The sequence below is a fragment of the Pararge aegeria genome, chromosome 4, assembly GCF_905163445.1.
Source record: "Pararge aegeria chromosome 4, ilParAegt1.1, whole genome shotgun sequence".
Classification (NCBI taxonomy): Eukaryota; Metazoa; Arthropoda; class Insecta; order Lepidoptera; family Nymphalidae; genus Pararge; species Pararge aegeria.
In genome coordinates this window covers 13788036-13893962 of record NC_053183.1, presented here as the reverse complement: position 1 = coordinate 13893962, position 105927 = coordinate 13788036, and the positions used below count along the sequence as shown (strand labels likewise).

Sequence of the window (105927 nt, the reverse complement as noted above, 5' to 3'; positions counted from 1 at the left end):
ACTCCTAAGATAGTCTTTGACCATTTTCATGTACAGAAAAGTAAACTTAAAACTATACTATGCGGAGAAACGAATTTCCCAACTATTATTAAAAATTATGTTTAAAATATTTTGTTCCAGTTTTCCTACGGTCCATAATTTATTGTTGCTATGGGTTGTATCCACAGGTCGCACTTATTGGACACCCAAAAAGAGTTCAAAGATTTGCAGCAAACACTTTCATAAAAATATGGTCATTAAAAAGAACAAGCTAACGGTTCTGTATGCTAACGCTGTTCCAACACTGGTCAGTGAATAATTTAGCTTTTGAGTTTTCATTGTATGGAGATATGCTGGATGATATAATTATGACACTTATTGTTTATTAGCCTACTATAAAATCATCTTTAGTTTGTATATATATGGATTTATAATGTTAATGACAAAGTTGCCTGGAAGCTAGCCGCTCCGCTTTCATCTTCCAACTAATCACGAGCCAGAAGCCTTTCTCATAAAAAAAACTGCAAAATTGCTTCACAGACCAACGTACTAATGTTATTCCATAAATGTTCCCTTTTTACAATTAAGTTAATTACGGAACATTAAAAATTATTATGCAGTTCCTTTAGGATATGTTTCTAAGTTCAGCTGCTTCTAATGAAACAAACGCCTACATTTTGCTACACTGATAAAGTTTAGTATGTAGGTAGGCATAAGTATCTACGCTAGTGCATTAGGAAAATTCCTGTAAAACTAGTCGTAAGTTGGAAATAAATAAATAAATTTTGTATGGAACAAATAGTAATAAACAAATACCAACAAACTATAAGTGTGGTAGAAGACCTGAAATCTGGGACCTTAGAATCGGGGTAAAAAAAAATGTATGGCAACACTTCTCAAATATGCTCTGTCTCACAAGCGGCACGCCAACCATTCGTCTATTTACTTCTCTGTCTACGATATGTGCTATCTGTGAGTTCTATGACGTCACGAGTGCGGCCATGACACCCAGCGAGCGTTTACGAGGGAAATATTTTTTTGAATTATAATTTGCAATTTATACCAAATTTAATTTCTGCCAACATAATTTTTTTTTGTAATTATTTCACAATTACTTATCATGCCTCTTGTTATTGCCGGTGTGTTGAGGCATTTGTTCATCCACCAACTCCCCAACTTCACTCTTACTGCTTAACAAAATATTTGTTACTGTACGTGATATAACTTGAGATTTGGAGGCTACTGTGAGCAGGAGCCATAACAAAGTAACGTAAATCTCATCTACGTACTAGTAGGAGTTTGGCGAACGCAAATATGCAAAAGCTTAGTATAATTTTTTTTTCATATTTTTAAACAATTGGACTAATTTTCAGTTTGTGTTTTAAATTAATAATAGTGCTTAAATATAATCAGAAACAGATTTTTAATTTTGTTACAGCGTTTAATGTACCCTAAAAGAGGTTTTAAAAATATATTTTTAAAATTACCGCGTAAACGGTCTGTTCAAAGCGCGTGACGTCAGTGTAAGCAACCAAGTGAAAAGATTGCGTTTTAAAATCTGAAAAAGAGAAATGGATCAAAAATCATATCGGTGTTATTTAGTACCGTATTATAATTATACTTCTCTTATTACTCCGAAGAAAATATTTATTATTGTTCCACGAAATATGAAAAAAATGGTTGAACTTGGCAAGACGAAATAGCAACTATAACAAATAATGATACTCTTTTCCAGTTTTATTAATATAAACAGAGAGTAGGTAATCGTGGAAAGAATGCTGCCGGCACATAATTAAGAACACACAGAATCCTCATTCATCCATACAGTGCATTTCGCCCAAAAACAGAGAAGACGTCGCGAACAGGTCTCACTTCACACCGCGGAATGTTGCTAGCTTATAAACTTTTCCGTTTTCCTCATTTTATGGTAAACGCTTTAAACATTAGGGGTAAAATAATTACTGGCAACTGCTAAATGAATGAAGTGACTAACCTGTTCCAGAAACAGCTACTACTAAAGTGGAGTGGTTTTTGATACTTCAATATTAGTCTATTCTGTATGTTCTTAATTCTTAGAACAAAATTAAGTTAAATTAAAACTAAGATAAATTGAGAACAAAGTTAAGTTACTGGCTTACGGACAGATGACGTCACGCACAGGCAACGGTGTTTCGTTGGGAGTGAACCACAGATTAAAATTACGACTATTTTTAAGTTTTATTGGCTGATTTAAAATTATAAATAAATGTTATTTTGCTAAAATATTATTTGGATCGTCCAAATAATATTTTAGCAAAATGTTTCATGTTGCAAACATTCTTTATATACATTTTTTTTTGTAATTTGTGTCCGGTTGCATATTGAATGATAGATTTTGACATTTTAGGGTTTACTGCTCAGGTATATTAGGTCTATTAATTAAAAATCAAGTTAGTCGAATTTTACTGTAAAAAACACTGACCTCTATTACTAAAGTGTAAGAGAAGTCAGTGTTATAAATAATGGTCTTGCTCAGTGGGAGAAGAGTTAACTCAAATTAAATTACCGTAGAAAGAGGATACAAACACGTGTTATGGGTGATTAAAAACCATATATTATTTATTGTATTATATATATTTTTAGATTGATTAAATATTACGAAAGGAGTTGCGCATTTTACTTATAGGTAGACTACTCCAGATATTGGTTAAAATCTTTATAGTTATGTACAGAAATATTTGAAAGATACGGACATTGTACTATGCAGACAAGACTTACAACAATCAATAGCTTATAACATAGGATATCGGTACTCCAACTGTATTCCGCTTACACAGCATTAAATGTGAAGTAAAATGCATATAAAAGACGTATGAATAAACATCATACCATCGCAATGAATTTTTGGTCTGCCAAAAAGAGGAATTATTTCATGGTACGCCCAAGTAAATTATTTCAATTAATTGATTGCAACACTATTTAAAATAAAGTAAAAATACTTGATGGTCTTTGATAACTGACAACAATAACATAACAAAGTATGAAGTAGTATCACCCATTTAGAATTATAGTATATGAGGATATGAGGATATTATGAGGATATTTACAATAATGATTGATAACTATTTACACGCTGACTTCGATGTTATGTACATTAGCGAAAATATACCTGGTCCATCAGAACCAACCCTGGAGGCTGAGGAACTAGCGAAAAACTTCAATTCTCAAATAACGCATTGCTGTAAATGCAATTCCAAATGCTTGCCAGATAGTTGTGAGTGTCTTGAAATATCTGGCGGTGCAAATTACAGGTTGTTGGACCAACAGCATTCAAATTCAAGGGTTTATGTAATGAATGTAAAAGGCAATGTACATTCTAACTCATACCCAGTTGTTGAATGCAATGATTTGTGTAAATGTAAAGACAGTTGTGGTAATAGACTTGTTCAGTATGGACCGATAAAAACACTTTATGTTAAATCAACACAGAATAAACTAAAGGGGCTGGGCTTGTTCACAAATACTCTAATATCACAAGGGTCGTTTGTATGTGAATATGCTGGGGAAGTTTTAACTAAAAAACAAGCTCTGTTTCGTTATAACAACAATGAAATGCACGGGAGAATGAATTATATTTTCTGTTTAAATGAACATGTTATTGGCAGAATTGTTCAAACTTATATTGATCCCAGTAGTTTTGGTAATATAGGTAGGTATATAAACCATAGCTGTTATCCAAATTGTGAAATAGTACCTGTAAGAGTTAATACACCTTTACCTAAACTCGCCGTGTTTAGTATAATGGATATACAACCTGATGCGGAAATAACTTTTGACTATGGTTCTGATGATGTTAACAATTGTGTGTCAAATGTTACTACAAGAAAGCCTTGTCTATGCAACAGTAGTCATTGCAAAGGTTTTATGCCCTACCTTCCTTGTTAAGTCTATTATATGGCAGGCAATAACTTAACTATCTGATTTAAATGTGAAACAGAATAGCTGTAAATGAGTGTATATATTATACATAAATGGATTACTGACAATCTGTGAAAAAGGCGAGCATTTCTGAAATTTAAGATGTGTTGGATCCCTGGCAGGTGCAATTTAGAGTTTATAATTTTGGAATATGGTGTGGTCTGTTGGGAGGTTTCAGCTCTGGCTAGTTACCACCCTACCAGTAAAGACTTGCCATCAAGCGATTTAGGAATCAGTTACAGTGCAGCATAGAAACTGATTTGGCGTATGGGTTTACTATTACTCCCATACCCCTGGTTTTGTTTTTTTACTGCATTATCACTTACCATCTGGTGAGATTGCAGATAAAGGCTAAGTTTAAAAAAAAATAGCTTTAACAATGTCACTGTCTGCACATCAATGTTGGCAACAGTCTTATTCCCTTCAAATTGCTTGGCTCAGGTTGCCTTTCCACCAGCACTGTGTTCCACCACAATTTAGTTAAACAGTGAGAGAGTTCAAGTCTAGGCTATGAAACTATGTCTGTTTCCCTAATTATAACTTGAATATCTTCTTACAACATCCCTAGCTCCCATCCTTAGGTCTCAATTCTCTATAAAAAACATAAGTTTTGTTAAAGACATTTCCATGAGTTTTATCTGAGCTCAGCTATGTAAATTAGGGTCCTTATTGGTTGATATCATAAACATCCTTAGCAATACACCTTATCACATCTCTGGTAGAATAGCAGCCTTAGGGTGTTACCGAAAAAAACTGCACTGGATCCCAACTATTATAGCTATAAAAATTTTAAGTTCCACGCACCCATTTAAGGAACTTGAGTAAAAGTTGTCTTAAAATGTAAACCTATGAAATTAAAAATAATGTGTTTATTATTTACAAAACAAAATAAATTTTTTCTGACATAAGTAGTGTTTTATTAGTATTTTCTATGGAGCTACCGTCCATAGTATTTTCTAATGTTGACCCATGTTGTGATTATTACGAAAAAAAATTACAATAAAAACCGAATTTTTACTTACAGAGTACCTACGCTACGCGTCATGTTAGGTAAGCAAGAAAATGTAAAGCAAGAAATTAATATTTTCTACACCATTTTTAAGCTGTACTAAAATTTAAAATTACTAAGTATAGATATACTATGTATGGTTATCAGTAATTTATAGTACTTAATAAGGACATCTAAAATACCATTATGCCCTGCCTTTTTGCGTCTTCTTTAGTTAAGCCCAGAGCCACTCCAATCACCTCTGAAAAAATGCAGTTATATCAAGTGTGGATAAATCATTGACGTATACAGATAAACAAAAAAGTTTGTTCCATTGCTTTTAGAGGCAAATAAAAATTAAAAATCTCAAGAAAAATTAATATGAAAATAGAATACGAATATGGTTTTTTAAAACCCACGGCAACCGTTAGTAGGGCTAACATTGCATTTCACTAGAAAATTATATATACCCACTAGCCGTCCCCGCCCGCTTCGCTGGGCGAATTTTCAAAGGAAATAAATTAAATTTTATTCATCATTTTTATTTTTTATTTTTTTGCTTTTTTGTTAATTTTTATTTTTTTTTATTTATATTTTTTTTTTGATTTTTTTTTAATTTTTATTTTTTTTATTTAGATTTTTTTTTTTGCTTTTTTTGTTAATTTTTATTTTTTTTTTCTGAAATTTAAAATATTTTTCGCATACATATCGACTAAAAATTGACTAAATACTGATCTAAAATAATGCAAATGATTGTGGTTATGCCGAACCATAATTCTAAAAGCGTAAAATGACATAGCTGATACAGTTTTATTTTGAATTGGCTGTCTAGAAACAGGATTGACTTGTGGAATATCTATTGAATATCCGTCATCTCCGTAACAAAAAATTAAAGGATATTGTAAACAATCATAAGAACGGTGTATTTCATTTATACGTTGAAGAGTATTGTTACGAAGATTAAGGACGATGTCTCTTTTATTAAATTCTTGCCCAACCTAATGGTTGGGCAAGAATTTAATAAAAGATACGGCAACTTCATTTGAAGTGGGTGCATTATATCTTCGCGTATGTTGATCAACAGGTTTTTTATCTGATCGTATAATAATTCTTAAATCAACACAATCACGTGGGACACATTCAATAGCCGATTTAAAATTTTGTACATAGATATTATTCTGATGAAGCATCAATTGAAGTTTTGTTATTAAATCGTTGTCAATATTATCGATATTGTTACATCTAGTTTGAGCTTGACGATTCAAGTCTTCTATGAAATAAACTTGTAAAAACTTTTCTTCATTTACTTCAACAGGATAAATACTACCAATAGTATGATAAACTTGTCCTTGAACTTTAAACGTAGGCATGTATGTATCATTAAAAATTTTAGAAGCTCTAAATGACGTCATTTGAAAAGCAGCATTATATCTCCGTATGTTTTCAAGAAAATGTTTGGACTTGGTGTGTAATCCTTTTATTAAATAGTAAAGTGGTTGAGGAGGTTGTAAAATTGGAGGTAGAGATACTTTTCCACCCAAACAACAAATTGAAGAACATTCATCTTTCCACCGTAACGCAGAACAATATGAGCAAATTAGTGACATCTTTCCAATATGGAAAGTAGAATCACTCTCATAACTAATTCTTATGTCATAATTAAATGCACTATTTTTTTTTTGCCTTCCCCATGAAGATTGATTTTATGGTCTAGAATCATTACTATTGTTGTTATTGTTGTTTCTGAAATTACTTGCATCATTATTATTATTATTATTGTTGTCATTGATATTATTTTCTCTAATTTCTTCATTATTTATATAGCTGTTGTTGACAATATTTTCGTCAATTGCTTCATCGACAAATTGTTGTGAACGTACTATTTTTTGTCTCTTCGTTTTACGTGTCGATCGGCCAATTTGAGCTTTTCTTTTTTTCGCCATAATTTCACTATTTTTACGCAATTTATAAATATTTAATATTCGATTTATAAATAAACTTATTATCACAAATGATAAATTAATATATATCTTATTAAAAGATATCTCCTTATCCACTTTTTCACCTACTCTTCCTTCTATGACTTCTTCGTCTTCTATCTCAGTTGATTCCGTCGCGATGTTATTTTCATCTGATGGGGTTGTATTAAAATTAAATTTATTTGTTATGTTTTATATAAGTATCTCAATCAACAAATAGAAAATTACTTTTTAATTTCCACTCCTGCTGTTGCCCGTTTAACCAAACGCATCATTCGTTCTTGTTCTTTTCTCTCAAAGTAAGTTCGTATTTCTTGAAAGTATAATAAAGCGTTGTAAATTCCGTCAATTAACGATTTCTAGATAAATTTAAATAATTGTTATTACATTCATAATTAACTCTTAAACTTTATCATCACTTTATTTTATTTTTTATGCACATTCACCTCTCTAATCTCTGCAAAGGAAAATTCACTTATATTATCGTATTCTTCAAAGCAACCAATCCCTTCATGGAATCTTCTGTCACTTAAAGTGATTCGGACTGTTGTGAAACATCCAATATAAGACTTTCTTGATTCTTTTTATAGTTAATGTCAAATTGTTAATAAAAATTTGTAATTTACAATTTAATTATATATCAATATATTTTACAAATCATTACTTACCTAAAGTTTGAGCTTTTATCTCATGAGATCAGTTTTTAGAACCAAACACATAGTCAGCACACAAACATAAACTTTCAATACTTTCTCTGTCTGACATTTTTATTTCACTTCTCAACCGCTTATGAACTGACGTTTTATCATAAAATTAATAAGGTTAAATAAAAACAAATGAAATTAATTAAATTAAAAAAAAAAAAAACAATTGACTTTAACCTTTTCTATTTAAACAATTAAAAAATAATCATTTGGAGTCTGTAGAAGTTACAGTTTGGTAACATAAATTTAATATTCTCACACCCACCCCCCCAATCCCTATTGGAAATAGAATTTCGTAAAATCCTATTTGAGATGATTTCTGCATGACCAATAAAAGATTACTACCAAATTTAAAGTCTATAGAGGTTACAGTTTGGAAATAGAAATTTCACATTTTAACACCCACCACCGCAATCTTTTTTGGCGGTGGGTTGTTGTAAAATCCGCTCTTAAATCATTTCTGCATCACATATAGACGACTCTAGCTAAATTTGGAGCCTGTAGGAGCTACGGCTTAAAAAATAAAAATTTTCATTGTTAAATCACCCCCGCAACCCCCTGTGGGGTGAGCTACCGTAAAATTCGTTCATAGACTATTTCTACATCTCTTACAGAAGATTCCTACCAAATTTGGAATTTATAGGAGCTATAGTTTAAAAACGGGAATTGTTCATTGTTAACGCCCCCGCAATCCCTTTGGGGAATGAATTTCTTAAAATCCGTTTTTAGTTGACCTCTACATAACGAAAGTAATATTCCTACCAAGTTTCACATTTCTAAGTCCTATAGTTCCCAAGATTTCGTGATGAGTAACTATAGAAATTGGAATACTTCGATTATCATCGAAATTTTTAACGTTTTAGCAGACTTTTTTAAAATTTTCTTACATATAAACACTCTCATGACAATTCTGAAGACAACAAAAAAAAAATTAACCCAATCGGTCCAGCTTTCTCAAGTGATACTCGATCATAGATACGGCATTTTATTTTTATCAAAAAATGAAAGTGGGTGTGCAGGGGTGCGTGGGAGTTAGTGGGTGGATGCGTGGAAGTTTGTAAGTAGATTTTTAGCTGAATGTAAAAGAACATTATCCGTTCAGTAAACTCCGTTGAAATCCATGAAAACAAAAGAATCAAGAGAAAACGTTTTTATTAGCGGGATAAATGTTCATAAAAGTAAAACAGCAATAAAAAAATGAAGGAACGTTAGAATTCGAAAAATAAATAGCCATAAACCATCTAGGAAAAATTTCGCATCGAATGGTGGTAGTTTCATGTCGATACGATCAGTGGTTTAAGCGTGATTGAGCCTCAAAGGAACACCATTTTCATTATATATAATTATATAGATTATCTCGTCTTAAAAATACGAGGTAACTGGTAGTTAATTATCTCGTGCAATGCGAGCAATGTGTAGGTGCAAGTTATCTCTATCTATGCAAATTTTCGCCAAGATCTGTTCATGATCGTTGCTGTGGTTGAGGCGAATATATATACCTTCGCAGTTCTATCTAATACTAGTGAAGATAAAATATATAATTATAGGTGGGTATATTATCACTATGAACTCTACTGGCTTACTACAGGGCACGAGACTTAGAGTACGGCTTAAGACGTGGTCCGCCTCGCTGGTCTAGTGTGGACTGATAGACTTCACACACCTTTTGAGAACTTTATGAAGAAAGCTAAGGAATGCAGGTTTTCTTACGATGTTTACCTACACCGTTCTTTATCTACGTCGCGTTCCTCATTGCTGAGGGTCGTGACCCCTTCCACTTACAACCTTTCGGACGATTTTGTGCCATTTGACTCTGCTTTTAGCAATGTTTAAAGCAATATGCACTTTGGTGTCGAGAGCAGTGCGGATTTGATCCGACCAATGAATCGGGCTACGTCCTCGAGGTCTCTTTCCTTCCACTTGCCAGTGACCACTATCTTTTCAAGATCGTCTCCATCTCTTCTTGCAATGTGAACGAAGTACTCGAGAATCCTCTGAAGACAGGGGTTTGATAGCCTTCTTGTAATTTTGAGCTGTCTGAGTATCGATGCGTTGGTCCTGTGTGCCGTCCACGGGATTCGCAGCATTCTCCTCCAGCACCAACACCGTTAAGGCAAGTGATACTCAATTGCTTTTTTATAAACATAGCTCCTAAAAGTTACATGCCAGGGATTGAACTCAGTCCCATCGAAAGAGTGGTCGAAGTCTTACTAGTGTACCTATCCGGTATCACCGCTATCATATAACATTTAACTATAGTATCGATATAACACCTTATAAATTGTGCAGAAGGTCAAATAGATATTCAAGATCAGCAGGTACCTATCTATTCAATTTGCCCTCCCAATAATTGCATTCGCATCGCAGTGCAGTGCCAATAGGTACGAGTGGTTAACGTACACTAAATGCAATTTGTATAGGATGTCAGTATTTTCATAAGGAGCTTAAGCGAATTTTTTGCCAAATTAGCTGTGATAAATTTCTAAACGAAGATCCCTATTGCTTATCTCTTTCCATCGATGATTATAAATTCCTGTTTAAACTATTTTATATTTTTAAGTAGTTATTTATCGCTTAAACCGGTCTGGAAGCTGCCGCCGGGAAAGGTCTATGGCCTAAGATATACGAGTACCTGCCCACCTATTTACTTCCACTGATATTTACATTCAGGGGTCGTGGTCCGATTATTCTTTCCAACCAGTTGGACTTAAGGTCTTCGTTGTAAAATGTGTAAATTAAAACCGAAATATTACTTTAAAGGAGTTACATTTATTTACTCTTTCTGAGTTGAGAGCTCAGAAAGAGTAAAGAAATATATGTAACTCCTACTAAAAGAAATCAGATTCAACCGTAACATAACGTGCAAAAGTAAAGTCTAAGATTATTATCATTTTATAAGGTAGGAACGTGACGCGTAGCGTAGGTACTATGCACGTGTCAGTCTTTTATCTTAAATAGGGTTGTCAGAAGTAAACACTTCGAATGTTTTGAATTCTTTTGTATAGAAAAATAAATATGCTTCTATTGATCTAATACTTCCTAGTATTAGATCAAATAGTATTAGATCAGGGTGATTACTTAAGTAATATACTTATGCACCCTTCAACAGTACCTATTTCGTAATTCGGTTACAATTTGTATGTACCTAACGTGACGCGTAGCGTAGGTACTCTGACGTGTCGGTCATTTATTTTCAATAGGGTGGTGATAAGTAATATGCATCTTTTAATATACTTATGCACCTTTCAACATATTTCGTAATTCGGTTACACGTTCTATACTGTATAGCAGTAGCTCCTATCGAGCTTAAACGAAAAATTTCTCTAACGTTGGTTATCCATCTATTTATTGAGTTTAGTCAAAGTTGCTTACCCAGCCCAATCGGCTTGTATTTGGTTTTGCTAGAAGGCCACAAATCTTTTGATTATCTGTAGTAGGTAATTTTTGTTAAGGAATTAAAGTAGGTAATGTGAAATTGGCCCTAGATCCCGCGGGTAGTTTGCGATTGGCAATGTTTACGTGATTAAAAGGTTTGAATTTTAAAATACTGGGTGATTAAAACTCCAGGAATAAGAATACGTAGGTTTATTATTTGCGTACTCAGTCGGTAGCTGAAATATGTTGAAAAAAGTTTACCTTATCGCTATATGGACTATCTATCGTACATAATATAATAGATTTGAACAGTTTGTTGGCTTATTTTATTTTTTATTATATTTAGTAGGTTTACTTACAGACGCACTAATACAGCCGTTTTTTTTTTAATTTTGACTACTCTATTTAACTGTAAAGTTTTCTTAAAAGTAAATACAACATATGAAAATAAATAATAAGTTACAGTTATATTAAAAACAAGAAGTAAAAATGTAGATGAGAACAATATATAATATCTAACACCAATAAGGGAAAGAAAAGGTACTGTGAACGAGACTGAGACTTATTTGGAACTACCAGTACTATTAAGAAAACTATGCGTTAGGGAGCACATTTATCGAGGATAATTATAAGTATAGATTATTGAGGAAGATTGCAAACTCTAGGTATACAATGCTCCGACCCGCAGTTTACGCAGGTAAAACCACGGGGTATAGCTAGCAGGGTTATGGCAGGGGTACCGCAGGGTTGCGTGATGTCTCCTTTGCTCTTTTCATGTATAATAATATAAAGGTGTTTTAGCATGAAGAAACGTATTGCAGGAATGACATTCTATGATATGTATAATATGTAATGAAATGTAGGTTCATTCTTCCTAAAGCTAACTTTAATTTCTCGAAGCGCAACGGTTCGTTTTGAAGAAGAAGTTGAATTGAAGGAAATACATCAGTAGTTAGTCAGTAGATATCAGTAGCGCAACGGTTCGTACCTAAGCTTAGCTTGGGTACGAACAAAGAATATAAACTTTTGATTATTACGGAAGTTACTGAATCGTGAACTGAATTGGACAGTAAAAATAATTGGACGTATCATATCTTGAAGGTGTCTATTATTCTAGTTTAAATTTTTTATTAACATTTGTTTAAGGTAATTTTTATTAGTTGTTTTTAAATAATACTATCTAATTGTTAGTTACCTACCTACGAAAAGTTACTTATGTCAGTTTTCGATAACGACGAACAAGGTAATGCCTAAATAAGTAACGCCTAATGTAATCCTACTTCCTAGGCATACATCAACCTTTAACCAATAGTTATCGCCTAAGAGTTGGTGAAACGTTTTTTTTCTGTAGATATCGCCTAAATCCTAAATTGGGCTTTCGATTTAGGCGATATCTACAGATTATTCCTACTTTTAGTGAAAACTGTCATTAAATATATTAACAGAATTAATATGAAATGAAATGAAATTTAATATGTTAACTTTTTTCCTAGAACGTACGTAAAAAGAAGCTTAAGCCTGTGTATATATATAATTCTTTCGCATTTCTTTATAAATGTAACCTAAAACGTCTTCGAAACCACCGCAGCGAGGCATATAATATGTTTATTGAAAAAGGTCGGCTGACAAAAATCGCTAATAAGCGATATAATGAGGGCCCTCTTTGCATTCTTCTTCTATTTTTTGAGTTTCTGTTCTTCCTTTATTTTTTTAAAATCTAAGTTGACAGTAGGAACGTGCCCATAACGACTGATATTGATCATTAGATACTTGGATGTTCGTAAAAACCCTCTATTATTTATATTAATCATCTGTTATTTATTTACTACATCTATGGAGGGTAGAGGTAAGGAGAGTCATCTTATATGGGAGAAAAGTTGAAAAAGTGTCCAGTGTATGCGCTAAATAACAGTTCAAAAATCCTCCACAATGGCGCTGGTGGATGCACAGGGTATGGTATGAATGTAGCAATCGTAGATGAATTGAAGTATGCCGAGTTAAAAAATTTAATGTCATTATCGACTAAAGTAGTTAATTATTGAGAATTTCAACAACTTACGTTGTACAAAATATTGTGGTAAATATAAACTTACTTCCTTGTATCTCCATACTTCCTTGTTTATTTTTCAAGCCTACTCTAACAATATTTATATTTGGCGCTTCTTTTAAGAGTTACCCTGATGCAAATGTGGCGCCATCCTAATTTAATACATTTTGACGACACTTTTTCATATACACAGATGACTCTCCTTACCTCTACCCTCCATAACTACATCAATGTATTAACACTTATTGCAATAAACAGAAGAATATTATAATAATCATTCATAATTGTTTTTGTTGCTCGACAGTGATCACATTTCAGGCAACACCAAATTATATGTTCCTACTAAGTTTCTTAGAACGAACTGAGGACAGGCCGCGCGGTTTTTACCATGTTTTATACATATAGGTAACGCTAGTGACGTTTGGTTGTTTGTGGACTCTCCGTATGACATGCGTTTTTTTATAGACAATAGGCTATTGTTGTATACCTATAGGCAACTGTTTTAATGGAAAAGATCGTCGAAGAAAAAGTCAATTAAATTTAAATTTTTATATTATTAGTTATACTACACCATTGATTAATTTCTTAACAAGGGTGCTTGGAACAAGGGTGCTTGAAAGCAGGCAGCTCCGATCTCATCTCTAAAAATTCTAAAGATTTTTAAACTGTAAAATTATGTTGAGAACGAGCAATCTGCTGTGGTTCTTCCTTTCTTCTTATCGGTAGAATCTGCTACCGAACCGGTGGTGGAGTCACTACAAACGGATTGAGTTGACTTTACGAATAATAATACAAAGAAGCGGTGATAGCCTAAGAGGTAAGACATCGGCATTCCTTTTGAGGGGACCTTGTACAGTACTTTTTAGAGTTACGTGCGTGTTCTGCAATTTAATATCACTTAACGGTGAAGAAAAACATGGACAGGAAACCTGCACGCCTGAGTTCTCCATAATGTTCACAAAGTCGTTTGAAGTTTACCAATTCGCACTGGGCCAGCGTGGTGGACTATGGTCTAAACTCTTTTCATTCTGAGGGGAGACCTGTGCCCTGTATTGGACCGGTAATGGGTTATGAGAATGAGGGAGGCAACGAGTATTTAAATAAAATATAACTTCACTGATGCTTGCAGGTTTCTTCTGTATAGAATATGCCTTTAAGCCAATTCTAGAGCAAAAACACCATACGTCGACGTTGATACAATGTGTGTAAAGATGCCGTATATGATAATTTTAAAAACAGATGATTTTATTATCCTATAATATTTGCTTTCAAGTAAAGATGCGTGGTTCGTATAGTGTTATTTGGTATAGCTTGTGCGTTGTGGAAAGTCCGACCGTAAATAACAAACAACCGTATACAGTTTATATAATGTATGGGTAGATATAACCACAGTCGTTCGACTCCCGACAAGTACCGCGCCGTCCGACGGAGGGGATACACGTCTGCCGGTCGTCCATTAGCCTCTGTTATTTAGTTACTTACCTTCCACCAGGGACTGGATGCAGAACGTGCCAGAGCTTAAGTGGAAATTGCTGCAATCATCTCGTTGAGCGTAAACAAACCAGTGAGTACCATTGGTCATTCATTACCTTTTATGTAACACCAAGCCGGCCGGTGATCTTGTTATTGCATTAATGTTTACAATAAATACCTACATAACTGGTTACGAAGCTACCAATTATATTTATCTTAAAAAGAACTTAGTGAGTAGGTAACTATCTTAGTCTTATAATAACAATGTAACTGGGCGGAATTAATTAAATTTTAATTGGATGAAGCTTTATCTATTCATTATAAAGAAACTGGATGTTTTGAAACAATCGCAACTTCATTTTTGTTTTCTGAATATAAAAGTACGCTTAGCATTGAATGGAAACGCTGTTAGGCAACTACTATTATGAATGTGTCTGTTGGTTTGTTCCCTTTACACGCGGAAACGGATCAATTGATTGACGTGATTTTTTGCATAGTGATAGTTTATGGACCGTAGTGATATAGATTAGGCCAATTTTTATTCCAGATGCTTAGTTTCAATAGGTTAGACCTTAAGTACAACTCAGTTATTATTTACTAGTATCAACGAGTAAAAAGTGACACGCCCAAAGTTTAATTCTCATACCAGCAAAGGACACCAGCTGGGCTTCTTATTTGAGTTAGCAATAAGTTAGCGACGAAATTTACTTAACTTACTTTTACTGCAGAACACGTATTCTTTAAGACAAAGGTCTGGGTCAAAACTACCTGTTTTTTTGTACAATGCGAAAGTGTGTTTGTTTTTTTGATTTATTGGTTAGACTTGTTCTGAGACTATATGGGCCTTAGAACTAGGCCTCAATTTTGTTTGTGGTCTGGACTGGTTACCAGCGTGGTAGCAAAGATGCGTCCTCCGCTGAAATAACGAAATTAATATAAGACTGTATGATACCTAGATTTACAGAAGAATATCCCTAAACACCAGTCAGAAACTTATTTAACATATCTACAATATTATAGTAAATATAAATAGTAATATAATAATATAGTAATGCCGCTGTTGGAATTCTTCTTCTATGTAAATGCTCAAATATCTTATGGTATTCGTGAATGCAATTATTGCGTATTTTAATTACAAACACAAGAAAATATGCAGACCACCGAATACATAAAATTATGGCATAATGATTTATTTATATCTCCTAAAAATATAGGCGATATAATTTTTTTATTGCACGAGAAGATTTCTCCCTAAACGGCTTCTACGCGACATCGCTTGGTGGCACGTCTTTGTCGATTGGGTGGTGACCAGCCACGGCAAAAGCCTACCAGATCAGACCAGAGAAAATTCTGAAATTATAAATTCCCAAATATCGGCTAGTTGGGTACCGAACCTAGCTCCCACTTAACACAGCCGCCGCTGCGCCGGGAGGTCGTTCTGTGGTTCAAGGCAGACTAGGTTACTTCCTCTACTACCTTTGCAACGAACACGATTGCCAACAAATTCGCGGGTTCAGCTAAAATAACAAAGTTTTATCGTCTTTCAAAAGGTCAAGTTTAGTGGAAGGTTGTTAAGATGTTTATGGTTCCAAGCATTTTTAGAAGATAAATAGTGCTAAGTTTATTTTGAAAGACAACGGGAAAGAATTGTGTTTTATTGATTTTCAATGCAGTTCTTATGAAATGTATTTAAATGAAAATAAATAAATAAATAAATATACTACGACAATACACATATCGCCATCTAGCCCCAAAGTAAGCGTAGCTTGTGCTATGGGCACTAAGATGACTGATGAATATTTTTATGAATAACATACATAAATACTTAGATTATACATATAAACACCCAGACACTGAAAAACATTCATGCTCATCACACAAACATTTTCCAGTAGTAGGAATCGAACCCATGGCCTTGGGCTCAGAAAGCAGGGTGGCTGCGAACTACGCCAATCAGCCGTCAATATCGGTATTACGGAGCTGTTTCTGGCCTGCTATATACGAAATACAAATATCAACCAAGGCTGAGGTTGATGTTCATCATCGACATTATGACGTCACTATCATTGTATCACGGTGTTTGTCATGGAGAAGGATATAACCAAGATTTAACGTAGTTTTCCTGTCGATAGTCTACTTTAGGTATTTTCGAGTGCTAGCCCGCTACCATTTTAGACTGCATCTTCCCTGACCACCAGGTTAACTTAACTTCAGATTTTGGAGCACCGTCGCAAGGTTGCCTGCTTTTCGGTATTCTATAAGATATATTCCGGACAGTGTGCTCAAGAACTGTTTGATCTAGTTCTCCCCTCACCTTTTTACCATCGTATCGCGGGGAACCGTAAGTATCTTTATACCTACGTGGTTGATATACCACAGACGCGTACGAAGCGCTGTGCATCTTCGTTTCTGATTCGTACCGCAAGGATCTGGAATGCTCTTCCAGCTTTCATTTTCCGCAGTAGGTACCTAAAATATGAGTACCTTCAAATCTAGAGCGAATAGGCATCTTCTAGGCCAGCGCGCTCCAACTTACGCTGCATCATAGCATACAGCAGTCAAAAGCTCGTCTATAAAAATAAAAAGGGTGGGATTGGAGTCAAGAGCTAACTTGAAACTAGAGCGATTTTGTAAACAAAGTGTGTGTAAAATGTTAGGCCAGGTGCAGAAATATAGTTTATTCTAGAAGTACTTATCTATAATTAATGTCTCATTGCTGGGCATGGGCCCTTCATCTTTTGAAGAGATAGGAAGATATAGTTATGTCTTACTACACCGCTCCAAAGGAGGCTGTCGGGCTTTAACGATTATAATCACATGTAAGACATTATTACTGAGACGTGTACTTTGGGGCGCGGGGATTTTCTTAATTTAAGGCTGGTATTGAGACTTTATTAACAGAAAACCCAATGGGTATTTATCGACAGTTTTGTTCATTGTAGCACGGTGAGGGTTACGTCAGCACACCTCTCATCTTCAATTGATCCCATCCCGCAGGGGTCTTGTAATTTTTTTTTTTTAGTAATAACTTATTTATTTATTTTCCGAATACCACTAGGCAGTGACGTGCATACAGGGTATGTACAGGGTATGCAGATGATATAAAATGTAGAATTTCTGCAGATTAGGGGTAGGCTAATTATATCTCTAACAATACTTACCTTAAGTTTTTAATATATCGTGCTGCAGATTTTCTGCACTTTATATCATCTGCATATCTTGTGCATACCCTTTATGCACGCCACTGCCCCTAGAGTAGGATAAAGGAGGTTGCGTTTGTTGATATGCGTCTTTATTATGATAAAACTTATGCACGTTTTCACTAACGACTGACAAGGCAATGCCTAATTAAGTAACGTCTCATCAAAGAAGATTCCTAGGTATACATGATATGGTATCCTGTGTTTGTATTATAATAACTCTCAATTTTCGTGTGGATTTATGGTTATTGAAATAAATTAAAGTCAAGTCAATTGCCAGTTTACGAGTCCCCTAAACTTTATAATGCGCCGAAACGGGGTCGTACTTTTAGTCGGCGCCTAACTTAGTTAGACACAACATTTTTTCTCCAGGAATCAAACAAGCACTCCGAATCTCTCTCTTTTTTTTTTCTCTAGGTATTACCAAGGCACCCGATTAAGATGATTCCTAGGTTTACTGAAAACGGGCATTAATCTCACAGGGGATTTTTATTACAGATTTTACGCGGTAAAACGAAGGCCGCGAAGCCTTATTTATTGATAAAAATCAATGTTTCTCAATAAATAAGTCTTATGTTTGCACTATCACAAACTTATACAACGATGTTATCTCAAACTGACCTATATTCTTTGAAACAAAGTATTGAATAATAAGGTATCCGATAAACTAGTAAGTATCTACCAACCACTTACTTACGGTTTCATTTAGAGTAATATATACATTTAATACAAACGTCTTACCTACCTGGATTTTTACCCGATTGTGATAATGTTTCTAACAGTTTATATTGTAGAGTGCTACTTCCGTTAATTGATAATCATTATCATCATCATATCAACCCAGGCTCCTAGGGTCCTAACCTAGGGTCTCCTCCCACAATGAGAAGGGGTTAAGGGTGTAGTCCACCACACTGACCCAGTGCGGATTGGTGGACTCCGCACACCTCTGAGAACATTATGGAGAACTCTTTGGCTCAGGTTTCATTACGATGTTTGCCTTCACCATTGAAGCAATTGACATTTAAATTGAATAAAACGCACATAACTTATGAGTAGAAAAGTTAGAGTTGCGTGCTGGGATTCGGACTCGCCCCCCCGAAAGTTAAGTCGAAATCCTACCCATTGGGCTATAACCGAAGCCGTGATAGCGTTTGACGCTTTCAGTTCCAGTCAGTTCTTAGTCCCGAATAAATAAAGAATTAAAAAAAAATTACAATAGACTAGCTGTTCACCGCGGTTTCATCCTTATGGGTCATGCAGTTATAATGGTCATTCGGAATTAGATTTTTTTTATTATCTCGTAATTTATCCGACCTAGCAACGTGTAAGGTAAGGTTTATTTACCTAAGATTATCTTGATAATAAAAATGGTATTTTTTGTAAGGATTCATATTCTATGGCTAACGATGACGATTGAAATTAAAATGCGATAATTCATTTAAAATAAGAAATCTATATAAAATGTTTATTGTAGCTTATTTAAAAGTGATAGATATATAGTAGCGCGGATTTTTTTTAGGTTGTTTATAGACAATTATTTTTGGAGTACTTCTCCTTCTAGTTCAGCGGAAAAAGCAATACGTTTTCTTATGTCTTGGTGCACAAATAATATTATTTGAGACGGAAATCTTATTACTTACATAAAATATTAGCCTATGTTATTTAGGATAAAATAGCTTTCTAATTTGTTTAAGAATTATTTAAATCGCTTCATTACTTTAGAGTTTCCATACAATTTTACCGATTACAAATAAACAAACAGACAAACTTTTCTTTCCTCTATATAATATTAGTATAGATAACATTATGTATATAAATAATCAACTTTAATACACCTATTAAGTAATAATAAACTTGTCTAAGCATACATGCTTATGCAATACAAATAAAAACAGGCAAGTACGATTGAAAAATGGGGTTTCGTAATTTAGTAGGAACTTCATATAAAATACTAGCTTTCACCCGAGTTCTATGTCAGCGTTTATTAAGGTTTTAACAAATCCCGTGGGAACCGTTTATATTTCTGGGACAAAAAGTAACCTTTGTTACTCTCCGTCCTTTTAACAAACTTTGTACAAAAAAAAACCCGTCAATTGCCTGATTTGTTTGGACGTAAAGTAAGGACAAACAAACAAACTTTATTCCTTTGCTTTCATAATATGGTGTCAAACGTAAATCAGTTACTATTTTGTTCTTTCTTTCTGGGCCATCATTCATCCGGGAATTTGGCTAGCCTAGTATTTTTGTACTCATCAACCTATGAAGTCCTAGTATTTTTACGTAATAATAAGTAATTTAACTTAATAAAAATTTGATCGTAAATAAGCTTAGGGTTTTTTGTAAAATATTGAATGCCAATAGCAATCCAAGTAATCCGCAACAGGAAAATAGTTTTATTTGTGTTATAAACGATTTGCCGATGATTTTTTGCAAGAACCACATTCTAAAGGTCATGGTGGATGATGTACCAGACGCGATTTCTCGCAATATCCTTATTTACTAAGTTTTAATATAAATGTAAAAACCTGTTAGTTGTCTTGTCTTCTTTCATGCAGCATCCTAGCAGCAGGCTATCATGATTTTGTGGATAATTTATTGAATTAACTTGCCTCGTTGGTCTACGGTTTTACCTATCAATTAATGGTTACGGTAAATTGGTTATAAAGTAGGCCTACTTGAAATAAATTAATTTTGAATTTCAATTTGAATTTGACTGCAAATCACGAGGTCTTGGGTCCGATCCTCGGGTCAGTAAATAATATTCTGTTTTTTGACTGACCAGCGTTGTTGATTACGGCCTTTTTCATTGTGGGAGGAGACCCGTGCCCTGTAGTGGGCCGGTAATGAGTTGATATGAGAATGATTAAATCCTTAGTACGAACCGGGAGTTTTGAAATTGGCGGTGGTTCACTACCGTGGCTCGGAGAGCACGCTAACCTGTCGGTCATACGCCTGATTGCTTTCCGGTCGTGTTGGAGCTGCCATCCCATCGGACTATGAGAGTGAGGGAATCTAGAGTGCACTTGTCAATGTCTCCTGCTTAGTATCTCGGTCGGAAATTTCCCTGTCAAGCCGAGCGTGCCAGAGTTACACAAGTTTTTCATCTTTACTATCAACCCATTACCGACCCACTACAGAACACAGGTCTCCTCCCAGAAGGGTCCACCAAGCTAGAACAAGCTGCGTATAAACGCTTCCTAACGATGTTTTTCCTGATGCTTAAAACGCACTCCGATAATTTAGAGATGCGTTCCGGGGATCAAACTCCGTCCCCCGAAAGAAAAGCCGAAGTCTTACCCTCTAAGCTATCACCTACTATGTTTTGTTTATTAAATATTGAAAAAAACGTATTCATTCCATTCAATTTATATAGGTAATAATAACATTTTTTTTTTTCAGATAGGTATTCATCATGAAACCACGGTGGCCAATGATAGTGCTGTGTATAAGTGTATTAGCAGCAAGCACCTACTCATATCCAACTAAAGATGAATATGTAGTATTTGCTGACAATAATCAGAAAGTAAGTACCATACGTTTAGTTCATAGAAATTTTAACAATTGCCTTGTTATTATGATTTCTGTGGTTTTGTTTATGCGGGAATCCTGTCTTGCTTGAAACAAAAACACCTGGAATCTGATTGTGGATCAAAGCTATCCAGGGACCAACTCGAACACATAGGGTATGCGAGGGACACATCCTTCTATGTGTTAATGCCATGTGCCAGTTATTACATTAGCAACCAAGCCCTTAAGACTAGAGCACAGTAATGCTGTTTTGCGACAAAAATAAGAAAAAGAAGACTAAAAAGTCTTTATTGCACATACAAGTTGAAAGCCAGGCTAACAAAAAAAAAACAATAATACACATATGCACAAAGGAGGCCTTATCGCTTGAAGCGATCTCCTTTAGACAAACTTTTCCAAATACAACAAATAAGCATGTACTTCCCCAGAGCTCTGTCACGAAAAGCTCTACTGCTTCTAAATGTCATGAAAATATGGCATGACTGAGAAGGATTAAGACAGTAGTCTACTACGCTGGCCTAGTGGTAGGCTTAACACACCTTTTAAAAACATTATGGAGAGCACTCAGGCATGCAGATTTCCTCAGAATCTTTTGCTTCAACGTTAAAGCAAGTGATATTAATTTGCTTAAAACGTTCATAAATTCGAAAAGTTAGTGGTCCTTGCTGGGGAACAATCTCGGTTGAAAGCCTCGTTTAAAGTAAGGCCGATATATACCCAGCACCGCACCGCGTTATCTCTGTTTGTAGCCTTACCACAAGATTTGCTCGCGCGCAATCGAGGAGTATTTATCGAGCATAAAACTCTGTCCCGTCAAAGTGAAATGTACCTAATAATATTTGATTTAGAGTCGCAAAACCTGTACTTCTGATTTTTGTTTTACAAACGTTCTGTCAAAAGCCTGAGCAAAAGAATTGTAGGCAAATTCGACAACGACTCCTCGATTGTGAGCAAGTAAATCTTGTACTAAGGCTACTGATTGTTAATGATTTTGTTCTTCATTTTCGCAGAGTACAGTACCTATAGTCGATACAACAGAGAGGCCGCTCGCGCCTGTCAAGATGACGGATATGCGCGTGCGCTCCGAAGTGGCGCTGCGTTATGCGCGCACACTTGTGGTCACTCGAGTGCATAACCCTGACAAACGGGCGCAGGAGGTCACATACCGCATGCTGTTACCTGAGACCGCCTTCATCAGTGGTTTCACAATGTACTTATTTATTTATAATCGTGCCAAAGGCTTAAAAAAAATCTTTACCATCTTGGTGCCTAGAGCTACCCCGCTACTGTTTCAGGCGCCCTGTTACACTACCGACACTAACGGCAGTCCCCGTAAGAGAAATCAATTCATCACAAATGGTCACACAAACAGTAACATACCTTTGTCGAACTCTCTAGCGCATTGTAAGCGAAATAGTCTTATAAATGGAAGGTCCCGGTTTATTTATAATACTGATTGACGGACCAAGCTGGCTCATATGAGAGTAAGTGTGAAACTTCGCAGCGCATGCAAGAAACAGAGTCCGTAATGCGTCGCCCTGTGTCCATCAACCTGAGGCATAGGTCTTAAGTGTGCCTGTGAACAGCACCCACTTCCTTCAGACCAGAATACAGCATTGCAACAATGCTGCTTAGCGGCAGAAATAAGCATGGTGGTACTGGAAGTACCATGCTTATTCCTGCCGCTATTACACACTTACACGCTTATTACACACTGCAGTTAGACCAGGGCGCGTTTGGAACCCTACGAGGGTTCCAAACGGCTTTAGTTTAAAGTTTACGAATGTAGTTACCGACTACTATGGACACATTTTGTGTATAATGAACGCATCAAAAGTGCCTACCTGAATAAAGAACTATTTTATTTTGACTTTGCTTGACTTTGGACAGGTTAGCCTGCTACCATTAAGGTAGGGTTACAGTCAAGTCAGTCAGTCAGTTAATTTGTATAGGAAAAAAAAAACCCACTCTATAGGATCCATTTCATTTTATTGAAATGGTTTAACAAGCGGGCTAAAAAAAGCAATTTATTTGATGTCTGTAAAACGATAGAAAAATAAACAATTGGGCCATTTCTTTTATTTTATTGTAAACATTTTAGGATTCTCAGTGGAAAGTCCTACAAAGCGTACGTTAAAGAAAAAGAAGAAGCTAAGCAAATTTACACTCAAGCAGTATCACAAGGAATTGGTGCAGCGCACATTGCTACGAAGTAAGTGAATTGTTAATTGTATATATATTTTTAGACATCATGCATCATTATCATCACATTACTGGCCCATTAAAGGGCACGAGTCTCGCACACATGAGAAGGGCTTAGGCCGTAGTCCACCAAGCTGGCCAAGTGCGGATTGGAAGACTTCACACTCTCTTGAGAACATAGTGAAGAATTCTTAAGCATGCAGGTTTCCTCATGATGCTATCTTTCAAAATCCATCGGTCTATAGAGCTATGTGCCCAGAAAGCAAGCAAGATCGGTATCTTAGTTTCGCATTTCGCTAATCTTAGTCGGTATCTCCAGCCGGAAACCTATTATTTCTGATTTGAATGCGTAGGGATACTTCGTTTATAGCTCTTTCCATACCTCGCTAATCTAATTTGAGTCCTCTTATGAGGATCCTCATTTTAGCGACCATTTTTCGTCAACCACCACGTCTGGCAACCTTTATTCGTAAATAAATCAATTATTAAAAACAGAGCTCGCGACTCCAACCACTTCACGGTATCAGTCAACGTAGAGGGCAACACAACAGCTGAATTCGAGATGAGATACGAAGAATTCCTGGTCCGACGCAACGGGTTGTACAATCATGCCATCAATTTGCATCCTGGTGCTTTTGTGCCAAAAATGGAAGTCGTTGTGCATATCAAAGAATCACAAAAGATCACTACACTGAGGGTTCCTGAATTAAGGACCGGCAACGAAGTTGATGCAACGGAGAAAGATCCGCGTAAGTACACCGTACGCGACTATCAAAGCTTCAGTTGGTCTCTGAGTGAGATCACGAAGGTCACTATGTACTTTATAGAATATACTTAGTGGTTAGTAAGCTTGTCTGTCCCGTTAGGGTAACCTATCAGAGAGATTTAAGTACATATGTTATTAAATAAACAAATAATTTGCTAAACAATATGTAATAATCAGTAAAATCTGTATTGGTTTGGTATAGTTATAACTTGAGACACGCACTATGTGGGGTTTAGACCAGGCTGCGTTTGGAACCCTTAAAGCTTAATTTTTAAGTATACGTGCATCATCGCCTAATGAAATACTATAAATGGGAAAATCTGTTAGTCGGTTTGTGTCTCTTTCACGCATAATCTGTGTAGAAGATTGACATGATTATGTGCATAGAGATAATTTGTTAGCCAGAGATTGACATAATAGTTAATATACTTCAAGTTACTTTTGATCCCGAATAAATTCAGTTCCTGAGAAATAGATCTAAAAGGTAATTATTTTATTAACTCTTCATGTTAAAATTGCTGGCCGAATTGTGATCCAACTTGGTGTTAAGGTATCTCAATACTTTTATCCTGTAATATATAAATATACTTAAATGAGTTTCCGTTCATGCGGCTTGCAAAAACTTGAAAATAGATGGACCGATTTGCATATTATTTTATGTTACATATCTATATTATTTATATGGATAGATAGATAGATAGTTATCACCGTATGTATCCCTGATGTGTAAACCTGTAAATTGTTTTCCGAGACACAGTCTTTACTAGTCCCAAAAACAGGTTCAATTGTATATCTGTGCAAAAAAAACTGGACGAATTTATGTTTTATGTTGAAGTATTACTTGTTTTATAATTACACACATATAATTTTCCATATTATGATTACAGAAAACAAAATAGCTGCTATTCAAAGAGGTACTAACGAGCGGGAGGCAACCATCACTTTCACTCCCGATATAAAAGAGCAGAGGAGGCTCGCTGCTATATATGTGGTATGCCATTGATTTTACATGTTACTATCCTGGTATGCAATCTTATAAATATTACCTAATGCTGTGCCAAACTTATCTGAAGGGCTAGCATGCGCGCCACGAGAGCGCTTTGTCTACCCATTATCCTCCCTACCTCTATAGAAACGAACGAGTAACTGGTAGAGATAATTATATTTATTTAACGTATGCTAGGTCTATTGGATCCTGCCATTTGTTTCAGTGCTTACATCGCTAATTATATTAAACGCTGTGTTATGTTGTTTTTGTTATTAAATACAGGGTTAAATAAAGAAATACCAGAAAAATTTGTAGTTCCTAGTTCCTTGATCTGCAGCTTTTCAATATTAAGTATTAATTTATTTCATACAAAGTAAATTATAAATCATGTTATGTTGGTAAAACAAATACATGCGATTCGACAACTATGCGTAGTCGGGTCTGTGATCGCACAATAGTGTCGTGGTTCGCGCGCTGTTGTCGATGTTACATTACAGAGTAATATCAAGAAGAGTATCTTTTTAAAATACTGAATCCCTACTAATATTATAAATGTCAATGTAAGTTTGTTTGTTACGCTTTCACGCAAAAACTACTAAACCGATCCTCATGAAACTTCGTACACATATTCTTGGAAGTGTTAGAAGTAATATAGGATACTTTTTATCCCGACATTTAATGTCTACTGTCTGTGTCTGAATACTTTAATTTTTTTTAAGAACTACAACTAAATTTAATGCCACATCAAAAAACAAAATCAAACGCAGACGAAGTCGCGGGCAACAGCTAGTATTTAATATTTCACAAACTACAGAGTAAAAAAAAAATCGTAAAACTCAAGTTGTGGTATTTCTTATCAAGCCCTATATATAATATAATAACAAACTGTACTTTTGTTTGGTGTATAATAAAAGTGTTTACATTAAATATAATTTTTCAGGACAAAACTAAAGAAAAGAGTTCATCGGAAAAGTACATTGGCTACAGTAGCGACGAGGAGGAGGATGACGATGATAACACAGTGCTTGGACAGTTTGTGGTGCAATATGATGTAGATCGAACAGACAATAATGAAATTTTGGTATGTATACGTAAACATTCATCATCATTACCTACAGCTGTATACAAAAAGATACATTGGGTATCAGTTAAATTAACTAAACATTTGCAATCACTCTATTTATATATATAAATAAAAGGAAGTTGTGTTAGTTACTATTATAACTCAAGAACGGCTGGACCAATGTTTATGATATTTAATTTTATGGATTTCTCTTATTCCGGAATAGGATAATAAGTATTAAAATATAACATTCATCAAAAGAAATGCTCCTATACTGGGATTTAAACTGTATTATCATTATATACCATTACCGGCCCACTACAGACCAAGAGTCGTCCTAGAAAGAGAAAGGTGTGAAGAATGGTAAAATAAAGCCTACTCTTAGACATTTTTTTTTTAAATATTATTAGCGGGCAAACGAGCACGTGGGTCCGCCCCTTGAATAACCCTAGATTGTATTTTGGAGGAAATACATCAGATGGGAAGTTTATTTATGCCTTTACGAAAGAACTCTGGGAATCTAGATTCGACAGTGTCTTAAAGCATTTACTGGATTCGGATCTGGGACTCGGATTTTAGAAGTTACCATCTTTCATGCTAAGTAAAAAAAACAATTGAAAGCCTCGAATGTTGCACATTTGTTAAAAGAAGAACCACATCAGCATGTATCTTGTGAAAAATGTTCAAGTGAAAATCTCAAACCATGATATATATATCTCTATAAATATATACTATAAGTATTTGCAATAAGGTCTCATTTGTTGTAAATTGTTGAACAGGTAAATGATGGTTATTTTGTACATTTACTGGCGCCGACGTCACTTACGCCATTGAGTAAGTATGTAGTGTTCGTGCTCGATACATCTGGATCTATGATGGGTCGGAAAATAGTACAACTGCGCAACGCTATGGAAGCCATTCTGTCTGACCTCAAGCCAAACGACTATTTCAGCATTGTTGAGTTCAACTCAGATGTTAAGGTAAGTTTTCCATATATTATCTACGTATTTCCATATTTTATCTAAGTTCCAAATTTCAGGCTGCTTTCTTGGCCTAAAACATAAATTGGTCAAATGCGTAACAGTAAAAAAAATAAACATCGTTCCCATATAAAAGAAATATAAGACTTTTAGGATGAGAACAATAATCAAGAAGCACATTAAAACCTTCTTATGTAGCCTACAGGAACTTGTATTACATACATGCTTAAATAATTTTTAATCCGTTACCTACAGAAGAGTAATTTATAAATTTGATATTTCCCCCAAGAAGTAGGTAAAAAAACTTTACCAACAATTATAAAACTGTGAATAAAAACGTTGTGTAAAATATTTTGTTTCGAAACTGCAAGGTTTCCAACTAGATGGCGCTACAGTCGCTATAAGACTGATAAAAAGGTACATAATGTATTAATTTTAGCGTCGTCAGCGTGTGAACTGCAGCTTAGAGGTAAAGCGCTCAGGCCGCGTATCCTCATCATTATATCAACTGGCCACGGGTTCGGGTCACGGGGCTCCTCCTACAATGAGAAGGGGTTAAAGCTATAGTCCACCAAACTAGGCCATTGCGAATTCGTAGGCTACAATTGCGAGGACTGAACCCCGTTCCAAAATGTTTTATGCATTTTAAAATACATTAATTTTCTTTAAAAGAAGTTATCATATTCGTTGACTGTCAACAGGTTCATGAGTTGAAGGAAGCTGATGAAGAGCCATCACCGACAAACTCGCACTACTACTCATACTTCGAATCGCGCCCCTCTACACCGGTCACACTGGTGCCCTCTTCGCCCGCTACTGCCCAAAACATTGCTAAGGCCAAAGTGATTGTGTCCAGACTAAATGCTTCTGGAGGTAACTATCTGTTATCTGTGCTATGGATTTACACACACTGGCGCATTTTCGCGGCGCACTGCGTAGAGCGGACGTTTTCTTTTTTTTTATACCTCTACATGTTAACGTTTTACTGACCGACCGACCGACTGGCGCAGTGGGCAGCGACCCTGCTATCTGAGTCCATGGCCGTAGGTTCGATTCCCACAACAGGACCATGTTCGTGTGATGAACATTTTATATTTTTCAGTGTCTGGGTGTTTATCTTTATATTATAAGTATTAATGTATATCATTCATAAAAATATTCCTCAGTCATCTTAGTACCCATAACACAAGCTACGCTTACCTTGGGGCTAGATGGCGATGTGTGTAGTGTCGTAGTATTATTTATTTATTTAACTCTTGACTGCAATCTAACCTGATGACCACTTGATGAGTGAGTTCTGGTACGACATACGTACGAGTGTCGTACCTAAATGTGAATCGCTTGACGGCTGACGGGTTGGTGATCGCAGTACATGATAGTACACAACTACTAGTAGTATAGTAGAAGTAGTAGTAGTAGTATTAGACAACAGAAGACGTTGCTGCCCGTTTTCCGCTATATTCCCTTAGTTGCCACGTGGTGACACCCGTGAGAAGAGGAGGGGTGGAAATCGTCGTACGTACGGCATCGTACGACATCGTGGTGACGGTATTACGATGTCCAAGTATCCCATTACAAAATGACCCTGCATGATAGAATAGTAAAAACGCATAGAAAAACTATTGCAAAAAAAAATAAACACCTATCTGATATCTTTTATTAAGTACCTATTATTTTCCAACTTTTTGGATTGATTAATTTAAAAACTTTTCTGTATTTATTAGGTACTAACATCTTTAGTGCGCTAGATGTGGCGTTAAATCTTGTTCAAAAAGGTGCTCAGAAGAAAAATGAAACAGAACCGCTACCTAAAGCTGCCGCAGTAGCTGTTACTAGTACTGAGGCAACACAGAAGAAAGGAAGTAAGTGTACTTATTATTATAATATTATCCCTAAATAAATTATCTATGCGAAAATTTATATATATGGATGAATATCTTTGAACTACTGAATTTCGACATAATGTTTTAGGTGATATACTCGCACTTAGTAGCTTATACATCCAAATGACACATGCGCTGTAATTGCTATTTTTCTAATATTGCAAATGCGAAAGTTAAAATGGGTGAATGTCTAGATGATAGTTAATTTTTCACGCTAAACATATTTTGAGAAAACTTTAGTAAAATAGCTTTTATTTGATAAAAAAGAGCTAACTTAGCATGTGTGTGTGTGTATACCTTACTCGAAATAGACATAAGTTAGTGACATCTGCATATCGTTTGCGAAAGGTACAGAAGTCATTTGTGGGATTTCCCAATGTAATTTTGGACCTGCTCGTGCATAAGTTTAAAGAATGTGTTAAAACCCATTTAATAAATCGCGATTACTATACAGTTGATGAATTTCTTAACGACAAGGCTGCTTGGAAGCAGGCTCTGCTCCCATCTCTCATAAGATAGAAAATTAATCATATATATATTTTTTCATTACAAACTGTAAAATGATGTTGAAAAAGAGCAATCTGCTGAGTTTCTTGCCGGTTCTTCTCGGTGGAATCTGCTTTCCGAACCGGTGGTAGAATCACTAAAAACAGACTGACTTGACGCTTCAAAAGTGCTTATAAGCTAGGCCTACTAAAAATTAATGAATTTTGAATTTTTTATATAAATAGTTATATTTGCAGGAAGATAGTGTGTAGTGGAGTGGTTTCTCTTAAGCATTTATCACCGGTAGACCCGTTAACCTTTTTTGAAAATTCTTTAAAAAGAGCTCGAGTCCCCGGTCCCTAGGGTCCCAAAGTCTCTACTCCAAAAGGCACCAGAATGAAACTGCTATCAAGGTTGTCATATTGGTGTCTCATGGCCTGCTTGGCACTGGCTAGTTTCTAACTTTTATTGTTATTCCAATGCAAAGAAGTCGCCAACTTATATCTATATAAGCTTTATGATATGGGGGTTAAGCAATCCCTTTTCCAGAATAGCCAGGACGGCAGGATGTTATTTGATTTTATGCTAAGCTTTTTTGTTTGCTAAGATTTTTGTTTGTGAGGACACGAAGGGGCTGTAATTCCTATTTTAAGATTTTAGGTATATAAGTACGTACTTACTTCATTAAAATCTTTCAGAGGAGTTGGAGCCCATCATCATCTTTTTGACGGACGGCGATCCGACCGTTGGTGAAACTAACACGGCACGAATCATTACTTCCATTACCGAGAAAAACTCTGGCGAAAAACGGGCAGCTTTGTACTCACTCGCTTTTGGTAAGTGTTATCATGGTTCTTACAGATCGACGGACTGACCTGTACAGTTGACATCTTATCTTACTTGATCCGGCCAAAGTTGGTTCTTTGAGGAGTTTTTCAAGTGCCATGTACAAATGACACCCAATAATACCTACCCTGATCACATTCTTCTAATATTATAAATGCGAAAGTTCGTAAAGATGGATGGATGTTTGGTTAATCTTTCACGCAAAAACTACTTAACAAATATGACTGAATTTTGGAATGGAGAAAGATTATACCCTGGATTAATATATAGGCCGGTTCCCGCTAGATTCAAAAACGAAAAAACCGCGTACGAAGCCGCAGGCAACATCTGGTTTACATTAATACCTTGATTACATACCAAAATTGGTAAGAAACTACTTAGCTTATCAATAGCCTGTAATAGTCCAATTCTGCATTTAAGGCCAATAGAAGGGTTTGCGCATAACCCTGATGCATAATGCTGGGCAGAAGGGTTGGTAATTGCAGTAGATGGTAGTGGTAGCACGGAGGACGCTGCTTCAGTTTCTTCGTTTTAGTACCTTAGTTGCCTCGTACGAGGCATAATATGATAATCAGTGGTGACAGCTGTATTCTGATCTGCTGTCACCACACGCCATAGAGTTTCTCGATTGTAACAGGGGAAGACGCGGACCGTACCTTTCTGCGCAAAGTGTCACTCCGCAATGAAGGCTTCATGCGGCACATCTACGAGGCAGCTGACGCGGCACTGCAGTTACATGACTTCTACCGCCAGGTGTCATCCCCGCTACTTTCACATGTGCAGTTCTTATACCCATCAAAACAGGTACGCCACACCTATATAAATTAAAAATTTAAAAATCTCACTCCTTTTGCATGACTCGTGTACATTATTCTACTAGTAAGCTATAACAGTTTGGGGAGTTGTGATAGAAATGTAATTCGCCATTTTGTGGTCTTGGCCATCTTGGATTTGAAATTTGTACTAGTCAACCCTTTCATTTGATTCTCATATTGAAGGAGTTGTGTCAATATCGGTTTAACCTTTCACACGCACATACAGACACGTCGAACTTATAACATCCTATAGTTTTTGCTTGGGGGTTAAAAATAAAAATTAGTGGTGATTTATAAATTACTGCGTACTGAACCATAAAATAACCCAAATACAATTTCTTTATAAATGACTTATTATAAAATTTACCTAGTTAATAAATAATAATTTATTTTTTCTAGATAAAGGAAGGTTCCGTTAGTAAAACCCAGTTCCGCACTATTAACGCCGGCTCGGAGGTGGCGATCGTGGGTCAGATTGCGGATGACGTCACTGAGTTAACGCCAGAAGTTAGCGGCTTCTGTGGCAATGATGATGGCGTGGGCAGGGTAATACAAAACTCATAATGTTTCGACATCTACAAACAGATTATCCGGTATATACGCAAGCTTTACTGCTCAACCTTGTTCAGCCTTTAATGTTCCATCATCGAATCAACCTATTACCGGCTGCAGGGCACGGTTCTCCTCCCAAAATGAGGAGGGGGGGTTAGGGCCGTGGTCCACCACGCTGGCCCAGTGCGGTTTGGTGGACTCCACACACCTTTGAAATCATTATGGAGGACTTTCAGGCATACAGGTTTCCTCACGATGTTAAAGCAAGTGATATTTAATTACTTAAATGCACATAACTTAGACAAGTTAGAGGTGCGTGCGTTCGAACTCGGTAAGTCGTGCTCCTACCCACTGGGCTATAAGAAAATATGCGGTAACGTCCTATAGCTGGGCACAATTAGAGTTAGAGTTTACGCCCACTAAGCTTCTCCAATATGCGATGAAACAATTATCATCACATGTGGCTTTACGAGGCATCGGGGTAGGAAACGTGCACTTCGTGTATAAAGGCGTAGCATCGGGCTAGTACTGAGAATTTCAACAATTCCAAGCCCGGCATTCTTGGATCTCGTCATGCATATTCGCAAATACCCATTAGTGCAATGAAGTAGTTCAAATAACAGCTTTTTTGCTATTCAGTTATATATTACGGGAGTTCACAAACTCTCTTGCTAATGAGCGCGAAGTGTTTGGAATGGTTCCCAAAATGATAAGATCTATAGTATAGTATCCTTTAACTATTGATATTTATGCTTTCATCGAGCCATCAGGATTTAGTCGTGATCATGCTTTAACCCGATGGATTGACGCTGGTATGCTGGATTGTTCCATGGTAAAAGGTACGCGGGCTTTTGTGGAAAACAACGCATGTTGACACATACGCCTTATCTTACTCGTATATCAGGGAGATTAAGACCGGGAGCCGATGCTGACATGGTTGTTTCCAGCCTCCTAAATATGCCTCTTTCTTACAGAAAAACAAATATTTCTATTTCCGAAATATTGCGACTGTTGATGTGACCTTACATCCCATAAAGTTAAAAAGGTTGTCTAGGCTAGGAAAAGTGAGCTATCAACTTTAAATTCTTAGATGATTCACTGCAGTTTCGGTAACATGACATCTCGCTATTCGCGTAAATGTATCAGTGCTGGAATCTATACTAATATTATAAATGCGAAAATGTGTTTGTTTTTTTGTTTGTTTGTCCTTGCTTTAGGCCCTAAATAAGCAACCAATCGATTTGATTTTTGGCACTTAGTTATTTGAAAGGACAGAGAATAACAAAGCCTAGAAGGTTCCTTCGGTATATGAAAAATATTGTTATAAACGCGGAAGAAGAACGCGGGCAACAGATAGTGTCTGGTAAAATAACAAGCCATACATGTTGATATAACTAATTTCTATACTTTCACAGAAACGCTACCAAATATCTCCCAAAGTGACTGTGTCTCGCAACAAGGACGAAAGCTTGCCGCTGGAGCGGCTGTGGGCTTACCTCACCATCAAGCAGTTGCTGGACAAACGCGACGCTGATGATGACCAAAGCATCGACGAGAACAGCCCCGAGAAGAAGGCCCTGGCTATAGCGCTTAAGGTATTTTATTATTACAGCCAACCCACTACAGAGCGCGGGTCTCCTCTCAGAATAAGGGTTTAGGCCTCAGTCCACCACGCTGGCCTAGTTCGGATTAGCAGACTTCACACGACCTTGAGAAGGTTATGGAAAACTATCAAGCATGCAAGTTTCTTCAGGATGTTTTCCTTCAAAGTTAATGCAAGTGATATTTAATTGGTTATTTTAAAAACGCATATAACTCGCACATAGCGGTGCTAAAGCTCACGAAACCTAGATGAACCTTAAATCACGACACGACCCATGAGGAATAAGCCGTAGTATCGTATCGTTCTGTGCAAAATAGTCCAGGAGGCAAAACTTTATTTTTAACTTTTATGATTACGATTTAAAATACATAAAAAAAAATTGAAACCGGCAAGATTTGAGCTCGCATCTTTCAGTCAGTCGTGGCTTGCCAACTGAGCCGCGCTTCGTTATCGCCGATGCCGAAATCATTATACTCCTTTTCGGCAGACATATAGCGTACAATATATTTAGGGTGTTACTTACAAACGTTGTATAGCTATTTGCTATATCTATACGTTACAAACGTTGTATATGTATAGCTATAGCTAGTAGCAATCAATCAATAATTTTTTTTATTTTGCTTTAATATGGTACATGCAACATGTTTACATAGGTGTTAATTAAATTTTATAAGTATCACATATCCTGCAAAGATTGGCGTGCAAAAATTATTCGTTAATGATTATATCAATTTTCTACATTAAATAATAAGTCACATTTAAATAATTAATTAAAAGTAAAAACACAAAAAGAAAGGAAATGATAATATCAGATTAAATAAAAAATTATTACTTAATAAATAAAATGAATTCATGAATGTCTATAATTATAATAATTTTCCATTTAGGTAGTCATTGATATGATAAAAAGTCTATCCAAAAGTTTATGAAATAAAACTCATTTGAAACGTGCAACAGGTAAAAGTTTCAGCGCAATTGGTCGTAAATAAATACAGCCATACAGTGTGCCATTTTACTGGTCACGGTGAGCTTTTGCATCGTTACTTAAGTAACTTATGTTTATTCCTGTTATTCGGATTTCTTATGTTACTAAAGCTTTTAAATAGATTTCGGGTTTTTTTTTTACAAAAAATCACATTTCATATATATATATAGCGTTATATATTATAGGTGATTTGTTATACAAAGTGTTTTCTTTATCTGTCACTAGTAATTTAACATTCGAAAGAAAAAGACAAAACATTGACACAACAGTTACCACCTTTATGGTAAGGGGGTTGATAATACCTCCTAGATTAGATAAACATATTGTTTATTCCCTGTGGTCCCTGCGACAATAAAAAATGTATGCCGCCGAATTAAAAGTGTATCAAGACGTAAGCTTGTAATGTATAGTCTTATTTATTTTTTCACCCGAATTGCTTCTTGACCTTTTTGCAGAAAATATGTATGAGGACTTTTTATTAAAATTTTACTCAAAATTTCGATGTTTATTTTGTAGTACGAGTTTGTGACTCCTCTGACGTCACTCGTGGTGGTCAAGCCAGAACAAACCAACGCTGTCGATGTTGAATCCGTTGACAAGACATGTAAGTAGAAATACTTTTTTTTACAGTAAACATTAAGCTTAACTTGCCATAATCCGCCATAAAAGCTAGACGGTACTGGATGTACAGTGTTTCACAAATCTAAAATAGTTTGTTTTTCTAAAAGTACTACACACTCATAATACTACGGTACCTATGGTATATTGATTAAAATACGTGACGAGAGATTCCAGGGTAACCGAGCTTAGCTGAGTTGAGTTTATTTTAAGATGCATATGTACTTTTTTTACATTACAGCAAGAAAACGTGTAGCTATGGATAAACTATCTATTAATATTTACCTGTCAGTTGGGCGTATAAATAATGTTGTTATATCAAACCCAAAGAATTTTCCGAGGTGCTGGAATGGTGACAAGGCGATGGAATTTCGGATTCTTTACAAATACCTATGCCCAGCAGTAGACGTGTACCGGTTGAGATGTTTGTTGCCAGGAAATCATTTCATTTCATTTCGAAAAAACGTTCCCATTTTTTAGCAGACGACTCTTCAATTGCTTACCAGCCAATTGTAGGGCCGCGTCCACCTTCAGCGCCGCGCCCTAACAATGCGTACCTGACTTCAAACTTTGCTTCCTTTGCAAGTAGTGCTCTATTGCCAGGTAAAAAAATATCTTCTTATTTTTCCTCAGCCTCTTTGATCTTTAGGTTATATATAAAGTGGGCCAACGGTAATCTGACAAACGTTTTGAAAGGCTGTGTCGAATTATCGAATTTGTTACATTAAAGAGTATTGCCTGTCTGGAAGAGTAGTTCAATCTGAAAATACCCTGAAGTACTAATTTTACTTCAATTAATATGTCAAAAGCAAATTAAACAACACCATAACATAGCACGGCCGATTGGCGCAGTGGGCAGCGACCCTGCTTTCTGAGTCCAAATTTGCGGGCTCGATTCCCGCAACTGATGTTTGTGTTCATAACACAAACATTTTCCAGTTGCGGGAATCGGGCGTTTTTTAGTGTATTATAAGTATTTATGTATATTATTCATACAAATATTCGTCAGTTATCTTAATATCCATAACACAAGCGATGCTTACTTTGGGTCTAGAAGGCGATGTGTGTATTGTCGTAGTAAATTTATTTATTATAGCAACCGCTAACATATGTAGCCAAATTCATACTAAGCAATCAATTCAATAAAGCATTATCTACATTTACGAAAATTTAAAAAAAAAAATCATGATAGACATGTTGGATTATAAGGGGTACTGGATTAGTCAGGGGCTGGACTACCGGGGGTCCGCTATATATTGATCTTATTCTGATTGTCCTCATCCCATGTGGTACGGGGTCGGCACAAAATGTCTTCTTCAAACATGAAGACTATTTTTTTTTGGGTTTAGGTAGATTTTATAAGACCAAACGTCTGACTGTTCCTCCTTGAATAACCGTAGAATAGCCGCCTTACGGTTCAAAGCTTGCAATAAATTTTAATTCCACAACATCGGTTCGTTTTCCCGGGCATCTGCATGATTTCGCACGTACAAAGGTTGGCTTGTAACACGAAATACCAAATTAAAAAAAAAAGAACTATAAAGTAAAGAACAGAAGAACAATGGGAGATATAAATAATGTAAGTAAGTATATGAATAACAATCTTCATGAAAATTATGCCCTCTGGCCAAAATTTTAAGTTAACAACTCAAACCCTTAACGCTGCTTCATTGGCTAAGCCTAATGCTAGTGGCTTACTTACAAACTCTAATGCTAGGGCTTTACTTTCAAACTCCATAAGACTGGGAAGCACTACTTTCCAAAACACGGGCTACTGAGAACTTTTGACAGAAAATCCCTATACCCCTATACGTTTAATTTGTGGTAAAGCACCGCAATAAAGGATATATCTATCGATCTATGTTTTGACCATGCTAAGTGTCTATTCTCTATATTTAATCCATCTGCAATCCTTAGATTTATTACTTAACACCGTTTTTATTGTCAAAAAACATCCATACAATTTGACTTTGCTAAGCAACTTATCAACAGATAACAGATTGATTGAATATAGAAAACGGACATAGACCATTAAGGCAGCACAAACAATAGGTTTAGCATCTATTTCTTTGCATTTCAATAATTCATCTTCATCATTAACTGCACTCAACTATTCAAATATCTCTAAGGGATCCAAACATAGTATTGTAATTTCCATAATTAAACGGGTTGCATTTTCATCATTTACCTTTATTGCATGTTCTATTAAGACATTTTCAATACTATGATAATTAGCACGCGGGTAAGCGTCAGATCGGCATTTTCTTTTGCCGTGAATCGGAATGTTGGCAGTAGGTAAAGTTTGTGATCGGTTATCAAGTTCCAGATGACGTTTTACGATACTTCCTCTGATAGTGGCATCCGTAAGGATTGAATTCGAATTCGGTACTCAATCTGGTAACTTCTTTACGCGACAGTTTTTGTGACATCAATGCAAAATTTAAAGCGTTCGTTCCAGCATCTGGGAAAGTCCCTTTTGTGGTTTATTGGTCTTTGATTCTTTCCAATGTCTAGAAGTCTTTGGCATTGTAGAGAATCAAGGTCAAATTAACTACGGAACAATAGAAATCGACATTTAAATAAAAATAGTGAAAAGGTAACTAACTAGTTTTAGAAATATATGCTAAAATTCGGGGTGAGATATGGATTTTGGAAAACAGATTAAAGGTTTTGAAAGTAAATAATTATGACAATTTTGCAATTTTATTTATTTCTAAAATGTTAATGATATTAGTAATAATGGAACAAAGAATACTGAACTACAGGCTAGGATTTAGTTGTTGCATCATGTAAGATTGACTCTCAACGAAGCGTCTACGAGTTGGGCCCATGTCCTACCGCAAGATTCAAAGGGTCGGGTTTTAGATATTGCGCGAGTGTACAAACTCTCATATATAAAAATAAGACGAATACTACTAAGCGGACTTGTGTCGCGATTAAAAACCTTACTTTATAGACCCAGCAATAGCCATGATGATATGAAGAAAGAATCGTTAAAATATTGTATTTATCTAATGATATATTATTCATGTATTATGAAAAACGGTAGCGATGTTATGTGCGTTTCAAGCAATCAAAATATCACTTGTTTTAACTGTAAAGGAAATCATCGTGAGGAATGGGTTGATATAATGATGATCATGAAAAACGTATTTTTATTTATATTCTCAATGAGATTGCTATATATTTTAAATATATAAAACAGCAAAATCTAGCGATCCACCATGAGTGGGGGAACGCCGAATGCGGTCACGTCTAAATAAACATAATTTTGTGGCGCTTGAACTTCAAAAATATCTATCTGCTCTTGTTATTTGCGTATATCAAGTATTTTGTGATTTCAAACTTTTGATTGCTTTTGTGTTATTAATAACAACATCAATAATCTTAGGCTATAGAACAAGGCCTTACTGAGGCAGATAGCTCTTATTTGACTATGACATCACGGCCATGATACTCGGCGAGCGTTTTCGCGACAAAGAATTTTTTAAAATATAATTTGGAGATTATATCAATAAAACCGTTAATTTCTGCAAAAATAAGATATGGTTTGGATATAGTAGATACTTCCGAACATCCAAGGGCGGTTTTTAAAATATGTCATCACGCCTATTCGTTAGACCAACAAACATTACAGGTATATAATAAATTGAAGTTTTGCACGCTTGCATGAATTAACCCAGAAAAAGGGGCTTAAAATCACTCATTACCCATTTATAGGGGGGCCAGCGCCAAGTTTTGCACAAGGAGGTCTACCCCTCGCTCTTGATGCGGCGCAATTTCCGGAGGCTTTAGTAGAGGATGAAGTGGATAGCGGTGAGAACAAAATACCGCGTTATCATACATTAGATAATATGCTTAATTCTAAGTTACTAACATTAATGACGACAGTACTTAGGTAGGCTTAAAACCTTCGCTCACCATATCGATTTTATGCTGTATCTACAGAAACTCCACTGAAATTGGAGCATTGAAAAGTGCGGTATAAAGTAAATTGTTATAAAAAATGAAGACGACGAGAAGACCTTACCACTCGATGGCGACGCTTTGTCAACTCGTCGACAACGCATGTCCGCACGCTGTAGCCTTAGTACAAGATTTGCTCGCTCGCAATCGAGGAGTTGTTTTCGAGTATGTAAATACTCGAACATCGGTGTAAAATGATCTTATTTGCATTGTTTTAAAGCTCAAATAGCCCTACAATTCTTTAGCTCGGACTTTTGACAGAACGTTAGTAAAACTAGAGAAGTAGCGGATTTTCGACTCTAAAACGAGTGACGTTAGGTCCATTTTGCTTTGACGATACAGAGTTTAATACTCGAAAATGACTCCTCGATTGCGAGCGAGCAAATCTTGTACAAAGGCTACAAGTTAACGAAGCGTGGTCCACTCGTCGACGCAGGGACTAGTGAACGATGAGTTGTCGACTCGTTTGACGGTGATCGAAACTTTGTCTTGAGCTGGCGTTGAAGTGCTGTTGAGACGGTGTTGAGTCGATAAGTGAGCGGTGGCCTTTAATTTAAATCATATTTTTGTTCATCATGTTACGGAAACTATTTTGGCATTAGTAGTTATGGAAGTGTGTGTAACTATGACAGTGGTTTACTGGTGGTGACTTTGTTATATTGATTAAATTTTACCTACAACGCGGAGGGTTGATTACTATTGTTACTATTGGCTGAATTTATAACACTAAGCTCTACTTGCGTACAACTACCGTTGTGGTGTTGTTTTATTTCAAATATTCATAGGTATATTGAGAGTAGACTGTGGTTTATGTTCAGCCAATTAGAAAAAAAAAGTAATCCGCGTTGCTGTCATTCTAGGACAGTCGACTGCCACTGCGCAGGTTGGTAACCTACCAGTAAAGTACCAGATTGCACTCAAGGAAAGCTCAGAATGTCGCATAAGTATAATTTTAACGTAATAACTACATGGAAAATGAATGATTATGAAGAATAACAAATGATATTAATGACTAATAATAATGGAAGCTTTTTACAGGTATATTTAAAATGCTGTATCATGCATGCTCCGTGGAATCGTGAGTGGGCAAAGCTTGTGCCGACCCTTTGAGTTTACTGGGTACTTAAGAGTAATTCATAGGCTTAGGTAACATGCTGTGGGGTGTCATCCAAACGCGCAAACGCGCCGTTATACCACGCCATATAACAAGTAACAGCATACTAAATAGCAAGTCATAGCATGCTATATATCATGCAATTAGCATGCTATATATCATGCAATTAGCATGCTATATAGCATACTAATGCAGGCAGTTACGGCCGCTCACAATTTAGTTTGTAGAATAAGTCTCTACGATTAAAGAAATAAATGTTTTAATTTGGCAGCTTTTCCACAACGTAATATGAGACCTGTGGCGTTTATAAGTAGTTCATCAAGTAAGTTTAATTAAATCTAATACTTTAATATGAGCATCTTGTTTTTCTTAGGGTTCCGTACCAAAATGTGGCAAATTCGTCTGTTCTTTCGTCATATCTTCCTGTAATAATTACTCTAGAGTAATTTATAGACTGGAAGTTGCGAGTTAACTTTATAGCTTAGTGCGTTAGTAGTGTTCCTTTATATAGTTTTGTGTCCCTTTCCATGTAATGTCAATATATTAAGATTTTTTATTTAATTTGAATTTGCTGGTAGGTAAAAAATAAATATAAATAAGTTGCCTTCCGAGGTCCGGAACAATCGGGGCGTGCGACTGACTCGCTCTTGAAGATTATTTAAAATATTATAGCTTCGTATTTAGATAGGTGTAGGAAAAGTTGTAGGAATTTATGTAGATGTACCTTTTCACAGGCAGACAACAACAATTCGACTTTATGGATGCCCAGAGAAGTAAGTAGTAACTTATTTACTCAACTCTAGGTATATTCGGTTTATCATAGACAAGTATTAAATAAACGGGATTTAAAGAAATACCCTGATGCTAAATGTGCTCAACCGTTTCGGTTGTTTGGAATTCTCTTAAGATGCTAACCACCATACTGGTTTTAACAGCGTCTAGCCAGGATTTAAACCCATGGGCTCGATGACATCAGAGGAACAATCTAGAGGCACCTCGTCAGGCTCTGATCTTGACTGAGGACGACGTTGGGTTAGCGTAGTTAGGGATGGCGTAGTTAATTTATGTGTGTTGGACTTGAGATCAATCCATACGCCTCCGTAACCGTGTATTTGATGTTTGGGTTATTACGAAAAAAAAATTCAAAAAAGGCTGAATTTTGAGTTTGGACATGTGGTCAATTTCCATGACTGTGCGAAATAACAGGTTTAAAAAAGGAACCGGTTTGCTTGTTTTTTTAGCATTAAATACATTTCAGACCTTTGTGAATCTCATATATAATACAGGTTGAGATTGCCGAAAGCGTAGCTTATATCTACTGCTGACTGGTACACCACTCGGTAGGGTCAAAAACCTCAGCCAGTCACCAATTTCCATAATTTCGTTTTTAACCCCCGGTGCGGCAGTGTTATAAGTTAGCGTGTGTGTGAAAGGTCAATTAGTCTGGATTGTTCTTTGCTATGATTGATGCACGCTACGAAAGGTCGGATTACATATACTTGATTACTCCCTCAATATCAGATGCTTTCATCTGTTACCCGTATTGAGGGAGTTCACAGAGCTTTTCGTTTTTTGTTAATATTTACATAATATCCGTTTACGTGTAGGTAATGATCTGATTAACAATGCATCGTAAGACTTGTAGTATATTCGAGCAAATTCTAACACTATGCAATTATCCTTTGTTGTGTTCCTATTAGAATAATTTACACTATATTGAAAGTGGGGTAATTTTAATTTATATATTCGATGTAGGTTTTCAGATGAGATACTCATTTTTTAACAAATTGTCCTAGTTGTTTTGTGGCTGTCTTTTTGTACCGAGCGTTATCATTAGGTGCTTATTTTTTGTTTTTTTTTCATCTCAACCGGCCGTTTTTATAATTATGGGGTCATTTTCTCTCAATTATTTTAGTTCTGTCAGCTTACCTATAATATAAACCATTTTTTGTCCTCCGCCAGGATGCCGCTATATCTCATTCGAATTTCACCAAGATCAGTGCATCGGAAAACATGTAGCAAACGAATAAACATTCATAATATTATCGGATCGTATTTAGTTTGAATGAATGAATGAATGAATACACTTTTATTGTACACCAAAGAAAAAAACCTCACTACCGTGTGGTTCTTATGTACGCATCAAAAGTGCCACCTGTGGGCCTACTTGAATAAAGATATTTTTGACTTTGACTTTGACTTTGACTTTGACTTAAATACATATCAAGAGAGTACAATTTGGTGGCCTTATCGCTACATAGCGATTTCTTCCAGGCAACCAATGGCGTAAAAGGTAGTTTGTGTATGATTTTCGCGTAAAAGTAATCATATTCTGCTGTGCTTTAAATATTATTATACACTAGCTTCTGCCCGTGACTTCGTCTGCGTGGACTTCATAATTGGGTCTAAAGCTTCGCTCGTTAACAACTTTTAATTTTACCATGGGAACTATTTAAGAGATCGGTATTGTTAACCTACACGTGACATGCATACAAAATTTCAAAGCTGTCTGCCCGCGGCTTAGCATTTTTCAATTTTCCCTCAGAACTACTTAAGGAATCGGGATAAAAGGTTGTTTTTTTCCATGTCGAAGGCTAGAGGCAGGCAAATTTCATTCAATTCCGTTCAGCCGTTTTTGCTTTCACATATATAATATTAGTAGCATAATATTTAAAACAGGTTGTTTCGTTTATCCGGAGATCATTCCGTCGCGACGCGCATCTTAGTCTGCCTTAATGAAAAATAATGGAAAGAAGAATATATCCTCAACAAAAAATAGTCGTAGCTGGTGGCCACGTATTCCACTGAAGGCAAACGACGTTGGTGGTTTTACGCAGTCACAATTGGCATGATCAACACCACAAAGGTGGCCACTGTACAATTTTTAGCTAAAAATAATATGTATGTTATTGAAATAATGTTTAAAACTTTTTATAAGTAACCACTTGTTTTTTCATCTTAAATGCATACGTTTTAGATTTCTGTAATAATTATAGTCAATTTTGTTCCGGGTAAGGTAGACATATCAAGCTTCTTCAATGAATGTTTTTTTTTTGTTTCTTTTAGATCAGAATCGGTATAGCTTTAGCGGTGGCAGCGGAGGCGGCGGTGGTGGTGGTAAAATCCTTATACTAATATTATTAATTAGAAATTGTGTTTGTTTGTCCGTTCTTTACGCCCGTAACGCACACTTTCATCACGCAACTAAAAAAAAAATGGCTTGATCGGAGGCTTCGGCTGTGGCTAGTTACCACGTGGCTAGTTACATACACAAGACGTGGCGCTAAGCGATTTTGCGTTCCAATACGATGTCGCGTAGAGACCGATTAGGGGTATTGGTTTTTAGCCCGTTAACATCTTGGACTGCATCGTCACTAACCTGATGGGATTGCAGTCAACGGCTAACATTTAGGTAGTGGAATAAAAAACATACATAGAGTTTTTTTTATATTAGTTATTTATAATATACCTAGATTACCTAGAATTTATAATATACCTCAAATATCTATAGTTAACTATTTTAATATCACAGATCTTTTAATAAAGTTAATTTAGACTATTCCTTTCAAATCATGATTACTAATAAAAATCCGTTGCAGCAGACCTGATAAAGATTACTTTCTGAGTTTTCCCTTTGAATTCTTAATGGACTGTTTTGATATTTCAGGGTTTGTCGGTCCGCAGCGACCGTCGTACGGAGGTAAGTTTCATATTAGGATATGTAAAACTATGTCACTGATGTTTAAAAGCAGACTTTTGCACGCCTCATAAGCGAAGCGTTGAGGTGGGTATTACTGTCAGTTTACGCACACCGAGTGATTCTCCAACTTAAAATGTCACTTTTTTTATTCAAAATCAAAAAAATTCAAAATTCAAAATTTCTTTATTCATGTAGGCCTATCACAGGCACTTATGAAGCGTTCATACATATTTGTTTACATAATTGTAACGGGATGGTGATAACTTCGTTCGCCAACTTAAATCTAAAACTACGAGGGTTCCAAACGCGCCCTGGTCTAAGAAGAGCCCACAACAAACTTAGCCGGGTAAATTTATTTTTTTGTTATCACCATCTTCCAGTAAATTTAAATTAAGCTATGAAGCTAGAGCAATTTACACCCAAGCTTTTTTATCGTTTAAATAATCCTTAATGTTATAATAGGATTTTTCTGTAAGCTTACGTTTTATATAAACTTTGAACTTATTGAGAGACAACTCAAAGATTTCATTTGGTAATTCTTTATTGTTTTTATAAGTGAATATAAATAGACAAATGTTGAGAATAAATTGTTAAAAAAAGTTCCGTCTTGGACGTCCGTGTGTCTGTATGTGCGGATCCCGTATCTTGTGGTCACGATAACGAGCGAAATACTTCACTTATCGAGTTGGTTTTTTCTTATAGGCTTCAGGACTTTGAGGAATATAAGCCTATTACTTTTCACGGTATTAGATGTAGTTTAATTATTATTTACAAATAATCTCAATTTTATTGGAATAAATGAGATTATGAGGCGTGCACTTTTGGATTTTCCAGTTATTGTAGGTGTGCACCTTTCAAACATTTGTCACAACCGCTTTCATATACCTAGTAGAGGTAGTCCTAAATTTTAACTTTTAATATCCTCATGCTCGTTTTCACTAACTACAAACCAATGCATAAATAAGTAACGCCTAACCTTAGAACTGACGGCCGACTCGCTCAGTGGGCAGCGACCCTGCTTTCTGAGTCCAAGGCCGTGGGTTCGGCCACTACTGGAAAACGTTTGTGTGATGAGCATGAATGTTTTTCAGTGTCTGGGTGTTAATATTCTCAGTATTTATGTATATTATTCATCAGTCAACTTAGTACCCATAACACAAGCTACGCTTACTTTAGGGCTAGACGGCGATGTGTGTATTGTCGTAGTATATTTATTTATTTATTATTTAAGAAGGTTCATAGAAACACATTAACCGTTCACCAATAGTTGTCATCTAAGAGTTGGTGTAACTAAGCATTCGATTTAGGCGATGCCTAGGTTTAGTGAAAACGGGCATAAGTGTTAGTTCCTGAAACGCGCTGAGAAACGTTATTCTTATAGTATATTAACGTACTATACTCGTAAGAATTACGTTTCTCAGCAAGTAGGTTAGCTGTTACTAGCTGCTACCCGTATCATATTTTTGATTATGTATTTTTATTATTGGATTTCAGCTTCAATGGATTATGGCGGCTATAGTGCAGGTAAGCATAATAACTAATTTAATATCACAGATTAAAAAAAAATCCTTCCGTCCAAATATAGGCGTGCATATATCAACATCTGTCACAACCGGAGTCTGTATCCTCAATATTAACCTTTCAATATAATAGATGGTACACAGTACTCATGGTTAATATATTCTTATAATTCAGCTTATAGTGAGTCAGTTTATTTTATAACTTACTAAGAATTTTTATTATAGGGTTTCCAGGATTACCCGGTCCATCAGGCTATGGTGGCTACGGTGCCGGTAAGCTAAATTCAGATATCTTAAATTCTTTCGACTTCACGGAGTTAATAATAAGTTTCTCAGTCAGAAAGTTAACGGCATCCTATTTATGATTTTGTAATTTTATTATCGGATTTTCAGGCATGCCAGGACGACCGGCAGTGAGCTCGCATGTCGGCTATAGTAGCGGTAAGCTTGATAGAACGTTTTCCTCCCAAAGGGCAGACTAGGTTTCAGTCGAAATATCGTGCTTGGTTAAGTGGTTCGCCACGTTTCACATTCGTTAAAATGCTAATTAATTTAAGAAAATATATGTTTTATATGTGACAGTATTACTTGTTCATCTGTTTAATATCACCTTTTACTGTCAGTTTACGCACACCGAGTGATTCTCCAACTTAAAATGTCACTTTTTTATTCTTTGTTGCTTTTATGAGTGAATATAAATAGACAAATGTTGAGAAAAAACACTATATTTTTTTTATAGGCTTCAGTATTTTGAGGAATAGAAGCCTATTACTTTTCACGGTATAATTAGATGTAGTTTAATTATTATTTACAAATAATCTCAATTTTATTGTAATGAATGAGATTATGAGGCGTGCACTTTTGGAATTTTTATCAAATACCTCTCTTCGCGAGGAGTCATAGGTCATAGAGAAGAAGTGGTGCAAGAAACTCCAGAGCGTCTTTTAAATCACAACAATAATTCCCAAAGCGTATTCCGTAATCAAATAAACCGATTATTCATATACCTATATGTCATCCCAACCGTTTACTCACTGTATTTCCCAGTCAAGAAAAAATGTACGTATAATTTTAATCGGACCTCAGTTACAGGTACTCCATCATTACCTATGGCCCCCGGTAAGCTACCTGAGAGATTAATTAACATTTTCCCTTATACCACTCTTCACGGCTAGCATGGGTGGTACTTTTTCCTCCCCGGTGAAAGGCTAACATTTTATCTTCCCTCACAGCTTTATCAACTCTCCGAGCATTGGCGCACAAGTGGTAATAATATCCAAATTTTAAACGTGTAGATACTAATTTTTGACGGCCGACTGGCGCAGTGGGCAGCGACCCTGCTTTCTGAGTCCAAGGCCGTGGGTTCGATTCCCACAACTGGAAAATGTTTGTGTGATGAGCATTAAGTGTTTTTCAGTGTCTGGGTGTTTATATGTATTTACTAAGTATTTATGTATATATAATTCATTAAAATATTCATCAGTCATCTTAGTACCCATAACACAAGCTACGCTTACTTTGGGGCTAGGTGGCGATGTGTGTATTGTCGTAGTATATTTATTATTATTATTATTATTATTATTATTAATTATCCCTGTTACCGTGCTTTTTCGGTAACGTTAATTTCATCCACTGTCAGGGGATATAAGTGGGGGATGTAATTTTTGTCTCTTACCTATGCTAGTCGTGCTGACTCAGAAAAATAGGTAGGTATGATTGAAATGATATTTAAAAGAGAATAGAGATCTACCTTTAACAATAAAATTGTGTTTCTCTCTTTTATGTGGTTTGCAATATATATTATGGCTGTCGGCCAGTGTTGGCGCCTTTGGTATAAATATTTTTTTTTATATCGTAACTTTGGTACTGTCGTCATTATGAATAAGAGTTGTTGTGATATTCTAAATTCAATTTGTTTATCCACTGTTTTTACAAAATTGGAATTTAGAATATCAGTATGAATTACTAACATTTATGACATTTATATTTTTTTTATTTTAATTATTTTTAATCTTTGCAGCCGTATAAAAATTTCACTATTTTAATAGATGGTAACCTAAGAGGTTTTGTAAATTGCGATTTGTATGATATTAAAAACGAAGGTCTGTGTTCCTGTGTAATTAAACACGAACTTTTATTTAATCCAGATTTCTACATATCTTCTCCTCGACCAATAACTGCCAAGCAGCCAGCATACGCTACAACTACAGCTCAATCTTCGGATAATATAGAACTCTACGAGTGGACGGAATCTTTACTGAACCCCACGAATAACTCACTCGTGTTTAATGACGATGGGACCGAAGTCATCCTTGAGCTTTCAAGTGATGTGGATGTAAGTAACTTTTACCTTAAAAACCGATTTCATCTGACGATTGGCGGAGTGGGCCGCGACCCTGTTTTTTGAGTCCAAGGCCGTGTTGGATTCTAACTACTGGAACATGCCTGTGTGATGAACTTGAATAATTTTCAGTGTCTGGGTGTTAACTGTATATTACAAGTATTCGGACGGCCGATTGGCGCAGTTTGCAGCGACCCTGCTTTCTGAGCCCAAGGCCGAGGGTTTGATTCCCACTACTGGAAAATGTTTCTGTGATGAGCATGAATGTTTTTTAGTGTCTGGGTATTTATTTGTATATTTTAAGTATTTATTTATATTATTCATAAAAATATTCATCAGTCATCTCAGTACCCATAACACAATTTACGCTTACTTTGGGGCTAGATGGCGATGTGTGTATTGTCGTTGCCGGTACTTGCTCTTGGTGTATTCCCGGGCCGCTTGCTCGACACCCTTTAAATTCTTATCTCCTTTCTTGCTTAACTCTAGGGATATGAAACGCTTTGCAACCATTCAGTTATTATTCATTCAATGATTTACCTACCAGAATAGAATAGAAAAAACTTTATTGCAACACAACACAATACGGAAAACATTGGGAAAACAGTAATAGTATTTAGTGATAGGGTGCAAAGGCGGCCTTATCACTAAAAGTGATCTTTTAAAGGCAACCTGAGTGTGCGAAACAGATAAAAACGTTCCAGTTTGAATTATGTTAGGTCTGGTTTATGCAAATGTTTTAATTGTTTGAACAGCCACCTAAAGCGGATGGTGGAGACGGAGAGTGTTCGAACAGCACGTCTACGTCCTCAGTGGGGGCGAATGAGAACGCTGGCAATGTCTGCGTGTACCTCACTCGGTGCTACACCGCTCGCAGCATCACTGCTGATGACTATCAGAAGAGCTACTGCATTGTCAACAACAACAACAACAGGTAATAACAAAAGCGGATGGTGCAGACGGAGAGTGCTCGAAACGGTGAGCGCTGTGGTTTACAGCACGAGGTCTTGGGTTCGATCCCGGCCGATCAATTTAGGAATATATAATTTCTTAATTTTCTCTGGTCTGGTCTAGTACCGAAAAAGATGGACACTAAGCAATTTATCGTTCCGGTACGATGTCGTGTAGAAACCGATTAGGGGTATGGGTTTAATTTAACTGCCATACCTCTTAAAAGGTTAGCCTGTCACCCAGTGGCGTGCATAGAGGGTATGCACAGGGTATGCAGATGATATAAAATGAAGAAAATCTCTATAACGAGATATAAATACATAAGGGTAGGTTTTTTATACCTCTTACAATGCATGTCCTTAAGTTTTTTTAACTCGCCTACTGGAGATTTTCTTCGTTTTATATCGCCTGCATACCCTGTGCATACCCTCTATGCACGCCACTGCTGTCGCCATCTTAGACTGCATTATTACTTACCATCAGGTGAGATTGCAGTTAAGGGCTAACTTGTAGAATAATAAAAAAAAATTAGAATGCAGGCAGTGTCTGCATTTACCTCACAGGTGCTACATCGCCTAAGCTGTGCCTGTATGTTTGTTTCCTCCAACCTTCTGCTCATCTTCTGCACCAATTCAAAAAAAAACTTGGCTCATAAGTATAAAACTAGTATCCTCGAGATGGTCATCGGGAAAACCGATCTAGGCATAATGTTACTCAGAGATAGCTTGCATCCTGGAAATAGACGTAGTATATTTTTAATTCCGGGAAAAAGAACGGTTTCCGCTGGATTTAAAAAAAAAACCGAGACAAACGCGGCCGAATTCGTTTTCGATTGTCACGCTCGCAACAAAGTCACATTTCTTTAGTTATTATTAAAGCTATATTTTAACGACATAGTTGTATACAATTAATTTAATTTATGTTTTTTTTTTCTTCCACAGATATGCTGGTATTTGTTGCGCAAGATCCGAAGTTGACAAAAACCCTTAGTAATAATGTAAATGTTAATTAAGGCCATTTATAAATAAATGTTTTAATATGACTTAATTTATTGTTATTTATTTAACTCCATGATATGAGGCGCATCAATCTATGAGGTTTTATTAAGTTACCCCGACTTAGTAGCTGTGTATTAATTGCACGTTTTGTTCTTACTACGCTGCTCTTCGCTTTGATATTAGGAACACCATAGCGCATACAAAAATTTATTTGGTTCCCACAACGCCGCGCCTCGCTCCCAAGGTAGTATTACTACCGTTGCCGTCTCTTACAGAGAGTATTACTACTATGTGTAAAAGTTCAAGACCTAGACGGTAGAAATACAACCGCCATCATTATTTCTTCCGCCAAGCATCATTCCGGTCTAAAGGGTGTAATACTAGAGGCTTTACAACTTGCGAAGGGTTGCTCTGTTTATAGGCGATGGATTTCTGGTAACTATCCGGTTTTTGGCTAAAAAAAACCGACTTTGTTAAACAAAACAGCTTTGTTAACAACTAAAAAGTAAGAAATAAGTATTTTCTATAACATTTTTAGATCGGTGCCAAATGAAATGTAAAATTACTAGGTATATATAATTTGTATGCGGTTTCCTTTTTTATAGTACCTAACAAGGAATGCACCCAGTCATTTCCTATATTTTACTTGGTATTGACTTCGGCTTGTAATTTGCGGATTGATCGAGTAACAATTATCCAAAAAAAAACATACAGTCGAATTGAGAAATTCGTTCTCCTATTTTTTAAGTCGCTCGAAAATAACTTAGGAATGTTTTGTGACTTTATGAAGGAGATTAGAAAATATCGTGATAATGTCTTCTAAAATCCCTATTGCGTGAATACCAAACAGTTTTTGTAGTCAGTGATAATTCGTGGTTTCGAAATGGGACTGCTAACGTAGTTAAATCGGGATAAGGAAATTCGTAGAAACCACCCTTTTTAAAATAACTCATTAAATGGGGAGGGGCCGGGAACATAGCTCAGCAGGGCATGCAGGAAACCAAATTAGATCCCCTGACTATATCCCCTCACAAGGTAAAATTAACGTTTTCACCTGCTAAAGCAGGGCAATTGGGAATCGGAGAAGTTTACTTCCGTTTATTATATTCCGTTTAGTATATTTATTATTTGGATATTATTTCCACTTGTGCGGTAATGCTCAGAGAGTTGAAAAGCTGTGAGAGCAGATACAATTTTGTACTTTTCCGGAGAGAGAGGACATCGGGGCAGGCTCCTTTACATTGATCCAAACCAAATAGGAATCTATTTACCGAATGTTTATATAATCTACCTGCTCATTTCTGGTGAATGTGTATTTATCTCATTTTTATCAAGTGTGACAGGTCAGTTTGTATTCTGAAAGATCATATATACGTCATTCAGGTCAGGGTTTACTATGTAATTTATATATTATGCTAATAATATAATAACACAAACATGTAATAACCGTCCAAAAATGGGCGATTCTATAAGGTTGTTTACTTTTATTTCCTTTTTCTAAACTATGGTTTCAACACGGCATTGTACCGGAACTCAAAATTGTAAGAGATAGAGAGAATAATTAGCCAGGGCAAAACCAGACTAGCTCAAAATCCAGAAATTATAGAATTTCTAAATTGACAAGCTAGGAGTTGAACCCGGAACCTCCCACATACTCAGCGCTGTCACGCCAGGGAGGTCTTCAAAAAACTTTAATAAATATTTCTTTCGGCTTCTTGACTTTCCTGTGCTAGTAAACAAGAAGATATATGTAAATGGAGCTTTACCAGGTTCCGGTTATGTTTGTGATTCTCTTATCAGTAGTCTTAGTAAAAGATTTTCCCGCTCGCAATCGAGAAGTCGTTTCGGCATATCAAACTCTATGCCGTCAATGTAAAATGGGCCTTATCTGTAGACCTGCTTGTGGGCCGTCTCGTTTCAGAGTCAAAAATCACGTACTTCCGATGTTTTTTTACAAATTTGCATTAGTCTGAGAACTAATTTGCTCGCTCGCGGAATCGTGGTGTCGTTTTCGAGTATTACACTCTGTATCGTCAATATAAGATGGACCTAATGATGGACTCGTTTTAAAGTTACAATTTCAGCACTTCTAGTTCTTGTTTTACAAACGTTCTGTTAAAAGCCGGAGCTATAAATAGGATCCATTTTACGATCCATTTTTCCTGTAATAAGGCTTCTGCCAAAGGTCCTAGCTGAAGTATTGCAGGCAAATTATGCTTTAAATCAAAAACTTACTGTGATGTTCAAGTATTTCATTACCCGAAAACGATTCCTCGATTGCGAGCGGGCAAATCTCATACTAAGGGTACTGTTCTGTAACGTCAATAATAATAACACAAGCAAATAATCTTGTTAATTCCAATCAGTTTCGTGATGAGCACCAGAGACTGAGCGCGGACGATTCTTAGGTGAAATTATTGTTGCTACCTATATATATTTGTCTTCTTATCGTGAAAACACAGTAGGTAAGTTAAAGTTTTTTTTTGCTTTTTCCTTTTAAATTATCATTATCAACTCTTGAACGCCCAAAAGTGGAACTTCGCTTTTATATAAGTTAAGACTAAAAGGTGCTTTTATGCTCTCCTGAAGCAGTATTTATGGGTAAACCTGGCTTACTTATGCATACTTAGAAGAAAACTACTTTTTCAATATCTTATCTATAGGGCTAGATGGCGATGTGTGTATTGCTTTAGTTTTTTTTTTTAATTAAAAGTAAAAAAAAAGAGAACTATAGCATTTTTGTAATTTCAGTTTACCACCATGAAACCCCGCACGCCGATGATAGCGCTGTGCATCTGTGTGATAGCGGCAAGCGCGTACTCCGCAGCACTCCAAGCTCAGAAAGAACACATAATGATTGCGAGTGGTCGTCCGAGAGAACGCAGGGTTAGTTAAACTCTTTTTCTCGCTCGCTTTTTCTCAAACGTAATTGGAAATTTGAGCAGTATTCTGACAATCTTCTTCGAGATAAATCGAAATTACTGTACTGGCCAAATATATGTGAGCAGCGGCTGGAAAAAGTTGTATGAAAATTCATATCTGTTGTGGTTTAGCGGCCAAATAAATTGCAAAGTAAAATGGAAAGATATTTTATTCTGAATCATGGTAACCAAGGAGGTAACATGGTAAATAAGGTTATCATCGATTTTATTTGAATTTCGAACTGGCTTTAAAATAGAAATTTGTTTATTACAAAAAACACAAGTTGTTTATTAACTTAATATAAATGTGTTGCGAATCATCTTACCTATACAGACCACTCAAGTAAATAGACGATGTCTCACAAGTTCTTGTTTATTACTAAGTAATGTCTGCTCTTACAATGAGAAGGGGTTCTAAGTAAGGATATAATCGACTTGTTTGAAAAAACGTCATCTATTAATACCACCTATATTTTGACGTGACAACGTCTTATAATTCGATGGAGCCGGCAGCACGCACGAAAAAACATGACGTATGCGGCGTTACCTCGCTCTGAGGCGTTTCATTCAAGGCTTGAAGTGCAAGCGAGAGCGCGGACGAGAACGAAGAGGCACAGTCGGCCTCCGCGTTCCACATCTGTCTCTCTCCTACTTGAGTGAGCGATGCGTCCGCGTGTACAGCTTCTATACAATAATAATACATTTACATGTTTTCGGCAAGGATGAAGTGCAGTGAAAAGTGAATGTGGTGTCAATTGTTTATAGCAACAATAATATCTATCAAACAAATAAAATTAAAATTTTCTTTTGAAAAATGCAACCATTCCATTAATATTTTCTTACGACGTTGTCACGTTCAACTATCGTCAGTAAGCCGATTTTACAGACAACCAATTTTTTTTTTTTACATAAAATTACCTGGAGCAAAATCAAATTGTTCTCCATTAGAAACTTACATCTAATGCAATGCGCGTTTTTATAAATCTTAATACTTGGTGAAGTAAATTTTTTTTGAAAAATTGGATACTTATGAAATTTTCTTCTTGGGATTTTAAAATATGTTTTACATCTTTTTAAACCGCATAAATAATGACTTATCTTAAAACCCTGCTGTTATCTGCTAAGATAAAGTAAAAATTTAAAATAATATGGAGTTAAAATATTGGTGCGCTTTGAATGGGGTCGCCGTGATGTCCCAACTCCCATGTTAGAAAGCGCCTGTGGAGTAGTCAGCAGGGTGTGTTATAGGTGGTAAGAAGTTCACTGGGTCATCTTGTCTCATACATCAATAGTCTATAACAGTCCACTGCTGGACTAAAGGCCTCTCCTAACGGGAGGGTTTGCCTATAATAATCCACACGCCGCGCTGGGCGTACGCTGCTGACCATTCTCGATTATATTCCTTCAGTCGCGTACCCGTGTCGAGTACCCGTGGGAAGAGGAGGGTTCGTGACATCTGTATTCTGATCTGCCGTCACTGTATAAAACATAACTAAGGTAACTGTTTTAATTTACAGAAAGTCGGTTCTACACCTCGCCCGTTGGAGCCTATCGAACTAACGGAGATGCGCGTGCGCTCCGAAGTGGCGCTGCGCTACGCGCGCACATCTGTGATCACTCACGTGCACAACCCCGACACGCGGCCGCAGGAGGCCTCGTTCCACATGCTGCTGCCGGACACCGCCTTCATCAGTGGATTTACAATGTATGTTCTTATTTTTTATAACTACCATTCATCCTCAAGATTAATTCCAGCGCACTCACACTCTTCACTGGAAACCACGTATAAATAAAGCAATATGAAACACTCAATAATATTGGCACTCTTACCTTCATTGCATGGTTTGCTCAGCGGTATATTGTTTTTACTATTTATTGTAGAGAGAATAGTCGTTCACACCCTGTAGAAGTATAAGTTCTCTAACTATTACGGTTAATGACACACAGATCACTGATACACAGACGAACGGACAGCGAAGGTTTAAAAATAGGGTCCCTTTGGCATCGTATTTGTTCAAATGATTCATTAATTAATCATTGAGTACCTCATTTATTTAGTGTCTCATACATAAAGAACAATAATGAAAGAACAAAAAATAGTTACTATAGTCATCTGCTTGCACCGAATTGTGATGCGCCAGTATAACTTGCGGGTGTACGTGCCGTATCTTTGAAGTAGGCAACGCCTACATGTCGGTGGCTGCTTTCATAGCGCGCATATTATTTAAGCGAGAGCGAGTAGTAGTAAAGCTTTTTGTGACAGAGCTTGTCCGAAGAAGTACTACCACCGTTCGCGAATGAGCCGACTTAAATAAATATTCGTATGTTGTCGTATGTGTACTTACTACATACTTCCGTCGTTTGGCGTAACGTTTACCGTTCACGCATCGCTCGCATCAGAATCTCTCAAAAAGTATATTTTTTGTAGTTTTTTCCCGACATTCCAATATAAATGAATACTAGCTAGATTGATTTATCGCCCCCGAAACCCCCTGCATACTAAATTTCATGAAAATCATTGAAGCCGATTCCGAGATTCCCTTTATATAAATACAAGAATTGCTCGTGTAAAGATATAAGATAAAAAAAGCAAACAAACATATAGGTACTACTGGGTACTAGTTATTGAAATAATAACAGTTTTGTATCTTTTAAGGCTATTGGCTGGACAATCCTACAATGCGTATGTAAAAGAAAAAGAAGAAGCCAAATTACTATACACTCAGGCAGTATCCCAAGGCATTGGTGCAGCGCACGTTGCTACAAAGTAAGTAATATGTTTGAATAATCGAAATCCTTGCAGGTATTTTAATTTCGTCACATTCAAGTAACGATTTCAATCATTATAGAACGGATTATTTGCTACATAAAAAGTTTCTTATACCATGAAAAATGCTTGAAATACTTATACACGAAATTTGGCAGAATATTCGAAATTAAATGTTTAATTTTGGAAACCAAATCAAAGAAAAAGAAGAGAACGAAAGTTTTATTTTTTGTAATTTTTAAAATAAGCATCCAATTAGAAAAGTATCCACGGTTTCGAAATGCGACAAAAGTGATAATATCGCGAATCCGACATAGTTATTCCTACTCAGGAACCTTTAGTTGGATTCACGATTTTATCACGTTTAGCGCATTTCGCAAAGCAAAGTAAGTGACTGTTAATTTTAGTTGGATTCACGATTTTATCACGTTTAGCGCATATCGCAAAGCAAAGTCAGTGCATTGCACTCGGAAAAAGATTGTAAATGTACCGATAATATGCATCATAACTAGACCTTAGGTATAAACAGCCAGTATTGCTGAGGATGGCCTAAATATGTAAATGCATATAATATCTCTCAAGCTATATAAGTCTCCTTTATTCATCATCAGACCGTAGTCCACTACGCTGGCTAATTGCAGATTGGTAGACTTGACACGCTCTTGAGAATATTCTCAAGAGCGTGTCAAGTCTACCAATTCTAGGTCTAAAGGTCAAATTATTCTAAGTCTACAAATTGAAAACTTTCAGGCATGTCAATTTGCTCACCATCGTTTCCTTCGCCGTGAAAGCATGAGATATCTCATTGCCTTGCCTAGTTTTTAATTTAAAACGCACATAATACGTAACATTTATTTTTTATTTATTAATTTTATTATATACTTTGATCTTTTTGTGTACACTAGTTTATGTATTAGTATGTAGTTATTCGCATGTATGTATTTTAAAATTTGTACCACCAACATTCTGTTCTCCTCTTCTTTTTTTCCTAATTCAAAGGTTGCCTGGCAGAGATCGCTATTAAGCGATAAGGCCGCCTTTTGTATTTTACTTTCGATATGTTTCTGTTTTTATTATATTTTATATATGTTAATGTTGTGGTATACAAATAAAGAGTTTAATAAACATTATGGAAGCCTTAGGAAATGCGCATGGTTTCCGTTAAAGCGAGGATATTCAATTGCTTACACAAAAAAAATAAAAAAAAAGGTTTAATGGAATAAAAATCAAATAATTTATAAATGCCACAGAGCTCGTGACTCCAACCACTTCATAGTAACAGTCAACGTGGAGGGCAACACTACAGCTGTCTTTGAATTGCGATACGAAGACTTCCTAGTCAGCCGCAACGGGCTGTACAGTCATGTCATCAACCTGCACCCTGGCGCTCTTGTGCCAACAATGGAGGTTGTTGTGCACATCAAAGAATCACAAAAGATCACTAAACTGCGCGTTCCCGAAGTCAGGACTGGGAATGAAATGGATGCGACGCAAACTGATTCGCGTGAGTTAAAATCATACATTTTGATAATAGTGAGTGAGTGCCATTTATAAGATGTGCTACCTACGTTTACTTATTCGTCCGCGTAAACCATAAAAACGGTTTTAATGGTATCGATTCTCAGTATTACAACTAGATGGCGCTTTAAATTTCACGCAATCGAATATGTAAAGGTAGGTAGAAAATCTCCCACTTGGCATTCTGTATGCTGAATTCTTTTAAATAAAAAAACTTATCGATTATTATCTTAATGAGTTTTTTATTTGGCCACACAGAATTAAGAGCTGAGCTATTTCTACGCAATATTTGACTACTTTTTTCATCATCTCAAATTAACCTTGATTATGATATGTTTATTTCGTTTTTTAAATAAAATTAACAAATAAAATCAACAATCAAAATCATTTTTTTTAAATAAAATCAACAAATATTTCTTTTGGGTCACATTACTGCAATGACAAATGTAAAAACAGATAGTAAGTAAAACATTTATACAAAAAAAAAAGTAAACTATAGTGCCGCTCCTTTAAATCAGGGCTTATTTGGGCTTAGTTGAATAGAAAATAACAGTAAAATACCTTATGAAATTTGGGACCAAGCTTTTGATATTTCACTTATGCCTAAGTACAAGTTTTGCTCGCTCAAATCGAGGATGTCTCGAAAACGAATACTCGATTGCAAGCGAGTAAATCTTGTACTAGGGATACTAATCTACTTGCAACAAAAACAAGTTTTTGTGCTACCTCTATGAGCTGAGCTACTGGCAAATAAGTTTGAGACAAACCAGTACAAGTAGAGCTTTTTGTGACAGGTGTAATACCACATGAGTCTTAAAACCTACGCATTAGGTTGATAGACACAGGGCGGCACGTTGTATGCCCTGCGAAGTGTTGCTCTATTTTGTCCTGTCTGTTTGTGGTGCTAAATTTTGCTAAATAAAAATACCTTTTGGTAGTTCTATATGTTTTTTTTCACTTTCACAGAAAATTCGAAGGTAGTCATCCAGAACGGTAGCAACAAGCGAGAAGTGACCATCACTTTTACTCCTGATATGTCAGAACAGAGAAGACTTGCTCAAATATACATGGTATGAAATATTATTATAATTAATTTAGATAGAAGCAGGCGTTACTTTGCGGAAATCCATAATATATTATGAAAATTAAGCTTAATTTGCTATACTTCGCGAACAGCAGGAGAATCTGTATGGTGTAATTTATAATTACTTCAATCCGTATACCCCACACCACACAGATCCTCGGCAATGTACTCACGTACTCTACTCACGTTTCGCTCCGAATCCGGAGCATCCTCAGGAGATGTTGACTTTACAATGAATAATTGTTAGCATTTAACGATACGTGCGTAGAGGGTACATTGCCGCGGATCTGTGTGGTGTGGAGTATACGGATTGAAGAAATTATAAATTACACCATACAGATTCTCCTGCTGTTCGCGGAGTAAAGCAAATTAAGCTTAATTTTCATAATAAATAATTAATTTGTTGAATCTCCGCAAATGCCTGCCTCCGCAGGCATTTGCAGAATTCCATGATGTACAGTGAAAGTTGAGAAATTAACTGACATTCCAAAATGTACTATCGAAGCACTATTCGTTCTGACACCAGAACAACCTCAGGAGAGAACTATACAATTAAGAATTGCTAAAATTCGTATTATTTTGTATCTAGTTATTATTTGGTTCGATGGATATTTTATTTAAATAAAAAGTTTAGATGAAAACGTTTTAAGTTGCTGATCATCGGATGGTTAAGAAGTTGCTAGTCGACCGATAATTTACACATATCATATATTTATATTTATTTATTTTGATGATTATGAACAAATCCACCAAAAAATTAATTTGTACTTGTTTTCAAGCAAATATATCGATGACCTACACTATACACTATAGGTACACTGAATGATAAGATTATTCAATTTTTCAATTTGCAAACTAAGGTTTTTGTTAATTTATATAATTATCGCCTGTAGTGGATACGGCAGGAATGATGTTAATTTTAATTTCATACCATTATCTTTAGCCGATTTCTCTACTATTAACAAATTAGATGGTGAATGGGTAAGTAAAATGTAGAAATTAGTTTGGTTTTTTATACAAAGCGTGATATTTTAGTTTTTTTGAACAAGGTAATTTATTTATGATCACCAACAAGATCATAAAAAAACTTCAACCTAACTTAGCAGTAAGTGCGACCTTATCTGATAAAATAAAGTTAATCAGTCAAACGCATCCTATAATAGATCTACAAAAAATTATAAATAAAAGTTATATTTTTGTTGACCTCCATAGCGCAGTGGCAAGTGCTGTGCAAATCTTAAAACAAGAGTTTGAGATTGAAGGCAAGGCCTAACTTGTAGAGACATAAAAGAAAAAATAACATTTTTTTTAGGACAAGAGCAAAGATGCTTCAAGTTTAGCTCTTGGACAATTTGTGGTGGAGTATGACGTAGAGCGATCCAACAATGGTGAAATCTTGGTAAGTTCTATTTTCCTTTACGCTATTTCTGAACTATACTAGGCTTCCGAAGTGACCTACCCATAGTGCGGTATAACCTACCTTCTCTTTTTATCTCACAAAGTAGAACCAAAATTAAGTTAAGTGTATTGCCTGCTAATTATTTCTGTTTACCAGCGTGAAATGACCATATTCGATTCCAAAACGGAAAGGAGACCTGAAATATTTCCATTTCCTGTAATTGACCTTTTCCAATTTCCATTTTTATAACATTGCGAATAACGACAATGTTATTTTTTTGAAATACATACAGGGTACCATGCATCGAGCTGAAATGTGGCTGTCTGTTGAGTAACCCTTTGCGCAGAAGGGATTGAAAAAAAAAACAAAGAAGTTATTATGAAATTCAGTACAACATTTTAATCATCCGATTGGATGATATTATGGTTAAATGCAATATGTTCTATTGTTTTAAGAATCTTTATACTCAGAGGATTTAAAGCATGGGAGTAGATAATAGTGAAAATATCGCGAATCCGACTAAAGTCACAATTAGTACTCAATAGTCCTTATATTTTATTACTATTAAATTAATTGGTTTCTTACACAGTGAATAAAATATATACTATACTCGGCCATATTTCTGACTACACGGTCTTATCCGCTTTGCACGATTCAGTGAAAATTTATTTCCAGAAAAAAATTACAAAGCCACCCGTAACGAAATTTGAAGGAATAAGCCTTATTAGTTACATTATATTCGTATTTTTTATATTTACTAATTTATACTGATTTCACTTCTAAGTTTAGGTAATAGAAATTTATTAAAATGTTTCTACTGAATCTCTCCTAGATTTTATCATATAAAAAAATTTTTTTGGCCATGGCCAAAGGCCATGTTTTTTTTTTAAAAAGTAATTATTGACGGACCAAGCAAATGACCTACCTCGTGGGTAGTGGATATTCGTTGCCTACACCTATTTAAAAAACAGAACAATCCCAGGGTATGCCCTGGCATTACGCCGGAACATAGCAATGCTGGTTTGCGGCAGGAATAAGCAAGTATCGGCAGTAGCACTTCCCCGGACAGGCAAGAAAACTAAACCCGATAGGTATATCTATAGTTTCAGTAAAATATTTCAGGTAAACGATGGCTACTTTGTACACTTTTTGGCCCCGACGTCGCTGCCTCCACTGAGTAAGCACGTAGTGTTTGTGCTTGATACCTCAGGATCCATGTTGGGCCGCAAAATCGAGCAGTTGCGTAAAGCCATGGACACCATACTTTCGGACCTCAAGCCAACTGATTATTTCAACGTCGTTGAATTCAGCCATTTCGTTAAGGTAAACTTTTTTTTTTTTAATAGATATAATAGACGGACCTAGCAGATGGCTTTGGTAATGAAACCATCCAAAAGACCATAGAAAACCATCGCCTATATTAGACGGCCGACTGGTATAGTGGGCAGCGACCCTGCTTTCTGAGTCCAAGGTGTTCGATCCCCACAACTGAAAAATGATTCTGTGATGAACATCGATGTTTTCAGTGTCTGAGTGTTTATCTGTACATTATAAGTATTTATGTATATATCTTCTCAATATATAAAAGAAAGTTGTGTTAGTTACACCATTTATAACTCAAGAACAGCTGGACCAATTTTTATGATATTTGATTTTTTGGATTCCTCTTAGACGGGAATAGGATAATAAGTATTAAAATATAACATTAATAAAAAAAAAAACAATCCGCGGTACTAAGTTTGCCGGGACAGCTAGTTATTCATAAAGTTTCCATCAGATATCTTAGTTACCAGTTCCCATAACACAGGCTACGCTTACTTTGGGGCTAGATGTCGATGTGTGTATTGTCATAGTACCTATATTTATAAATAGAGCAACACAACACTTCGCCAGGGTATGCATGAACCCTATCCTACAAGTTGCCACCTTGTGTTCTAAAACCCGAGGTGTTGTATTTGCCGTTCGTTATGCCCTTTACACCAGCACCAGTGCTGCTTAGCGGCAGTTATAAGCATGGCGGTAGTACTTCTCCGGACGAGCTCTGAAAAGAAAGCTCTACAAATACTTTTCCCGTGTACGTGTAAGACTTTTATTGTAACTGTATTTGCTTTTTTTATTTCTTTTATTAGGACTACTAGCAGAATTATAGATAGATAGATAAGTGGTGATAGCCTTGTGGTTAGAGCTTCGGTCTCACTTTCGGGGTAAACGAGTTCGACCCTCGGCAAGCACCTCTAACCTATGAGTTATGTGCGTTATTAATTGAAGAAATTTAAAATATCACTTGCGTTAACGGTGATAGAAAACATCGTGAGGAAACTTGCATACGTGTGAGTTCTCCTTAACGTTCTCAAAGGTGTGTGAATTCTACAAATCTGCATTTTGCTACTGTACTGTTTGTGTGCTGTGAGAGGAGACCCGTACCCTGTAGAGGGCCTGCAAAGTTGTAGTAGGAATTACAAGGCTGAGAGCTCTGGTATTTTTTATTTAAACCTGTATATTTAACCTGTACCTAAATACGATTTTCTTTCCCTACTCGGTATCTATGAATGCCGAAAGTTGTGGCCATTGCTGATACTAATAGTTTTTAACAGGTTCACGAATTGAAGGAAGCTGATGAACCGGCACCAACTCACAGACCAGATTGGTACTACAATACCATAAGCACGGATAACTCCTATACTCTTGTGCGTCCAGCACTCGCATCGCCGGATAATATTGCTAAGGCGAAAATTATAGTGTCTAGGCTCGATTATACCGGAGGTAATTATCGTTTCAAAATTCAAAATGAATAATTCATTTATTTCAAGTAGGCCTTAATATAAGCACTTTTGAAACGTCAAGTCTGTCTGTTTGTAGTGACTCTACCACCGGTGCGGAAGGCAGATTCTACCGAGACGAAGCCGGCAAGAGACTCAGCAGTTGCTCTTTTCCAACATCAAAAATTAACATTTTACATTTTAACATTCATTTTTCTATCTTGTGAGAGATGAAAGCAGAGCAGTACGCTTTTATTAGTATTAGAGCTTTTTGTGACAGAGCTCGTCCAGGGAAGTACCAACAACACACAGTAAAACCGCCAAGCAGCGTTGTTGAAATGCTGTGATCCGGCGCTAAAAGTGTGTTTGCCGGTGTAATTGCGGGCACATAAGGCTTAATGCCTCAGGTTGATGGACACAGGGAGGTACGCTGCAGGAAGCATTCTTTGTATGCCCTGCAGATGATGCTCTGTTTATAGGCGATGGTTTTGTACTTACCATCTACTTGCTCCGTCAATTATTATTAACAAAAATAATTGGTAAAAAGTTTGGTACATTTTAAAAATAGTTTTAACAATAACAATGAATGATAAAAAAACTTGGGTGTAAATTATTGCTCTAACCAGGTTGCTCTTCTAATAATTTAAAATGACATTGTGAGATGGTGATAACAAAAAAAAAAAAAGCACCCTGCTAAGTTTGTTGTGGGCTTCTTCTTAGACCAGGACGCGTTTGGAACCCTCGTAGCTTTAGTTTTAAGTTTACGAATGTGGTTATCGCCATCATCTCACTACCGTGTAATTCTTATGTACGCATCAAAAGTGCCACCTATGGGCCTACTTGAATAAAGATATTTTTGACTTTGACTTTGACTTTAACAGCTAAAGAGAAACGGGATCCCGAAAAGTTAACGCTTCACGGAAGTGAAGTCTGTACGGTGACGTTTTGACGGTAGATACTAACTGAGAACATTAGATCTTTTTCGTATTTTTGGACATAGCAACTTAGTTATCTCATAATACACCTACAGCGACAACTAATTTAGTACCCTTATTTCATACGTTGTATATTTTTATTAAAGTGTATTTAATATATATTCATTTTAATTGTTTGTGTCGTATAGAAAATATGGCATGAGCAATTAAAATGAACTTCTTTTGAAATAATTATAATCAATAATAACCTATGCATTAAAATAAAATCTAAAACGTTTTCAAAACCTGACGCTGACAGCATTGCCAACAAATATTGCCTTTGAATAACCGTTCCCCGCGGCCCGAAAGCCTCTTATCCAATAGACACAAAAATGAAACTGCTCTTTTTAGTATGGTTTGTATGTTGCGGCATTAGGTATGTGGTCGATAATGTTTATTATTATTATTTCTACCAAAATAATTTGTTTCGAACCTGGAACGTGTGAAGGTGAAGATGCGGACCGCGTTTTCCTGCGTAAGCTCTCGCTGCGAAATGAGGGTTTACCTCTACACATAAATATGTAGGTATATTAAAACACTTTATTTTTTTTCGGAACAGGCAGGATTTGATTCTCGAGCCCTCCGGTAATTGCAGCCCGAGTGCTTTGCAACCAGGCCACGGTTATCATACAACCGATGTCAAATTATCGTATTTTTATCAGTTCTATAGTGACAATAGCTTTCTGAATTATTTATATATGAGTTATAAGATGGTAAATTTAGCACCATTATATTCTTATATCTTAGTTAGTTTATTTATATTTTGGCACAGGTACCAACATTTACAGTGCACTGGATGCAGCAATTGGAATTATCAAGAAGGGTGTTGATAAGGAGAATACCACTAATAGTAATGTTGCATTGAAAACTGAGAAAAAAAAGAAAGCAGAGTTGGAACCCATTATAATTTTTTTGACGGATGGCGTTCCCTTGGATGGTGAAACTAACACGGATCGGATAACCTCACTGATTACGGAAAAAAACGCTGGTGATATGAGGGCGGCTCTGTACACAATCGCTTTTGGTAATCGCTTCTGGTTATTCTGGAAACACAATCATAAAATAAGCACACAATGCATTTTGTATTCACGTTCATTTTAATTGTTTGTGTCGTATAGAAAATATGGCATGAGCAATTAAAATGAACTTCTTTTGAAATAATTATAATTAATAATAACCTATGCATTAAAATAAAATCTAAAACGTTTTCAAAACCTGAAGCTGGCAGCATGGCCAACAAATATTGCCTTTGAATAGCCGAACGAATTCTTTGCCTTTGGCTGCCACTTTAGTAAGTTAGTCTCTTAAACTCTTTTTGACAGTTATTTAAAAGGAACCCGAGCACCCGTTCCCCGCGGCCCGAAAGCCTCTTATCCAATAGACACAAAAATGAAACTGCTCTTTTTTTTACTGTTTGTATGTTGCGGCATTAGGTATGTGGTCGATAATGTTTATTATTATTATTTCTACCAAAATAATTTGTTTCGAACCTGGAACGTGTGAAGGTGAAGACGCGGACCGCGTTTTCCTGCGTAAGCTCTCGCTGCGAAATGAGGGTTTCATGCGTCATATCTACGAAGCAGCTGACGCATCCCTGCAACTACACGACTTCTACCTTCAGGTGGCGTCACCGCTTCTTTCTCACGTGCAGTTCTTATACCCTGCAAAACAGGTGAGAATAATATACAGTTGACCATATATCCATAGGCTTAGCCCAATATTTTCTTGTCGTCGAGGAGTCTTCGCATATCACTCGTTTTAGAGTCTCAAATATGCCTAAAATCAAGTTGATCGGTTGCTTAGTTGGAGCGTGGAGGAAGAACAAAAAAACAAACATACTTTACGCATTTATAATATTAGAATTAATATTAGACGACCTCCCTGGCGAAGTGGTGAGGTCTGTGGTCTTATAAGCGGAGGTCCTGGGAATTTATAATTTCTGAATTTTCTCTTGTCTGGCGGGGAGGTTCGAACGTGGCTAGTTACCTATCGACATAGAAGTGTCGCAAAGCGAGCGTTTCGGTACGATGTCACGTAGAAACCAATCAAGGGTATGGATTTAATATAACTGCCGTAACTCTGAACAGGCTAAACTGCACATCATCATTTACCACCAGGTGAGATTTCAGCCAAGGGCTATACTTAACTTTAAGGCACCGGGCACGTCGATTTTAGTGTAAACGTGTGAACGTGTGTGCGTGTAAATAAAATCACCTAAAATCAATAATACTGAACCATAAAGTGTCATCATTATCATCACCCCTTCAACTGATAGACGTCCACTGCTGGGCATAGGTCTTTTGTAGGGAGTTCCAAAATCCACGTTCGCGGTCCGCTTGTTTCCAGCGGCTCCCAGTGACTCGCTTGATGTCGTCAGTCCACCTTGTTGGGGGCTGCACAACGCTGCGTTTACTGAAGTAAGCTGGGTCGCCACTCCAGCACCTTGGGACCCCAACGGTTCTCAGAGTTATGTGCCCTGACCATTGCTACTTCAGCCTCGCAACTCGCTGAGCTATGTCAGTTACTCTAGTTCTTCTACGGATTACTACTTATTTGATCACGTAGAGATACACTTAGCATAGCTCTCCTCATCGCCCGCAGATTCTCAGCCTTCTTATGAGGCCCATAGTAAGCGACTACGGTTCAGATCCGATCACTGGCAACACGCACTGTTCGAAATATAGTGTAGTATAGTTCAAATAAATAAATCATCATATTGTTTACAGATAAAAGAAGGATCGGTGAGCCGTAATAAGTTCCGCAGTGTTAACTCGGGTTCAGAGGTTGCAGTCGTAGGTCAGATCGCGGAAGATGCCATTGAGATTACGCCACAGATATTCGGTTTCTATGGAAGTGAAGATGGTCTGAGCTTGGTATGTCAAGAATGTTGAATGTTTAATGCTTTATTAGCAAAAGCATATAACGGAAGGATTGGACCATAATCATCACGCTGGGCAGATAAGTTGGTGAACGCAGTAGATGGTTGCAGTAACACACAGGGCGCTGCTATCCGTTTTTAGATGTTTTAATCCAGGGCTCGGAAACCGGAAAATTTATCAAACCGGTTTCGGTCACTAACCTGGATATTGGAGTCATTTCGTTTAAAGTTTCGGTTTCTTTTTGTTAATCGGCTAAAGAAAGAAGTCGGTTCGAATTTAATTTAATTCAATCTTTTGAAATTAACCGGTTTTACAAACTTTAATATCAGTCCATTTTGTTATTTGCTGTTTGCGCTGTACTCATAAGTACGAGTAATCTCAAGCGACTCAGGACGTTTAGACGATTATTAGTTATTCTTTGCACAACATTTTTCTTAAATGGCTTGCCTTTTCTTTGAAATTAGCCTAAGGTGTTTTCATATTATACCTATGTAATCTTTATTCCTAAAATTAAGATTTTTCTATTTAAACATCTTGATTTATACGAAACGACACAGGTCTATTTAAAAAGTGTATAATTTATACCATTTTTGGTGTTTGCACCGAAGTAGTAAGTATTGGTCAAAATGGCTAGCGCGTCTTGAGTTCTGACTGAGCGAACGATTTCAAAAAGTTTAATAATACTGAATGAACCGGTGTTCAATTAGAACGGTAACCTGGGGCATTTCGGTTCATTCAATCATTTAACCGGTAAAACGCAGAACATTAAAATAAATCGGTTATGAAACAAATTTTTCCGGTAAATTGAAACCTTATCCGAGCTCTGGTTAAATCAAATCTTAAAAGTCGCCGCCACAAAATGGCGGATAACATATTTTATCACAGCTCCCTCGATATGTGTATCGAATGAAAGGGCTTAACTAGTGGAATGCTATGCACTTTAACAAATTTCAAATCCAAGATGGCCACCATAAAATGGTTTTTTTTTCTCACAACTCCCTCATTACAGAAACGATATGAAGTAACTTCCAAAGTGACTTTCACTCATACCAAGGACGAGCACTTGCCACTTGAGCGGCTGTGGGCGTACATAACCATCAAGCAGATGTTAGACCAGCGCGACGCTGCTGACGACAGATCTGAGAAACAGAACAGTCCTGAGAAAAAGGCTCTTGCTATAGCACTCAAGGTAAATTCATCAAGAGCCTTACAGTCCACTACCGGACCAAAGGCCTCTCCCAGCGGGAGGGTATACCCTTAATCACCGCGCTGGGCAGACGGGTTGGTGAGTAGATGGCAGTAGTAGACCAAAGCGGAGAAGGAAGGGAAACCAGGATCTGCAGACCTATATATATCTATGATCCCTTGAATTATGATCGAATTTTGTTTATTTGCAATGTTATCAATATTTTGAGCTCACTGTCTGTTTTCTAGTACGCATTTGTAACACCCCTGACTTCACTCGTGGTAGTGAAGCCGAATGAAACCAACGCTGTTGATGTCGATTCTACTGACGCTATGTCAAGTAAGTGTATACAGTGATTTTTTGTAAAAGTTAGAATAATGCAGATGTGGCCCTTCATGGCTTGACAATGATAAATGATAATGACTATATAATCTTTTCTATGTAGATCTTAAAGATCAATGTAACGATATTATGATAGGATTTGTTATGTTGAATTGCTTTGTTTATTATTTAGTTATTACCACGACCCCGGAGCCTACCAGCAATGCTGCTCAGCCAAGTTATGACTGGGAAGAAACCGACCTTGAAGAATCAGAGAATCATAGCGGGTTAACTAGGACCATCGGTGGTTTCGGGGGACAAGCAAATTTGATGTATAACATGGAAACCAGAAGTAAGTTTTAGATTCCATAACTCGGTTGACTGGTTACCACCTATAGAATGCCACCTTTTGACATAACTCCAAAAGGTTGTAGCGCAATGTGACCAATAATATAACCTTCCTCGAGAATTGGCCTAGGAGGAGCGAAGTAGATTACTTATGAGGAGCTGATGAGGATCTTCGAAGATTGAGGATGGCACTCATCTCTACGGATAGCAACAAACTGTATTGAAGTAGCCGTTGTCAGAAACTTCGTCCGCGTTTAAAACTCCAATGTATAGCAGATTACTAAGGCAACATAAGAAGAAAGAGAACCCAACAAGAACCCATAAATCTGATCATAACAATATCGCTTGCTTAAACGGTGAAGAAAAACATCCTAAGGAAACCTGCATACCTGAGAGTTCTCCATAATGTTTTCAAAGGTGTGCGGTATCCACCATACGGCACTGTGCCAGCGTAACGGCCTTAACCCCATCTCATCGTGGGAGGAGAACCGATCCCTGTAGTGAGCCGGTAATGGGTTGATATGATAAAGATGATGATACTTTGTGTAGAAAAAAAAAATTGTGTGCAGCTAATAAATTCAGAACAACTATTTTGACTAAAAATTTTGAGTGAATTTTTGGTAGATAATAAAATCTTTTAATGCATTTTGATAAATGTTTTAATATTTATTTCTACTGTAGGTAGTGGATTGCAAGACGCAAGATTGATAGTTAACATGGGTAAGTTATGAAAAATGTTTATACGGCATTATGTATTTTTTTAAAACAACAATGTCCTTATAACGATAATATCATCCAAACGGATGATATGATGCTATGCTGAGTTTCATTAGGGTGGAGGATTTACTCTACAGATAGCCACATTACTACTGGTCGACGTATGAATTTAAAAAAAGAACATCGTCATTTACGCGCGTTTTATTACAAGAACGCGCGCCGCGCACCGTAAACAAATGTTTGTAATAAAATGAGCGATCCAAGTTTTGACTGAATACCGCAATATATTAGATCCGTACATATGAAATTGGCGTTTTGTAAGGGAAAACAAAAAGTAGATTTTTCAAAATTTAATATTAGAGGGTGAAGAACATAAAATCGATTTTTTTAAGTATAATATATTTATTTAATTACAGTAAGTACCATTGCTATCCATGCACCTTTGCCATCTCGTAGGCAACAGCAATGCTCAATGGGAACTATTGCATGACGGGTGGATAGCATTAGCAGAATATTGAATGACCTTTCTTCGACATTAAAATATTAATATCATGCCTTTTATAATTTTTAATGTCATCTTTCATTCATTTGACATATGGTTTATCCAAACATTTATATTATTATACATTAACATATAGTCAACATTTATATATTAACAGTTCCATCTAGTTAGTGTAAGTGGCCGTGCCGTACTAACAAGATGTAAAATAAATAAATAGGTAGTTGAACAATCTTTGAAGGCGCTTCGGACTGCCCCATCGGAGCGGATTTTTTTCCCTTGCAGGAAGTTTCATTTGACTTATAGTTTATCCAAACATTTATATGGTTACATCCATGAATTATGTAGACTGCCTTTTTGGACTTTGGACTGCCCCATCGGAGTGGATTTTTTTCCCTTGCATGAAGTTATCGAAATTTGGAAAAAAATGGTAATCTGTTTTAGCAAGGTCCGGGGAGTACGATGGATGTCTCAGACTTTTCAATTGAAGCTCCTCTTATTTGACAGCCTTCTATGTGTGGTCTAGCGTCGTACTGAAGCAGCAGTGGCCTAAAGCGGGCCAGCTTCGGTTGCCTAGCAGCCATCTTTTCCATCATGGTTTCATCATGATCAGACATCCACCGTAATCGTCTGGCTTCATTGAAGAAAGCTGTATTGAATGAAACCGGCATTACTCCACCAAAAGCTTAGAAGTATTTTTTTGAGTCAATTTTCGCTTGGGGCTGGATTTGGATGTTTCCCAGAGTTCAGCCATTGCGACGAGCATTTCCGATTATCGTACATGATCCACTTGTCATTCCAATCGGACATTTAATTTAGAAGAAACGCGATTTTAGAAATAATTAGGACCTCACGTAAACAAAACGGTTTTTGAAGTATGTACAATTAATTGGAAAAGTTATTTTTATTAAATACACCAGATTTTTTTAGAATAATATTCAAATTTAAAAATATCTGACAAGTCAAAAGTCCTAGGGGCTGGGTCCTTTGTACCTACTTAGTTTTCCTGCCAGATAAATTTATTCTCAGTACCAGTCTGGAGTGAGAAAATCTGTTTCACTCCTCGGAAACTACACTACTATATGCAAGGCGTGTTTTATTTATTAACTTTCTCTTCGATTCAATTTCATTCCAAATATAATAATGTATTTATGGACTTTCAACCTACAAATAATTATATTTTTCTTTCTCTCCCTTTAAGATTCTACCGAATATGATTTTTTTACACTTCCTACCTCTATTTTTTTTTCCGCCATTAGTAGTTTTTTTTTTACTAAATTTTAGCCGTTTGTATGCAAACATTGATTGACGGCCGATTGGCGCAGTGGGCAGCGACCCTGCTTTCTAAGTCCAAGGCCGTGGGTTCGATTCCCATGACTGGAAAATGTTTGTGTGATGAACATGAATGTTTTTCAGTGTCTGGGTGTTTATATATACGAGTATGTTATGAGTTTTTTCGTAGGTATATTATTTATAAAAATATTCATCAGTCATCTTAGTACTCATAACACAAGCTACGCTTACTTTGGGGCTAGATGGCGATGTATGTATTGTCGTATTATTTCTCTCCGGTTTCATTCTCTTCTATTCTCTTCTCGAGCGGGTGACGATTATTATCTACACCCATGTACACCCAATAATAGAATATCATCATTGTAAATAAAAGCTGTATTTGACAGTTTGACAGTTCAAAATAGGAGTGCTCCGATCGTCACCAAACTTTACAGGATTACTCGCCAGGTCAATCCGGAGATTCCCTTAATGTTTCATTGAAATCGGTTCAGCCGTTTCGGAGCCTATACGGAACATACCCACACACTTTCTCTTTTATATATATAGATACCTAAAGGTCAATGTACATTTTAATGTTGACCAATTTTAGAAAAGGTTTCAGGATCACTCCTGAACAGATATGTTATTTTGTGTAGGTAGATATTACTAGGTATGCTACGAGTATCACTGAAGATACCGCCTCTAAATCATCTGTTATTTTAGTATCAAAGTTTTTATTTTAGATAGCGGTCGCAGCTCCCATCACAATATGTATACACGTAAGTAAAATCTTTCTTACCCTAAACGCGCCATCCATCAACTTCCAAACTACGCTTTGTACACGATCGATCGCAATTTATGCAATGGGACGTGTTATCACAAAAAAAAGGTGCTAGTAGAAATCTCGTCTGCACTAAATGTGTAGTTTAAGTTACAAAGTATAGCAGGTACGAAAATAGTCCATTAGATTACATAATGATAGTTACAGGTCATCAGGTAATTTTATATTTCCACCTCTTTATCATCGTCATCATCATATTCGACTCGTTGCCGGCCCACTACAGAGCACGGGACTAAGAATAACAACGTCCTAGGGGCTGGGTCTTATGTACCTACTTAGTTTTCCTGTCAGATAAATTTATTTTAGTACCAGTCCGGAGTGACAAAATCTGTTTCACTCCTCGGAAACTACACTACTATATGCACGGCGCGTTTTATTTATTAACTTTATCTTCGATTCAGTTTCATTCCAAATATTTTTATGTATTTATGGACTTTCAACCTACCTACAACTTATGCTATCTTTCTTCCCTTTAAGATTCTACCGAATATGATTATGGTAAGATTACAATTCCAACCTCTATTTTTTTTCAGCCATTAGTATTTTTTTTTTAACTTAAATTTTGCCGTTTGGATGCAAACATTGATTGACGGCCGATTGGCGTAGTGGGCAGCGACCCTGTTTTCTGATTCCTAGGCCGTGGGTTCGATTCCCACGACTGGAAAATGTTTATGTGATGAACATGAATTTTTTTCAGTTGTGTCCGTGTTTATATGTATGTTATGAGTATTTTCGTAGGTATATTATTTATAAAAATATTCATCAGTCATCTTAGTACTCATAACACAAGCTACGCTTACTTTGGGGCTAGATGGCGATGTGTGTATTGTCGTAGTATATTTATTATTATTGATACGTATAGGCCAATGTACATTTTAATTTTGACGAATTTTAGAAAAGGTTTCAGGATCACTCCTGAACAGATATGTTATTTTGTGTAGGTAGATATTACTAGGTATGCTACGAGTATCACTGAAGATACCGCCTCTAAATCATCTGTTATTTTAGTATCAAAGTTTTTATTTTAGATAGCGGTCGCAGCTCCCATCACAATATGTATACACGTAAGTAAAATCTTTCTTACCCTAAACGCGCCATCCATCAACTTCCAAACTACGCTTTGTACACGATCGATCGCAATTTATGCAATGGGACGTGGTATCACAAAAAATACGTGCAAGTAGAAATCTCGTCTACACTAAATGTGTAGTTTAAGTTACTAAGTATAGCAGGTACGAAAATAGTCTATTAGATTACATAATGATAGTTACAGGTCATCAGGTAATTTAATATTTCCACTTCTTTATCATCGTCATCATCATATTCGACTCGTTGCCGGCCCATTACAGTACAGAGCACGGGTCTCTTCTCAGAATTCACATTTATGAAATTTTTTAAATTTTCAGTTTCGCAGTTGTACAACCGGCATTCCGTATCTCATGGCATCTATTACAGTAAGCTTTTGATAATCTTTGATAGTATTCGTAAAATAAGAAAAAAAAATTACTTAATTCTACACTAAGAAGAGCTATGGACTGCGCTCCCAATCGACATAAGGCAGTCTAAATCACTTGATATATTAAAGAAAGCTGTCAAGAATTCCTATAGTTTACACTAAAGACGACTTGTAATAGTATTTACTGTTATAAATGTATTTATAACATGTCGAAGTATATTACTTTATTATTATTTTATTTTTAATATTGATTATATTATTATTTTATTTGTGTATACAAGTATTAGTATGAATTTTTTTTAATATGCACAACCTGCAGTCTGTTATACTTTTGTTTTCCTTATCCTAAGGTTGCCTGATCGCTACTAAGTTTTGCCAACATTGTAACTTTCACAATTGATTTTTCTGTTCTTTCTCCTGACTTTCATGGGTCAAGCTTCAGCATTTGGTGATTTATGTATGGCTCAATGGCAAGTGGAAAATGGGATGAAAATTTTGATCGTTGCACTAGTTGGACGATATTATTAATATTCTTCACCATTCATTGTAGTCATACACAACTAGAGGTGCCTCTCTACTCGGTAACAATAATGATAAAACACCGATGATTTTAAGTGCAGACAATTGATGGAGTTTTTACTCGGTTACTAAATTTTGTGGAATGTAAGCAATATATTACATACTAGCTGTTGCCCGCGACTTCGTCTGCGTTTGATTTTGTTTTTTGATGAGGCATTCAATTAAGTTTTAGTTCTAAAAAAAATTAAAGTATCGCTAAGCCTTAAATGAGGGGTTTGCTTCTGTCCGCTCAGGAGTTCTGTCCTCTATCTCCAACCACATTCATCAGATCTACACAAAGTTTGGGCAAAATTAAATACATATTATAACCTCAATAGAACAAAAGTAATTATTTAAATCGGTTATAATTTGTCGGAGTTATGGTGTAAAATAGTCAAAGACTTTCATCCCCTCTCCCAAAGGAACCGAGCTTAATGTCGTGATAAAAATTATCCTATATTACTTCTTACAATTTCAAGAATATGTGTACAAAGTTTTATGAGGATCAGTTACGTAGTTTTTGCGTGAAAGCGTAACAAACAAACTTATATTGACATTTATAATATTAGTAGGGCAGTAGGGATAGTAGGGATAGGGACAGTGGCGTACACTTCATGCAAGCACAAAAGCTCTGCATACCCTAAATTTTTTGTATAACTCTTTAATGCGAAGGATTGTTCCATTTTATGGCATCTGCCTTCTTTATGCATACCCTGGTCAAAAACCCTGTGCACGCCACTGGATAGGGATAGGGATAGGGATTTCAGTTACCATAAGCCATTATTAACAAAAATATATAGTAACGATAACAATGATAGTAATAATCAATGAAATGATGTAATAATTTTCGTAGTAATAAGGTAAAATGAAATAATTGTATTATTTGTATTCATGTCTATGAAAATAAAAGCCTTTTGCTAAATTTAATTTTAAATTTTAACGTTATTTAACAAATTTCTCTAAAGTTGCATATAGAAGATCATTTTTCGAAAAATAAGGTCATAAAGAAGTTACACTTCTTACGAGTGTGCGCTAGTACACGCACACATTTTTTTTTGTGTGCCATAAAAAAGAGTGTAGTAATAAACGACTAAGACACCGCAAGGTATCTTTGCATCGTTCGAGTCCATGTAAGACTAAGGTGCATCGAAAATGCAGTCGTATTTATATCAAAATACCCACCAACTCAATGTCATGAACATTGGTTGTTAATCAAATATAATTTTGATTGTTTCTTGAAAACTATTTATTAACTATTTAATAAAATATCGTGCAAATATGAATTTATAGTTATCAAATGTTTAATGACGGCCAACTGGCGCAGTGGGCCCGACCCTGCTTTCTGAGTCCAAGGCCGTGGGTTCGATTCCCACAACTGGAAAATGTTTGTGTGATGAACATGAATGTTTTTCAGTGTCTGTTTATCTGTTTATTATAAGTATTATTGTATATTCATATTATTCAATTATTTACCCACTTTATAAATTTACTGTAACAATAAATAAATAAATAAGAAACGACACCAATTATGGCACAATTGGCGGCCTTATAGCTTGAAGGGCTAACTGGTAGTGGAATAAAAAAAAAGAAAAGTTTTTCGTCATGCCCTCCACTACTGAAGGTCACACCTTAATAGTCCAACTTATGTGGAGCATGACCACATCACCCCTTCGAACGTCACGACAGGTATTATTGGACTTGTATGAAAATGTTGGTGCCACCTCCCATGTTCACCTCACGGTTATATGTACCGAAACTATACATCATCATCATAATATCAACCCATTACCGGTCCTTTACAGGGCACGGCTCTCGTTTAGCAATGAAGAGGGTTTGGGCCGTACACTGCCCACTGCACTTCATACGCCATTGAGAATATTATAGAGAGTTCTTAGGCAAGCAGGTTTCCTCACGATGTATTCATTTATCGCTGAAGACAGTGATATATAATTGTTTAAAACGCACATAACATTAAACGGCCCCCAAAAGTGAAGCCGAAATCCTTACCACTAGGCTATCGCCGCTGAGGCGTCGGTTACTATGAAAAAAGCGTTTTTTATTTTAGGACCAAAGCTCTTCGTGCCCGCTTCTATTACCACCACAAAGGCTCCAACAACAGCCTCAAATGTAAACTACCACTTAGAAGCCTTTAAATGGACATCTTCGATATTCAACAGCAGCACTGGCGCACTTACAGTCCTCGTGGAAAATGGCACGCCAGTCATCCTTCAGTTGACGACCGATGTTGACGTGAGTAGGAATAGTGTTATTTAGACTAATATAAATAATGACGTCATAAGAAATATTACGTCAGTTAATATAAATAAAGGAAAGATTAAGTTTTGATTTTTGTATGTAATGGAAACTCAAAAACTTTTTAAACGATTTTATAAGATTTTATTCTAATACGTGTTCAGCCGTATCAGCATATGATATTTTTATTAACATCTAATTCCTTTCAGTTAATGAACCAATTGATATAAAGTAAACATCAAAATATCTCCAAATTTAACATTTTCCATATTAATTAGTGGTGTATAATTATAATAAAATTTAAGTATTTTATTTTAACAGCTACCGAAAGCGTATGGTGGAGATGGAGAGTGCTCGAACAGCACGTCTACGTTCGCAGTGGGGGCGAATGAGAACGCAAGCAATGTCTGCGTGTACCTCACGCGGTGCTACGCCGCCCGGAGTATCACTGCTGATGACTATAAGAAGAGCTACTGCATTGTCAACAACAGGTAATAACAAAGTGGATGGTGGAGAGGGAGAGTGCTCGAACAGCACGCTTACGTTCGCAGTGGGGGTGAATGAGAACGCGGGCAATGTCTTCGTGTACCTCACGCGGTGCTACGCCGTCCGGAGTATCACTGCTGATGACTATAAGAAGAGCTACTGCATTGTCAACAACAGGTAATAACAAGGTGGATGGTGGAGAGGGAGAGTTCTCGAACAGCACGCTTACGTTCGCAGTGGGGGTGAATGAGAACGCGGGCAATGTCTTCGTGTACCTCACGCGGTGCTACGCCGTCCGGAGTATCACTGCTGATGACTATAAGAAGAGCTACTGCATTGTCAACAAGAGGTAATAATAAAGTGGATGGTGGAGAGGGAGAGTGCTCGAACAGCACGCTTACGTTCGCAGTGGGGGTGAATGAGAACGCGGGCAATGTCTTCGTGTACCTCACGCGGTGCTACGCCGTCCGGAGTATCACTGCTGATGACTATAAGAAGAGCTACTGCATTGTCAACAACAGGTAATAACAAAGTAGATGGTGGAGAGGGAGAGTGCTCGAACAGCACGCTTACGTTCGCAGTGGGGGTGAATGAGAACGCGGGCAATGTCTTCGTGTACCTCACGCGGTGCTACGCCGTCCGGAGTATCACTGCTGATGACTATAAGAAGAGCTACTGCATTGTCAACAACAGGTAATAATAAAGTGGATGGTGGAGAGGGAGAGTGCTCGAACAGCACGCTTACGTTCGCAGTGGGGGTGAATGAGAACGCGGGCAATGTCTTCGTGTACCTCACGCGGTGCTACGCCGTCCGGAGTATCACTGCTGATGACTATAAGAAGAGCTACTGCATTGTCAACAACAGGTAATAATAAAGTGGATGGTGGAGAGGGAGAGTGCTCGAACAGCACGCTTACGTTCGCAGTGGGGGTGAATGAGAACGCGGGCAATGTCCGGAGCATCACTGCTGTTGTCTAAAAGAAACGGCATAAAGCTACGGCAAAGTCAATAATAGATTATGTGAAGTTGGTATTTTACCATTCCTGAGGAAGAGCCGAAGGTTTCGGTACATATTCGTAGTGAAATTTTATTTTAAGTTCATATAATAATATAACTAATTATGATTTTTTTGCTTCAGGTATGCTGGTGTATGCTGCCCAAGAAACGAAGTTGACAAAAGCTCTGTTTAACTTTAATAACTATTTTTACTTACTATTATTTGTTTTTATAAGTAATAATTACTTACTAATAAATAACAGAATTTTAAATAAAAAAGTATAAAATAAATATTTTTTTTATTTCACCTATAAAGAAAAAGAAGAAGCAAGAAAATATTACTCAAAGGGATGAGTGGTGGTAGCGTTACTATAGGCAGACTGACTTGACTTTTCTAAAGTGCTCATAAACTAGGCCTACTTAAAATTAATGGCTTTTGAGGAAAAACAGAACTAAATTGACTTGGTTTTTCAATTATAAATACTAAATCTATATATGACTAAATAGTTGTTCGGATATTAATGAAATTTGGCGAGGAGATAGATTTTATCACTTGAAAGATGAAAGAATTTAATTTTTTTTTTTGTTATTATGTCTACCAACCGGAAATTTTGAAAATAGATTTCTTTTAAAGCACTAACATCGGTTCAGAAAATATTTTGTCCAAATCAACCCTTAACTTAACGGTACTACATATAAAGTGTTGCCACATTTATGAGAACTTTACCGCCAGAACTAAATAAAAATGTTAGCAATTTTCTAGCTTTACCTTCAGCATGCAAATGAACTGCAAAAGTGCGATTTCGATTCTTCATTTAACGATTTATTCTTTGTTAGTGATAAGATATGAGATCTGATCGATCGATCGATCTTATAAAGCTTCAAAGACCGTTCAATATTTAAAAAGCTGTTATGCTATGTGCATAAAGATTTTCAACCTGTTACCACATGATATACAGATTTTACCTCTGAGAAGATTCAAACCAGTTTTGAAGATAATGGCTCTTACAAAATTCATTTTATTCAGAATTTTTAGTGCACAAAAATATTTGACTAGATGTATAAGCCTACTGACTAGATGTAATTACCTTTACTGACATTATACTTAATGTTATGCTTTTAATATAATGCTTTTTAATTTACCTCAATATTTGAACGTCGCGCGTCGCGTCTATGTGAACGACAAAATACGCGTGAAACACAAAATGATAACATCTATATATAAGTGTTTAGTAACTGCCATATTTTTTCCAATTTGATGTCACCAAATTATTTATCAAACTTCCAAAGCCAGGCATTTACTGACTTAGGTCAACGTTGAATATCCACCGCTGTCGACTAACGTGTGGTGCTGCTATTAAGCTACACATTATTTAAAGTCATTTTTCAAAAGGAATCAAATTAGCAAAACTTTGCAGGGCATGCAAGGAACACGACATACAAAATGCCGCCCTGTTTCCATCAATCTTATTCGTAGGTGTTAAGCCACGCGCCAAGAGAATCGTCATTTTATCGTTTTTAAGCAAAATAATATTTTTTCCTTATAGCCTTTTATTATCTTTAGAGCTTTAGATTTAAGGCTATCTCTTAATAACAAGAGATATATGAAGATGAAAGGTCATATAAATTATTATCAGCAAACAACTGGATTTCGTTTCTGTATTATTTCCAAACATCGATAAAGAAATACATTTAAAGATAGGAATAACCGTAACTACATATTAATAGTAAATTAAGGTGGCTGATCAATATTTTTATGAATGATAAACATAAATAATTATAATATACTTATAATCACCCATACACTGAAAAACATTCATGCTCATCACACAAACATTTTCCAGTTGTGGGAATCGAATCCACGGCCTTGGACTCGGAAAGCACGGTCGCTGCCCATTGCGCCAATCAGCCGTCTGCGTCTGTAAATATAAAGCAAGTAATTTTAAATCAGGTAATTCTAAATCAAAATGGGTATTATTAAGACACCAGTTCTTGCCCCGATCTCATTCGCTTGGAAATTTTGATGAGTTTGCCTTAGTTATCCTGAGCCCTGGATTAAGCCTATGCAAAAAAAACATGTCATTACCTGATAAAAAAATGACATAACAGTTTCGCGGGAATTGTTCAATTTATCGCGATAAAAGAAGCCTATGAGCTATTCCAGAATACCATCTATCTCTGTCCCAAATTTCATACAGATCAGTTCTGCTGTTCTCTCGTGTTGGCGTGAATAAATAACGAACATTATATAAATCAAACATTTTATATGTTACAAATTACCCGCGGCTTCGCTCGCATGGTAATTAGAGACACTTTGCCAGGAGAAACAAGACACCGACCATGAACAGTGCACTATATAGTCGTTGTTGATGTTGGAAAAGAGCAACTACTGAGTTTCTGGCCGGCTCTTCTCGGTAGAATCTGCTCTCCGAACCGGTGGTATAGTCACTACAAACATACATACTTGACGTTTCAAAAGTGCTTATAAAGTAGGCCTACTTGAAATAAATGAATTTGAATTTGAATTTGAGTTGCACTAAACAATGTTCTGTGAACAAGGCATTCTAAGGCATGTGAATTTGGAGCATAAGTCACGCAAACATGCCCTGTGTAACTGAAGGAGGTGAATGAAGTTTGAATGAGGTTTTTTAGTGTAAAAATAGGAACATCCCTGTTAATCAGCGTATGCAAATTTAATTTAAGCAATTAAATATTATCGGCTATGTAACATCACGCTACTAATCAACCATATGGGGTGGCGCGGTGGGTCGGGTATATTATGTAGAATAGCGGCAGAAAGATTCTATGGGAAACTTATCAGAGATTGTACGCGGAGTAGCAAGAAACGGCTTGTACTTACTCGTATCATAAAACTGTATCTGAATTCATTTCTTATGTTTCAAAAATTCTAATTGGGGCTTTAAATTATGAACCTGAAACTGTTTTTCTTTATGTCTGTACGTGCAATATGTTTTATTTACGTCCGTGGATGACAGATCTTCACAGCGTGAGTTTGGGTTTTGGTTCTCTTATCTTATTGATGGGAATTCCGTTCTTTATATATATATATAGATATCCGATATAGGGGAGACCGGAGACATTTGCGCCACATATGGCGTGGCTGCAGTCCAAACTCTTTGAGCAGTTCGTGTTGCCAGTGATGTGTTATGGCTCCAAAACATTTTCGCTTTCTAGGAACTAAATTTTAAAATGTGATTACATTTTAATTAATAATTTTTCAGACATTTTATTGCAATTGCTCGTACTTGGATCTTATTTTATTGATTTACGGCCCGTAGTCCGAAATATAAAACGTTTTAACCCATATATTTATTTCCCTTTACACTTGTACTTTATGATAAATACCTCGATTGAGCTAACCGCAAGTTACATACAGACAAATCATTCTTTTTAAGGGGTGTGATAGTACTTATGAAAAGCTTTTACTGTATATATCACAGTAGGTATAATTTATGAATAATCGTAAAAATTTCATTTTAAGCGAAATTGTTTCTTATTCACAATAATTATGTTAATATTAATAAAACGTATTCATTTCTTAACAAAAAGTCAACTAAAAAGATATTATGATGCCATATACGTAATTCTCTGGCTTTTCCCTGTAGTATGTAAAAGAAAAAATTATAAAAATGGGTCAGATACTGCTAAAGTAGAGTTAGGGTTCTCATTACTCGTTGGGCCTGATTACCCCATCTTCCCCTTCGAGTATATAACTCATAGACGCTATAGTAATCAACAAGTCCGTCTCCATATCACGGAGGAGAAACAAGTCGGTAAGTTCATGATCTTATCTCTTATTTACATTCACTAAGGGCTGCTGAATGCAAGAGCTTTATTTAAATTTAATGAAGCACTCATATATGTCGTTAAGAGTAAACACTCGCGTGAGTACCCATGTTTTCAATTTATTTTGGCTAATATATATCATCATCATCCTATCGACCAATTTCATGAGAAGGGGTTAAGGCCGTAGTCCACCACGCTGGCCCAGTGCGGATTGGTGGACTCCGCATACCTTTTGAGAACATTATGTAGAACTCTCAGGTATGCAGGTTTCCTCAAATATATATATTTAATTTAGAAAAAGATAATCCTTTTAAGAATTTTTATGCGCTTAATGCGCAAATAAAAATAAATAAGTTTTATTTTTATTTTACAGAGTGTTAAAAATTTACATAAGGACCTTAAATACAATCACAAACAAGCCACTTAAAGAATCTGTGTGTTTCTGATTATTAATTAAATATTGTCTACACTTAAACTTATTAGACACGATTTATTGATGAATTATTAACCAAATTTAATGCTTTAATACCAAATATAAACAAAGACCCAGTGATTATAATAAAATGTGCTTGCAAAAATATGGTTTGGGAAATATATTTATATTCTGAATTGTATAGGAAAAAATAGATAGGTAGGGAAAACTATGTGCGTTTAAAAAATTAAATCCCGAAGAGTAGCCAACTGGGTGCAGCATTTTTAATGAATTTCTATAGCATGGTGGGGATACGGAATAAATGAGTTTTTAAATTATTCGACTACAGCAATAATTCAATGATGATCAAAAAAAAAGAAAGTCAACGAAGTAATTAATTAACTATAACGACATAAAAAATTCTCTAAATTATATATTGCCAAACTTAAAAAAACCCTAGGATAGAGGTTAATTCCGTGTTGAAGCGTTTGTTTTAAGACTGCAAACAAACCTTATATCAGCAGCTTGAAAGGAAGGATTCTAAAATTTAGGTACCTGTGATGACTTATCTATTTAACAACTAGTATTACTGTTTTAAAGCATAAGACGCAATATGTAGAGCATAACATAACATAGATACGGTATTTTTAGTAAATATATTGCAGCATAATTTATAATAGCAGCAACAAATCCTCTTACTCAACTTGGACATAAAATATAAATGGAAAATAATTTATTTGCCTTAAAATGCACAGCTACAAAAAATACCTAAGAAAAAGGAACTGGCCTCGGTCCGCGTTTGAATTGACTGTTAATAAGATTTAACAGATTTTCAATAATTTTATTTGTAGATTTCTTGATTCTAGTTAAACTTCCACTTGCACATTCACTTATGATAAGTACACAGTTGTACATAGTATATAGTTTATATAACGTAAAATAAAATAAATTGATAAAATTGACTTTAGTTTATTTAATTTAATTCAACAAATATAACCTAAAATAAACTATTTAAAACTAAATAAAATCTAAAACGTCCTCGAAACCACCGCAGCGAGGCACAGTTCCTAAGATGCTGGCAGCATTGCCCCTTTGGATGGCCAAACTAATTCGTTGACCAAGGTAACTGCCCGCTCTAGGATCACCGGAAGACTCGATAACCCTTTTCGATAATTCTTTGAAAAGGGCTCTTGCTTCCGGACTCCACGGTCCCAAAGTCTCTACTCCAAAAGGCACAAAAATGAAGCTGCTATCCAGGTTTTGATAAAATTTGCACTATCGTGTAAGGTGATAAGGTTCAAATTAATTTTTCAGATTACTACAATGGCACCCCACAGACTGATGATAGCGTTCTGCTTCTGTGTAATAGCAGCGGGCGCGAACTCCGCATCAATCCACACACAGGATGAGCACATAGTTGTTGCGAGTGAACAACATAAAGTTCGCAGGGTTAGTTAAAAACAGCACTAATTTATAAATATTGGTAACAAAAAAGGCCCTAAACAGACATTTTTCAGACCAATGTACAATTTCGTATTTATAATAAATTTAAAAAATCCTAAAGGTAGAAGGCCATTCATAAAATGTTATTGATGTAATCAATATTATTTAATATCACATCGAATCATTCTACTCAGGAGTTATTTAGGAGATAAGAAATAAAATTAAAAAGTATTTTTTTTAGGTCAATTCAACAGTAACATTTTGTAATAAAATATTCTTAGTCATTATTGCTAAGATTCTGATCAAGTGCATTCCTATCATGGATAGTAACTATCAACTATATTCTAGGTTTCTATTATGTTCACATTTTCATTTTCATTTATAAATTTTAAAATGCAAACATTGCAGTTACGTTATACATTTCCAAGGACCATATTACAATGAGACACCTTTGCAACAAGAGTAAAAACAAGTAATGTGTTATACATTACAAAGGGGTTTTACCTACACTTGAAGGAAATACAAATTTTATAAATTATAAAATGTATATAAAAAAAATGTATGCTATAGAGTTACAGTTTAAATCCTGTCGGTTCCGAAATTTTTATATGCATTTTGTAGAGTCAATTTAAAAACACTGTTATAAAAATTATGAAATTTCCTTTTCTTCTACAGAGCATCGATACTAGTACAGACAGACCCTATGATCCCATCAAATTGACTGAAATGCGCGTGCGCTCAGAAGTAGCTTTGCGTTACGCACGGACATCTGTGATCACTCACGTGATAAATCCTGATATGCGGCCGCAAGAGGCCTCGTTCCACATGCTGCTTCCAGACACCGCTTTCATTAGTGGGTTTACAATGTACGTAGGTATATCATTACCAAATAAGCTGTGCAGCTCACATATTAAGAACTCATGGTTCGTTCGATTAGGTAGCTAGCCAAAAAACTAAGGTCAGCTTTATAGTTCATTAAATGGTCCAAGATAATCGAGCAAGAGCCACTCTGTAGAATGTGCTAACGTAGCGCCTGGCAGTCAGTTTTATTCCGTTACCCGAAGTGAAATTTAATGATGTTTAGAGAAATATTCGGCGGGGAAAAATGATTTGATCATAATATGTTGTATTAATTATAGGATTACTGATGGAAAATCATACAAAGCGTATGTTAAAGAAAAGCAAGAAGCTAAACAAATGTATACCCAAGCTGTATCACAGGGCAGTGGTGCAGCTCACATTGCAACAAAGTAAGTAACATTTTCAATTGTTAAATAAATAAAAGTACGTGACTTATATTATTAGCTATCATCAGCTTTTAAATAAGCTTTGTGAAAAGATCTTATCTTATTCAATGATTTGATAACTTACAACAATATTAATTATTTTTATATTTTTTTTATTAGTGTTTTTACCTACACTTGGTGTAATTATCAATTTTATAAATTTAAAATGCATATAAAAATTTTCGGAACTAAAAGAAAAAGTAGATCGAAACTGCAACGTTTCCTACTAGATGAAGCTGCAGTCACTATAAGACTGACGTGAAAGGCATATACTAATTTCGGCGAGCCGTAGCTTAATTGGAGAAAGTGCTCAGGCCGCGATTGCCAGAGAGTCGCAGGTTCAAATCCTGTCGGTTCCGAAAATTTTCATATGCATTTTAAATTTATAAAATATTCATTATTTACGTAACAGAGCTCGCGACTCCAATCACTTCACGGTGTCAGTCAACGTGGAAGGCAACACTACAGCTGTCTTCGACTTGAGATACGAAGATTTCCTAGTCAGCCGCAACGGGTTGTACAGCCACATAATTAACCTGCACCCTGGCGCTCTTGTGCCAACAATGGAGGTCGTAGTTCATATCAAAGAATCACAAAAGATTACTAAACTACATGTTCCCGAAGTCAGAACCGGAAATGAAATTGAAGCGAAACAAAATGATGCACGTGAGTAGAAATCCTTTTACTTTAAGAATTTTATAACCGTCATGGAATAAGCTTTATTTTATCAACAGGCATGTCCTGAGCTATTTTTTCAAATTCATCTTAACTTTTGCAGAAAACTCTAAGGTTGTTATTCAAAATGGTACAAACGAAAATGAAGTAACCATCACATTTACTCCTGACCTTGCAGAACAGAGAAGACTTGCAAAAATATACAGGGTATGAACTTTTTTAGATTTGTCATCATCATCAATTAAACAGATTGACGTCCACTGCTGGGCAACTTCGATTTATATAAATCAAAGGAGCGCTATCTAGTTACAATATTGGGAAACCGTACTGTCACTAAAGAATAGATGGCGCTATTTCGATACCATATAAAACGCAGTAACTTTCACGCGATCGAATAAGTAAAACTAACTAAGAACAATCGTCATTTCATCTGACAGTCAAATCGAACAAGGTCACCAGGTGGGCTAGACCTTTGTATCGTACCACTTCTGACTGTTATACGACTAGCAACGGGAGGTATCTTTACATCGTTCGAGTCCTTGTAGGACTGCGGTGCATCGATAATGCAGTCGTATTTATATAAAAATACCCACCAAGTCAATGTCATGAACATCTGGCAAATATGAATTTATAGTTATGAAAACTTTGATTATTAAACCACGTTATAAATTTACTGTAACACGTAGGTAGAAAATCTTACACTTGGCACTCAGGTATTCTCTCTCATTGGATAATTATTAAGAAGTAAAATGTAAGTATCGTACGTAGGTACTGCAATTTTTATTCATCATTATTTTAATTGCTTAAAACGCACATAACTTAGAAAAGTTAGAGGTGGTGCTGGGATTCGAACTCGGCGACTCGAAAGTGTAGCCGAAGTCCTAACCACGAGGCTATCCCCGCTGTGGGTGGGTTTGTAGGCTAATCAATGTTTAATATTTTCAGGATAAAAGCCAACTCGGTAGTAGCAGCACAGCGCTCGGACAGTTTGTGGTGGAGTACGACGTAGAGCGGTCTAATAATGGTGAAATCTTAGTAAGTAATTATTTCGTCAAATTATCTATACTTATAATAATACTGTAACTGGAAGATTTCTGTACATTTAATATATTTAGAAAATTTTGACCGGGGAATGCCTAATAATCGATACTGAGTCCAAAACAGATTTTTATTTAATTTTAGTCTGTCTGTCTGTCCGCGCATCACGTGAAAACTACAATTCGTTTCTTGGTTTTTTTAAGATATTAAAACCTCTACTACCAGATTCGGTGCAGACGAAGTTGCGCGGGTCAGCTAGTAAATAATAAATGTATTTGTTCCATACAAAAGTTGAGAAACCAAAGTTTCCCATTATTATTAATACTTGAATACGGGCCCGTTGGCTTGATTCCCTTTTTTTCCCTTGAAATAACCTTACATATTTACATGGTGCTTAAAAAAACAACTTTACTTTCTTATAATATTATTTGTGTATAGTATATATTAGTGGCATACACAGGGTTTTCAACCAAGGTATGTATAAAGCAGGTACATGGTATAAAATGGAAAGATTCCCCTCAAATACGAGTTATATAAAATACTTTGGGAAGGCAGTGCTTTCGTGCATGTATGAAGTGCACACCACTGATGTATATTATATGTCCGAGGCCGATTTTAAGACTATAGAGTGAGCATGTTTCAGTTGAACGATGGCTACTTTGTACATTTCCTGGCACCTACTTCGCTACCGCCACTGAGCAAGCACGTTGTGTTTGTGTTGGACACCTCGTATTCTATGTACGGTGGAAAGATCGAACAACTGCGCAAAGCCATGGATGTCATACTCTCCGACCTTCATCCAAACGACTATTTCAACATTGTCGAGTTCAACAGCGTTATCAAGGTGAGGCTTTACCAAATGAAAATAACGGTGATAGCTTTGTACTGAATGAATGTATAAATGTATGAAAGTATTAATAAATACCTATTATTGTACACAGCATAGAAAATAAAAATAAAAAATGCCAATTTAAAAGAAGAATAAGATAGAATGTACAATTTGCCGCCCTTATCGCTACATTACAGTAGGTACTATTGTTTTTTATAATAATAATTGACGGACTAAGCAAATGTTTCACCTGATGGTTAGTGAAAAACAATCCCTCATAAACAGAGCAACAATTCGCAGGGCAAAATAGGAACACGTCCTGTAACGTGCCGTCATGTGTGCCATCAACTTGAGGCGTAGGTATTGCCTGTATTATTACACGAGCAATCGAGCCTTTCAGACCGGAACTCAATATTGTGGTCAACAAACCTGGTGGTAGTACTTCGGCGGACGAGTTTTGTCACATAAAGCTCTAAAAAAGCTTCACTACTACATCATTATAATATCTAAATGTTTACAGATTTATGAATTGAAGGATGATGAATCGCTTTATACACATACCAGCTCTGCTTCGGCGGTGCCACCAGCACCTGCCTCGGCGGCTAATATTGCCAAAGCGAAAGTTATTGCGTCCAGACTGAATATTAGTGGAGGTATTTATTTTGTTATTAGTAATGTTTTCCTTCTCTTGTACTATTTCTGCATCTACTTCTCTATCAATATTAAAATAAATTTGTCGGATACTTTCTCTTTATATAGAAATATAATATGTATGTATTCAAGCAATCTGCAAAACATAGGTATTTTATTACGATAAGAGGTATGTCAGATTGTTCATTTTCCTAAATTACCCAAACGACTCATGTACATATCGTATGTTTAATGTATTTCAATATTGTAATTCGAATGCACCCTATGGCCTGTTTAATTTTATTAATGTACCTAACTTTTAACAAAACAACTGTTATTATAACTTCCTTACTTCCGTAAGTCTTTCCTTCGCGCCCTAACTAAGCAACTTATGAACTGATTTTTGGCATAGAGCTCGTTGCAAGGATGGAGAGTAACTTTCATGATATATACTTTAAAATACTGTTTACACGGGATTTGTTAAAACGACGACGAAGAAAGCGGACATCAGCTAATTAAAAATAATATAGAACATGATGCTCATTTAGCTATGATGTATTTAATTTAGTTATAGAGACGTGGACATCGTATGCGAAGAAAAAACGCCGGCTAAGTGCCTTTCACATGCGCTGCTTACGCAAAATCCTGGGCATTCCATGGAAGGACAGGGAGACCAAAGAAAATGTTGTAAAACGTGCGAGAACATTCAGCCTCACTGTCTTATTAAAGCACAGACGTTTGCGCTGGCAAGACACGTCAATAGAATCACTCCTTCTCGTTTACCGTGGCAGGTCCTTCTTGGCGCAGTAGCACACGCCAGTGTGTGGAGTCCACGATGCCGCGTGGTTTGATGTTCTTGCATTGAGGAGAGCGGCGGATCAGTGTCGCGAATGGGCCAAAGGTCAAAATTGTCGCTCACGACGCGGTCTGTACAGACACAAGAAAATGCCTCCTAGACAACGTTTGAATCGTTTAATAAAGATGACCTAAATGATAATGATCATAGCAAACTAATTTAGCATATAGCATCCTAGCATCTATGATATAAAGTTTTCTTTTATTTTTTTTACAGCAACTAACATTAACGACGCATTGGAAGCGGCTTTGAGTCTTGTAAAAAAGAGCGTTGAACAGAAAAACGAAAAGATTGATACTGAAAACGATAATGAACCAGCTGAAATAAAAAGTAAGTAAGCGTTGTCTTTTTCAGTCTAAAAAACAATTTCCCTAACTGATTTCGGTCACAGTGGTCAATTTATCTAGAAATGTTCTAACTACGCGGGCGATATTGTAGTGCAGAATTGTGTCTGCAAACACAGGCGCATTCAGTATTTCCTTACTCTCAAAGTTTGGACAGCAGACCATGATCAGGCGGAGTAACGACAGCTTAACGTACTCTCCTAAGCAACGGGTTTGAATCACCGCCAATTCTCAAACTTTGGGCTGGTACTAAGAATTCATCATTATCATCATCATATCGACCGGTTTCCGGGTCACTACAGGGCACGAGTCTCCTTCCATTATGAGAAAGAGTTAAGGCCTTAGTCCACCGCGCTGGCCAAGTGCAGATTGATAGACTTCACACACCTTTAAGAACGTAATGGAGAACTCTCAGGCATGCAGGTTTCCTCACGTTGTTTTCCTTCACCCTTGAAGCAAGCGATATTTTAATTAAAAAAGAACACAACTCAGTAAGAGTTGCGTGCCGGAGTTCGAACTAGGTCACAAAGGGAGGCCGAAGCTCTAACCACTAGGCTATAACTATTCTAGGATGCCGTTGCCTGATTATTGATGACGTAAAATGGCTATCTAAAGTTAAGATGTAGTAGGTATACCCACGTAAATAGGATGTTACATTAATAGGTAGGTGTATGTATTCCATTTCAGTACAAATGGAGCCCATAATTATCTTTTTGACGGACGGCGAGCCCAACGTGGGTCAAAGTGACCCCAACCAAATTATCTCGCATATAACCAAAATGAACTCTGGAGAAATAAGAGCAGCCTTGTACTCGCTCGCTTTTGGTAAGAGTTATTTTCAATTTTGTATATGAAATATCAAACAATATCGAACTATTGGATTATTAGATTAGATATTAGAAGCAGGCGTTACCTACTTAGCGGAGTTCCAAGGTATACTATGAACATTAGGTTTAATCTGCTATACCTGCTCTGCGAAAAGTGTGAGAATCTGTACGGTGTGTAAATTACATTTCTTCAATCATTATATTCCACACCAAAATGATCTTCCGCAATCTACTCTACAGTCTACACGTTTGTTTCACCTCACCGGACCGGATACCGTAGCACCCTCAGGAGATGTTGACTTGAACTTCACTCAATGAACAATTGAACAATTATAAGTAACTTACTTAACGGTTGTTCATCTCCCGGGGATGCGAATTGTGATCAAAAGTCACCGGCTTGATTTACTTAGCAATAAGGCCTGTGTTTTATGTATCCTATGTACCGGATAAAGGATGTTTTAGGTTTAAATCTTGAAACATGTACTTGCAGGTGACAACGCGGACCGTACCTTCCTCCGCAAACTCTCTCTCCGCAATGAAGGCTTCATGCGGCACATCTACATGGCAGCTGATGCGGCGCTGCAGTTACAGGACTTCTACCGCCAGGTGTCCTCGCCACTTCTTGCTAACGTCAAGTTCCAGTACCCAAAGAATCAGGTACCTATTTAATTGCCGAATAAGTAATTGCAAGACTTTTGTGTCCACGACCTCGAATTGGAGCAGCGTGGTGGGTCTATGCTCTAAAACTGTCTCTGCTATGAGATAAGAGGCTTCTGTTTAATAGAAAAACTGGTAGATAGTTTAATAGAAAAGTACATCATTCTAACCTTTTTACCACGGAAAACTCAATTTTAATATTATCGTTTAATATTTTCAAACAAATTTTACTTCCCCCACAGGTTAATCTAGTCTCCGAGTATTGGGGCACAGGTGGAAATAATATACGTGTAATAATACGGCGGTAAACTTGTCCTACACGCTGTTTATTTTATCCCTTGATAAGGGGAATATCATTTTTGTCTCCTGCCCATGCTAGCCGTCAAGTACTTCATATGGAACTCTATCTGCGGAGTGATTGCTCTGATGGCATCTGTTTTTCGGGGACTAGTATGATGTGGGGATAATTATATTAAGGGTAAAAACGTAACTACACGACAAGCACGTTGTGTCATAAACTTAAAGGTCGTCGTCAAGTAGACTCCTTTCTATAAGATTTGCAATAATAATAATCGATCTCCGTATTGTTTTCAGGTAAAAGAAGAGTCTGTGAGCCTTCATAACTTCCGTACTATTAACGCGGGCTCGGAGGTGGCCGTAGTGGGGCAGCTCGCGGATGACGTCACCGAGATAACGCCACGAATCGTTGGCTTCTCAGGCATTGAAAACGAAGTGGGCTGGGTATGTAAAGCTCAATAGTTTTAATTTCCATAAAAAAATATAGAGAATTCCGTAAATAAAAATGCGTGAGCCGTCACGAGACGCCTGGCAGAAACATCGAAATTGTTTTCTATAAGCGCAGAAAAGAACAGATTACGGCAGAAATTAGATTTGGCAAAATGAAAAGACAAAGCATTATAAATTTGTTTACATAAATTGATGACACCAACAATCTGGTTTACCCTCGCCTATAAATGTTTGACATCAAAAGCGTGCTGTGTTGTGGCATCAGATCAGAATACTCAGATCAGAAACGAATGAAAAGAGATCAGGCGCAGGCCTGACCTCTTTTCATTCGTTTCGGATCTGCTCTCCCCTCGGACCATGAAAGAGTGGAATTAGAGAGTGCACCTGTGTTTGCGCACACACTTGTGCACCAAAGTATCTCCCACGTAATTGAAAAATCATTTTGGATGTTGACCACCGAAATCGGTCAGGAAAACTGTATGTATTTACGAGACGACTAAGGGCATATAACGGAGAACGGGCAAAAGCGTCGTCTGTGATACTGCTAATTCAAATTCAAATTCATTTATTTCAGGCTTAACCCATAGGAATAGAAAGAAAATATATAAAATGGCAGATGATATTTAAATTAATACATTTAAATTATAAAATAAAACAAAACCAAAATCGAAGTAAAATTAATTTTTAAATTTTAAAATTGCCTATTTAAAATTCACAACGCTTTTATACATGTCTTCCGCAGCAATGTTGAATGTAAACACAATCAAGCCAACTGCTAAATCCACTGCGACTGCCAACTTGTCTGGTTATGCGCAAACCATTCCGTTGGCAGAAGCTTTAAGTCCAGGAGTGGACTGGGCTGTGGGCTTAATATTGGATAGAAGCAGGCGTTACTTTGCGGAATTCCATGATATATTATGAAAATTAAGCTTGATTTGCTGTACTACGTGAAAAACAAGAAATTAGGCTTAATTTTCATAATATGGACTGTGGCTCTTGATAATGATTGATAAATATCAAATATAGCCTCCTAACGAGCTGTTTATTTGTGAATGTTACTAATTCTGCAATATTTTTTAAAGAATCGGTATGAAGTAGCTCCGGAAGTGGTCGTAAATAGTACCAAGGACGAGCATATGCCTCTCGAGCGGTTGTGGGCGTACCTCACCATCAAGCAGCTTTTGGACAAGCGCGCCGCTGACGGCGACCACAGCACTGATGAAAACAGTCCCGAGAAGAAGGCTCTGGCTATAGCGCTTAAGGTATATCAGGGCTACCAACTGCCCAACCTTATAAACCAGCGGCGCACTTCGTCACGGCGCCGCGCCCTAACCGTACGCCGCGGCGTACTTGTTAGTTAGGTAGATAGTCGCAATTAATAAAACATCCTTATTCATTATGAAACTAATTAAACCATAATAAATAATAAATGTTCGAGTCTACCGGTGATCCTAGAGTGGGTAGTTACCTTGGCCAACGAATTAGTTTGGCCATCCAAAGGGGCAATGCTGCCAGCATCTTAGGAACTGTGCCTCGCTGCGGTGGTTTCGAGGACGTTTTAGATTTTATTTAGTTTTTAAATAGTTTATTTTAGGTTATATTTATAATTTATTTGGGTAAATAAAATTGTATAAATGTAAAAATAAATGTTAAAATAATTCTACCCCTACAATGAGATGGAATTGTGAGGAGATCACAAAGCTCACTCGGTGATCTCAGACCGTCTCCCAGCATGGTCGACTACGGCCTAAACCCTTCTCATTCTGAGAGGAAACCCGTGCCTCGGCTGGACCGGTAATATTTTTTATAATTCAGGAGAAGTTCTTGTATTCAATTTTAGAATTTTAACAAAGCTATCTCACTTTTCGATGGAAAACGGATCGATAAATTGCGCTGTTTTTACCTATAACTTGAAATCCGAATCTCTTTGGTAGGTAAATAATATAACATTAAATTTAAAACATTAGAGAACATTTTATAACGCATGCAATTATTAACAATTCCTCTAATACTGGTTGCCAGATCGATTCTTCCTGTTATCGGGATCAATAACCGATTTTTCGAGATTTTAGGGCTTTGGTCGGGAGAAATAAAAAAATAAGTTAAATATTTTAATTAAGTAAACAAACATATTTTTGCATTGCACTGTAGATATAAGAAAAAAAAACAAAGAAGTTATTTGTGACAGACAAGATAAGAACCGAATGAGCATGTTTATTGTTTTTGTTCTTGCCATAAGTATTTGTCATTTTTTTTGTGTTTTTGCAAGTTTCGTTTGACAAAAATGTGACTTTGAATGTAAAAACTTAAAATTATCAAACTTGTTTTTCGGGGGATTATTTGCTTTGTCGGGAGTCGGGAGGACATACAGAAATTCGGGAGAATCCGCCAATTCACGATCGTCTGGCAACCCTAGCAAGGCATGTGGGGAACACGTTTCACTTTCGGAGGGCCGAGGTATATGTATTTTGTTCTTTATTAGTTATTTTAGGTTCGCTGTCTGTTCTAGTACTCGTTCGTGACCCCTCTGACGTCACTGGTAGTAGTAAAGCCGAATGAAACTTACTCTGTTGATGTCGAACCAGCTGAAGCTACATGTAAGTAATAATGATTAAGAATACGGAAACCGTGTACACGACTAATATTGAAGCATCAAGTCAGTTCATTCCATTTAGTACTTGATAGTAATTATTTTTGTTCTAATGTACTAAACGTTTACCACAAAATGGGGAAAATGGGAAAAGTATGTGAGCAACATTCCGCGGGTGTGAAGTGAGACATGCGTCGTTGGCGTGGAGCGTTTTGACTGTTTGTTGGACATACACAGCATGGAATAATGGCTAAATGAGTGTTCTGTATTTTCTTAATAATTGTGGTGGTTAAAGTAAACTGTAGCCTTAATACAAGATTTGCTTGCTCGAAATCGAGGAGTCGTTTTCGAGTATGTAATCACTTGAACACCGGAATAAAATAGCATATTAATATTTGCATTGAAGTAAAGCTCCAATTTAAATTCAAAATTCATTTATTTCAAGTAGGCCTAGTTTATAAGCACTTTTGAAAAGTCAAGTCAGTCTGTTTGTAGTGACTGAGCCGGCAAGAAACTCAGCAGATTGCTTTTTTCCAGCATCAATCTTTAGATTTTTTCTTTTTTGTGAGAGATGAGAGCGGAGTGGCCTGCTTCCAAGCAGCCTTGTAGTTAGGAATTCATCAATCGTGTAGTAACCAAGATTGGTTAAATGTGTTTTAATATATTGTTTAAACTTAGGTAAAGGTAGATCTAATAGTACCTTCGGTATCATGTTATAAAAGCATATACACACAACTAATTTATGTCCGTTTCTAGTAAGTCGATTGTTGCCCTACACAGCAAGGCGCTTTATCGATTTGTTTTCTCAGCAAAACTACTTTTTTATTATACCTCCAGCCACACCAGCGTGGGTATCTCCATCGCAGAGCGCTGCGCCACCGGTCTGGAGTGCACCCGCCGACTGGGGATACGGAGCCAACAGACGTGGAGGTAAATTAACGGATTTACTTTTTATATGTACCTATAAATAAAACTAAATAACATTCAATAAAATACCAGCGGATGTAAGAGACTGCGTAGAATTTCTGTTTTTTAGGGTTCCGTAGCCAAAGGATAAAACACTATTTAGGACCCTATTACTAAGTCTCTACTGACCGTCCGTCTGTCTGTCACCAGGCTAAATCTTATGAAACGTGACAGTTAGACAGTTGATATTTTCACAGATGATGTATTTCTTCAACTTTTTTAGTATTTGTTCTACAACAACAACTACTAAAAAAAAAAAAAATATTTAAGGAGGCATACAACGGACGTGATTTTTTGCCGTTTTAAAAGATACACGCTTGCACCATGCACGCTTCCATACCACCTTTTTTTTTGCCGTGGTGGAAATTATTGCTACCTCCGACCGTTGGGCAGGACGGCGGTTATGTGGGACTCCCCCCTCTAAAGGGGTATACCTAAACTAAAAACCACCACGGCATTTCCCTCTTGTTGGCTTTGTTAGACGCCTAGGGAACTTCCCTACCACCCTGAGCGTTAATGTGCACGTACCGGCACGTTCTACTGAAAGATCATCGTCAAAAATAAATATTTATACTAAATAATGTTTTGCACAGAGATAGCTTGCAGTTGTCGAAGCAAACTATCTCTGTGCAAAACATTATATCTGTGATTTGCATTAAAGATTTTTTAGATTAGTTTGGTTTGGTTCTTAGAAAAGTCTTTAACTTGCCATCATTAAGTGATGGTAAATTTCCACACCAAATACACTCTCTATAAATATCACTGAAGATGAATGTATTCAGCTTCGTGATGTCTGTTTGTCCATTTGTCTTTATGTATCCAGTAGGTGTAGTAGTATTAATTACATTTTTTTTTACAGGCTGGTTCCAGAGAAATTTAATTGGTAAGTTTCATTTGTAACATTCGGTTTTTTAAACCACGATAAGCGCAAGAAGGAAGGCTAATTATTAGGGCTGACACATTTTTTTAGAAAGTAATAATTTTCGGACCGAACAGATGGTAAAAACAAAACCATTGCCTAGATATAGTGCGACACTTCGCAGAGCATGCAAGGAACACGTCGTACAACATTTCGCCCTGTGTCCATCAAACTGAGTCGTCGTTGTTAAGCCTTATATGCATCTAATTACTTATTTCCTCCTCTATTTCCTTGTCCTTTCGAAATGAATATTCAAAATGGTTTGGTAACATGATTTTATTCCCTCCGCATTACATACGAGCCCATTACTGCTCATTTTTTTCTTACATAGGCTCTTCTTAACTTAATCTTTATTACACTAGCTGCGTTTATAATGGTTTTTTTTTTACAAATCCCTTGGGAACCGTTTGTTTACTTTGGAAAGTAGCCTATGTTCCGTATGTATGTGTATGTATCCTCTGTCCCTAGATGATCTAACTCTATGACGAAAATCAAATTGATTGGTTGCTTGGCTTGGTTGATTGGCTGCGTCTCCTTCTTTCTTTCGTGCCATAACTATAATATGTATTATGGCGCACCACAAAAAGTATATACAAAAAGAAAAGTACAACAAAACTACGTAGGTATATCTCTCAGGGCGATATCTTCCAGGCAACCAATGGCGAAGAAAACAAGTACTTAAAATAGTTATCTGGTGCATATATACATATACCCATTAAAACAAATATCTCATTACTTAAATAAATATATGTAATATATATAAAACAATAATTTTAAGTAAATATAAATAAATAAAAAAAAAAAAAAACAATATATAAATACAGAATATAATAACAAACTTTGAACTTTTTTAGAGACATCCCCAAGACTTATACGTATACTTATAATATGATGTATTGTTAAATTGAAATTTATCATATAATGTGCAAAAGATACTCCGCGGTTGATTTCCTCAACTGGTGAAAAGGGCTGGCTCTTTTTTTTTTGCAAAAACCAGCCTGGCTGTTGCAGCATGAAAATGCACACTGGCATGACTTTACAGTAATAACTTTAGTTATATCTAAGTATTATTCTAATATGACCAATAAAACAATAACACAGTGTTATGTTCCATTTCGGTCTAATTATTTAACATTCAATAATATTATAAAATTTCATTTTAACAGCTGATTTGTCTGTGAAATAATATTTTTGAAATAACATTAGAAGTAGAATTAGTATTCTGTCGCTTACACGAAGCCGCAACTTGATATTTGTGATTTTGACACGATTTTTATTTTCTCTAGGTAACGGACAACACAACCGCAATACGGTCTACTACGGCGGTAAGTGTTTACATCATCATCATCATATCAAACCATTACACAACCACTACAGGGCACGGGTCTCCTCCCACAATGAGAAGGCCGTAATCCACCACGCTGGCCCAGTGCGGATTGGTGGACTGCACACACCTGTGAGAACAGTATGAAGAACTATTAGGCATGAAGGTTTCCTCACGGTGTTTTCCTTCACCGTTGAAGCACGTGATACTAAAAACGCACATAACTTAGAAAAGTTAGAGGTGCATGCCGGGATCCGAACTCGCCCCTTCAAAAGTGAAGTCGAAGTCCTACCCACTGGGCTATCACCGCTTGTGTTAACATTATATACAAATAACTGCCTCATTGCTCTATTGGTTAGCGTAGTCGATTACGCATCGCGGTCCTGCGTTCGATTCTTAGATCGGGAATTGATAAAACAGGCTACAAAAACAAAATGTTCGAATAATGGATAGAAGCAGGCGTTACTTTGCGGAAATCCATAATATATTACGAAAATTAAGCTTAATTTGCGATACCCCGCGAACAGCAGGAGAATCTGTATGGTGTAATTTATTTTTTCAATCCTTATACTCCACACCAAACAGATCTTCAACAATGTACCCTCAACGCACATTTCGCTCCGAAACCTGCGTGACGTTTATTTTCTAGGTAACAGACGCATGCACCACGATAGTTTCAACTACGACAGTAAAAACTACGTTACGTGTGTAGTGGCGGACTAACCAGTTGGCTGTTACGAGTATGACAGAACACCCCTAATCAATTCCGTCGCGGCCACAGTACCGACAAAGACAAATACTATAAATATATGTTTAAATATGTGTTATTTGTTTATGCATAATATGTAGCAAGGACAGATACGCCGATTATGAAATTACCCGCTTATATAAGTTTGTCTGTAGCTAAGCAGTGATAGATAGGTTATACTGGTTAGAGGCTCCTTTTCGGGGTGACACGTCTAATTTTTCGAAGTTATGTGCGTATTTAATATAAGGAGTTTAAAATATCACTTGCTTTAACGATAAAGGTAAAAATCTTGAGGAAACTTGCATACCTGAGAGTTCTCCGTATCGTTATAAAAGGTGTGTTTAGTTAACACATCACTTATTCAGCGTGGTGCACGGCCTAAACCTTCCTTATTCTGAGAGGGGTCCGAACCCGGTAGTTACCCGGTAATGGGATGGTATGATGATGATGAATATGAGAGGCTCTGGCCAGCAGTTTGTTAAGAGGTAAAATTCAAATCATATTATCTATTTCCGACCCATCATATTATCTATTTCCGACCCTTGATCAATATTTAATTGGTATCTAAGCATGTTCAATTACGGGTCACACTGTCCTTCACCCACAGCTTTTATTCCCGGGTCGGAGTAAAAGCTGTGGGTAGGTATTGTTAGTAAATTGGCGACGTCAAACCTCGTTGTTTGGATTGCCCTGTGCAGTAAGTCGTCCCTTACGGTTATCGTCTTGAACATGCTATAATCCATGCGAGTGTTAGTATAATAAATACGAAAGATTGTCCGTTTGTTTGTTAGCTATGTTCAGTTTAAATACTTTTTGAAATTACTAGCGTATAATTCAACCTTAAAAGATACACATATGCTACCGCGGTATATTGTTTAGAACTTTTAAAGGGGAACAATCCATTTTATCAAATGCAAACTGTTCTTGATAGTTTGCTGCACTTTTGTGTAGAAATGTTGATAAAGAGATATTATCCCCATCCCTACTAATATTATAAATGTCAATGTAAGTTTGTTTGTTACGCTTTCACGCAAAAACTACTAAACTGATCCTCGTGAAACTTTGTACACATTCTTGGAAGTGTTAGAAGTTATATACTATACTTTTTATCCCGACATTAAGCTCTACTCTAGTAACTATTATTTTTCCTCCTTCAGGTTCTGACAATGATGACTACGGTAAGTTTAAAAAAGATAACTTTAATAAATATTCAAAACAGCAGTTAGGGTTCTTAATTTTGATTTTTTTTTTCTGCTACAAGACAGCCCTTGACTGTTATCATGCCTGGCGGTAAATGATATTGCAGTCTAAGATTGTAGCGGCTATAGGTACTTGTATACAGCGTATTGTTAGGAATATTGGATTAGGCTCACATAAATAAAATACAGTGCACATATTTAAGAGTTATTTATTTAGTTTGTACTTCGAGATTTATTTTAGTTACCTACTAGGTAAACATTTTTCATACTAATACTTTACTTTCGCTTTATTTAAAGCAGGTACTTATAATTTATCATAGTACCTGCCGACTTAATAGGTTTGAATAATTTTATAATGTTTTATTATCATGCCTAAACTTTAACCGTTATTATTATTTGGTCACAATGGTGCTTATAACAGCTTCTAGCAACTAGGTTTAATGTAAATATTTTAATACTCATTTGGAGATGAGCTCGTTAGCAACTTGTGGTTTGTAAGAAAGTACGTTTTAATGACTCGCAATTAAACTAGTTGTTCGTTTTACTTTCTTTTATAAACAAATACTTCTTCTCATAATTAGTGACCTTTTAAACTTCTACCAACTGTACTAAGTTTTGACCATGCTTGTTTTTCCACCATCACCGGTTAATTCCCCATTATTTCTCTATTTTTCACCACTGACATTGACATTCCTCCTACCAAGACCTACAGTTTCCTTTCAGGAATCGGGAATACTCAACAACTGATGTCGTATCGATATTATTTATTTAATCCTAACTGATTCTTAGGATTGCAATTTGTTTGTTTGGATATTTTATTTATTTACATTTATTCCAAATGTTAGTCCATATTATATTAGTTTACTTAAATTGTGCTTGTTTTTCCACCATCACCGGTTAATTCCCCCTTAATTCACTATTTTTCACCACTGACATTGACGTTCCTCCTACCAAGACCTACAGTTTCCGTTCAGGAATCGGGAATACTCAACAACAGATGTCGTATCGATATTATTTATTTAATCCTAACTGATTCTTAGGATTACAATTTGTTTGTTTGGATATTTTATTTATTTACATTTATTCCAAATGTTAGTCCATATTATATTAGTTTACTTAACTTAGTTATATAGTATATTTAACCCATATCCATAGCAATACGAAATTGCTTCTGCCGGGAACCGTGTAATCAGGCTGACTGGTATAACTGGTAAAAAGAGCGGAAAACAATATTAATTTGTCTTAGAGTTCCCAAGTAAAGCAATGAACTTTATTTACAAGAAGGTTAAACTTTTTTCTGATGATTTCCAGGTATTTCGTCTCTATTGTACGCGTACCCTCCAAAATACACGAACTCATGTAAGCTTATTTCATAATTGATTAGCTTTTTTTTTTTGATTCAAGATCTTATTTGCAATGGGTGAAACTTCAAATTTGCCTACAATACGTTACCTGGGCTTTTCACAGAATGTTTGTAAAACTAAAATCAGAAGTACAGAATTTGCGACTCGCGAGAAGTACAGAAGTACAGAATTTGCGAAAGTGAAATGAGGTCAATTTTACTTCGGCTATACAGAGTTCAATACTCGAAAACGACTCCACGATTCCGAGAGAGCGAGAGATTATAGGGATCGGTAACACGCAGTGTTTAGTGTGTGCTTTGTGTGTTTATATATTATAATTACAATTTAAAATATTTGGAATTTCACTTTCTTGTGAGAGATGAAAGCGGAGCGGCCTGCTTGTCTTTATTTGGTCGCTAATTGTGGGATAACCTTAGAATATAAACATATACGGACATAAACACAATCAGACAAAGATACACACACATGCACGCACGCACGCACGCAAGCACGCACGCACACACAAATATGTGCTTTTTCACATGCTGCGACTAATAAATTTTTATTTGCTTGTTTTTGATCGATTAGTCTTCTTTGTTTCTTTACGTCTTGTTCACACTTTTATGTTATTAACTCTTTTAAATATTTATTAATTCAAAATACTTAATTATTTTTAATCCTCCCAATAATTGTTGGGAGCTCTGCACTCGAAATTGTAGACGAGTATATATACCTAGGACACACGATCCAGTTAGGTAGGTCCAATTTCGAGAAAGGCAATTTCGTGGCAATGGGCGGGGCACATAGCTCGGAGAACCGATGGACGTTGGGGTCTTAAGGTGCTGGAATGGCGACCCCGCACCGGTAAACGCAGCGTAGGTCGGCCCCAAACGAGGTGGACAGATGACATCAGGCGAGTAGCTGGGAGCCGTTGGAGGCAAGCGGCCCAGGACCGTGCATTGTGGAACTCCCTACAAAAGACCTATGTCCAGCAGTGGACGTCAATTGGTTGAGATGATGATGATGAATTATTTTTATGTTAAATCCGAGACCGTTCTATTTAAAAATGCTATGTTTACGTAATCTTTGTGGCCTTAGATTTAAGTGAAGCTATTTATAAATATATTTTTATTGTAACGCTGTTGATTACGAATAAATAAATAAATACCGACTCGGTTTTTGTAAGATATACAATTACGTAGCACATTAATTTGGTCTATGAAGGTTTTACCCGCGTTTTCAAAGAAAAAAAAATATGAAACGCTACAGAATATTATCGTTATCACATCGAGTAAAGAATATCGACAACTAACTACTTGTGTACTTTATTTAAAAAAAGGCAAATTTTTTTTTTCTCATTTTCAGTTCGGTTCAATCCCGCTCGGAGAATCACGGCCTATCGTAAGCTTATTTCATTATTTATTATTCCTATCATTTACTTATGTACATTTTTTTTTTAATTTTCAACAATTAAAGTACATTAAATCGTTTAAGCGGTACCGAATATTGTCGTATTAGAGCTAAGAATACCGACTTCTACGTACTCGTGATAGCTCAATAATTCTATGGTAATTGTTTTAGTCACCATTGACTTAATCGGCTATCACAAGTAATGAGCTCGACTGTGAAGCTTACGACCGACGATAAGAATATAAAGGAGAACAGCAGCGTTCTCTGTAGGTACTACTTAAACCATTTACCGCAATCACCAATCCGTCTAACGGATTTTTTTTTTTGTTATCGGGGGGAATCTTCAAAGATACCCGACCTCAGGGAAGATCGTCGGTGGCCATCCTCGGCACTCGATCTCCTAAGAACGCACCGGTGCCTCCCTCGTACAGCGCATGTAGAGCTCGTCCCGGCAGAAAATATTCCCACGACCTCATTTGCCTCGCTATGGGCTACGGCAAGCTGCTGTCCTACCCGGGTCGTTTAAATTGATGTTAAACGGCAAGAGCCCCATCCTGCCCGACACGACCCGATGTCCCTTCATGTCGGACTACTGATCAGATGGAATTGGGCGATGATTGCCATCCGCCCGGATCGGCTCTCTCTCGATCGCGTTCGGCCATTACGGCCTTTTTAGCAATTACGATCTCGCAGAAGGAGACCATCGCCCTCCATGCTTCATCCTCTGCCAGCATTGCTGCTACACACACTGGGCACACCCCCTAGTTGAAAGAGGCCTCAAGTCCTGCAGTATCATTTCCCAAAAGTCAGTTTAATACCAATCTGAGATCGGCTCAATGATACTGGGAAATCATGTACAAATTGTTATCAAGACGCGCACTGCAATAAAACTAAGTTACATGTACTAATGTACAAAAAAAACACCAGATTGTACCAGATTGAAACTCTTGTGTGATAGAAAACCATTACTTTACTGCTTGTTTGGGCGTGTAAGGTTGCCGATGTCGTGCTTTCTCTTTTGCTCAATATACGGGTACATATTGAGATAATACGACATCTGCCGCCTTTTATAATTCTGTACCTTAATGGCGGAGCATTAAAGTATAGATTTTTTTCAACAGAATTTCAGTCAATTCAATTCAATTTATTCAGCACAATACGTTATGTTACATTTATAAAACGAGTTTTAAAATAAATTCAATTATATAATGACGTATGTGAACACAGTTAGGGCGGTAGCCATTTCTATATTTAAATAATTCCATGAATTTCTATACACAAGTAGGACATTGTATAGTAGGGAAACCGACTTTATGGGTTATTGCTCAAAAAAACAATTACTAAATAAAAGCATTGCGCACGCTATGACGTATCATTTAAAATTTTATTAAATTTATTTAATTAGGACCATTTACCTCCGTGCCCGCTACTATTACTACTACGAGCACTAGTACACAAACTCCAACTACAGCCTCAAATGTAAACTACCACTTAGAAGGCTTTGAATGGACATCTTCGATGCTCAACAGCAGCACTGGCGCACTTACAGTGCTCGGAGAAAATGGTACACAAGTCATCCTTCAGTTGGCGACGGATGTTGACGTGAGTAGGAATAGTTATTCATAACATTATTATTAATAAACAAACCATGAGTAATATTATGAAAGCGAAACTTCTTCGATGTTTAACGGCCGAAAATTTAAAGTGAATTTTTTGTTTTTCGTCCAAGCAGATGGCCCACCTGATTAAAAGTGGAAAACCGTCGCCTATAAACAGAGTAACACTCCGCAGGGCATGCAAGAACATCCTGTAATTACACCGGCAACCAGCTTTCAGATCAGCTCAACGAACTCAACGACTTGCTCAACTACGTCTACTGCATTATAAATAAATATTACGAATACAAATTCTATGCAATTCTAGCACAGCATACCTGGGAGATGCGGGTTCAAATCCCGTCTTTATAGTTTATTTATATCCATTTTAAATATATATGTTATATTTCCTCAAAGTGTACGTAAATACCAAGATATATTTACGTGGTATCACGTGAGGGATAATGACGTACCATACGCACGTAGGTACGTATATAAAGCACTTAAGCAAAATCATGAAAACTGGATAATATTACATAAAACTGTTCAGTTTCCTAAATAGGAAACAGAATGTGTAATGTATTCTGTCCCATTCTTTCCTGTACATTTATATGTTTGTTCCTTTATCCACACATTATTCAGTTTTCCCATACAATTGTCAAGAGTATTAAGATATATATATATGAAAGGTTTAATATTATGTACCAAGCTTACAAATCGTTTATTAATTTAATGTAAAACCATGGAAACTGAACACTGAATAATATAACATATTATTTCCATGGTGACTACTAATAGTTCTATCTCATGCTCTCCCATACCTTTGTGTTGCTTTCTTTATCATAGCGTATTTTCGTTACATCGAGTTAAAAATCTCAACGAATCTCATGCAATAATTATAATACAAAGATTGTATTCACATTGTTTGAACAGCCGCCAAAAGCAGATGCTGGAGATAAGGAGTGTTCGAAGAGCACGTTCGCAGTGGGGGCGAATGAGAACGTAGGCAGAGTCTGTGTGTATCTCACGCGGTGCTACGCTGCCCGGACCATCACTTCTGATGACTATCAGAAGAGCTACTGCATTGTCAACAACAGGTAATAACAAAGTGGATGGTTGAGACGGAGAGTGCGGATAGCAGTTCATGACAGTAGTGCAGGCAGTTTCTGTACCCTATGTGTAACTCATACTCAACACTGTCTGAAACTCCACTGCTGATGCATAGAAGAAAGTCGCTTTAAATAATAAATAAATATACACACATTGCCATGTAGCTCCAGAGTAAGCGTAGCTTGTGTTGTGGGTACTAGATGACAGATGAATGTTTTTATGACAAATGAACATAAAAACTTGTAATATAAAGATAAACTCAAGAGCCATCATTGGTTCAGACTTAAAACTCTATTCGTTCAGTGATTGCCCACTTTTCCGAACTCAACAATAATGCTACTATTAGTCAAATAATATACTTTATCTTTAAATCACATATTTTTTTCTACTTCAGGTATGCTGGTGTCTGCTGCCCAAGAGACGATGTTGATAGAAAACCTTAGTAACAGTATTTGAATTAATTACTGTTAATTCTCATATATATTAAGGTATACCTGTTGAGTACTTTTAGATGTTTAAGTTTTATGAATTACTATTAAAAGCGATTGAAAATAAAAAAAAATATAAAAAAAACCAATTAACTTTTATTTCTGCTATATAATTACCCGATGATATCACTGGGCTATACCTGAAGCGGTGATAGCCCAGTGGGTAGGACTTTGACTTCACTTTGGGAAGGGGGGGGAGTAATAATCCCAGCAAACACTTCTTTTGCAGGCAATTAAAATTTCACTTGCTTCAACGGCAAGGGAAAATAACGTGAGGAAACCTGCATACCTGAGAGTTCTCCATAATGTTGTGAAGTGTGTCTCAAAAGTGTGTGAAGTCCATCAATCCGCACTGAGCCAGCGTGGTGGACGGCCTCAACCCCTTCTCATTGTGGGAGGAGACCCGTGCCCTGTAGTGGGTCGGTAGTTGGTTGATATGTTGATGATGACGATATACCTAAACTTCTAGGATTTTATCGAATTGAAATTGGTTTCTATATTTTAACAGAGTTAGACAGAGTGTAATTTCGGGCACTTGCCTGTAATAATACCGGCAAATACGCCCTGTAGATCAGCACTGCTTGGTGGCAGAAATAAGCATGGCCGTAGTACGTACTTCAGGGGCGAGCTCTCTCCCAGAAAGCTTTACTACTTCTGCATATTGCATAAATAGCTATTCTAAACCTATTCTTAACCATGTAGGACTTAAGGTAGTTTTTGTTAATTTTACAACAACTTAGCCTGCGATTTTCCTGGGGTGCTGGAATGGTAATGCAGTCTATGAAGGGGTGTTAGGGGTAGTCTGTCAGTGGGCAGCGACCCAGCTTTCTGAGTTCAAGGCCGTGGTTTCGATTTCCACAACTGGTGAATGTTTGTGTGATGATAAACATAAATGTTTTTCAGTGTCTGGGTGTTTATGAGTGTCTAGGTATTCTACATATTATAAGTATTTTTGTATATTATTTTGGAGCTCGATGGAGATTTATGTATTCCCGTAGTATATTTCTTATTGTTATTATTAGTTCTATTGGACGGCCGATTGGCGCATGTAATGATTCCCACTACTGGAAAATGTCTGTGTGATGAGCATGAACGTTTTTAAGTGTCTGGGGGTTTATATGTATATTATTCATAAAAATATTCATCAGTCATCTCAGTACCCATAACACAAGCTACGCTTACTTTGGGGCTAGATGGCGATGTGTGCGTTGTCGTAGTATATACGAATTATTTATTTATTTATTAAACCATTAAATCTCTAATCGTTTTCTCCGCGGCATCGTACCGGAAAGCAACATCGCCCGGCGGCACGTCTATTTTGGTATTCTAGTAGGCCTCACGGCCGAAGCCTGCTACCAGACCAGACCAGAATAGAGAAAATTCAAAAATGATGAATTGCACAATCGCCACTTCTGGGAATCGAACTGGCCAGGGAGATCTTGTAATGGTCATCTATATGTAAGTAAAGATATATTTTAATCATAAAAGATAATAAATATATAAAGGTCAGTTTAAGTAGCACTTAAGAGATAGGTACATGTTTGTTGTCATAATCCTAACGTATAGCTTATGCATAGATTTGTAAAAGGCGCCCGATATCTTGTCATCTCTTTCACGCAATATAAGGACGTGCGAATATTGTTGGAAAGAGATATCAAGATAGCAGCCTTTTCAAAAAATAAGTAGGTATACTTTATTGGTGCGGGTTAAAGGTACCTACTTAACCATTAATAAAGTGTAAACCTAAGATAGTAATTACCAAGAAGTAATTTTATCAATGCAAATTATTGTTCTTGATAGTTTGCTGCACTTTTGTGTAGAAATGTTGATAAAGAGATATTAT

At 36.4% G+C, this 105927-nt stretch overlaps 4 protein-coding genes across 24 annotated transcripts; all 4 read left to right on the top strand.

The window, feature by feature from the left end:
• The first annotated feature begins 2771 nt into the window (after window positions 1–2771).
• Window positions 2772–4827, top strand: LOC120623461 (histone-lysine N-methyltransferase SETMAR). The gene has a single exon (XM_039889496.1). The coding sequence runs from the start codon at window positions 3052–3054 to the stop codon at window positions 3901–3903; it is 852 nt and encodes a 283-aa protein (XP_039745430.1). The 5' UTR covers window positions 2772–3051; the 3' UTR covers window positions 3904–4827.
• A 9597-nt stretch (window positions 4828–14424) lies between these two features.
• Window positions 14425–49656, top strand: LOC120623275 (inter-alpha-trypsin inhibitor heavy chain H4-like). Of its 18 annotated transcripts, none has more exons than XM_039889199.1 (28): window positions 14425–14593; window positions 21106–21225; window positions 22241–22440; window positions 23332–23442; window positions 23928–24181; window positions 25086–25189; window positions 26127–26267; window positions 27029–27229; window positions 27931–28102; window positions 28954–29091; window positions 30297–30434; window positions 31082–31248; window positions 31659–31805; window positions 33227–33406; window positions 34916–35003; window positions 35498–35620; window positions 38738–38833; window positions 40369–40419; window positions 40832–40870; window positions 43164–43214; window positions 43765–43797; window positions 45292–45321; window positions 45543–45590; window positions 45711–45758; window positions 46404–46436; window positions 47465–47652; window positions 48414–48592; window positions 49551–49656. In XM_039889199.1, exons 2-28 carry the CDS (start codon window positions 21115–21117, stop codon window positions 49597–49599), a joined length of 3120 nt encoding a protein of 1039 aa, XP_039745133.1. In that variant the 5' UTR covers window positions 14425–14593; window positions 21106–21114; the 3' UTR covers window positions 49600–49656. The 18 variants fall into 18 exon arrangements, with proteins under 18 accessions (XP_039745133.1, XP_039745134.1, XP_039745135.1 ...); XM_039889200.1 differs by having other exon boundaries at window positions 21102–21225; window positions 35501–35620; XM_039889201.1 differs by having other exon boundaries at window positions 21102–21225; window positions 46410–46436.
• A 2338-nt stretch (window positions 49657–51994) lies between these two features.
• Window positions 51995–75916, top strand: LOC120637819 (inter-alpha-trypsin inhibitor heavy chain H4-like). 3 transcript variants are annotated; one of them, XR_005659458.1, is made up of 18 exons: window positions 51995–52072; window positions 52359–52493; window positions 54046–54233; window positions 55185–55295; window positions 56546–56799; window positions 57780–57883; window positions 59210–59296; window positions 60419–60619; window positions 61891–62059; window positions 63802–64053; window positions 64535–64701; window positions 65756–65902; window positions 66918–67097; window positions 67343–67433; window positions 67609–67767; window positions 70995–71030; window positions 72121–72546; window positions 75172–75295. XR_005659458.1 is itself a non-coding variant. In XM_039909844.1 (17 exons), the coding sequence occupies exons 2-17, from the start codon at window positions 52368–52370 to the stop codon at window positions 75852–75854; spliced, it is 2595 nt and encodes an 864-aa protein (XP_039765778.1). In that variant the 5' UTR covers window positions 51995–52072; window positions 52359–52367; the 3' UTR covers window positions 75855–75916. The 3 variants fall into 3 exon arrangements, 2 of the variants coding, with proteins under 2 accessions (XP_039765778.1, XP_039765779.1); XM_039909844.1 differs by lacking the exons at window positions 70995–71030; window positions 72121–72546 and adding an exon at window positions 75681–75916 and having other exon boundaries at window positions 75172–75356; XM_039909845.1 differs by lacking the exons at window positions 72121–72546; window positions 75172–75295 and having other exon boundaries at window positions 70995–71270.
• A 4704-nt stretch (window positions 75917–80620) lies between these two features.
• LOC120637818 (inter-alpha-trypsin inhibitor heavy chain H4-like) lies at window positions 80621–104128 on the top strand. 2 transcript variants are annotated; one of them, XM_039909842.1, is made up of 24 exons: window positions 80621–80635; window positions 82375–82509; window positions 83179–83369; window positions 83643–83753; window positions 84202–84455; window positions 84568–84671; window positions 85410–85499; window positions 86146–86346; window positions 86852–86984; window positions 88034–88147; window positions 88849–88986; window positions 89479–89645; window positions 90240–90386; window positions 91475–91654; window positions 92902–92989; window positions 93820–93912; window positions 94808–94831; window positions 96154–96192; window positions 98097–98117; window positions 99450–99497; window positions 100847–100882; window positions 102297–102493; window positions 103420–103583; window positions 103991–104128. In XM_039909842.1, the coding sequence occupies exons 2-24, from the start codon at window positions 82384–82386 to the stop codon at window positions 104037–104039; spliced, it is 2715 nt and encodes a 904-aa protein (XP_039765776.1). In that variant the 5' UTR covers window positions 80621–80635; window positions 82375–82383; the 3' UTR covers window positions 104040–104128. The 2 variants fall into 2 exon arrangements, with proteins under 2 accessions (XP_039765776.1, XP_039765777.1); XM_039909843.1 differs by lacking the exon at window positions 99450–99497.
• Window positions 104129–105927: the final 1799 nt, after the last annotated feature.

Coding starts and splice junctions, on each gene's coding strand:
- LOC120623461 (XM_039889496.1), top strand. CDS start 3,052: ATGAGGATATTTACAATAATGATTGATAACTATTTACACGCTGACTTC.
- LOC120623275 (XM_039889199.1), top strand. CDS start 21,115: ATGAAACCACGGTGGCCAATGATAGTGCTGTGTATAAGTGTATTAGCA. Junction 26,268..27,028: donor CAGACAATAATGAAATTTTG/GTATGTATACGT, acceptor ATTGTTGAACAG/GTAAATGATGGTTATTTTGT. Junction 40,420..40,831: donor GTTTATAAGTAGTTCATCAA/GTAAGTTTAATT, acceptor ACCTTTTCACAG/GCAGACAACAACAATTCGAC.
- LOC120637819 (XM_039909844.1), top strand. CDS start 52,368: ATGAAACCCCGCACGCCGATGATAGCGCTGTGCATCTGTGTGATAGCG. Junction 60,620..61,890: donor AATTCAGCCATTTCGTTAAG/GTAAACTTTTTT, acceptor AGTTTTTAACAG/GTTCACGAATTGAAGGAAGC. Junction 62,060..63,801: donor TAGGCTCGATTATACCGGAG/GTAATTATCGTT, acceptor ATTTTGGCACAG/GTACCAACATTTACAGTGCA.
- LOC120637818 (XM_039909842.1), top strand. CDS start 82,384: ATGGCACCCCACAGACTGATGATAGCGTTCTGCTTCTGTGTAATAGCA. Junction 83,370..83,642: donor TTCATTAGTGGGTTTACAAT/GTACGTAGGTAT, acceptor TATTAATTATAG/GATTACTGATGGAAAATCAT. Junction 99,498..100,846: donor TCCAAAATACACGAACTCAT/GTAAGCTTATTT, acceptor TCTCATTTTCAG/TTCGGTTCAATCCCGCTCGG.